General features: G+C 38.3%; 5 protein-coding genes and 1 non-coding gene across 9 annotated transcripts; 2 read left to right on the top strand and 4 right to left on the bottom strand.

Annotated features, from left to right (window-relative positions):
- Window positions 1-44,901: 44,901 nt before the first annotated feature.
- LOC137049128 (crystal protein) lies at window positions 44,902-52,844 on the bottom strand. Its single transcript, XM_067427510.1, has 7 exons — window positions 52,827-52,844; window positions 52,027-52,263; window positions 51,200-51,327; window positions 50,731-50,849; window positions 49,595-49,735; window positions 49,343-49,515; window positions 44,902-45,807 (listed from the first exon to the last, which is right to left on the bottom strand). The coding sequence occupies exons 1-7, from the start codon at window positions 52,842-52,844 to the stop codon at window positions 45,352-45,354; spliced, it is 1,272 nt and encodes a 423-aa protein (XP_067283611.1). The 3' UTR covers window positions 44,902-45,351.
- On the top strand, window positions 52,055-61,960 carry krr1 (KRR1 small subunit processome component homolog). Of its 2 annotated transcripts, XM_067428159.1 has the most exons (12): window positions 52,055-52,190; window positions 52,762-52,962; window positions 55,436-55,584; window positions 56,182-56,357; window positions 56,445-56,579; window positions 56,928-57,053; window positions 57,967-58,050; window positions 58,157-58,213; window positions 58,977-59,147; window positions 60,217-60,294; window positions 60,384-60,480; window positions 61,371-61,960. In XM_067428159.1, exons 2-12 carry the CDS (start codon window positions 52,871-52,873, stop codon window positions 61,508-61,510), a joined length of 1,305 nt encoding a protein of 434 aa, XP_067284260.1. In that variant the 5' UTR covers window positions 52,055-52,190; window positions 52,762-52,870; the 3' UTR covers window positions 61,511-61,960. The 2 variants fall into 2 exon arrangements, with proteins under 2 accessions (XP_067284260.1, XP_067284261.1); XM_067428160.1 differs by lacking the exon at window positions 52,055-52,190 and having other exon boundaries at window positions 52,773-52,962; window positions 55,439-55,584.
- A 1,179-nt stretch (window positions 61,961-63,139) lies between these two features.
- On the bottom strand, window positions 63,140-72,070 carry glipr1a (GLI pathogenesis-related 1a). Of its 2 annotated transcripts, XM_067427521.1 has the most exons (6): window positions 71,838-72,070; window positions 67,504-67,752; window positions 67,288-67,406; window positions 65,750-65,835; window positions 65,650-65,676; window positions 63,143-63,433 (listed from the first exon to the last, which is right to left on the bottom strand). In XM_067427521.1, the coding sequence occupies exons 1-6, from the start codon at window positions 72,003-72,005 to the stop codon at window positions 63,282-63,284; spliced, it is 801 nt and encodes a 266-aa protein (XP_067283622.1). In that variant the 5' UTR covers window positions 72,006-72,070; the 3' UTR covers window positions 63,143-63,281. The 2 variants fall into 2 exon arrangements, with proteins under 2 accessions (XP_067283623.1, XP_067283622.1); XM_067427522.1 differs by lacking the exon at window positions 65,650-65,676 and having other exon boundaries at window positions 63,140-63,433.
- trnaa-agc (transfer RNA alanine (anticodon AGC)) lies at window positions 65,359-65,433 on the bottom strand. The gene has a single exon. It is a non-coding gene; the product is annotated as a tRNA-Ala (tRNA).
- Window positions 72,071-73,112: 1,042 nt separating the features above from the next.
- Window positions 73,113-108,014, bottom strand: cmah (cytidine monophospho-N-acetylneuraminic acid hydroxylase). Of its 2 annotated transcripts, XR_010899557.1 has the most exons (16): window positions 107,939-108,014; window positions 100,262-100,488; window positions 98,461-98,552; window positions 96,065-96,177; window positions 89,889-90,079; window positions 89,703-89,783; window positions 88,027-88,093; window positions 87,868-87,949; window positions 85,482-85,619; window positions 83,401-83,536; window positions 78,145-78,288; window positions 76,213-76,390; window positions 75,987-76,103; window positions 75,793-75,908; window positions 74,419-74,520; window positions 73,783-73,907 (listed from the first exon to the last, which is right to left on the bottom strand). XR_010899557.1 is itself a non-coding variant. In XM_067427520.1 (15 exons), the coding sequence occupies exons 2-15, from the start codon at window positions 100,465-100,467 to the stop codon at window positions 73,796-73,798; spliced, it is 1,773 nt and encodes a 590-aa protein (XP_067283621.1). In that variant the 5' UTR covers window positions 100,468-100,488; window positions 107,939-108,014; the 3' UTR covers window positions 73,113-73,795. The 2 variants fall into 2 exon arrangements, 1 of the variants encoding a protein (XP_067283621.1); XM_067427520.1 differs by lacking the exon at window positions 74,419-74,520 and having other exon boundaries at window positions 73,113-73,907.
- Window positions 108,015-126,937: 18,923 nt separating this feature from the next.
- On the top strand, window positions 126,938-136,483 carry ccdc107 (coiled-coil domain containing 107). Its single transcript, XM_067427030.1, has 6 exons — window positions 126,938-127,171; window positions 129,662-129,885; window positions 130,056-130,128; window positions 130,217-130,307; window positions 132,085-132,194; window positions 133,500-136,483. Exons 1-6 carry the CDS (start codon window positions 127,039-127,041, stop codon window positions 133,829-133,831), a joined length of 963 nt encoding a protein of 320 aa, XP_067283131.1. The 5' UTR covers window positions 126,938-127,038; the 3' UTR covers window positions 133,832-136,483.
- Window positions 136,484-144,179: the final 7,696 nt, after the last annotated feature.

Here is a 144,179-nt window from a genome sequence, read left to right as displayed (position 1 = left end):
ATTTCATAGAGGTCATTGGTTTTGTGAAAGTCAGTTGGGAGATGAGCTGTTGTTTATACAGGACTCTGTTTTGAATGAGGGTGTGTGACCTCAGCGGGACGGCCCCACCCGTTCCTCCTACTCATAACCGCCACCTCTCAAGAACACCGGCCGCTGGCTATGATAATTGTTCTTTCATTGCTTTGTACCTCTCAGCCCTTCGAGGACAGACACTGTATATTCATCTGTGTGTTCGTAAAGACCAACATCCTCGTTTACAATGTACATTTTTTTTTTTTAAAGTCTTCTTTTTGGACTTGTTTTCTAGTAAAAAATATCTTAAAAGCAACAAAATTATGTGAGAAGCAGCACTGGCTAAAATAGAAAGACTTGAATGTAAACAGTCTGCCAAAATACACTTTAAAAAAATTAATAAAGCAAGTCTTAATAGCTCATGGAGTGCTGCTTCACAAGAAAATGTATCTTGTTTTGAGTATTTGTATATATTTTAGCTGAAAAATTAGACAAATATACTGGTACCACTTCACAATAAGGTTAAATGAGTTAATGTTAGTTAATGCATGACACATATGCATTATAGTACGATACATGTACATTATTACAGTATTTATTAAACTTTGTTAATGTTAATTCAAGTCAGCTTAGGTCTGTTATTATAAACAGATTCATCTTTTGATTTGAATAATGTATAAGTAAATGTTGAAATTAACACAAACACAAATTAATTAATGTTTTAGAAGTATTTTTCATTGTTAGTTCATTTTAACTAATATCATTAACAAGTGGAACCATATTACCAAAATACTTCATGGAAGAATACACTTTTCCACTTGGACATTTTTATCTTTGGATAAACTATCCCTTTAAAAGTCATGTGGAACATCATAATTCAATCTGCGCTTAAGGGGAGACATCAACAGGAATCATGTGCTTTTTGTTGAGAGTCAGTTGACCTCAGATCATCTGAAGATAGCGCTGCTCTGTCATAAGCAGACTGATTGTTTTCATATAAGCAGTCAGAGATGAGCAGATACGGGTGAATATACAGTGGCAATGGTCATAAAGCGAACTCACTGCTGGTTCTGCTGGAGAAGCGTGTTTGTTTTGAAGGTGTGAGCCGTCTGACTGTGAGGAAGTGACTCCGGTGGAATGTTACGAGACTGTGACTCTATTCCAGACCGCAATGAGCAGCCTAACTAGATGGCATTACTCCCAATGTGAAGACTGTCCCAGAAAATGCAATACGTGTTGCTCTAGGCTATGGTTTCCAAGGTCAAAGTCGAGTTGTTTATATAGCACTTTGTACAATACAGATGGTTTTAAAGCATTTTCACAAAAATAATTAGGAAAATGATACGTTTTCAAAAATAACATTGTGCACACAACATCATCATAATTATGCCAAACCTATGGGCGGCAGTGTAGGGAGAAGGATAAAGCCATGCAAGCCAATCAGAATCCTCAAAACCGACACCAACGAATAGCACGAGCGACTTCCGGTTCCTCTCAAAACAACGTTCCTTCGTCGTTTGTATTTATTGCTCCTCGATGAGTACAGCAGTTTTGTTTGCAAATGCAAACAGGCCAAAAACGTTTGCACAAAAGTAAAAATGAGTACCATCTTAACAGCATCCATGATCAAACAAACTCTAAACATAGGCCGCTCACATGACGTAAGCATTTTCTGGCGCATAATGTGACTTTTGAGAACCTAAAACCCTGCTTCTCCCAGTTGACACGGAAACACATAATCGGCGTTTTCAGAAATCTCCACTTCGCCCGGTGTTTTTAGAAATAATCGTTTTCTGGGATAAAAAATGACAGGCCAAAACGCAGGGAAATATCTGCATTTTCCCATCATGTATACAGGGCCTGAGAGAGTCATGGCTCGAACCACATCCCAGCACATCGCACAGATGCTTAATTTGATTGAGATCTGAGGAATTTGAGGCCAGGGCAACACTTTGAACTCTTTATCATGTTCCTCAAACCATTCCTGAACAGTGTGTGTGGTGTGGCAAAGTGCATTATCCTGCTAAAAGAGGCCACTGGCATCAGGAAACACCACTGTCACCTAGATTTTGCATCTACAATTTGCCAGAATCAGGGTTTCCCAGCAGAACAGTGCCCAGAGCATTACACGCTTACACCCCAGGTAAACGGCGCACATTTACCTGGGATAATTTGGCATAATTATAGGTTTGGCGTAAATGGCGCACATGATCCTTCCACGATTCACGATTGTTCCCATGCTCTAAGGTCCAGTTCATACACTCGCATGCCCATTATAGGTGCTTTCGATGGTGGAAGGGTTCGTCATAAGGGCGTCGCACACCGACGTGAAGCTCAGCGCCGCGTCTCCGGTATCTTACAGCAGACGCGCACATTATTTGCGCAAGCTCAGTTTAAAATTGACTTCTGACAGAAGAGCTGCACGATGGGTGTGTCTTGTAGCACAGGGTGAAATCAGTATGTAGATTGACGATTTGAGGGAAATATATAAATTTAACATATAACCTTGAAAAGGCGCTCTGTGGCGCGGCAGGATTTTGAACAAATTTCTGAGTCGCCGTGGACAGGCACCGAATGCCGCCGCTGGTGTGTGTACACTCATTGAAAGCAATGTGTTCGAATTCAATGTTTTCGAAAAAGACGTGGAGCACCGCTGAGCTTCACATTCATATTGCGACCCCCTATAGGCACTCTGATTGGTTTGTGGCTACACAGCTCCTCCCATAACTATTCAAATTTTGTGTGACTTGTGCCACAGTAAACCTTCTATTGGCTCGGACTTTGTTGCCTTTGTGCATCAAGAATCCTTGTGCTGTTGTGTGTAGATTAAGGGCCCTATTTTAATGATCTGAGCACCTGCTACAGCGGCACTTAGGGCGCACCAGGCATATGGTCCAAAAGGGTTGTCCCTATTCTCTTAATGAGTCATGGGTGTGTTTTGGGCGTAACGTGCAGTAAACCAATCAGAGTCTCATCTCCCATTCCCTTAAAAAAACAGTTGCGCTCGCACCATGGCGGATTCACTATTTACATGCCGGAATTTGCAAGCGGAAAGACTAAACGCCTCTCAAGAGATGAATCCTTTTATTTTTAATATTTAAAAAATATTTGCGTGCTGCTGCGCATCCCTGTGTGTGTAATAAGTAGGGTATGCACCCGCCTATAGGTGCATATTACTAACGCGCCCTTTAAATAACACAAAGAATACTGCACCATTGACTTGAGCAGGTTTTTGTTGGTCAATGGCACAGTCATTTACAGTTTCTCAAAATACCAACACACCAACAATACGCCTGAACACACCTGGTTTTCAGACCAGCACACCAATGGGCGAACAGATGAGCGCAAGTGCATTTGCTATTAAAACAACGTGACGCTGAAACTGCATCGGGCTGAAACTGAAGTCGCATTGCACCTCAGTAGCTTTAGGAGATAAACTGAAATTACATTTCATGTTAGAGATTCATAAAAAGGGCATGCGTTTGCAGTTTGCTCATATATAGGTAGTGTACAGCCAGGCAGCTTACTAGTGTTCGAAACAGCTGTTTAGTTTCCCATTAAAAATAGTCACACTGTGAAATACTGGCAGTACCGCCACAACCGACCCGCTGCCGGAGCAGAAACTCTCTCAGACGCACAACATGCTGCCAATCAGGGATCAAAGCGCGGGAAGTGGATTAGAGGGACGATGAGGGTGGCGTCCTCGTGCATGCTGGGAGATTAGAGGGCATGATGTGCTTCAGCCAAGAGCCCTTAAAAAAACTTCAACACTTCCAGCTGCAAACACATAGTCTCATGATCCTGAGTACAGTTAGATCATTCACACCCCGCTCGAACCAAACATTCGGCCACCTCCGAGCACCAACATACCCACACATGACACTAAAAAGGACTTTCTAAGCAAGTATTTTTGTCTTGGTCTACTTTAACATATCTAAACAGTGTCAAATCAACATACATTTACTTGAGCAAAATTGCAAGATTTAAAGTCATGTTTTCTGAAGTTTTCTTCCCAGCTAAAAAATAATATGCTCTGATAAGACTAAGGGAACATTATTTCTGAATGTTCTCTGAATGTTTAAAAAGTTTTTAAAATGACATTTTCTTTCTTAGTTATGCGAACAGTAAGGGGACATTCCTTTGATAATTTTCCAAACATTATGGGAACGTTACTTGAATGTTCTCTGAACATACCGTATGTCAATTTATGTGCAAGTAAAGTTTTTGTGCCAATATTTTGAGAGCATTATTAAAGACCAGATAGCTTTAAATGAACGTTTTGTTAAAGGTGGGGTAAGTGTTATTTCAAAACCGTTTTAGAAAAAGTACTCGGGCCGAGTGGAATAACAAACTTGTAGCCAATCAGCAGGTAAGGGGCGTGTCTACTATTGATGGCGAGAAGAGCTCTCGCTCTGTGCACGTCATTATTCAAAACACACAAGTCACGCATGATGGACATTAGCCGAGAACTAGCCTAATATATGCTGCTTTTGCTTGACTATGCTCGTGTGTCATGTTCGCTTGTTTGTCCATCTGCGATCGTATTGTGGTTCACTTCAGCGATGATAAAGACCCGTTCATTTCCACACCGTATGGAGCATAAATCTCCTCACTGTGTGCTTCAAGCATCAGCTCACACAATGTGTGGACAAGTAAGATACTCCCAATATATGTTTGTTTACTCTTTTCATGATCGATATAACCCTTATCTTGTCATAATTGTAATATGTCGTTAGTTGGACTGCCGGCTCGTTTGTATTTTTGTATTTTTCGAACAGTTTGTATTTTTCTGCCGTAGTCGTTGCCTCTGGGTTTACGTATGTGTGGGGCGGAGCTATCAAAATAGGGCCGAGACCCTTTTGGGGGTAGGGGCGTGTTTGTTTTGGTGATTTGAAATATGAACAACGGTTACTAGATAGCATTTACCCCACCTTTAACACCACTGGAAAAACGTTTGTTCATAACCTTAGCATATCGTCTCTGAGAACGTTCCGTTAGCTGGGATTGTTTTAAGTATAAACATACTTCATTTTGATATAATTTTTTAAGAACACAATAGTTAATACCGTAAGTGACTTTGCTTCTCAAGTAATATTTTGATTTAAAAATATTTTGATATTTGTACTGTAAAACAAGTTGTACTTTTTATTTTTTTATTTTTGCAGTGTGGTTTAGACAGAGAACCAATGCGAAACAGGAAGACGACTCATGCATGCTTTCAATATCACAGTGTCCTGGTAGAGTGTGTGTTTGTGAAGAACTGGCAGTGAAGTTCACACACACACACACACACACACACACACACACACAGAGACACTCTTTTAGCACCTGCTGTCAGACGTGCTGAGCCGAGAGGAGATTTGTGGCTCTTCTCAGCACAATCTCAGGCGCCATTCAGTCACAGAGAGGGACGCCCCATCAACACTAGCAATAAACTCACTTCTGCTCCTCCACCTTTCACACGGTTGTTTATTCACCTGTTGTTCTTACTCACAGATAATGTGGCCATTAAATATACTAAGGCCAGAAAACATACTTTACACACTTTGTGTTCTTTATAAAAGTGCACAAAGACATGTACAAGTGACATACTTGTATGGAGTATGTTTAGGGTCTAACACTCATTTCATTTAGCTGTTCAGTATATCATGTGAATGAAACAATGAAACAGCAGAATGCAATGTTTAGTCATCTCTTTTTGCATGTTTAATTTAGCAAGTGGCATCTAGGTTATCAATTATGCTTGTGCTGCAATGATGGTGAAATAGATAAATGTATAAATATTAAGATCTAAAATCCTAAAAGTACAGAAATGTATTACTGTTTCAGGGCAATGATGGTGCAATTGGTACTTCCACCTACGAGACCTTTTAAATGTGATTAATGTGTGGCACATCGCAGAGCAGTCAAGTGTTAGTGGTTAAAAAGTATATACATGTTGTTTTTTTGTGTTTTTAAAAATGGCAGATGGGTTTACTAGATCCTCGGCTGGGATCGTGTCGAGCTCTTTGACGCTGCAATGTGGACCTTTAATCCGTTGGTCCCCGTTGGACTCCAACTATGTGGAGAAACATCCTGTCATGTTTTCCTCAAAAAACGTAATTTCTTTCTGACTGAAGAAAGAAAGAAACAAACATCTTAGATGACACGGAGGTGAGTAAAATATCAGGAAATTTTAATTCTGAAGTGTACTAATCCTTTAAGTGATATTCAGAGATTTAATTAAGGTAGTATAGCTGTTTATTATTGTGATATTTACAAAGCCACTGAATATACAAAATATATAGGCTATGCAAAAATGTATTCTGGTTAAATAACTGAACAGTTGAGATAATTTGCTAGAACTTTCAAGTCAGAAAATTAAGCTGTGTGTCCAATTTTTTTGGGATTCTCATGTAATAACTCGTTTATTTTATAGACTGTAAAAAAAATATGGACGTAGTGTCCGTGACGTCATCCATAGGATTCCGATAAGCCTTTCTGAAGCTTAAAGTAGGGGCGAACTGGGCGTCGCCATCTTGTGAGCGAGTTTTAACATGGGGCTCAATGAGATTCTGCTCCTTCTGGAGCCTGCCTCTAGTGGCCAGTTAAGGAATTACAGTTTACATTCCTTCCGTATTGGCTTCAAGAGAGATCGCGGGAGGTTGCCGCTTGGTTTATTTAAGTTCGGTTTTATGTTCATACTTCCTCGTTTGGGTTTGGGGTGGTTTGACTTTGGTTTATTTAGTTTCTAGTCCAACTAGTGAAAGTCTGGTCTCAAGTTTACAGTGTATGTTCTGGATTCTTGTTTGAAAATAAATGTGAGGCTCAATCCTCAACTGTCTCCACAAGATGCATCAGGCTCTCATTACAGTGTTTCCAGTCAGTGTGTGTGTGTGTGTGTGTGTGTGTGTGTGTTACCTCCACATCAACTAATTTTTCCTGGTTGTCTTTGCTCTTTTTCACTCCATCATTTTCCTTGTACTTTTCCACAGACTGCCGTTTCTATGGAAACAAAGAACGAGAGGCCGGCCTGGGTTTGATGGAGCTCTGTCAGACAGCAAGGGGGAGGTCGGATCGTGTGTGTTTGTGTGTGTGTGTATGTGTGTCCCAGAGGGATCCTGAGGATTGTGCTCTGTAGAAACAGTAAAACTCCAGAACAAGCAGTGCTTCGTCAAGCCGGTTCTCCTTTAGGACCTCCATCTCGCTCACAGCCTCCAACGGCGGGTTTCAGTTTTATCCAGCGGTCATAGAATCTGAGAATCTTCCAGAAAAATTTTGAATATAGCAAATATCTTAAATGTTTTTCCTTCGACTGCTATATCAGATTAAATGGAGATGTTTCTCCTGAGCAAAAAAACTTCAGAAATTGCATATCTTTGTGCTAGTTTGAAAAGAGATATTAAACCGTGCTCAGACTGATTAGATCCTGTAATAAGAGATCAAAAAACTTTAGTTTTTAAATATATAATATGTGTGTATGTGTGTATATATATATATATTATATCTCTTCGTCAGAGCTCCTGTTAGTGGGTGGGATATATTAGGCAGGAAGTGAACATTTTGTCCTCAAAGTTGATGTGTTAGAAGCAGGAAAAATGGGCAAGCGTAAGGATTTGAGCGAGTTTGACAAGGGCCAAATTGTGATGGCTAGCCGACTGGGTCAGAGCATCTCCAAAACTGCAGCTCTTGTGGGCTGTTCCCGGTCTGCAGTGGTCAGTATCTATCAAAAGTGCTCCAAGGAAGGAACAGTGGAGAACCGGCCACAGGGTCATGGGCGGCCAAGGCTCATTGATGCACGTGTGGAGCGAAGGCTGGCCTCTAAATTGCTCAAGAAGTTAATCGCACAGAACATCGCAGTTTGTTGCGGAAAACTTTTTTTTTTTCAGGAATGGTTTAAGGAGCACATCATTGAGTTTGAGGAGTTGACTTGGCCTCCAAATTCCCCAGATCTCAATCCAGTCGAGCATCTGCGGGATGTGCTGAACAACCAAGTCCGATCTTTTTTTGTTGTTATTGTCATAATGTTATGCTTGATCGGTGTAATGTAATTTTTTCACATTTATATTATATTAACCCTTTTTTTAAAGCAATAAACCTTTCAATTTGATTTAATATGTTTGAAAGGAAACGTTCATTTATTTTTTTGCATAAGGCTACAACAATGAGAATTAATGGACCTAAAAATTGGCTTAATTTTATTTATGCAATTTATGTGTCATTGTGATTTTGAGGTGAAATATGACTCGCTGTGTTCCTGCACGTTTGTATGAGATTCACTCCTCATATCAACACAATTAGTGTCAAAGAGCCTAAAGAATACTCTGTGAAACATCTATGACAAAGTTTAATGATTAAATGAAAGCCCATTATGTGAAAAAGCAACATCTGAGCAATAAAATGCCCTTCTGAAATACATTATCATAGTATGACGGCAAATAATGGAGGAGCTTAAAGCCACAGTGCACGCATACCAGGAACGGTCCACGAGACCGATTGTGTTAAAGGACAATAATTACGTTACAGAAACGTCCATTTATCATCCACTTCCTGTTCAGCGTTAATCGACTGGAGTATCTGTTGAGCCTGAGGCACGTGTACCACATGTTTTCTGTGTTTAAATGAAATTCAGCCCACAGCTGCTGTACGGTGGATCAGCTGGATTGTAAATTCATAAACGGCAGACATTAGACGGCTTCAGAAGTTTCATCTTCACACTCTCTTGTTAACGGTCGCTCAGTTTTACATAGACAAACTGCTCTAATAGATCAGCAAACAAATGTAAATGAAGCAAAGATGCATGTTAACATTCATTTATTTGATTTATAAACCTTTGTTCTCTCTAAACAAACAGACTTTGAGATATTAGTCTGATAATGGTCGTAATTTCTCAAGACCATTTTTTAATGGTCTAACATGCATTTTTTTTTAAAGCTTTGAGGATTTATGAAAACATTGGGTGATGAGAACATGCCATTTCTGTGTTCATTTGTCCTACCAGACACGCAAACGCTCAGACAACTCACTTTATTAGACAATAAAAGTAATTTGTCACACGCTTTCTGGGAGTGAAGAGACAATCAGAGCACATAATGAGAAAACACAGACAGTGTGACATCAGTTTCCCTTCCAAACCTGAGCAGAAAGCAAGTTCTTGCGTTGATTAGCTGTCTGTTTTAAATGTGCAGTTTGTTCTGTTCTTTATTTTTGCTTCTGCTGAGTGATAAGTGAGTGTTGTTTTGCAGCTGTGCTTTTAGTCCGAGATGAAGGAGATAATTATCACCCCTTTGTGTGAGTTTTCTCCACAGGTGAGATGGAGGAGGCGCAGCAGGAGTCCTCCTGAGGAGCGTCTTTCACTGCTCAGAAACACAGACTTTTGGCACGTACTGGCTTCCTGTTTCTGATTCAGTGCCAGGAAACCTTCGCAAAACACCAAATGCTAAATTTGTTTGGATACTAGGTTTTTGCATTGTCTGAAGAAACAGGTGTGCTGTTTGACCATTAAACTTGCTGCCATTATTGTGTTGTTCTAAGGTGTTTTGAGTGGTTTCTACAGTGTTTTATATTGTTGTTATGTTGTCTCTAGGGTGTTGTAAGTGGTTGCTAGGGTGCTTTAAGTTGTTAGTAGGGTTTTTAGTTGTGCAGGTGTGTTTGATTGTTGCTAGGTTGTTCTAAGTGGTTGGTAGAGTGTTGTAGGTAGTTACTAGGGTGTATTAAATTGTTGGTAGAGTGTTATATATCGTTCTTGCGTGTTTGGTTGGTTGCTAGAATGTTTGATTGTTGCTAGGGTGTTTCTAAGTGTGTTGGTCTGTGTTGTTCTATGGTGTCTTGGGTGGTTGTCATAGTGTTTAATTGTTGCTAGGGTGTTCTAAGTGGTGGGTCTGTGTTGTTCTGTGGTGTTTTGGGTGGTTGCCATAGTGTTTAATTGTTGCTAGGGTGTTCTGTGTTGTTCTATGGTGTTGTAGGTGGTTGCTAGAGTGTTTGATTGTTGCTAGGATCCTCTGTTGTTCTAGGGTGTTTTGGGTCGTTGCTATAGTGTTTAATTGTTGCTATGGTGTTCCAAGTGGTTGGTATGGTGTTCTTTGTTGTTCTGGGGCAGTGTCTGGTTAATATTGGGTGTTGGGGGAGGTTGCTAGAGTGTTTGGTTGTTGCTAGGGTGTTCTATGTTGTTCTAGGGTGTTTTTGGTGGTTGCTAGAGTGTTTGGTTGTTGCTAGGGTGTTTTATGTTGTTCTAGGGTGTTTGGGTGGTTACTATAATATTCATTTTTTGCTAGGGTGTTTTAAGTGGTTGGTAGGGTGTTTTATGTTCTAGGGTGGTTGCAATAATGTTTGTTTGTTGCTAGGGTGTTGTAGTTGGTTGCTAGAGTGTGTTTAGATTGTTGCTAGGGTGTTTAGGTTGTTGCTAGGGTGTTCTAGGTAGTCAAAAGAGCCCACCTCAAGTCTCTGTGCCATTATGGTCTGCAGATATGGCTGCGCACAGAGAAGCGTGTTGGACCTCTGGGGATGTTCTGGTGAAGTGAGCTGTGTCTAAATGCAGGAGTGCTAGTGAATCTCTCAGTTAATGTCTGTTCTTCCACAGGGCCCAGAGGAATGACGCCTGACCATATATAACTCCCCATGCTTCCCTGTCTCTGTATGATGCATTTTTAACAGAGTGTGTAGCTCAGTGAAGATGTTTTATCCATCGCTGCCAGCACGGAACGAAGAAGAAGCACAGTATTTCATTCCAGTGATGTAATTGTGTTAATTAACCTTCATTTCCCCCAGTTCTCGTTTCATTTATGTATTATTTGATTATGTCTATTGTGGAGATGTCTTCTGAAACTCTAGAGATTATACATACCGGTACTTCTTATTTTTTAAATAGTAGGCAGTATGAAGTATACTATACAGTAAGTCTGTGTGCGACATCATTGAATCTGTGTGTGCTGTGTGTCTGCATTAATAAAGTTGATGTTCTCCATGTGTCTCCTGCAGCATCTTCTGCAGCATTATCATCCATCAGGCTGAACGAATGAAGCCGTATTGAGCGTCAGATTCATTACCGCCCGCTGTAGTGTGTGCAGCACCATCTCTGCAGGTACTCAATGCATACAAAAACACTACATATACTCTATACTGCTAGCCTGACGTGGTCATACTCAATTCTAGTCAGAATATGAGTCTGATAATGCTCCATTGGGCTGTGATTATGGGGCGTGTTTCAACCGAACCAGGAAAGACATTAATTGGACAGACCTACAACCAATCAGAGCAACGGAGCGACACTTAACGTTAGTTGTCAAATGTCAACAGAACTCAACTGCACTGTGTTGCCGGTTTTCTCGCGGGTTGTTTTCAATGTCCGCGGGTTGAAGCGACCTCAATTATGTGATATATAGACCCATGAATGTGAATTTTGCCAAAATAACACGCATTTTACCCCCAAACACCATTTTTTCCCCAGAGAACTCCCCTGAGAAGCTATTGTTTATGGCTAGTAGTTGGCGGGTTTTGTTGTAAAACTTGGCAACCCTGTCTGCACGTGCACTGGAATACCCAATCTTTGCTGGTGTTGTAAAAAAAGAAAGAACTGAATGATACACAGAGTACTTACCCAACATGATCATCATTTTTGAGAGAAACAGTGAAGGTGAATGCAGATACAAACAAGCTCTCCGTTTAGGATTCGAACAAATATAATCCAAGCTCCTTTGATGACATGGATGATTACGTTACTGTTGATCATCTGTCCGTCATCGTCTAAAGCCCGCCCTGATGATTTCATTGGTCCGAACATTTTCTGTTCGGGGATAATTACTCCTCTATGGAGCGAGGCCAGACCGAACTGCCTGAGCTCAAATGTTGTGGGTAGGGCTGAGTTCGGCTGGCATCCAGGCTACTATACTGCAAGTAAAGTGAAATTCTGAGCATAGCCGTTGTCATTATCTCATCAGCACTCTCCATTCTTGTCATCTTTGAATAATTTTTTTCCTGTTGTGTGGCCAGCGTTAAACTTGGCTATGGAGGCGTGTGACCTTTCCCACTCAATATGATTGATATTTTATGCTGTGCGTTTGAAGGATGCTGGGGAAACGAAATATCCTCTAGAGATCTGACACCTGTCAAAAATCTTTCCTGATATTAGCTATATGCAATTATTTAATCTGCAAGCAATTAAAGCCTCTGGGTGATGAATGACATGGAATAATTTATGAAACCATTGTTTCGGCGATGCGTGATGACTAGCAATTAGACAGGGTTTATCCGGCCAGCGGTGAGAGAAGGAATAAACTTGCTCTTTTTAATATTCATGAGCTCAGAAGAGGCTCTGTTAAACACACGTGGAGATATTATTATCTCTGAAATCTCGTTTCCACAACACTCCTCAACAGGCTGAACAAATGCTCATTCGGCGTTTTTGTTGCGATTCTTAACCCGGCCGCCGATTCCGATTAGTCCTCGTTAACTAGCGGCTAATGAACCACCATTCTTCTTCTCATTGATGCTTTATCTTCACCGTGTTTGAAGCAGCTGAATAATTAAGATTGGCAAATTAGCTGTTTCCGTTGTCTCCACATGCAGCAATGAATTGTTTGTCTGTTGTCTGGAGACCGGTCTGTGTGTTTTTGTGGCTGGTGTTGTTGTGTGAGCTGCTGGCTGTAGATTTTATTGGAAAAAGCGAGAGCCATTCAACAGATCTTCAAGGTCAAGACCGCTGGATATTATTGTGTGTGTGTGTGTGTGTGTAGAAACCCAATTCTGTTTCCCCCTCTTCTGCGTTTATGGCTAGAAAACTTAATGCAGTTTACACTGCCTTTATATCTCATTTAAGCATCATTTCTGTCTCAGATGTTTCAGCAGCTCAGATCATTTGGTCATCGGACAATTTGATGAGAAATATTTGAGATCTCGGACTTTTGATTGCAGACTTAAGGATTTAATTGGTTTGTGAAAAGTGGCAGATACTTCCAGAACGGAGCTAAAACCAGAACTAAATAGAGATTTGACTTTTAATTATTTTTTTTATTTTTTTTTACATTTAATTAAAATTTGTTTTTAACATGATTTAATTAATTAGTTTTTTAAATACAATATAAATTTTTTATATTTATTTTACTTTATGTATTTAGTTTTGGCTTGTCTTGTCTTGTTTTGTTTGGATTGGATTGCGAAAAGTGGTCGTTATTTCCAGAATGGAGCCAATTTTGAATGTATTTATTAAAACTCTCATAGATATTCCGTTCATCATTTTTCTAAAATATTGTTTTGTTTTGTTTTGTCTTGTCTTGTTTTTCTTTTTCTTTCTTTTTTTTTTTGGTTTGCGAAATTAAATTTTTTAGCCAGTTTTGAATTTGACTATAACGATAATTTTAGTTATTAAATTTTTTTTTTTTAAATTTAATTTAATAATTTAATTTAGTTTTATTTTATTCTGCTTTGATTGGTTGAAAATGTTATGCTGTCTAGCTGACAATCAAGTTATTATATTTTGAAAGATTATGAAGACAAATAGTTTTTACATGAATATAGCATGCAATGACGAATTGTTCACAATAAGATCAGAAAAATGTAGTAAGAAAGTACATTTTGCTTTCATATTGACTTCTTGTCCCCTTTGCTCTCCATCTCCTTATTGTCAAAGAGAAACAAATGCGATATTAAAGAGAGCTCATTTGTGATTTACCCAGACAGACGCTCTCTTATGCTGCAGTATCTGGTGGACATCTGACTCTCTTCTGGACGCTGGCCGTCTCCTCTTTTGTTACTCCGAGGTCACAATGACACTTTTATCGCTCTGAATTTTCTTTCTTTCTCTCACAAAAGCGAGGCCAAGCGATCCGGATGGACAGAGAACAGTCCATCCGGTCCATCAGCAGTCCTGTCCTAGATCATTCATTGTTCAGTGTTCAGTACAATAATTAATACAATATGGAATGAATTAATCAGAATAAAATGTAACTTGCTTATCTAATGCCATTCATTCAATAGATAAGCAGGTTACATTTTGTTCCGATTGTCCACTTTAGACATTCTATACTAACTACAAGTAACTTTGCAACTACATGTTGTTACGATCCTCCCTTCTAGTCTAGGGGCAGGAAAGGCAACCAACTCTGATTAGAGTATTAGTAGACTGTGGGTCAGTAGAATAAGTTGACAAGTTGAAAAGCATCAAAATAAAGTGTTAGAAGATATTAAGCAGACGATCTAAAGAGAGTTAGTTGACATGTAGTTGCAAAGTGACATATAGTAGAATGTCTAAAGTAGACGAAAAGTATTCAAATAAAGCGTTGCTCGTAAGTAAATATCAAATCAAGTGCATTTTAATTTAAAGAAATATCTTAAATACACTTTTTTCCAGTAAGCTACAGTATCGTGATGCAAAAAAGATTTTCTTACTTAGTATTTTTGTCAACTTGTTTTCCATTGCAAATACAAGAAAAGAAAAGTTTTTTTTCTTCTTTTTTTCCCCCTCTGAATTAAGTAAATTTTTCTTATGACACTTTTTTTAAGCATCAATTCAGTTTAGATGTTTTTTTTAATATCTCGTCATTTTTCATTCAAGTACAGTTGTGGTTAAAAATTATGTCTTTTAATGACCCTACAAGTTTGTTTAGACCACCAAAATGCGAGAAACTTTTTTTTTTTTTTTTTTTTTACGTTTTTTTATTTATTATTTTAAATATGATGGAAGTACAAAACAAAATTTGGTTAAGGTATTTATCTGACAAAATTATTTGGCAAAAAAGGCTACATGTTTAAACAAATTGCATAGGAAAACAAAAAGCTCACAGGAAAAAGCATACACTGACTACAACATAATCAGTTTTTAATATTTTATTGGTTCTCTCTTGTTTTTGCATGTGTTCATAATTTCTTTGTATGACAGCCTTTCATTGCATTATCACATATAAAACAATTGACTCCAAGCACAACTAGACGATATGCTTACAAAGTCTTTAACAATTTTGTAATAATATTTGAATGAAGGGTGAGGCTGTCATTTTTCCTAGGTCAGACACCACTTTTGGCCACTACTGTAAATATATCTTAATTTTAGAATGTTTTGATATTTGTTCTGGAAAACAAGAAAGACATTTTTTTGCAGTGCGATTATTCCCTAATTTCCTTTCGTACTCTGACGTCTCCAATGCCTGACGTCCACGCGTATGGAGCACGTGGTCACAATAGAGCCTTGTTCTCAATGCCTCGGGGTAAAAGAGTTTATCTCAGCAGACTGTCCCTCCATGTCTATCTCAGTGGCACACACGGCTATCAAACACTACACAATGTGTACTGTAGTCCTGTGCCACTTTAACTCTTACAGAGGGACAGCGAATTATCTGAAGGCTGACTGCACCTGGCCTCCGCTCTGAAGTTTTTTGGGATGAAATCGGGTCAGATGGTCGTCATCCGAGGCCTCGAGACACAGGCTGTCAAATCTGAAACGGTGCCCATGTCACATGGCGAGCTGAGTGCTAACCGCAGCGCTAAGCACACAGATCTAAATGATGGCCATTATCAGCAGGGCATCACGGGTCAGGCTGGAACGGCCCTCATGGCCATGAGCCATAATATAACGCAGCATACAGTGACCCGTCAACACGCAGAAAAGAGGCCAGTGAATAAATCAAACCCAGAGAAGAGACTGTGTTCAGCAGGGAAAACTGCCATCCTGTATACTGACAGAAGGACAGAGCAGTGTATTATAGCCACGAAATAAGAATTCATTCCCACTGTAACTTATTCATTTGTTCCCTCGCTTTAGCAAATTATTGCCATGTTAATTCATTCATTTTAGATTTAAAGGGTAGGTTGACCCAAAATTGAAAATTCGGCCCAAAGTAGGGGTTGCACGGAGTAGTCGACTTTAATGCTCTAACCATGAAGCTTTAAGCTTGGCGTCGACTACACTCTCAGAAAAAAGGTACAGTGCTCTCACTGGGGCGGTACCCTAAGGTACAAAAGTGAAAAGGTACCTTACTTAAATCTTTGTACTTTACTCACCCCTAAATGTCATATTAGTACCTTAAAAGGTACACATTAAGAGTGCATATTAGTATCTTAAAGTTACATAGTAGTACCTTTGAAGTTTTGTACCTTAGGGTACTGCTCCAGTGACAGAAATGTACCTTTTTTTCTGACAGTGTAGTGGCTTATCATGGTCTATAGAGGATAAGTGATCTATAAAGTGCACTTTTACACTCTGTTTCCAACTGTTAAAATGACAAATAAGATTCTAGAGGGGCTCAGCCCCAATGAGGGTATGATTAAAAAATCTGAACTCTTCCAGTTTTCACTATTAACTAGTTGCTTATTAGCATGCATATTACTAGGATATTAACTGCTTATTAGTACTTATAAATCCCATATTAATGCGTTATTCTGCGTGACCATATTCTACATCCTTTACCCCTTTATAATCACTGCGGTCCCACATGTGAGGTAGTTAGGGGTTTCGGGGGACTGCTGCTGCGTACAAATGTTGATTTCTCCGATCTACATATGTACATTTAAAGATGTTTTGAGGGCTCAAAAATAGATAACAACAGCTTTAAAACCATGCCAGTGGGCAGTAGATTATTTGTCTCTCTTCATGTCCACATCTCTCTTTTTCTCTTTGTTTTTCTCTTGTCCTGTCTCTTCCCCTCCTAAAGCTGAGCTTTAAATGATATAGTCTCTTCAACTGATATTTATGAAAGCTACCAGGATGGCTAGGTAGTTTATTAAGTTCATTCACAATATGAACACATTAATTACGACTGTAATGAATCTTATGCCTAATACAGGGCCGTAGGCAGGGCTTTATAATCACAGATGTCCCAAATTTGAGGTCTGAGGCTCCCCCGAGAACATTTAGATTTCTCTGATCTACATATATGCATTTCAGGACGTTTGAAGGCCAAAAAAAGGGAAAAGAAAAAGCTTTAAAACCATGTCAGTGGGCAGTAGATTAATTGTTAAGTCCTGTTTTCTCCTCATCAGCATCCCTCTTTCATTTTCTCTCATCTCCATCACTCTTTCTTTTTCTTCCACTCCTAAGGATGAGCTTTTTTTAATTTACTGAATGCTACAAATTGTATTATATAAATGTATAATATGTACACAATCGTTATAAATCTTATGCCTAATCTAATGAAAATGGCTTTGTTAATAAATCCTGTCCCCTCTCAATGACAGTCACGAATTATTACATTACATGAATCGCATTACATTAGGCCTATTTTCAATTAAAAGTGTTGAATTTAGACAAAAGTTAATTAGTTTGCCTGATTATTTCTTTAACATTTCTGACCTAAGACAGCTCTCAAATATGAAATGTATAGTTTAGCTACTTACGCATTATTTCACACTTACGTTAACTGAAGCGCCGAGTCACGCTGCTAAAATTTGCGCTCAGCAGCTTCCGTGAACATAAAGCCTCCCCACTTTGATTTGATTGGTTGTCTCAAATATCCTTGTCCTCTGCTTCTGATGTGAGTTCTGCTCGGCACTGCTGCGGATTGAAGAAGACTCTGATTAACGCAGACTAAAGACTGAAGCCTGCTGCCGGTTTCATATGTTTAATAGGAGACTAAAGAGATCACAAATGAGTGAACAGATAACGGAGTTGGGCTGGGCTGAAGAAAAGAGCTTAGTGATGCTCATGACTGTAAGACTTTTGTTCATCTTCGAGACACGAATGAAAATATTTAAAGTGACATCTGAGCGATTCCTACCCTTCTTTGTCAGTTCACACAACTACCACTTTGTCGCTTCAAAAAGTTCATGAAGAGATAAAAAAAGAAGAGTTAAACTATATTAATCAAGTGGTTTAGTCCAAATTTTCTGAACAGACTCAATTGCTTTTTATGATGAACAGATTTAATTTAGACACGCACTGGATAGCAACACCAAAGCAACAGCCATCGCATCCCATTGCATTAGGACTTAATATCGACTTAATAGCATAGACACCCGATCACACCAGTATCATGGTGTAAATAGTGCCATTCACATTTGAGTTGACTAGAAATTCATATTTCTGGACTGTCTGCCGATCGGTTGGCATTCAGATGTCCTCTTGTCTAAATCTTCTGAACAAATGCCTCCTGCAGCGGGACATGAATGCGCGTGCTGATGATGACCAGATACTGTCTGAAGTACAATAGTGATGATTAATCTCTAAATACAGCAGGGATGCAATTAACCACTTCACATCTACAGGTCTTTTGTTCAAATGTAGCTTTTTGTTTTTGCTCTCTCTCGCTCTCTTTGAAACATCAGAACTCAAATAGAAAGGGTAGATGTTCATATGATTTGAAAACACAAAGATCTTTCACTCTTTTTTGAGTGAACAGGACAATAAGAAGCTCATATGAGCATAAATTTAGCCCGTTGCTGTTTTAGCTGGTTGTGTGTGTGTGTATGTGTGTGTGTGTGTGTGTGTGTGCGTGTGTGCATAAAGAGCCTTTTGTATGGAGCAAGTCGCAGGCGTTGTTGGCCTGGGGTGGATTTCTCCTTCTTCATTAAAGCAGAACACATGTCTGTATGCATGACAGTAAGCATTAAAGCGGTCTGAGCAGCCCAGTCACTGCATGTGTGGATCTGTTTGACAATCATCTCACTGTCCTTACAAGGTGATTTCTGATCATGACACTGCTTCAACATGTACCACACACACACACACACACACACACACACACACACACACACACACACACACACACACACACACACACACACACACACACACACACACACACACACACACACACACACACTGAAAATTCAGCTTTGATCACAGGAATAAATTACATTTTACTATATATTCACAAAGAAAACAGTTATTTTAAATCGTAATATTTCACAATTTTTCCTGTATTTTTGATCAAATAAATACAGCCTTGGTACGGCGTAATCTAACAGATTTATTCTGCTATGTAATACATTATATAGACACCTATTGTATTAAATGTGCGGAACAATTGGCTCCAACCTGCTGTAATATTAAAAATTAATGGACATTTCCAGCATCGAGTAAATGGTCTGTTCTCACTGAGAGCAGAAATCTATTTCATAATGATGTCTTCTGTATGCCACCTGTAGGTCTGAATTGAGAAAATAATTCATGCATTTTTTAAAATGCAATAATGTACAACACAAATTCAAGGTTTCCTTCGGGTCTGGGAAGTACCTTCCTCGTCAGGTGTCTTTTTAAAGAGCTCATCTCCTGGCCTCTCCGTACACGCCGCCATTCTCATGAATAAAAGATGCAGTCGTTAAGCTTAGTTTAATAGTTTCAATAAAAGCTCCTTCCAGAGAGATAAGCTGTCACATTAACTTAATATTCATTTCCTAAATGTGCCTCTCAGGGTTCCACGCTGAAATTACATTTCAATTCATATTTATACTTTTCATGTCTTTATGATCTGTGTCAACCTGGTTAGGAAATATAGTTGGAATAAGATGGTAATTTTATATACTGAATTGTATTGCATTTGCATGAACTGAGTGGTGAGGGTGACAAATGAGCGGCAAAAACACACGCAGAGCACGCGCTTTCAGTTTATAATTCAAAAATAAAATATATTAAAATGAAAGAATACATCTTTACACATATATTTATAATATTTTAATGGAAATAAAAATAGTATGGTGTTATTAATATAATATTGATATACTTAATAAAAAATAGTACAAATGATTTAATATAATAATATAATATATTTATAAATATAATATATAATATATAATTATATAAAATGTGTTTTTTGTATACACACACACACACACACTAAAACTGTATAAATAAAGGTAAATGAAACAGAAAGTCACTGTAGCTAATGGAATGTTTAAAGGATGTTTTGCATCCATTCTGGAATGTTCTAAATGAAGGAACCAGTATTCCGTAGCATTCCCAGTTAGGAAAACCAGTACAGAACAGAGTAAGGAATCTTTCCTGACACTAATAAGTTTGACATGCACTGCGACACTGGATCAGTCCGTATTGTTTTTTTTTGCCTCACCCACCCACCCATCCATCCATCCATCCATCCATCCATCCATCCATCCATCCATCCACCCATCCACCCACCCACCCATCCATCCATCCATCCATCCATCCACCCACTCATCCATCCACCCACTCATCCATCCACCCACTCATCCATCCATCCACCCACTCATCCATCCACCCACTCATCCATCCATTCACCCACTCATCCATCCACCCACTCATCCATCCATCCATCCATCCATCCATCCATCCATCCATCCATCCATCCATCCATCCATCCATCCATCCATCCATCCACCCACTCATCCACCCACCCTCTCATCCATCCATCCATCCACCCACTCATCCATCCATTCATCCATCCATCCATCCATCCACCCACTCATCCATCCATCCATCCACCCACTCATCCATCCACCCACTCATCCATCCATCCATCCATCCATCCATCCATCCATCCATCCATCCATCCATCCATCCATCCATCCACCCACCCACTCATCCACCCACCCTCTCATCCATCCATCCATCCATCCACCCACTCATCCATCCATTCATCCATCCACCCATCCATCCATCCATCCATCCATCCACCCTCTCATCCATCCATCCATCCATCCATCCATCCATCCATCCATCCATCCATCCATCCACCCACCCACTCATCCATCCATCCATCCACCCACTCATCCATCCATCCATCCATCCACCCACTCATCCATCCATCCATCCATCCATCCATCCATCCATCCATCCACCCACTCATCCATCCATCCACCCACTCATCCATCCATCCATCCATCCACCCACTCATCCATCCACCCACTCATCCATCCACCCACTCATCCATCATCCATCCACCCACTCAATAATCCACCCACTCATCCATCCATCCACCCACTCATCCACCCACCCTCTCATCCATCCACCCACTCATCCATCCATCCATCCATCCACCCACTCATCCATCCACCCACTCATCCATCCATCCATCCACCCACTCAATAATCCACCCACTCATCCATCCACCCACTCATCCATCCATCCACCCACTCATCCACCCACCCTCTCATCCATCCACCCACTCATCCATCCATCCATCCACCCACTCATCCACCCACCCTCTCATCCATCCATCCATCCATCCATCTGTGTGTGTGTGTGTTCAAATGAAAAGCTCTTTGTGGGCATCTGAAGTGTGTGTGGAAGTTTTTTTCAGCACAAAAACATCAGAATCTTTTAAATACTATAGTCTGTTTAAACTCTCAGGCTGGTAATTTGGTGGGTGTGGACGCCTCTCGACCTGCACTGGCATTTTCCTATACTTCGCTGCTGTAGCAAAGAGGAAAGATGATCAGTTGTCATGGTAACCAAGTGACGACACGGTACCCTGTGTTTTTATTATTTCGGATGAATTGAGGAACCTCTAAACACACCTCAAATACTTTTGTTGGAAGATAAGTGGCTTTTAAATTCTATTAGTGTGTTTATTCTGGTATGAAACAGCAGAGGTCAGGACTTTGGACAGGCCAGTCAAGTTCCACACCAAACTTCTAATAGGAAGAGGCCGTCCCCAAACTGTTTCCACAAAGTTGTGAGCATGGAATTGTCCAAAATGTCTTGGTATGCTGAAGTATTAAGAGTTCCTTCTACTGGAACTAAGATGAAAAACAACCCCACACCTGAAAAACAACCCAACACCGTAATCCCCCTTCCACCAAACTCTACACTTGGCACAATGCAGTCAGGCAAGTACCGTTCTACTGGCAACCGCCAAACCCAGACTCGTCCATTGGATTTCTAGACAGAGAAGCGTGATTGGTCACTCCAGAGAACACATCTCTGCTCTAGAGTCCAGTGGTGGCGCGCTTTTCCCCACTGCATCCCACACTTTGCATTGCACTTGGTGATGTAAGGTTCGGACACAGCTGTGGATTATAGAGCACAGATTTTGCAGCATTTTTATGGTGTTTCACTGTAGAAATCACTTAACAATCGTGTTTCATGTCTTTCTTTATACACGCTTATAAATTTCAAAAGAGTTTTAGCAGTAATGCCAGACGAGCCATTTATGTTTCCCAAATAACCTTTCAGTCAACCCTTTTTTTTTCTTAGAGTGAAGAACATTCTAAAAATCTATTCTAAGGAAACTTTTTCCACTATAAAGAACCTTCTGTGGAATGGAAAGATTCCATGGATGTTCATGGAACCATAAAGAACTTTTATTTGTAAAAGTGTATTCCTTTAATGTGAAACTGTCACTCAGTATTTCTCTGGTAATCCTCTAAATACAGGGTGTCAGAATTTAGCAATTGCCATGACAACAGTAACTGTGACGCACAACTGGGAGTTTCTCCACTGAGAGCCGGTAAGTGGACACACACACACACACACACACACACACACACACACCACACCCCTAAACCTACCCATCATAGGAAACATTCTGCATTTTTACTTTCTCAAAAAACTCATCTTGTATGATTTATAAGCTTTTTGAAAAGTGAGGACCTCTGGCTGGCCCCACAATATAACTGAGTGCAGGTTTTGCTATCCTTATGGGGACATTTGGTCCCCACAATTTAATATAAACAAGGACACACACACACACACACACACACACACACACACACACACACACACACACACACACACACACACACACACACACACACACACACACACACACAGATCTTGGCTGATTTATGCCTGGCAGCACTGGCAACCAGCTAATGTGACAAAAGACACTTTTCCTAGTAACTGTATCAGATGGATCAGCCATACTAGGCCTCTGGCTGTGTGTGTGTGTGTGTGTGTGTGTGTGTGTGTGTGTGTGTGTGTGTAGTCTCAGATAGTATTACTGTCTCTAGGTGTGTCTGAGGATGTGTCTAAGTTGGGTGGTGGCTGTAATGTTGCCCTGGTTTCCTCTTACTTACTCCACATGAGCTAAGCAGCTAAAATAAGCAAATGATATAGACAAGCTGCCAAAATATTATATTTAAGGAAAAAGGCGAGCAATATAAGCAAGCTCTGGAAACCTGAACATGACATCACAGCTAGCAGTCCAGTAACGTACCTTTCCGTTTGCTCGAAGTTAGTCTTTAAAAATAGTCTTTAATAATAACATTAATTTTATAGAATACATTTTTTTCTGAAACATTTTAGTTGAACATTCATCTCACGTTTTTAAATGTTCCTATACTTGTTTGAGAATGTTCAGAGTACAGTAGCGTTCTCATGCTAATTGCAGAATGATAAAATGGAATGTTCCTTTAACATTCCAAAAATTTTAAAACAGTTCAGAGAACATTCAGAAAAAGATTTTAGAACTTAATGGAAATGTTAGCAAAATGGTAGAACATTTTTGTTTGGTGAGTTAACACTACCTGTCAAACTTCAAATTACCATTGCATGCAACATAAAAAAACTAAACGTGTTTTTTTGCTCATCATCGTTACACAAACAAACAAACAAACAAACAAATAAATAAATAAATAAATTATATATATATATATATATATATATATATATATATATATATATATATATATATATATATATATATATATATATATATATATATTAAATGCACAGCCATTTGCAATTTGTTCTCGGCATCGAAAATATATATGAACATGTTGTTGCATCTTTGATAACTTTTGAGACTTATTTTGTGGAGATTTATAAGCTGTCTGGTCGGTTAAAGGGCCGTAAAGAACGGTTAAACTCACAGTGTGGATGAATTGCGTTTGTGTCAAAGACTCGGGATCTATTGAAGAGAACTTAAAATGAAAGAAAACCTTCTCAATAAAACATTTATGTTTGTGTTTTACAGGGGAAAGCAAGTTGTACGTGTTTGGAAGAACATGAGGGTGAGTAAATGATTTTAATATTGCCTTAATAAACACAATATTGTTAAAACATGATACTAAAGATACTTTGTTCAAATGTGTTAATTAGTCACAGAGAAGTAGCTGCCCACTGGGACCACAAGTGTTGTGTAATGACTGCTATTATATTTGCCTTAATTATAATTAACTACATATATAGGTCATATAGACACCCGCATCCAGACACACACACCATAGAATTTATTTTACACAATCTCTAATGGTTGTTTTTGATTCAGAATGGTTGAAATGAATCAGGCCGAACCCAGTTTTCTCCATCAATATCCAGAAGTTGTCAACTAATACTAATGAAACCTCCATTAATTCCCCCGAGGGTCTTAATAGTTTGACTTGGCATTTCCTCTTAACAACTCGTAACTACAAAAAAGACAGCTCTTCACTTATGGACATAAAGAATCTGTCTTTGTTATTGAGACTTCCGCTTCTGAACATAATTTGATCGTGCCGAGCATTAGCCGCACCTCTTTAATTGTAGCTCGGAGCTTTTTTCCTCCTCCGGGTCCTGAATGATAAAAGCGTTTGATGTTATTAATTCATAACAGGGATGCGATCTTTCATCCGGTCCGTGGAGGAAAGCGAGTTGATAAAAGTTCTATTTGAAGGAAATGTTTCTGGAGCAGTCGAGTTCTTTCTAAAGCGCCTCACGACATGAATTATGCACTAAGACCCTTGATCAGCTTTTGCATCTGAACTGGACGGCTTTTTAATAGCCAAAGAAAATGAAGACAGATCGAAACTCGGTGTAGAGCACAGAACAATTGCTTATAATCAATATAAATTTTAAATCTATTGGGGATAAAATATGTATTTTTATAAAGTTTTCATATTTTAATAATTATAGTGTATATTATATATATATATATATATATATATATATATATATATATATATATATATTTTTTTATAAGAAAATAAAATCCCATAATTAATTCTATTTAATAATAATAAAACATTAGTAATTCTATTTAGAATTTTATTCCATTTTTCTTCACGAACTTCACAGATATGTAGCATGAAAACACGTTTGAAAATAAAATGTGCGATTTAGCGCTTATAATCAATATTATTATCCCAAAATATAAGTGATGATAAGTGATATATGTTAAAGAATATTTTATGAAAAATGTGTTTATTAAAATGTACAATATAAACAAATAAAAAGTGGCAATACATCCAAAATATATTGTTATTATGCTTGTTTTATGGGAATACGTCCAGCGATGCTGCTGAGCATTTCAGCAATTAATCCTTTTAGCCAATCAGAACGTCCGTCCCTGAGAAATGTTTTAGAAATGTCCCATGTTTTAGAAACTAATCCAATCAGTCAGTTGGGCTCCTCCATTGATCCTGATGAAATAGAAAATAGCATTAATCAGTTAGATTGATATGAAGCTTAATCTAATAGGATGTACCGCAATGGAAAACTTTTCCTCGGTCTGCATTACAAAAAGGCTGTAATGCCTGGTTGCTAGGGTGTTGCTAGGGTGTTATCTGGGTGGTTGCTAGGTGGTGGTTAGGGTGTTTTGGTTTACTTGGCTTTGCGATAAGTGATGTGGAATAAACAGGTGGCACTTTATAAAGAGGTGACATTTATCATCTCCCGCATCTCATAAAGCTCTTCTGTAGATGCAGCTAATCAATGCAAGTATTGTCTGTGGAGATCAGAAAACTAGAGGACGTTTGACTAAATCCGTCGTCTCTGGAGCTCGTAAAGAGGAGCTTCCTACAAAATCCTTGATTAGTATTCAGCGTCTCTCTTCCCACAGGGCCATTACTTTACCTCCGCACAGATGTGCCTGGATTTAAACACTGTTCAGTCTCTCTGAACCCAGAGATATTACAACCCAAACCTGCTGCCACCTGGGAAAAAAACACACAATACATACGTTTTACGGAGCTATTCAATTAACTTAAAAACCTTATGTGATTACATTTAATTACATTTAATGCTCTGAAGAATTAGAGGGCTTTGCCACCGTGCTTTGGTGTTCATTAGCGGTAATCCGTGGCGATCAGGTGTGTTCTGGAGCGATAGTGTGCGCTGGTGGGAGTTTTCCCGGCCTTTTTTTGGCTCCCTAGAATACGGGATTCAGCAGGCACAGTCGCAATTCATGTGGTTGCCATGGAAATCGGCACACTCTGGGTTTAGCCACAGCCCTTTGTTTTATTAAATGCTCGAGAAGACGTGGCCCACGATAAAGTGGGTTAAATTGGCATTTTAGTGCATATAAATGTGTGAACAGACCTCATAGCTCCCCGCTCAACACCAGGATCATGGGTGCTTTGCATAAACACGTTTGTTTGTTTGTACGTCTGTTTATCACAGGAGTCAGACTTTGCTGTTGTTTGCTTTGCTCTCACAGTGTTCAGTTATTTTTGTTGGAGCTGAAGTGGAAATGCTTTAAACTCCTATTATTGCTCATATTTAGGGCTGATGATTTCAACAAACCCCAAACACTTCTGTCCTGCAACATTTGTGATGTGGACTTTTAATTATGTTAATATATAATTATATGTGTGTGTGTGTGTGTGTGTGTGTGTGTGTGTGTGTGTGTGTGTGTGTGTGTGTGTTTTGGATTTATGAAGTTCCCAATTTTAAGTTAGCAGATCTATCAAGTTTTGAGTTTGTAGTACTCATGCATGTTAATTGCTCCTAACTTGAAGTACTGAGTTAGCTAACTCATTTTGATACCATTTAACATAAAATATTGAGTTATTTTCCTTGCTTATCGAATGAGTTTGTATATTTTTTATGAGTTTTTTACTTCACTGTTAAACCTAAGTTGACTCAAAAAAGTTTAAGTAAGATTTTTATTTTGTTCTTAACTTGAAATATTTGAGTACACTAATTTATACATTTAACTTAAAATTATCAGGTTATCTCAATATAATTATTTTGCTAACTTTAACAAAGTAATTCAGAAAATGCCAACTTGTTAATTTGCTAATGTTAACAATAGCATGTTATAGCACTTACTGAATGAGTACAGCAACTTAAAACATGTAACTTACCTGCTCTCAAACCAGGCAGTAACTCTCCAAAAACTCACATGAGCAGAAACTCTTCTAGCATAACAAAACAGTAATCATTTCTAAATCTCCTTTACCATTAATCTTGCACAAAAAACATAATATAACACTTAATTTTTTTTGCATTTTTAGCATCCCTTTCGAGTGGCATGGGCAAAAGCATGCTGGAAAATAAAAAATCCCAGCCTAGTTTCAGGTAAACTTAAAGGTGCACTGTGTACATTTTTCATCCGCTAGAAGTCGCCTCTTCAAAACAAAGTCATAGTTTGATGACAGCAAGTTTGAGCGCAGAATCTTGGGACATGTGGTCTTCACCTCACAGCCGATGGAAAAGAATCGGGATAGGACTCGGGCAGAAATCATGTCGATGCATGTGATTATTAACGTTATGAAGCAGAGCAGGAAAGAGTGTTGTAAAGCTGAGTAAGGCCACTGGAGCGATTGTTAATGAGATAAACGTGACTTTTATTATGCCACAGTGGCCGGCGCCATTTCTGCTTTTCCGGTCATCAGTATGAGGTAACGCAGCTCTGTTTATCATATTAGATACAGTGTTTAAAATAATATGACGTTACTCTGTGCGTTCGCTCATCGGCTGCTGTGACTTGTTCACACTGCTAAGAGTAAAGCGCTTCAGCAAAATAAATCCGGAAACTGAGGGTAACACAGATATGACGCAACTGACAGGCGAATCCCTCAGATGTCCCGGTTCATTGGTTAAAATAGCAATTTTCTCACGATTTACAAATGGTTGGAAACATTTGGGATATTGAAAGAACTCAATTAAACAAAATATATAACACTGGCCAAGTGGTTTTTTAATACTTTACTGAAAATGTATTTAAATAATAATAATTATTATTTTTTTTTATAAAAAAAATGTAATAAATAAAGTATAAACCCCAAAAACTTATACAACTCATCCTGCAACATTTATGCATTTTATTTTTTTATTTTCTAACTAATTTGTTCCATTCATTTATTCTATAGAGAAATTGGGATATAAGTTTAATACATATACTGTGTATATATTGCTTCAAATAACATTTTGTGAACTCTTTATTTCTGTGTGATCTGACTATCTAATCTGACATGTTTTTATCTGGCAGGCCATTAAAGCAGACACATACACATTTCTACCATGCTGAGTGAATACGTATTTTCCTCATTTCTGCAAACCTCACAAACTAAGCTGAAATTAGTATTCACAACTCAATGCTCATATTCAAATATGCACATACATCATTAATATGAGATTGTGCCCTTTCTTTTTGAGAAGACATCCATTTGATATTCAAAGTCTGTTTACGGTCTCTGGTGGGAGGAACTGCAGAGAGAGCGGGTAAATACATTTTGCCCACTGCTGTGCTGTAAAACACCATGAATTAAACATGCAAGGCATTCTGGGAGATCGCAGACCAGTGACTTCGTTGTGAGAACTCATTACTGACTCTGACTGCGAGTTTAAGATGTAAGTGGGACAGCGAGGCAATATTTTTATGTAGAAAGAGCAATATTTTAATGAATTAATTCATTAAAAAGTTAATTTTTTAATTCTTTTTGTCATGTGGGTATAAAAGTGAGACTCAAAACCATCAATGATGTAAAATTCAAGCTACGTTTCACTTGAAACAGACCTCACAACAGGCGCTCTGCTTCTTGGGAAAAAAAGTCAGTCGCCCGTCACGCTGCGTAGACTAGGGTCGGAAATGATGAGGTCTGGGCAAAATTAATAAAAATCCCCCAAGATTTAAGATACAAGGCAAATAATGTCCCAGTATGAGTTATTTTTGATAATATTTTAGCAATACCACCCAAGCAAATGTTCTGTTTCCTGAATATCAGTACATTTGCAAATGTAATATTAATTTTATACAACAGTTAAAAAAAGAAGAAGCTAATATTTAGTGACTTAGGCGATTAATCAGTTATAAGCTCTAATTAATGATATAATGTGTGGATAGCTGTAGATAGAATGGATTTTTAAAAAGACAATATAGAGTGAAATATAAGATTATAAAGTATACCTCATGGGGGGCGTCCGACTGTTTCTTTAAAACGGGCCTCAGCACATCATTTGATGCAGCTCAGTTCGCAGTCGTGCACGATTTTCATCTAAACCCGTATCGCCTGGTGTCACACACTGGTGGCAAACACAACACGATTGATGCTGTTTTACAAACCCTCTAAATGAATTGATTGTTCAAACTGTGAACCTCACTTCATTCATACTGATGATGTCTAAACGCGTGTCCTGTTAAAATCTGTATAGCGCAAGCATGATTTACCACGGCTCAGCGCGCGCAGCATTCGAATGTGACAGAGAGAGGAGGGTGATTTATAGAGCTGTTTGTTATTCAGAGTCTGGCTTTTGCTGCGTATTACTTGTTTAAACAGAACCTGTGACAGTGTGCAGTCTAATGAGAAGAGTGGGAGAAGCTCAGAAAACATGCTCAGGTCAGATTTCATCCTCAAAAAAGAATTTTTGTATTTATTAAAAAAGTATTATTTATGATTTGGTTTACTTGAAATACATGTTATGGAAATTTTAGCACACTTAGGATGTTTTGCATGTATTTTCATGCAAATAAGCACGGTATATCACATAAAACGCGTTGCATAGTATTTTTTAAAGGTGCACTATGTAGTATTTTTGCAGTAAAATATCCAAAAACCACTAGGCCAGTGTTATATATTTTGTTCAGTTGAGTACCTACAATATCCCAGATGTTTCCAACTATTTGTAAATTGTGAGAAAATTGCTATTTTAACAAAGGACAGGGACGTTTCAGCATTGTATTTGACGGAGTCGCCTGTCAATCGCGTCATATCTGCGTTACCCTCGGTTTCGGCTTTTATTTGGCAGGAGCGCTTTATTCTTAGCAGTGTGAACAAGTGAACGCATGGAGTAACGTCATAACATTGTTTTAAACACACTTAAATGTATCTAATATGATAAACAGAGCTGCATTACCTCAAAATCATAACCAGAAGAGCGGATCAGTGCAGGCGCCCGGCGACTGTGTCCCATCCAGTCATAATAAAAGTCCCAGTATTCGCGAGGCGGGTGTTTGTTTAACAATCGCTCCAGCAGCCGTGCTCAGGTCCACAACACTCGGTCCTGCTCTTCAAACATTGGCAGGGTGTAAAAAAAAAATTGCTCTAATGGGAATTTGGTGGGGGCTATGTAAAATATAAAATATACAGCTCTGGAAAAAATTAAAGGCCCCATGGCATGAAATTTTTATTTGATGAGGTTTTTCAACATTAATATGAGTTCCCCTAACCTGAACATTGTCCCCAAGAGACTAGAAATGTGGATCTGTGTAAAGCGAGTTCAGGCTGTCTTTCTCTGCCTTTGAGAAAATGAGAGCTCAGACGAGCCGATCCTGAATTCTCCTGTTATGACGTCATCAGGAAAGGTTTCCTCCTCTTCCTCTGCTTTGCCCGCCCAGAGAATTAGTAGAGAAAGGATTCAGTTTATCAGTGGATGTCAGCTCAGGCTTTACCATATGGATGCGACAGCACCGCCACAAACAGTGAGTAACAGTGTTCATTAATGCCTGATCTGGGATTAGTGAGTTCTGATGTGTAGCTAATCATTAAAGTTCACACAGACTTTCTTTCTAAATCGTTTCATACTGTCAGTCCCGCCGCTGGCCGTCTTGATGCATCAGTGAATCAAGCCAGTGACTAAAAAGACTAAAACTTCACATCGTTTATGTTAGTAGCATGAAAAAAATCTGTTATTTAAATGATTAAACTATAGAGAGCGATCAAAGAACACTCTTTATAATGTTCAGATCTGTCATTCACACGTATATCTGTAGTGCACACTTGCCCAAACTGCCGTTAAGCTGCACACGAGGGGTTAATTTTTTTCCAGAGCTGTAGTTTCTTATATATTCCTTTTGTTCAAGTTCTTGACAGATAATTTGTGTGTCTGTGAATAACACCTAGTTTATCTCATCTGCATCTTCTCATCTGTATCTTAAACAGAACTGTAGGGGCGACAGAACAGGGTCAGTGAAAGTGGAGCGGCAGTCAATTTATTTCTTGCTCTGATAGAGCGCACTGTTTTCTTCTGCTTATCCAGTGTGTCTGTCATCCCTTCCAGAGTTTTCTCTCCGCTCATCCCTCGCTTCCGTTGCCACGGAAACCCACAGCGAACGGGGCGAAGCTGCTACTTCTCTTCCTGCCGTGCAGAAGACTGGCATCTCAGAGCCGGTGCTGCCCGCTGTGCCAACATTGATATAGTCATGTGTGTCTCAATCGCTCCTATTTGCTTTCTTTGTTTCCCTGCCCTGCTGTCTATTTTGTCAGCCTCGTTTTCATTGTTCTACAAATGATTCACATTTAATTTCTTCTCGCTTTTCATAGAGGCTCTTCTTTCCTCTTTACAACCTCCAACAACACACACTAACAACCTCTCAGAAGTGCAGAGCAACATATCTAACACCATAGAATTATAAATATCTAATATATCTATAATATTTCGACAGTAATAATGTTTTGACAGTAAGAGAACACCTGGCAAAAACATAGCAACGCCCTGGAAACCTGGAAACTCATGCCGGTGAGTTTTGTACGTCTGGTGTGCTACCATGATTTTACTGTGGTAACATCACTGCAAAAACATTTTAGACCGTTTGCACTGATTTGCAGGGCATTTCATGTGTTTTTGCCACAACATATGTATTTATTAGGGGTGTGATGATACAAGATGATACACGGTAAGGAGTTCATGTGAACGAGATGAGAATATTTTTAAGAAACACTATATTTAAGAAATCTTCAGTGGCAAAATATGACTGGAAAAATTCACAGTCACAAAATGCTGAATAATGCATGTGCATTTACTTATCATTTAACTAATCTAGGACTGTAAATAATGGGTCAATTATTTTGACAAATCGACTGAGTAATCGGATATTTTTTGTGGTAATAAAAATAGACTTTAAAATGCAAATGTAATAACACTGAGGCAATAATAATTCATCTAAATAAAGGATCAAAGCAAGTCATTTTATGGTTTCATTGATCGACTGTTATAATACATAATAAGTGCTGTCAAATCAATTAATTGCATGTAACATAATAAAAGTTTTTGATAATATAATATATGTGTGTGTACATATACCACACACACACACGTTAAATGTTAGATTAATCAATTTGCTAGCACTAATACATACATAATACAAAATGTAATATATATATTATAAAGAAATTATTACATATTATAACAAATGCGTGCAGAGGGTGCCAACGGCTTTGTGATTATTGTTGTGACACTTTACAGCATGATCAAATCTTTTTTTTTTTTAAGGTCCCGTTCTTCGCGTGTTTTCGAAGCTTTGATTATGTTTACAGTGTGCAATATAACATGAGTTCATGTTTCGCGTGTAAAAAGCACAGTATTTTTTACTGGCACGCTGTTTCCTCTGTCCTAAAAACGGCCTGATGATTTCCTTGTTCTATGAAGTCCCTCCTTCAGAAACACGTAACGAGTTCTGATTGGGCCAGCGCTTCCCGTGTTGTGATTGGACAGCAGCTTAGCGCACTTTGCCCGGAAAGGTCCCGCCTCTTACCATAACGGGGAGATGCAAGCGCTGAATGCGCGCTCTTTTCCACGTGGGAGAGCAGCGAGACCACGCCCCCTATTTTGCGTGTTCTTGTGGGCGGAGGTTCTAGTGACGTCATCACAGCAGGAAGTGCAGCGGTGTAGTCCAAACCGGCCGATCGCTGTAGGCTTTTAAAGGGAACTTCTGTTAAATAAAATATCTCGCTTGGCATTCAACTTTGAGCTTTATAATTTTACAGGTATTATTTATGCTCTAACAGCAACATTACACACTAACTAAAGTTTAAAAGATGGAATCGCGAAGAACAGGACCTTTAAATCGGCCATACATTTCAATCAAGTGTCCACTTAATCTTGAATATTTGGCCACTTCTTTAAGACAGAAATGCTACAGTCACTGTAATGTCCTGAACAAGAACATGTAAACTCAGAACGAGAGTTATAAAAGCGCGTGAATAACAGTTTGCATATTTAGAAATACACTGATGTATTCTCCTGTGTTAGTTTAGGTTTATATATGATGGCACTATGCTATATTAGGATTTTTCTAATGCTTTAATATATCATGCAGCCTTAATAAACAATCTAATAATGCAGTTCATGGATTCTCGTATGTGGAATGCGCCACTTCCGGTTAAATTGAAATCAAGGATTTTTTTAAATCAAATTGTAATATTGCGAGATCTCGTGGCACGACTGGTGTTTATGTGTGTGTTGGCTAAACAGCGAGGCGGTGGATCGCTGGTTCCCACAGGTCTAGAGTCTCAGCAGTCAGTAAAGGGTGTGTAATATAACCTGAAGTCAGGACAGAACAAATGCTTGTCCTCCATATAGAGACCAAATGAACTTCCTAATGGGGTTCTGCTCTCACTCGAGTGGCTTTGAAATGTGGAGAGACTCTTCCTTTGTCTTGAGCACAGATGCGGTATAGATCCATTGAAACTGATACAGACAAACCTCTAAGACGAGATCTTTTAAAGAGGGATAGAGGAAATCCAGCCTTCACTTTATAAAGCTTCTTGTTCAGTGAAGAACCATATGACATGAAGCTTGCTCCAGAACAGCGGATCTCTTAACAGTTTGGTTTATTTGACTGTATGAACTGATTGGATTCAAGGTTAAACTTGAAAGAAGCTGATGGCTGAGATGGCAGATCGGATGTCTTTTAGTCGTAAAGCACAGAGGATGGGTTTGGGAGGGTTGTGAGGAAGGACGTTTGTGTCAGGGTTTGAAGCGCCAGCTCCTCTAGTGATGGTGCAGTGTGAACGTATGCAGAGCGACAGAGCTTTAAGTCAGGCCTACAGACACACACGAGCATCTGTCATGAACACACACACACACACACACACACACACACACACACACACACACACACACACACACACACACACACACACACACACACACACACCGCTGCAGGGAAGGGCACGACGCAGGGCCAGAATACAGAGAGACAAACACAGATAGCTTCCAGTGTGTTTATGATATCTAGATGGTTTTCCCCTTCTTGGTGACACAGGGGATATTTCTCATATTAAATTACCAAAATGAGAATTTTAAGAAGAAAATCTTAATGTGTCTTGATGTTTTTGTGACAGGTGCAGTTCCAGTGAGAGCCAGACACAGACTCAGCTCAGATATGATGCTGTAAGTGACACCGACTGATTTTAATTAAATAATATAATAACAATTATGTCCAATAATATCAATTGTAATATATGTTTATTATTTTATATTATTATATTTCATTATATCAATAATAAATCAATAATATTATGTATGTGTGTTTTAAATTAATTTTTAATTATAATGTAAATATTATATATAATAATATTTGTTATTAATTGTGTTATCAATTGTTTGAATTGCTTTGAAAAACACAGCGTTTGACGTGCGACATGTTATGCATACACTCTAAAACATTCTTAGTAAAAAACAACCCAATGTTGGGTCAAATATGGACTAAACAGTTGGCTTGTTTAACCCAGCGATTGGGTTGTTTTAAGCAAATATTTAACCCAACCGCAGGATTAAAACAACCCAATCGCTGCAGTCAGTAAAGGGTGTGTAAAGGAAATTGCTGGGTTAGTCCATATTTGACCCAACATTGGGTTAAAACAACCCAGCCTTTTTTAGAGTGTAGTTAAATCTTTTACATTTATGCACTATAAAGTGAGTGTTCTTGCGCATCATGTTGCTTACAAATGGTTTGAGGCATGAGGACTGAACTTGAGCTTGTGTGTGTGATTCACTCGTGTGTGTATGGGGTGGGGGTGGGGGGGGTGGCAATAAATAGCCTGCGTTAATGGTCCAGTGGGAATGGAGGAAGTTCACAGTCATTAATGCCCTTCATGACAACACAGAGTGGATTAATTACTTAATTGGGCCTGAACCTGTGGTTAAGTGGCTATCTGATTGCAGAGTGGAGAGTTTAATACGTGTTCTGCTGCTGTGTTTCATTCTGAAGGGCCTCTGACGCGCTGCTGCGCTTGTGCGTGTGAGTTTTAGAGGATCTCAGAGACGATTTTCTCTCTCCTTCTAGTGTTTTCAGGGAATTTGTCATAAATTACAAGCCTATGTTGCATATTAAAGATGTGTGTGCATGATAAAGATCCCTCAGATTGAAATGTAGTGAAGGCGAGAGAGGGTAGAAGAGATGAGAGAGATTATAATTCCTGGTGGGGCTTCAGAATCTAATTATTGCCCATAAAGGACAGCCGCATAAAGAAGAAGCTATATCAAATCACAAAGAAGAGCTCCGCTTGGACTGAATAATGACCTGCTGGACTCGTGTTCTGGGATCAGTTCCTCTGAAGCTGTAATAATGACTGTAATGAGGTGTTCTCATGCAGGATTTGACCCTGGATCAGTGGCGTGTAAGAGCCGCTGTGGGTCATTAGTATTCATCCAGCAGTGTGTGTGTGTGTGTGTGTGTCCTCTGAGTCTCTGCTGGTGTCGCTCCAGCGCTGGACTGTTTTAATTAGAATGACCGACTCTAATAACGGCACACGCCGCTGCACGTCTGTTTCACACACAAACACACTGGTGCACACTTGTGTACTTTGTCGGCACACAAAATCAGACATGTTGCCATATTTTTTCCACTTATTTTAAAGATTTTCTCAAAAAACCTTGGCTCAAAGTCTCAAATATCCCTTTGAACTAAAAATATACGATGGAAAACTAGATATTGTTATTTTAAAGATCACAAATCTCACTGATATATTGCTTATAATAATTGTAGTATAATAATAAAAATTAGATATAGTAGTAGATAATATACGTTTAATAAAATATTATATGAAAGTATATGTGCCTAATGAGTAAATCATTTTTACATGGTAATAAATACAGCTAAATAATTTAATTGTCACAAGGACAACATGTATTTTAATATATGTACATGTGTATTTTATAAATGCATATATCAGAGTATTGGTTTCCCATCTACTGCTTCACTGAACTGTGAGTTCCTGCTAATTTCAGTCTGATGAGCTATAAAGCAACCTTCATGCTGTTTGACCAGACTACAGAGCCCCTAAAGGGACATGCTGACTGAAAAAAGAAAAATAGGTCAATGCTTCGTTAGCAAAATATTTGCGTTTTCCCGAGAAACGTTGTTCTTTTGCAACATTTTTTGCATTCTCTTGAGAAACTTTACGTTTGTTTTTAAATGCTTGCTTTCCCCCAAGAAACTATACATTTGTCTGCAAAATGTTTGTTCCCTTAGAAACTTTACATTCCTTCACAAAATGTTTGCGCTCTCCGAGAAACTTTGTTTGTTCTCAAAATGTTTGCGCTCTCCGAGAAACTTTACGTTCGTTCTCAAAATGTTTGCACTCTCCGAGAAACTTTACGTTTATTCTCAAAATGTTTGCGCTCTCCGAGAAACTTTACGTTCGTTCTCAAAATGTTTGCGCTCTCCGAGAAACTTTACGTTTATTCTCAAAATGTTTGCGCTCTCCGAGAAACTTTACGTTCGTTCTCAAAATGTTTGCGCTCTCCGAGAAACTTTACGATTATTCTCAAAATGTTTGCGCTCTCCGAGAAACTTTACGTTCGTTCTCAAAATGTTTGCACTCTCCGAGAAACTTTACGTTCGTTCTCAAAATGTTTGCGCTCTCCGAGAAACTTTACGTTCGTTCTCAAAATGTTTGCGCTCTCCGAGAAACTTTACGTTCGTTCTCAAAATGTTTGCACTCTCCGAGAAACTTTACGTTCGTTCTCAAAATGTTTGCGCTCTCCGAGAAACTTTACGTTCGTTCTCAAAATGTTTGCGCTCTCCGAGAAACTTTACGATTATTCTCAAAATGTTTGCGCTCTCCGAGAAACTTTACGTTCGTTCTCAAAATGTTTGCACTCTCCGAGAAACTTTACGTTCGTTCTCAAAATGTTTGCGCTCTCCGAGAAACTTTACGTTCGTTCTCAAAATGTTTGCGCTCTCCGAGAAACTTTACGTTCGTTCTCAAAATGTTTGCGCTCTCCGAGAAACTTTACGTTCGTTCTCAAAATGTTTGCGCTCTCCGAGAAACTTTACGTTTGTTCTCAAAATGTTTGCGCTCTCCGAGAAACTTTACGTTCGTTCTCAAAATGTTTGCGCTCTCCGAGAAACTTTACGTTCGTTCTCAAAATGTTTGTGCTCTCCGAGAAACGTTACGTTTATTCTCAAAATGTTTGCGTTCCCCCAAGAAACTTTACATTAGTTTGCAAAATGTTAACTTTTTTCCCCAAGAAACTTTACATTCGTTCTCAAAATATCACTCAATATTTCTATTAAATACTATAGTGCTAAAATTAAATACTACTAATGCGGTAATTAAATCACACCTGTCATTACATTCCCTTATCTGCCTTCTCTTAAAATAACCTGTTTATAATAGTAAAATCTACATATATCGTTCCCAACAAATATTTTGTTTAGCATAAAAAAAACTGAAGATTAGTAGACAGGTAGACGATAAGCTCTTTCCTCACACATGTGGTTTATTTAGTGTAATGAAGCCTCTTCTTCATTGACATTCATTAAAAATGAACAGCCTCTGGTCTCCTTTTCTGAGTACCAGCGTTAGCATTAGCCGTGACACTTTTTTGGCTAATGGTTGCAGGCTTGCCATCTTGTGTCTTTGCTAGTAATCCTGAAGACATTTATAAACTGGTTCAGGTGTGTTTGATTAGGGTTGGAGCTAAACTATGCAGGACAGTGGCCCTCCAGGACTGGAAGTGCCCATCCCTGCTTTACGGACTCCTTACATTCCTGACGGATCCTTTCAGTGTTTGTCTGTAAACAGTTCGCTGGAACTGTCGTCTGTTTGAGCTCCAAACGATGCAGAAACAGGATGTGACCGTCCGACAAAATAACTGAAAACTGCAATTAAGGTGTGTGTTTGTGTACATTCACATCTGTCTTTAACAGATCACTTGACACACAGTCATTATAAAACTGACGGTTAATGTTTTCACTCGAACTGAAAATTCACTTCCTTCATTAAACATTTGTTTATGTCTGATGTAGTTGTATGGTTGAGTGCATATTATAGATCAACCTGCATGTCTTGGTTTTTTGGGGTATATCTGATATTTTGTCTTTCCTACACTAACGTACCTTAAAGGGATAGTTCACTTTAAAATGAAATTTTTTTCATTTGCTCACCCTCAAGTTGTTTCAAACCTGTATGAATTACTTTCTCCAGCTTAACACAAGGGAAGATATTTTGAAGAATGTCAGTAACCAAACAGTTAACTCACTGTAAAATCCAACAGCTGTTCTTACTAAGACTTTTTTTAGTAAACTTTACTTAATGTCCAATAATTTGTTGAACTTACTTAAAACAATTTAGTAATCTGAACTATTTGCATGCTATGCCTTTGTTACTTAGAAAACTCAAGTAAACATTACTTGACTGGTTTGAGTACCATTTTGCCAAAGGAAAAAAAAAAAAACAGTGGGCGGGCCAAAGGTTGAGGCGGGGCAATTCTAAATAGACTGTTCCCTCATTTCCTCCACTTCTGCAGTCATCATTCTTCTTAGTTGCATTCACTCATTTTCCAGTAACCTTGAATATTATTAAAAATACAACTAAATACTTTGTTTTTACACTTAATAAATAAAACCATTACAAGTTAATTTGCTGTTATTATTGGGGTTATACTGACAAAAGACAGCAAATAAAATGGTAAAATAAAGCCAAAAGTAATAAAACGGAGTTACAATTGCCCTGTGATTAATTTATTCGTGCTGCAGTGCATTCTGGGAGTACACTTCCTCAGCTAACAGATGAATTAAGTTAACACAACTTGAATGGTTTAAGTAAGAAAAACTTGATGCAATTAAGCTTACTTAATTGAGTGTTAAGTTCAGCTTACTTGAGAATTTTAAGGCAATCGGTTTGCATGGTTTTAACAAGTAAACTGGATTGCCTTTGAAGTAAAGTAAACTCAGTAATTCCAAGTTGTATGCAGAAAACATCACCTTAGCACAACTTTCATAAATGAGTTAGGAATACTCACAAAGTGTATTTTACTTGAAATGATTTAGTTGATTAAAATGGTAATTCTGAGTAGTCTATACTAAGACAAGTACATCTAAAGTAAATGATTAAGTATACGATACAAATTTGATTTAAGTTACTGGTACTCTCTAGCTCTAGTCTCTTAGTTCTACATACTATTCCTATTTCACTTTACTTGTTTTTTTCAAGGCAATCGGTTTGCATGCATTTTAAGTAAGGTTTACTAATTGGATTTTACAGTGCTGGAGCCATTGACTTCCATAGGAAAAAAAATACTATGGAAGTCAATGTCTCTAGTTAACTGTTTGGTTACTGACATTCTTCAAAATATCTTCCCTTGTGTTCAGCTGAAGAAAGAAATTCATACAGGTTTGAAACAAATTGAGGGTGAGCAAAGGATGACAGAATTTTCATTTTAAAGTCAACTATCCCTTTAAGCTATCAATCACATTCATTTCTGGTGACATCTGATAACGTTAATAGTAATCTTTCCTCTGATTTAAGGTTGTGAAAGCATGTGCATAGTGACATTTTTTGTTTGTAGCAGGTGATTTGATGTGATTGGTTTAATTAGCTTGTGTCACTTACACCAGAGAGCATGCTAGTTTGTGCCTTTCGGTGCATTTCCATTTGAAACCCGTGTGTACAGTACAATCCTTCACAAACCCACAATCCTGCTGTGCTCAGCTCTGGTGTCGTGAGGAACAGCGGTTCAACAGCAGAGACGCTGTTTGTCCTAATTGCCTCTCAAATGGGCCTGTACATGCATGAAGGGCAGAGAAACCCTGCATGATGCATGTGTGACGGGAAATGACTGACAGGGGTCAATCAGCTCTAAAAGACAGATATTTCATTGTTAACTCATCAGGGATCGTCCTGTCCTAGACTGAAGCTGTGCTGTAGGACACACAGGCGTCCTCTAGAGACACTTCATCTCTGTTTCCCATGATGCAGCAAATGACACATCTGAATTATTTCTCATGTGACATCATGGCAAGGACAATGAACGCTAACAGTGCACAGTGTTTATGTATATTCATTCATTCATTCATTCATTCATTCATTCATTCATTCATTCATTCATTCATTCATTCATTCAAAGGGGAGGTGTAATAAAATGTATCTAATTTTGTAATAAATGTGGAATAATGTGTTTTGAAAAAAAGTCAATAATGATTTAAATAATGTTTATATATTTTTTATAATAACATTTATAATAATTTATATATTTATAAATGTACAATATAACAATACAATGCAGTAATATTAGCTAACTAATATTTTACCTAAACATTAATACATTTAATACATTACAAATAACTAAATATATAAATATATATATTTATATATAAACTCATTATATTATATATTATATAATTATATTATATATATATATATATATATATATATATATATATATATATATATATATATATATATATATATTAATACTATATTATATATAAAAGCACACACACACACACACACACACACACACACACACATATATATATATATATATATATATATATATATATATATATATATATATATATATATATTTTTTTTTTATTTATAATGCACTTTTCATTCAGAAGAATCTCAAAGTGCAAAAAAATAAAATAAAATAATAATAATAATAATAATAAAAAAATACAAATAATAATAAAATAAAAATAAAAAAAAATATATATATTTATATATATATATATATATATATATATATATATATATATATATATATATATATATATATATATATATATATATAATGCACCAATATGGCAATACATATATAATATAGCTAACACATGTTTTAACTAAACATTGTAATGTATTTTATTTAAAAAAATCTAACTTTGTGGCCTCAAATCTCTAAAGCACTCAGCAGTGAAATGGCTCGAACACAGTCACAGCCTCTTTGATATTCCTCGTCTTTCAAAACTGAACATTCGAGTCAGCGGGCCGTGACTGTGTGATGCTCAGATTCATAGATTTTTATGGTGGTGATTATTAAAGATCGGATCATTATTTTCCAGGCGAGGAGTTTTCATTATAGCCCCAAGTTCGTGTAAACGTAGCTAGTGACGCAGAATTGGGTCTGGAGCAGGAATCGACTGTTGTGTCCTCTTTCTGTCTCGTTTCATCGTCCTGTTTTTCCTCGTCCGTCTCTCATTGTGATTCAAGAGGACGGTTTTGACTGTGGGGAGAATAAAACGGGCAAGAATCGTAGAGTCTGAGATCAGATGCACTAACGGAAACGCTGAGTTTACTGTCTGATGAGATCTGTGCCCGAGGGACTCTGACATATGGAAGACATCAGTTATCCGGCGGGTCCGGAGAGAAATCATCGGGCCTGTAAACACGCCGCCACGACAGCGCCCACTCATTTTGTCCCCTCACTGATGTCAGGGCCAGACTGTGTGTTTTATGGTTTCTCATAACCTCTGCGTGTCATTTCGGTGCATTTTGTTGGTTTGTCTTTGTGAATTTATGGGACGGTTAATTAGGGTGAGTTACTCTGCTGAAACGACCCGCTCAGGTCTGCTCCAGACATGTTTAAACCGGTTTATTCAACCAGCATAACCATTTAGTAGCCAAACACTGTACATTTACAATACGTGTGCTCTGACCCAGTCATCTAGCCATCACTATTTGGCCCTTGTTGAACTGGCACAAATCCTTATGCTTGACAATTTTTCCTGCGTCTAACACATCAACTTTGAGGATAAAATGTTATCTTGCAATGTCACTTGCTGCCTAATATATCCCACCCACTAACAGGAGCCGTGATGAAGAGATAATCTGTGTTATTCACTTCACCACTTAGTCATAATGTTATGCCTGATCGGTGTATTTATATATATATATACATATAATATATCATATAGCCTCCTGCTATAGATGTCTTGTTTACAGTTTGACAAATAATAATAAATAACAACAACAATAATAAGTATTATTATATTCCTCATTCATAAATTACTTTAGATAAAAGCATCTGCTAAGTGAATAAATGTAATTTTAAATGTATTAATAATAATAATGATGCTGTGTTTACTGTCTGATATGATGTTTAGTAGTCCAGCATAACCATTCAGCTCAGCAGTTAAACTCATTGTGTGAGCTCACAAATACAAAACAACATTAAAACAGTAATTTAATGCACAAATAAACTTTAAACAGTTTGCATGTGTGTGAAGGATCTCGTGTTGTTCATCTGGTCTCGTCGGAGTCGTTTAAGCGTGATGGTGATGCTGAGTTTGCCGCCGCTGCCATCCGCTTTTAATTGCCTGCGTCCATACAGCTAATCAGATCTCAGTGCAAGTGCCAGCGCTGCAGATATTACTCAGGCTTGACACGTATAGCAATCGATTTGATCCCACTCCGCCTCATTCACAGACGGGGCGGACTCGTCATCTTGATTTACAGACCTCTGAGTGCTCTTATGGGGTCTTTGCTGGTCATCATTATGGGCAAATATGTTCATTTAAAAACCAGGCAGGTTTAAAAGAGCCAGAAAGCCCAGAAGCGTTTGTGTGAAATTTGACACGTTACAGGAGCGGCTGTGCCTGACATGAATGAGATTGAATCTCAGACATTGGCTGAATTCAGAGTATCATACTACTCATATTTCTCTCATATCTAGTAACACAAGCAGGCTATTCCAATTTCAGCCATTATGCATTTCATTTTTATAGTGCATTACACTAATTACATGTTTGGAAAAGCATACTATTCATACTATTTTTGCAGTATGCTGTATGTATACCATATAAATCTTTCTGATATTTAAACTTAAGCTATATATATATATATATAGCTTAAGTTAAAAGTGCTGCCAATTATACACAGTACACAGACATATTAATCGACATTAATTATTGATTAACATGTTAATTAATTTGTGCGTGTACTGTGTATAATTATTATATATGCATCAATACTCACACATGCATGTATATATTTTTATATTTATATATAAACTTTCTTTGCTTAAAAATATTTTACATCAAATGCATTCTTTTTTTAAATGACAAATTTAGTCACAAATTAAATATGAAGTAGTACGGTCATGTGACAGTGTTTATGGTTGCATACTGTGTTTTATATTCATAGAAACAAGAATTGCAGACTCGGTAGAGTTTCTCTAAACTTTCTCTCAGATGATTCTACCTAAAGTGCTTTGGAGAAATAAAAACAGACTCAATTCAGATCATTTTTGACACAGTGAAAATATTCACTCTCGGAACTAAAGGTTCTATATGGAACCTTTTAGGGGTTCTAATCATGGGATTAGTTTATGGATTTTGTTGTAATTAATTTTGTTTTGATTCAATTTTATGAATACGCATCTCATAAACTTACTTTATCACTCAAAAAAAGAAGAAGTAAATAATCCATTAAACATGATTTATATGTATTCTGTAATCATAGACATTTCTCCTTAGATTAAGGATTATCAGAACACTAGAGCTCTATATAGAACCTCACTGAAGCTTTTCTGCACCGACATTAAGTGAATTTGTTTGAAACAAGAAAAAATATCTGCAAATGGGGTCAGAAAAAAACTTGTTTTCCCTTTGAATTAAGTTTATCTTTCTTATCACACTAGCAGACATTTCACATAACACTTCACTCAAAGCTTTTATGTATAATACATTACTAAAGTTTTTATTAATGCAGTAATTATGCCTTGTTATGCAATTAATAATGCATTATATAGTCTCATAAATAATCGTAACCTCGGTTATAATACTTATCTGTTCATTGAACACACCTTTAGAAAGTATGATGCATTAAACACATAAAAACAGCCGAATCTCATGAAAATGCGTATAAATAGTACGAGTGTGCAATGTCGTGGAATGTATACGCCAAAACTCATTTTGGCGTGTCTATGCCACGCTGTTTTTCGCGTGCATATGATACGCATTTTATGGTGTATTATTCATACGAACCCCCCACCCCACCACCCTAAACCTACCCAAGAGAGCGTGTCACATATTCACCATAAAGTGCGTATGATATGCACGCGAAAAACAGCGTATCATATGCACGCCAAAATGAGCTTTGGCATATACATTCCACGACATTGCACACTCATACTATTTATATGCATTTACATGTGATTGGGTTGCATAAAAAAACAACCAATTTCAGAATCTGCAAATATTATAGTGCATTTTAACTTTGGTTACAATTACTAATGAAAAGATACAATGCTTATTAATGTACATTATGAATACCTTTATGATGCATTATCCATAAGGGCTTTAAGTAAACTGTTACCACATATTCTTCTTTTAAGCTTAAACTCACTTAAAGGAACTGCATGTAAGAAATGTATTTCAATTAATCCTAAAATGGCCCTGATACTGTATGTCACTAGACATTAAGAAATCATGTTCATTTCAAATACTTCTATCACTGACAACAGTAGTCCGGCCAGGATATTGTCATTTTAAAGTTGTTGTTGCAGCCCTCAACTGATGATGATGTTGACATGTTGTGTTTGGCCTGAAGCACCGCCCTCCACCTATCGACCAATCACAAAGTCAGTAGTGTTTGGGCATCTGGGTTGCCAGATCTGCTCTAGTTACCACAGCTGCAGATCTACAAACGTTCCTGCTGATCCTGCAGACTATCTGGCAACCTCGAGTCAGAGGGAGGAGATACACCGCTCTACAGTCATTTGAAAGCGATTGCACAATCTTACATACACTTCCTTTAATTTTTATAAATTTTACACAGAAAACAAGACTTTATCTGAAGTCATTTTGAAGTAAATGTCTTGATTTAAGAATATTTGTACTGGAAAAAAGACAAAACTACTGACTAAGGGCCCGATCACACAGAACATGTTTTTCAGGTTCGAAAACGTGAGGCGCACTGCACTGCCTTTTTTGGTTGGCGTTTTTTCATTCAAAGAGCAGTGCGCTGCGTTTAAAAAAAAATGTTTTTTTAGGCAACCCCCCGAATCAGCTGTACTGTCAGTCAAATCAATGTAACGGTCAACACAACGAAAGGCCCGCCTCTCCATTCATTCGATTGGACAACAGAAAATAAACGCGATGACGTCGGGCGATTTTTTTTTTTTTTGCGCTCAGAGTTCACTTTTTTTCAACTTCATGCGCTCGGAGCGCTCCTTCAAAAACACGAGGCGCAGCAGGCGGTTATAACGCGAGGGCACATAAGCAACGCACATAACGATCTCTGCCAAACGAAATCCATTCTAAAAAGGCGCCTCTCGCTGCAAAAACGCGTTCTGTGTGATCGGGGTCTAAGAAAATCGATTTTTTGCAGTGTAGGAGAAACAGATATTAATGAGATCTTGTGCTCCTCTTATGGGTAGATTCCAAGTGTGTCCCAGAAGTCGCAGATGTCGTCACGCGATCCAGTCTGTGCGTGTGTGTGTGTCGTGAGGTTCATGACAAGCCAGCCGCTGTTAGCCATGTAGCGCGGCCAGGCTGGTGGCAGTTGCTCTCGGCAGAACGTGCTCATGTCGGTGTGTGAGCCGGGGTCAGCTGCGTGGGCGAACTCGCCCCAGTAGCACAGCATGCGATTGGACAGCAGGCGCTCGGGTTGAGTCATAGTGAAGTTTGCCACCGCGGCCGAGTCGAACAGGAAGGGCAGCTCCGCGCCGTGACACACGTGATGGTAACAAAACGTCAAGCCCGACCATACGCGACGATCGCTCGCGACGTGATCGAACACATACATCCACACGGAGCTCCCGGAAAACACAGCGGCACGCGCGGCTCTCCGGGACGGACACAGGAAGATGTAGTCAGTCACAATCTGAAACGACAATACATTAAAGGGTTAGTTCACCCAAAAATGAAATTGATGTCATTAACTCCTCACCCTAATGTCGTTCCACACCCGTAAGACCTCCGTTCATCTTCACACACAGTTTAAGATATTTTATATTTAGTCTGAGAGCGTATGCAAGTGTATGCACATTATACTGTCCATGTCCAGAAAGGGAATAAAAACATCATCAAAGTAGTCCATATGAGACATCAGTGGGTTAATTAGAGGGCGGACGGAAAAGTTACATAGTGCACCTTTAACAGATTCATTATTTTGTATATTATTTTTTAATAGATTAATATTAATTGTTTAATAATAATTAAATCATATTTGTATCAATAGTAATAGTTTATCATTTTTAGTTTTGTATAAATATTTATACATTAAATGGAAAATTATATATTATTATATAATAATTATGACAAAAAGTTGTGACTTAAAAGTCATAATTATGAGATGAAGTCGAAACTTTTTTAAAACGTGTGGGACAGGGCGCCATTAGCTCTGTCTGTGAACGTACTCTTAAACATCAGAATATTAAATATGATGAGTTCATATGGACGTGAAGGGAACAGAGAAACATTCAGTGTGTGAGTGAGATGTGTTTAGTTGTGTCAGTGCTTGTTTAGAGCTTTTCATCACGTCGCTGTAGGTTAAATCTGTTACCTGGTAACCAAACACTCATCAGATAGGCCACACACACACACACACACACACACACACACACACACACACACACACACACACACACACACACACACACGCACACGCACACGGAGGGCCGTTCCCTCCCACACAAACACAGACACACACATACACAGACAGAGAAAATCCACCGCCTCCGGTCTAAAACTCTCTCTTCACAGACACAGATCACTTTCAACACACACACACACAAACACACACACACAGACACACACGCACACAAACACACACACATGCGCGCGTGCACACACACACACATACACACATGCACACAAACACACACACACACACACACACACACACACACACACACACACACACACACACACACACTGATTTTCTGCATCTTGGCTTGGCGTGTAGCCTTTTACCGAGCAGTGTTATAGTATTCCTTTTATACTTTTATACGTATTTGATGTAGATTTTTTCATAAAGTAATTTTAAAATTAATTTTATTAATATTAAAAGAATTATAATAGTCTCTAATTTGTACTTTTTATAAATATTTATACGTTACATTTTAAATGATATATATTATACTTGTATGTATTTATTTTTACATTTTCACATTTTAAGTTTTAGTAATTTTCTTTTCATTTTTAATATCTTTAGTTCTTTAGTTTTAGCTTTATTAATGTTTTTATATTTTATCTAGCTCTTGTAATTTTAGTACTTCTACTTCAATGTATTAGATTTCAGTCAGTTTCTGTTATTTTTAATAGTTTTAATTATAATAACAACACTGTCACCCTAAGGAGTAGAAGAGTTTGACTCTTTCACGAAGGACCAAAGGAGTTTGATTGGGAGGTTAGTTAGGGTGACCTTTGACATTTCTCAGATGAACTCTGCTAAAATGGCCATAACAGAAACCGAGGCACAATATAACTCATTAAAAAATTTGAGTCATTGTTTGCGTCTTGATGTGCATACTATTCATCCTAAATGACATGTGATAATGTCCTCAGAGCACTCTACACACACTGAGTCACAGCGCCCTCTTGTGCACGGCAGAGGAGCAGCATTTCAAATCCGTCTTAATTGGATTTTTTGTAGAAAAATTCAGAACTGCAAATTAGCATAATATCTTTATTACGTCAACCATAGCTTTCTATAGTAGAAACAGTGAGAGAGTGCTAGTATGCAATTCTAAATTCAGCATTTGTCTTCGTTATTAGTATACAGTGTCCTTTCTAGTGTAAAACAAAAAGTTGAAGTTATAAATAAGAGATGAAGTCAATTATGACATTAAAAATAAATTATTACAGTTATAACTGATTTGCCAGAATTGACTTTTAGATCATTATTATTATATTTTAGTCAGAATTGTGACTTTTCAACTCATATGATTTGATTATTATTATTAATAATATTATTATTAATAATGAATTATTATAGTATGTCATAATTATTTAAAAAAATGAACTAAGAAGCAACATTGCAATGCTCTATTATAGTAGCCCAAGCCAAAATTGTAATACTGTAATTTATAGTTATAAAGTCAGGTTAAGTAATTCATAATTTAAAAAATGTAATTATGACAAAATTATAATGATGGGGAATAAAAGAAAAAAAAAATATGATATTAAAAAGTAAAGATTTAGACTTTTAATGTCAGAATTGTTACATTTTAAGTCATAATTTCGATTTAGTATGTCATAAATTAAACTTTTCCTCATAAATTTTATATCACACCTCATCACACAGGTACAAACATACCCAAGAAGCACAACTGCAATGTTTTATTATTAGTAATCCATTACCATAATGTGATTTGTTAGGATTCCCATTCATCTCAAGCAGACGGGGCAAAATACTGATGCACTTGACGCTTTTAAGAGCCTCCTACAAAGACATGATGCTATAATACCATATACTAAACTATGATATGACGAAATGAATGGCCATCAGTGGAGATGAGAGAGATGCTTTTTGGCTGATTCTGTCCATCAGATTGCATGGTTATTGAATGTCTTTATATGACACATTGTTAACATTAGATAATCTCATCTGATTAGAAAGTCAGATGAGAGATTAAAGGGTTACTTCAGCGATTAAGCATATGGCTTTGTATCAGTAGAAACCCGGAAGTATATTCAAATGATCATGCCCCCCTGAGATGAGAGATTTATGAATTTTATTTCTGGAAAATACCCTCCGATGACGCAAATATCGTCATTTTGCATCATCGGAGGTTTTTTTGGCCAGAGGCTAAAAACTACAGCCAGCAGATGGAGCTATTTCCACATGTTTTCAAACGGCCCATGGGGGGTGAGATCACACTCACAGCTCAGCTCGCAGCTGCAGGCAGTCATGCTAACGGAGCGGTGCGGAGCAAAGGGAGTGTTTCAACCTTTCAAATTAATTCCTATGGAAGTTAAGCTTGCAAAGGCATGAACCGAAAAAGCGGCAGACTGAACAGGCGCTGTGAACGACTGCCACTCCAGCGCTTACCTCAGACTCCTGTAGTGTTTGTGCCGTGACACTCGCTCGGCTCACTCACATTATATTGAACACACACACATTCAGTTTTTAATTGTAGTGTCTGTTCTCTAACTGTGGTGGGAAAGTGATCCAGTAATCCAGTAGCGGTGGCTTTGGGAGTGGCCTCACAGGGCAGCGAAGCATTCTGGAAATTGTTGTCTTTTATCCTCATGAGACAAAAATACATTTTCTGTCTTTTCTCAGTCTAGAAAGCACCAAATTCAAAAATAATTTCACATTTCTACTACATTAATGACCCAGTTTAAATACAAAGCTTAATGCTAAATCACTGAAGTAATTCTTTAAACGTGTCTAATGACTGAGTGAGGCTAACCTGTGCTAGCATGTCCCTGCGGTCTGCGTCTGTGTAGAGCGGCAGGTATTTGCGCAGGATTTTGATGGCGTGTTGTTTGAAGATGGCCGTCGTGTAGACAGTGCATTCGATCGATGACACAGGCTTCGTGAAGACGCCGTACACAAAGATCACGCCTTCTTCTGACGTGGTCCCTGAAACACACACAGTAACCAACATGAGAGCGGTTCGCATGGGGGCGATTTTCATTTCATATCGACTTCGGATTGATACCGAGCAGCACGGGTTTCTCCTTTTGCCAGTGTCCTTTCTGAAAGGCGCTCACTGACTGTTCCTTGATCAGTTCTCCGTCGATATACGGCCCCCAGCTCTCAAACACCTCCAGAAAGCGGAAGGGATTCACCACCTTTGAGCCTGAGGACACAACAAACGTTTGGTGTGATCTCTGTCTTATCTGTGCACGAGGTGCACTACAAGAAATGCTTTTCTTACTTAGTATTTTTGTCTTGTTTCTAGTCCAAACATCTAAAAATTCTTAAAGGGCTGTTTGCATGCGATTTTACTTTTTTAACTTTAGTTAGTGTGTAATGTCGCTGCTTGAGCATAAACAGTATCTGCAAAGTTACAGCGCTGAAAGTTCAATGCAAACGGAGATATTGTCTTTTAAAGTTATGGCAGTTTATTGCCTACAAAAACGGCCGGTTTGGACTACAACAAGCTTCTTCCTGGGTTGGTGACGTCATAAACCCTCACTAGTCTCCGCAGATGAGACTTCTGCCCGTAATGGGAAGGGGCGTGGCTTCCGGACAACCTGTGCTTGGCACTTCAGCCAATAAAAATACAGGAAACTACATTTGGTCATCTAACCAATCTAAGACCATTGCGTTTTTCGGAGGGATGGGCTTCAGAGAAGCAGGAAGCAAACGAGCCTTTCAAAGGACAGTGGAGACAGCGGTGTGGAATAGAGGAAGAATATAAGAAAAATACAGTATTTAAAAAAGAAAAAAAAGAAAAGAAGTATTAAGACATGTTATACTGCGCCCCATGAACACAACCAAGCCTAAAAAAAAACACAGAACCACCCCTTTAAAACAAGAAGTATTTACTAGACAAGCAAAAGTAATTGTCTTGTTTTGGGAAAAAATAACTCAAAATTAAGAGTTTTTGCTTAAAATAAGCAAAATAATCTGCCAGTCGGGTAAGCTAAATAAATGTAAAGCAACATTATTTTTCTTACCCCACTGGCGGATTATTTTGCTTATTTTAAGCAAAAACTCTTAATTTTGAGTTATTTTTTCCCAAAACAAGACAATAATTTTTACTTGTCTAGTACATGTTTCTTAATGTAAGAATTTTTAGATATTTAGACTAGAAACAAGACAAAAATACTAATTAAAACGGAGGGTTACTGGATTTGATCTGTGCGTTCAGCACCGCCTGAGGACTGAGGGACAGAAGACACTCCACGTCCACGGCTGAGCAGTTGGCGGCCTTGGCGAAGTTCTTCCCCAGCTTCAGAGACTCGTGCCTGAGGAGACACATCCGGGTTTGAAGGCATGACACTGAGCTCAGGCATGTTCATATACAGTGGGTACGGAAAGTGGACAGCACCTGAGTTAAATATATGAGTGTCACAGCACAGGGTCTGAATACTTATGACCAGGTGATATTTCAATTTTTCTTTTTTAATAAATCTGCAAAAATATCAACAAATCAGTTTTCTTCTGTCTATATGGGGTGCTGTTTAATGAGAAAAACGTGAACTTATTTGATTTTAGCAAATGGCTGCAATATAACAAAGAGGGAAAAATTTAAAGGGGGTCTGAATACTTTCCGTACCCACTGTATGTGTGTGTGTGTGTGTGTGTGTGTGTTTACCGTGTTTTCAGAGGAATGGAGAAGGGTAAGCTCTGGAAAACGGCCTGTCTGAAGAGCGGTCCGCTGCTCTGGATCATCAGATGGAGACTGACCGACTGAGCGCCAGCGCTCTCGCCGAAAAGAGTCACCTGAATTCACACACACACACACACACACACACACCCCCGTGAGGAACTACCATTATCTTTCATAAAGTCTTGAGAAATCTTATTTTACTTTATAGCACAAAACTATAGCAATCTTTTTCAGTAAATGTCATGAAATTGTGTCCATTTTACCCCAAAAATCATTAAAAATTATATTAATTTTGTTTAAATAAAATCATTATTTTGCATAAAGAAAATTAAAAAATATTTTAGTATAATTAATATTTTTTTTATTTTGATTATTATTGTTTATAACATTGTTTATGAGTATTTTTAATAAAAACAATTGATTGTAAAATGAGCATAAATTATATATATATATTTTTTTGATTAAGTGACTAAATGTTTTATTTATATTCATATTCACATACCACACACATATACACACCGTGTGTGTGTGTGTGTGTGTGTGTGTGTGTGTGTGTGTGTGTGTGTGTGTGTGTGTGTGTGTGCGCGCAAATGCGGAGCTCTTTAAAGCAGGGTGGATTTTGATTGGCTGTCAATTATCATTATCAATAAAGTTGTGGTGTGAACTTTATATATTTACTTTATATATTTACTTTATATTTAGAATATTTTTTAGAACTAAATGGTTATAGTTATTGCCCTTGTTGTGCACAGGGCTTTAGATGTAGTTTGGGCATTTAGCCCTTTATAAAATAAGTTTCTTTATGTCCTCACTTTGCTTGGGTCTCCTCCAAACACAGCGATGTTCTGCTGCACCCAGAGCAAAGCCGCCTGCTGATCCAGAATCCCATAATTCCCCACCGCTGAAGTCCTCGGGTCTTTTCCTGACACCAGAAAGCCGAAAGCCCCTGCAGAGAGACAGAGAGACAGATTCAGCGGTGTGTGTTTGTGTCTTATATCAGGGGTTTTTAAACTGGGGTCCGGGGACCCCCAGGGGTCCTCCAGGAGGTTCTATGGGGGCCCCAGAACATTTGAGAGAATAAAAAGACAAAGCAAAAATTTATAAAATCTACCAAACATTCGGTTTTATTTCTAAATGTTTCTCTCATTTATTGGCGTATACACACTTTCCAGATGTGTATACCTGTATCTTTAGTGAGTTTTTCTCACTATAGTCTCCTTTATCTTGCTCTCTGGGGTTATAAGGCAGTATTCTCAATGCAGTACGTGAGCTGCTTACTTACATTTATTGTGAAAGTTGCAAATCATTTTTAATTGAAAATGTTCTTCTTCAGGTTTATACATCCAACATTAACTACAGCTAATTTAAGTATGGAAACAAAATGTTGTATTTATAATGTCACACCTACTATTTATCTAACAGTTTAAATGTGTTTTTTTTTATACATAAAAAAAAGGTTTTTCGGAAGGGGGCCCCTCATAAAAGGTTCATCATATTTGGGGGTCCTTGGCATCATAAAGTTTGAAAACCTCTGTCTTATTTCACAGTCAGCGGCTCAGTGTCTCACCCAGGCGGTAGGCGACGCTCACGACCAGCGTTTGAGTGAAGTTACTGATGAACCGTCCGTCATAGAGTGCTTTAGAGGCGGAGCCCGCGATGAAATCTCCGCCGTGGATCCACACCATGACAGGCAGCGGCTTCAGCAGCGGAGACGCGAAGTTCACGCTCAGAGGAACGAAGACGTTCAGGTACAGACAGTCTTCACTCACCTGACCAGAGGAAATAATATTAACAACATATTACTCTAGATGTTGTCCTTATGACACATATCTTCCACTATATTCCAAGCCTCCTGGAGTCAAATAATACAAATATTGTACACGATAATGCGTTCAGACACTGAGACATTGCCACACACACACACACACACACACACACACACACATATATATATATATATATTCATATTTACTTAATTAAAAATATAATTTAATGTTAGTTTATATACATATTGTAAGGAATTTTTTTTATTCATATATATTAATTAAAACGTTGAATTTATTGTCTCAATATATATATATAAATATATGCTAATTTATATTTATTTCATTTTTAAAAATCATTGAATTAAATAGGGGTTTAATGTCAATTTATATATATATATATTAAACAATTTATTAATTTAATGACAAAAAAGTAATTAAATAAATGAATGAGAATTTAATGTCATTTTAATTTTATAATATATATATATATATCCTTCATTTTCCATATTCAAAATAATAATTGTTGAATAGCAAGCTAACAATAAATATAAGGATTAGAACTTTTTCTTTAATTTTTGGGGTGAAAATAAATGCCTTCATGAAATTCACCCAATTCAATTTTTGTTTTAAAAAACAAACATAAAATAGAAAAGAGGAGAATCTAAAGTTTTCAGGGTTTTATGGAATAACACATTTTGTAAATCTATTAACTGTAAGTATTATGTAAGTGTAATTTACATGGTCTAAATAATCCAGAGAAATTACTTAATAAAGCAAAAGGTCTTGATTTGTACAGAACCCAAAACAGCTGAAATGGTTTTGTTGATCTTGTTGAGCAAAGCGTCCCGTCAGTCATTGTGTCCCGCTCACCTTCTGAGGACACTCATCAGAAAGGGGTCCGATGCAGGCCTGCATGCACGCCGCTCTGGGATAGGTGGCGTCGTACACCCCTGTCCACGGTGTGACGGGCCGGGGCGGTGTCCAGCGGGACAAGGCCACAGGCGGATCAGCGAACGGGATCCCATAAAAAACATAAGACTTGTCCAGAGTCAGGCCCTGGACGGTCCCGTCTTTAGTCAGCAGTTTGGGCCCAGCTGCAGTTTGTTGGTCCGTGATGAGGAGCTGATCGGTGATCTGTGCGTCTGGAGACACACTGCGCAGTAAAGCCGCCAGCTTCATCCACTCCTCTGTACTGGATCCAGTACTGATCAACACAGACACTAGCACACACACACTCAACACACACCTGAACGACCGCATGGCTACTCCTGCGTCTGCTGGCCGCTCTTGATGGACTGATGCATGCTGGTGTCCCATAACTCTGAAGCTCTTGTGACTCTTATTATACTGCACACTGGGACTCTGTGTGTGTGTGTGTGTGTGTGTGTGTGTGTGTGTGTGTGTGTGTGTGTGTGTGTGTGTGTGTGTGTGTGTGTGTGTGTGTGAGAGAGAGTGTGTAATGACAAGCAGACTGTCTGTACTTTAGAAAATTAAATCACATAGATTCCCTTGACATTCATCGTCAGATACTACAAGTTGAGGCAGTGATTTATACTATTAAAACAGACATTCAAATAACATATCCACTAGTAAATCCAGCGATGTAATGATGTTAAAATTATATATAAAGTGTGTGTGTGTGTGTGTGTGTGTGTGTGTGTATGGATAATTAAAAAGACATTTACGTTATGAATTGATTTCGTTATGAATTTACTCTGAAATAAGTGTATATATAAATAAACTAGAGTACCGGTACGTTATAACTTAAATTCATAAAGTCAATTCATTACTGAATCAATTTAGAGCAAGTTCATAACCGCTCCTAACTTAATTGTCCATGAACACACACACACACACACACACACACACACACACACACACACACACACACACACACACACACACACACACACACACACACACACACACACACACACACGTCTGTGTATGTGTGTATAAATGTTTATAAATATATAAATACACATACATATTCAATGACACAAAATAATTACAATAACATACTCTAACGGGTTAATCAAAACTATCATACTGAGGCAATCATTCAAATAACATGAAAATAAATAGTCAACAATTTTGCAATGCAAAAAAATCTATTCATGTGAATTTAATGTGAATTTAATTTATTTTCATACTGATTTCTTAGTGTAAAATTAGCATCGTCCTTTGTCTCTTTTATTTTTACAATTTTCAGGGATTTCAGGGACAAAACACAATATAAAATATTAATAAATATGTATGTATTATTGATAATTCATATAATATAATGTATATAATATCATATACCGTCTATAATATAAATATTTATATAAAGAAATTCTAAGAAATTAAATTTATTCTGAAACTAAACATTCAAGTATAGTACTGGTTTTGTGAAATGGGATATTATTAAATGTTTTAAATAATAATTGTGTAAATGAAAGCCTCTCCGCACCAGCAGGCGGCAGTACACGCGCTGTTTGTCGCGTGCTCATGACGACCAGACGCAGCGTCTGACGTCACTGCTATCAGCAGCAATGGCGGCGCCCACAGACAGCACGAGTGAAACGCCAACAAATAAAAAACAGAAAAAGAGCAAGAATACAGGTACAACTACACTTAAAAACCATTAACTGTGAACAGTGTTATCCTCAGAGGACGTGTTGACATATAATTCCATATTAGTGAATTTAACAGTTATGTGCGATATGTGGTGAAGTATTTTGCTAGTGTGCACGTTTTATTACTCTCCCCCCCAACAAAATTCAGTTTTTGTACACTTGTTGTCTTCCACCTTTTCTCCAATACTTACCCGGTGTCTGTAGAAAACTAAATAAACTTAGGGTGGTGTGTTAAGTAGTGGGTAAATCTATGTCTGGTAACGAGAGTGTTGATTGTCCAGCCCCATAGATGTACTTGTACAGGCTCAGTATGATATTAAATCTAGTAATATATATATATATATATATATATATATATATATATATATATATATATATATATATATATATATATATTATAATTATATTAGTAAGTGATTTTTATGTTCGTATACAATGGTATTTACGAGCTACTCCAAGGTAGAACATAATATTGCATGCACATTTTGTTACATGTTACTGCAAGTTGCTTAAGATAAAAGTGTTTGCTAAAGTGACAAGCTTATCTATCTCTGGTCTTTTCTATCTCTGGTCTGAACCACAGTGGATGACACTGAGCTGCTGACAGTACCAGATGGCTGGACAGAGCCCAAGTTCACCCGAGAGGACAATCCCAAAGGTTTGTTGGAGGAGAGCAGCTTCGCCACACTCTTCCCCAAGTACAGAGAGGCGTACCTGAAGGAGTGCTGGCCGCTGGTGCAGAAAGCGCTCGGAGATGTGGTGAGTGCCAGGATGATCTTCATTTGGTTTTTAAATGCTTATAAGCTTACTGAATAAGTGTGTCCATTTTCTTTTGCTGTTCTGTAGTTCATCAATGCCAAACTGGACCTGATTGAAGGCAGTATGACGGTGCACACAACAAAGAAAACATTTGACCCTTATGCAATCCTCAGAGCAAGGGATCTCATCAAGTTATTAGCCAGAAGTGTGCCGTTTGAACAGGTATGCATATATATATATATATATGTATATATATATATATATATATATATATATATATATATATATATATATATATAATCAGTGAATTCAGTGCAAAGGGGCATATCATCATTGTTGATCAAAAGTGGCAATACAGACATTTGTAATGTTACAAAAGATTTCTATTTTAAATAAATGCTCTTCTTTTGGTCATGTTTTCAACATTGATAATAGTCAATAATGTTTTTTTGAGCAGCAAATCATCATATTAGCTTGATTTCTGAAGGATCATGTGACACTGAAGACTGGAGTAATGATGCTGAACATTTTTGTCATTTTTCTTTTGTTAAACCTTCCTGTTCATTTCAGGCTGTAAGGATACTTGAAGACGACATGGCTTGTGACATCATAAAAATTGGGACTCTTGTACGAAACCGAGAGCGTTTTGTGAAGCGACGCCAGAGACTGATCGGCCCTAAGGGCTCCACGCTGAAGGTGGGCAAAGACACTGCTGTGTAGGGTTGTCAAAAGTACCAACATTGGTGCTAGAATTAAAAAAATGTGACACTTTGATCGCTGTTGAGCGGAATCATAGTCCCCTCTGATTGGCAATTGTGCTCAAGCGCTCATCAGATGTGTCTGGGATTGGCTACAATGATCAGCGCTTCAAAAACAAGTAGTGAATCAACATCAGTGATGCTTTTCGCCGAGTACTTGCACAGATACACACAGGAGCGTTTGAAGGCAGGAGCGGTCCGCTGATCGACGCTGCCTTGTGCTTTCAAAACACTTTCAAACTCTTCTGTGTGCTGTCAAACGCATCTGCACTGATCATTGTAGCCAATCACAGACATACTTGATAAGAAACATGTGAGCACAATGGCCAATCAGAGGGGTTCACGATTACAGCTCAACAGCGTCACATTTTTTAGATGTCAGTACCGAAGTCGGTACTTTTGACAACACTATTGCTCAGTTTACAGCACTCTCACCTTCATTTTTTTGTATTACACTTCACTTGTCATTATTTAATTTTTTTGATTCTCATACTGTGGCCTCAGACCACCTTAAAAAAAAATCAATATATATATTTTTTTAATGCATAAATGAATGTACGGTTTTTTAATTGGACTTTTCACTCATTTAGTTTTGATGGTCATTTTTAATACATCTCATTAGTTTAGAAAGCTAAAAAGCAGTTGCATTTTCACTGGTGAACTTTGGTCATCTCTTCTAATGTTCTTTGCTCATTTGTTCTTTCCTTTTTAGAGATGAAGTTCTTTTGATGTATTGTGTTTTATTGATTTTGCAGTTTTATGTTTTGCCTGTCAAGTGTTGTCTCCATGTTTCAGTGTTACAGTAAAATCCGGTGTGATGAAATCATTTGTGTGTGTTTGTGTTGTTTCAGGCACTGGAGCTTCTGACCAACTGTTACGTGATGGTTCAGGGCAACACGGTCTCTGCTCTCGGCCCGTTCAATGGCTTGAAGGAGGTGAGACCTAAAACTGTTCACCCTGAAAACCATCCACACTACTTCAGTCAGTCATAATTACATGAACGTGAAGGAATCAGTTTGTGCTTCTCGCTTGTGTCTGCAGGTACGGAAAGTCGTGCTTGAGACGATGAAGAATATTCACCCCATTTACAACATAAAGGTACATAGAAGGCTGTGTAATATTATAAACTAAGATTTAGTGTGAAGAGAGTTATAAATGAAACTCAGGATAAGCTGAGAATCACATTTTTTGTTTTGTTAAAAATAAAGCTCACAAATCTCCCATGAGAATTGAAACAAAATGACATGTAATTTACTAAATGTTCTTACAAAATATATTTAATTGATTTGATTAATTATCTTTTTTAATCAGTTGAATGAATGATTCAATGACTTACTCTTAGAGACTGGATTAATCAGTGTTTTCTGAACAAATCTCTTGAATGAATGATTCAGTGACCAATACATTTTTAACAGCCACTTGTCGCCACCTACTGGTGTGATGATACAATCTTTATTTGAAGCATCAAGTTACTTTCAAGAGGTGATTTACTCTATTTTGATCGCTCCTGTAGACATCAGTGTTAATTTCTCAACAATAATCTTTTATCTCAGTACTTCTGTGATCATTTGGATGATTGTAACGCAGAAATAATGATACTGTGTGGTTAAAAAGATGGTTTGTGAAGCGTTTTTATACCTATAAATGACAACTGCTCTCTTATCAAAGGTTAAATAAACATATAGCCCAATCGCTGTCATTTAGGAATAAGATGTGTGTTTAACTCAAGATCGTGATCTTTGAATGATCAATCGTGCAGCTCTAGTTGTTAACTATATAATGATAAGTTAGGATGGTCTGTAATTTAAAGAGGTGTTACTGACTCTAACAGTAATTGTGCTTGTGATTTAATTCTCTCCAGACATTAATGATCAAGCGGGAGCTGGCGAACGACCCGGAGCTGCGCACACAGAGCTGGGAGAGATTCCTGCCCAACTTCCGCCACAAGAGTCTCTCCAAACGCAAGCAGCCCAAGAAGAAGACAGTCAAGAAAGAGTACACACCGTTCCCCCCGCCTCAGCCCGAGAGCAAGGTACAACACACACTTCCTGAGAGAAATTATGTCGAATCATGTGCTAATGGAGAAACAAGCCACTGGAGGTGTGGGCTAAAGTGATCTTACCACAAAGACAGGGTTTTTTACGCTCAAACACACCCATAAATGTCTGTCACTGTGGACACTTCAGTGGTTTGTTTCCATTTTATTGTTTGATGACGACAGAAATATGATTAAAGATAGTATTCTAGTGTAAATAATTCTAAACCCATTAACAGTTTATTTAACATTAGTTAGGGTTAGGTATAGGTATACTGCTATATTAGTTAACATTAACAAACAATGAAAAGTTCTACTCTTATTAATCTTAGTTCATTTTACCATTTACTAATATATTATTAAAATAAAAAGTTGTCTGTTAATATTATTTAATGGGCCTGAGCTAGCATGAATTAACAGATATATTTTTATTAACTAACGTTATTATTAAATACTGTAACAAAAGTATTACTTGTTGTTTGTTAATGCATTAACAAAATGTAAAGTGTTATCTTTTGTTTTATTGTTTTGTACATGTAGCATATTCAATCCACACAATACAATACAATGCAAAATTAAAATTAATTAATAAAAATAATAATCAGGTATTATAAAAAGAAACATCCAACTTGAAGCGATTTATTGATGCCAAATTATTGGTAGTCAATGCTTGATATTATTAGATATATTTATTTATAATATATATTTATATAATACACATATTTGTAAATGTATTTAAAATGTTAATATAATTGTGTGTGTGTGTGTGTGTGTGTGTGTATATGTATATATATATACACACACACACACACACACACACACATATATATATTTATATACACACACACACACATATATATATATATTTAATACATTTGATGTATTAAATTGATAAATACTTTATTAAGCAATAAATTACTGTATTGATTTTTTTGTTGAATTAGTGTATTTTTGAGGACATCCCAGACATATAAATTAGGAAAATAATCAGGAATTAAAAAAACAAACAAATGAAAGTTAATTTTTAACAGTTCTCATTGCTCAAGTGAAATATTTGTCTGTACAGATCGATAAGGAGTTGGCGACCGGCGAGTTCTTCCTGCGAGAGAGCGAGAAGAGACGCAAGAAGATGACTGAAATTAAGGTGTGATGTTTTTATGAGTGTTTGCACAGATGCTGTGACTGATAGGAACTAGTTCACTCATAACCGCTTGTTCATCTCTTGGGCTGAAGGTGAAACAGGCCGAAGCTTTATCCAAAAAACAAGAGCAGCGACAGAAAGACTTCATTCCCCCGAAAGAGAAGCCCGCCGTGAAGAAGACCAAACCAGGTACGGGAATGACCAGTGGAATTAAAACGGTTCTATGTTTAAAACCGTTTTATTAATTCATATTTTGAAACCATTTAAATTTAAATTTTTCATTTGAATGGTTAGTCATTTTGTTATGAGTTTTTGCCAATTTAATTATTATTATTATTATTATTATTTTTTATTTAGCATTTTAGGTTGACTTTATTTTTATTTCTTATTTTTTATTTTTAAAAAAAATTATATTTCCAGTATATTCAGTATATCATTTTTATTTATTTACAGTTAATAATTTTATTTTAATTTAGTGGCAACATTTCTTTTAGTTTTTTTTTTTCTTTTCGAAAATTGGAAATAACTGGAAATAAATAAACTAACTAAAACTGAAATTAAAATAAACCTAAAAAGCAATGGAGCTGGAAAAAAAGTATATATATATAAAATAATTTATTAATGTATTTATTTTAATGTATTTTTTCCAGTTTCTTTTTAATTTTGAGATTATTTTAGTTTTACTTAACGATAATGACCCTAGTCTAGAATGGCATCTCATATTGTACATTCATATTAATCCAAAAAAAATCAGATAAAATTATTATTCAAATGATTAAATAAACATGTTAAATCATCGTTAAATATATCAAATAAATACACATATATATATATATATATATATATATATATATACACACACATATATATATATATATATATATATATATACACACACACACACACACACACACAGTAAGTTTAGCATGTGTATTTATCGAGAGCAGCTGATCTTGGTCAGAAGACTAGTAATATTGCTTACTAATATTCCTGCTAATGTGACTTTATATTGTGTTAGTAATTCAAATGAATGAGCATGTGAACTCACGATATAACATTTATTATTCTCTTCTTTATAGCAACCACAGAAAACAAAATTGATATTCAAGCCCTTAAAGAAAAAGTGAAGAAAGCAAAAAGTAAAAAGCTTGGAGCTCCTCCGGTAAACCCCGAGACGCCTTCAGCCAAAGACGGCAAACGGAAGAAACTCAAACGCTAACTCGCGTCGGTCGATCTGAACTCTGCTGATCTGACTGTGATCCTGGAGAAACACATTCAGACCATCACTGGACCTCCATTCAACTGTTGTAATATTGTGTTTATTAGTCAATGTGTTTATATAAAAGATGTTTGGTTTAATGCTTCGTAAACGTCATCAGAAAACCTGAATCTCACTTTAGATGAGGAATAAGAGACGAATAAAACGCCGGCAGATGACAGACGCTCATTAATCGTGTTATATGCTTAGCTATAATAATAAATATGAACTGTACATACAGTATGCACATTGGATGATCTATAAATCCACATCTTCTGGTGCTCCTCGTCGTGAGCAAAGTACCTCTGTATGTTTATTATTCAGATTTCTCTTTGCCTGAATGCTTGGCACATTTCCCTTTTCTTTATCTCCTGTGGCAGCAGCTGCAATGAACACAAACCTATATCTTTGTCTCAGAGTGAACTTTCAGTTTTTGCTGTTGGGTTTAAGCTTTATAACTCGTATGCAAACCATCCAGTAATAACCTACACATACATCATGCTCATGATCACTTTTATAGTTGGAAGCCAATTGATGAAACACATGTCCAGGTCACATTTCAGCCCAAATCAAGCCTGTGTTTCATGGCATTTAAGCAACTACTGTAATACATTCAGACTCGTTTCAAATTCTTTCTGAGGATTCTTCGTATTTGTGATATAATTTTAATCTGCATAATGAAATGTGGTGAAACAATTATTGGTAATACTTTACAATCAGGTTAACATTAGATAATGCCTTGGGTGTCATGAGCCAACAATGAGAGAACTTAAATTATATAATCTAGGTTCTTGTTCATTTAAATGCACTGGTGTTTCACTAGTTATTTTTGTCTTGTTTTCCTGTACAAATATCTAAACATAATCGGAAATAATTATCAAACCCTGCGTCCTAATTCGCATACTATCCATACTATATAGTACTCGAAAATATAATTAGTATGTCCCTAATCGTAGTATGTTGAAAAGAGTTTTACAAAGATACCCGGATGGTTTACTATTTCCGGTCAGAATTCGAAGTACAGATCGGCGCACACTCTTAACGCTGATATTGCCCATTGCGAGTTGGACAAGGATTTGATTAGGACTACAAACGTGGATAAAAAGCGCTTAAAAACTACAAATATGGCGGATGTGCGAGTCCGACAGTTACGTAGAGAAGTTTAGATAAAGGGGTTTGAGTGACCAACTATCAATATTTAACCTGACAAAAGTTTTTCTTCACAAAAAGAGTACATCCTTTTAGGATGTAGTATAAGTAGGCGAATTGGGACGCAGCAAAAGTTGAGTTTTTGCTTAAAAGGTAAGAATAAATACAAATAACTAAACATTCTTGACATAAACAACTCTAAATGTCGTAAGATAAGTCATCGGAAATAATTATCTAATCTTATCTAAAAGATTAATAAATACTGTGTAATTTGTAGTTCATTTTACCTAATATATTAATAACTGTTAGTGAACGAATCCTTATTGTAAAGTGTTTACAATATTACTGTGATCTATAGATACTCGACAGTTCATGAGAATTGGATTTTGCATTGCAGAAATGAAAATTTGTGGCTTAAACGTGTTAAACTTTTGTGAAAGTCAGTGCAAAAAAAAAAACAATGCATAATTTTCTTCTTAATTATTATTTTAATTTAATTGTGGAAAATGTGCATCAGAGAGTTCATGTTCCTCCCTTTCCCAGTGGAAATGTGTCATTGTCTGAATATGAACTTTAAGCTTTATCACTCGTATGCAAACAGGCTGTAACGGCACTGCAGGCAGTAAACGCTGATAAACGTGAGCGGGACGGATACGAGTCTGATAATCACAACCGCCAGGCAGAAGCCGCCGCAGGTAGACAGCGCAGGGTCCCAGTCAGGAGTCCAGTTATAACCTGCACACACACAGTCAGGCTTAGAGACACTTTTATAGCAGGATGCTGTTGAAAAGATCACCACATCCACCCCAAAAACACTCACAAATGTCTGAATGCAATTGCATTTTCAGTGTCTCTCAACTAGTTTTGCTTCAGAACCAAGATTTTTTTAGTGAACCAGAATTGTTTTAAAGACATTTGTCCATTTTTTGTGTTAAATACATAAACAACGGAAATATGATTTACGTTTTAAGTAGGGCTGTGCGATATTGAAAAAAAATCAGATATGCAGTACCTTGTTCAATATGCGATACGATATAGCTATTAGTGTGTAAAATCTATTTTAATTATATTTAAAAAAATATTTAAAAACTGAGAACGATACCATTTGTTTCACATTCTTTCTGGGAAAAGAAAGCATCGCTACAACTTCTGAAAGTGACCAGGAGTGTTTCTTTTAGCAAACATTTAAAAAAAAAAATGTGTGTGTGTATTTGGTAGTTCGAGTGTGTAACAAGACACAAAGCCGAACTGAAGGGATCACATGCTTTCAGAGAGGGTGCGCATATTTCGGTGTGTGTGTGTGTGTATGTGTGTTAAAAGCGCAAGACTGCAAGGAGTTGTTTTTCGCAAGTTATTACGTATAATAACTCTTTTTAACGTCAAGCAAGTCACATAAGTATTAGTAGTTGTGTGTCCAGTCTATTCTCTGCTATATAACAACCTAAAACGTACACTTTTCACACTGTTGAAGTGGTTGCCTATTAATGTCATTCAGATATTGTGTGCCGTTGCGATATGCATATTGCGATATGTACATTTGCGATATTTCGATAATTTCTATATATTGCACAGCCCTAGTTTTAAGTGTCTCCAAATATAATATTAATGTCCTGTCGTCATCTACTCTCTTTAATATAAAGGATCTTAATTGGCATCAATGGTTCCAAACATCTTTCAAATCGGGGACACACTGAACGACTAGCTAAACCTTCTGAGACTGAACTGAACACACTAACAGACTCTTTCCTTCGACTGGAGCCGATTTTAATCTTTGGGAGTCAGAGAACAACACAAACGTTTACGATGGAGCCAGACTGCTATAAACGGTTTCATCGGATGAACGCGTTTTGCCACGGTTACGGTTACGCACCTGGCCCGAAGTGAACTTCCTCCGGTCTATGTTTGTTGAATAAAGTCATTTTTATCGGTCTAGCTAGTCTATAGTATGGCGCACTCTGTAGAAACACATTTGTGACGAATCAAGCAGAGAGGACACCAGCCCAAAAACAGTGTGTGCCTCACCAAAAAGCCTGGCTTGACTGCTTTATAAACATCCAGTCTGACTGCATGAGATCGGCGTCTAATGTAACTTGCTTGTTATTTATTTAGCTTGTTATCATAAATAATCTACTGTAGAGGTAACGTATTCTGTCTGCGTTTACACTTGGCATATGCGATCGCCGATCGGCTCATCAGTCAATCAGGACACTTTTACATTTGATCACGTCAAGTTGTCGCCATCTGGATAACTGAACGTATTTCTGTTTGCCGCAAAATATTTAATTGGCCTTTATCACGGAGTGTAAAACAACTTTTGCTTTTTCCTCTATCAATAACAGTGCCCATGGAGCACGGGATTTATGTGATGCATTCATACCATCAGTCTCAAATAGGGATCATCTAATTAAATAATTAAATAAATGTAATACAAACCTTAATTTCATCCAGGAAGTTTTCTCTTAGAACAGAACACAAAATGTGCATTGACAAAACGTGTCCAGTTGTAACCGGTTTGGGACGGACTATCAAACATTAGGTTACATTGACCTAACGCTGGATAGGTATGTGATACATTTACATTTACACATTTGGCAGACGCTTTTATCCAAAGCGACTTACATAGCATTCAAGGTACACATTTTTACATTATTGTCAGTTCTTGCTTTCCCTGGGAATCGAACCCATGACCTTGGCGTTGCTAGCGCCACGCTCTACTGGTTGAGCTACAGGAAAGCCTCATGTGATGACCCAGCAGCTGAGTTATAGAGATACTACCCAACACTAAGTAAAAATATTAAAAACCCAGCTTTTTTTGGAGTGACCAAGCAAATGGGTAATTAAAAATTAAATAAAAAAAACCCTGGCATTTTGCGTGATGACGGTCAGACATTCATTATTGTGAGTGAACAGATCAGAGTAGATTCAGATTGAGAGATCAGGACGTGTCTTACTCTGCAGCGCATCGCGGGTTGAGTTGCCTGTGAAAGAAAGAGAGAGATGTGATGTAAAGTATTGCTGAAAAGGATGAGTGTGTTTGTCAGTGACACTTACGGCAGAGTTTGTTCTCACACGTCTCTCGAGGGCAGCCGCTGCACTGGGTCCCTGTTGTGTATGGAGCCTCACCTTGGTAATTTCCTCTGTTGAAAACAAGTTCAGGCTTAGCAAACGTTACCAAAACATGCTGCGGCTTCCTGCTTTTCATTAAAAGGCATTCATGTGGTTCTTTATTCTTGGTACACCTGCAATAAACCTGCCAACGAGCATTCGTTTGATATAACCTTACTGTCAGACAAACATCCATAGATAAACAGAAAAGACTGGGATTGCAAAATTTCCATTTCCTTCAACGTCAACTAAGTTATAACTCTATGCAATGCATAATTCAAAATATGATTTCATATTAACCCAGTACATTGGCCCCTATTTTTATGGACTTTATTTGAAGAGTTAATACACTGTAAAGTATGATATGATCATAGTAACATATGGATTCAAATTACTTTAACTCAAAGTAATTTAAGCAATATCAACTTTTTGAAAAAGTTTTCATCTCAATTTTGCAGAGAAGTGTGTTTTTGATGGAGCGGTGACTATAAAGGTTCACAATCGTGCTTTGGAAGCAGGTGGTGAGTAAAACTGCTTCAAATGTCTATGTTGTTGGCTATCGTCGCGTGAGTAAAACATCAGTGATCAACACGATCGTATAGTTAATTTATCAATGAAGCATGTGATATCATTTATGGCGTGTGTTTAAATACATTTGTTTAGCTGACCACTATAGGTATCTGTTTGTTTATTGTAAAGCCACCCCAAACATAAACCTAGGTGAAGCTCACACAAAGCACATTCAAATGCGCTACTCCATTGTTTTTCTATGTAACACTATAACACTAGTCTGACGTGAAAAACCGTTTTGCTTGCGATTGCTAAGATTTAGTCGCATACAATAGTCCATAAACCAAATCATGTCCTCACAATCCACAATCCACAAGTAAACAAACGCAAATGTTGACAGGCCACTAAATACAGTCCATACCACCGAGACGGACGTCCTGCTGTTGCTGCTTATTCTGTTCAATTTTATTTTAGCCCTCGAATCCGATTCTGGATTATATCTGTATTAGTTGAATCTGATTGATAGCCATTGTTTATTAGGGTAACGTTTTCTTTTCCACGCTTGGCGATGTCAGCTTTCAGAAGCTCTCGTGCACTAGCTGCGCGCTCGTCATTCTTTCACGATACACCTCCAGCCGCTCGTTTTTTTCCGGAAAGACTCGGTACAGCCTGGCTTTCTTTTATAAATATAATAAAAATAAGGACTTTTTTGGAGATATGAAGGATTCAATACTACTCTATAGGTACTCAAGATTGACATGAGATTGACTGAAACTGAGTGTTTCACCCCCCCTTAAAGAACCAGTGAGTGACAGTCTGATTTTTTCCAATTTAATGCAAGTGAACACTTCTTTTAGCCATGCATCAAAGGAAGGGGTGCATTTTACAATTATAATAAAACAGCACCATTTTATTGGCTTGCAAAGCTGATTTACTGATGCTGAAGTGTTGATGTGTCTGCTTTTTTTACTTACGCTGTTGCATAGTTGCACACAAATATGATTGCTGGCAGTGTTGAGAAACCGGTTTCAGCCACCCCGTTTGGACAGGCCTGCGCGGCACAACCAACCTTATACGTATCAGCCCAAACAACCTTAATGTGCAGAAAACAAGCAATACAGAGAGGTTTATTCACTTATGTTTGGACGCGTGAGTGTTCGGTTAAGCTTTAACCAGATCTGAGCGTATACCTGTGTGTAGTGACCGCACACTTTTGTGCACTGGTTCTGATAGTAATTGTAATCTTTGACCTCATCCACCCAAGACTTCACTGCAGATTTCACTGTGAAATAGCTGTAGGGATATCCAACCCAGATGTTTTCACCCACAGAAGGGAACGTAGGGTGCACCCTTCTCACCTCCTTACGGTGAATGTTATGTTTAAAGATGCAGAATCTGGCCCAGGCCCGCGCCGTCACCGCCAGCCCTTCATCCCACGTCTGCACACAGACACATACGCGCATTACAGCTTCATTTCTGATTAATGTGGATGCTCTGCACCCATACGATTTCATCTTATAAACAATCCGTAGACCCACATGCATACCTGCAAATTATCTATTCTAGCCGGTGCTATACAGCTTCCATTGTAAATACAGTGCAACTCCTGCGTCATCACCAAGCGGCAAACTCCCGCGATCTCTCTTGAAGCCATTACGGAAGTAATGTAAACTGCAATTCTTCAAATGGCTACTAGAGACAGGCTCCAGAAGGAGCAGAATCTCATTGAGCCCCATGTTAAAATTCTCAACTTTACAGCAGAAAAAAACATGTTTACAACCTGGTACAAATTGTGGTTTTGGTCTAAACGGCTAATTTTGACCTTCATGACAACTGTGGGGTGGGTGATTTTTTTTATAACTCATTCGTTTAAGTTATATAAACACTTAAAGTTCTGCATAATTAAGGGCGTGGTTACTTTGAGTGACAGGTGGATAGCCATTTATCCGTCGTCTATAGAGGGAATGCACGTGACGTCACCGCCAGCTGGAGCGACTGTGATTACGCCCCACTGAGTGGCAGAAAGACTGAGAGGCAGCATTAGTTTACAGCGTGAATACAGCAAAAACACACAAAACCAGGCCCGGCTTGTCCACGGACCGCATAGTCATCGCTGTTCCGGACTAGAGATGGACTTGATAATAGCGTATAATTTTTTCACTCAAACCACTGCCACCTGCTGCAGCTTCTGCTTTTAGAGTGAAACGCTGCCCATAACTGCTTGTCTGTGATCTGTAATCCTCTGTAAAAATTTGTAATAATTGCGTATTATCAGCGAAAAGGAGCTAGCAAAAGATCCAGTGTGTATCTGTATTTGCACTTGTCAAATGATTACATTTCCAACATGTTTTCGCCTCGGTGAGTAATGTAGCCAATCACAGACATGTTTGTAGACTTCTGCAACGGAATTGGCCAATCACGGGTGTTGAATTTGGAATCACTCACCGCTTGAGTTTGTCCAGGCGCTGAGTTCAGTTAAACACGCGCAGCAATCCTCTGTAAGTGCAGACATTGTGAAAATAAGAGATTCATTGTATACCAACGTCACTGCGGAACTTTATGAGATTGCGTTTATTGAATGAGTGACAGCTTTTAGTGAATATAAAGTATATTACCACCACTACACGCTTCAAAACACTAACCCATCCACATATACATGCGGGATTCACTCGATAAATTTGATGAATGACAGTTATAAACATTCATGTCGAAATCAGGCTCCTAAAAATGTCAGGAAAACATGATTCCTGGCCGCATATCATTATCCATGGATCACTGAATCTTTGGTAAGTTGTTAGGATTGTTTGCTTTACTCGTGTTTTCCTCCATTAACTCCAGTCACGCAGCAGCTCTTCTGCCACTCAGCCCCGGCTGAGGGGGCGTTACGGCAGGAAAGTGACGTTGATGCATTCCCTCTATAGCAGGGGTATTCAATTAAAATTCTAAGAGGTCCAGTTAGAAAAAAAATCAGCAACCAAAGGTCCGCAACATCACAATGTCTAACTTGTGTTATCATTCAGTGCCACAGCCTAGTAGTTGTATGAAAATATGTAAGTAACCCTAGTCAAGAGACAACTGTCAAATAAAATGAAAGTAAATTTAATAATACTTCAACAATATTTATTGTCTGTTTATTTATTGAGCTGTAGGGAAATAATACGTACTCTAATAATAAATTATCAATTTAAATAAAATAAAGGCTGCATTTAAAAATAAATTATAAATAAATAAAACACAACAGAGTGCATCTCAAAATAAAGTGCTTAATTTTAGAAAAATGAAATAAAAAGTATAGATTGAGTTTCCCTTTTACTTTTTAGTTAACTCCCTTTCACATCTTAAGTTTAAACACATTTTAAAATAAACAATTTCAACACATTAACAATTGAACAGCTTTAACATCTCCTTTTCTCTTTCTCCTTCTCTTTTCATATTTGCTTGATTTTTACACACGTCTTCTTTTTGTTTTCCCTCAAATAAGGTTTCAGCTACCGCACTCATGCACTCCTTGACAACCCCTCCATCAGTAAAGGTTTTTTTATGTTTGCCCAAAATCCAAGCAACTTTAAGGGAACATTCGTTAGCACGTTGTTGGGCAGTGGATGAATGTGTTAGGATTCTGCTGGATCGATCATATTGGGCTTTTAGATCGTTTATTTTCTGTGCCCTCAGTGCGGATTTGAGTGGGTATGTATGGTCAAAAGATTTGTGCTAGTGGCGCTTCAATTGACTTTTAATAATCGCGACAGTCTCTGAACATATGAGACATACTGGTTTTGAACTGCCCGTGGGAAGAATGAACATGTAAGAATCTGTCCATTCTTGATTAAAGCTCTGTTTTCGCTGTACACTTTTCTTTTTATAGAGCACGCCATGTGAAACGTTATCTCATTTTCGTCTCGTCTCTCCCTGTGCGTGTCTGTGTGTATCTCTCACTGTCTGACTCGAGTAGCATCACGTGACATGATTTACAACGCATGCTATTGGTCTGTGAGTTTCCTGGGCCGCGCTAAACCAGTACCATAGATGCTAGAAAAACTGCGCCGATTAAAATAGAAACGCTCCGTCAAAAGTAAATCATTTTAAATAATTTAGGGGTTATTGGTCCGGGTCCGGACAGAACGGCGGCTGGGTCCGGATCCGGACCGCGGTCCACCTATTAGTGACCTCTGCTCTATAGTCATTGCGTCTCCTAAGCTCGTCCACACCCCGCCCTTTTGCCCATTTTCTGTTATCCGGGAGTGACACACGATGACTCGCTCGCAAGATGGCGACGCCCAGCTCGCCCCTACTTTAAGCATCAGAACGGCTTATCGGAATCCTATGGGTGACGTCACGGACACTACGTTTATATTTTTTCATAGTCTATGGTCATCACACGCATGCTCATGTGAACCGCATCGGCTGCCGTAGATCTCGAAAGCGCTGCACTGTTGACAACGGAAACTGCGTAGAATTTTTTTAAATAAAGCCGTTACTTTTGTTTGTTTTTGCTCAACAAAAAGTATTCTCGTCGCTTCATTAAAATAAGGTTGAACCACTGTAGTCACTTGGACTATTTTAATGATGTTTTATACCTTTCCGGACCTTGAAAGTGGTTATCAAACAGCTGTCTATGGAGGGGTCAGAGAGCTCTCAGATTTCATCAAAATCTCTTAGTTTGGGTTTTGAAGATGAAGGACATGAGGGTGAGGAATTAATGACAGAATTTTCATTTTTGGGTGAACTAACCCTTTAAGCCTTATGAATCTTTTGTACATTTTCTGCAGTGTTCGAATTCATTATGATGCCTTATAATGATCAGACACACTCAAGACACGTGACACCTTTTTCAGATGAAATCATTATAAATAAAACTAATTTTTCCAGGGACTATAAGTGCTGATTAACGTATAAATGTGTGAATTAGCGCACGTCTTGAATCGCATTCAGGCACGGTAGAAGGCAACCGTGCCTAGTGTGAGTACACCCTTAGTTTCATGGGTTTTGGCCCTATTGGCCTTCCATAGTCTAGCTGCACATGTTTAACATAGGCAAGGCAAGTTTATTTGTATAGCACATTTCATACCCAATGACAATTCAAAGTGCTTTACATAGAAATGAATTAAAATAGTGGTAACATATGCAGAAAAGAAGAGAGAAAAGAATGTGTATGAATTAAAATTTAAAAACAAGGAGAGTTAAAACAGTTGTAAAGATACCAAAAAATAAAAAAACATAGAAAAACAAGTTTTATGATTGGCCCAGTGAGTCAGTTCGTTCGCACCTCGTATGTGTTCATCATACTGATGATTTACAGGTAATGCAACTACTTTAATTGCCTGATCCAATTTAACATTTTTTAAAGTGTATATTGTTAAAAACCCCTGTTCACACATAATCTCTTAACTAAAAGATGTGAATTTTAATCTGATTATGCTTTCGGCAGTAAGTCCAGCTCTGTTTAAAACATCTTACACTGTATAAGACTCCATCTGAACCTGCTGGTCTCCGATTAGAGACATCAAAATCATCTCATATTTACCATGTAGCGCATGTTGCTGGCCGGTGGATTCACGTTGGTGCGGCCCATGTTGTGTTCTCTCACACATTCCTCAATAAATGCTGGATCCCTGATATCGAAGAAGGGCTCGGTGGAAACCACATTTAGTAGAACTGTGACAGAAATCAAAACGTAAATAAAGTCCCTCATCACTGAGTTTGACTGATGATTGAGTGAGAGCGGTTTCCTGGTAGTGGTGTGAACATTGCCCTAACTTGGTGTGTTTTTTTTACTAACTTCTGCTTCTGTCAAACAGCAGTGCGGCTGAAATACATCGCACTGCATTGTGGTAAACCACTTCCTCCGCCTCACCATTTGAGCGCTGGTTATCGCAAGGTTAACTGGGTAAATGCAAAGGATGAAGATTTTAATACCATGATTTATGAATTTGGGATCTAAACCACAAAAGTAATTTTAATCGTGCAATCATGTTTGCAAAACTAAAATCATTTAAAATGTTCTTCAGCATATTGAGCATCATAACCTGCATGCATATGTGGTGTAGCTCTTTGCACATCGTCATGTTTCCCCTTTCTAATGAGAGCAGGGCTTTATTTAGCAGTTCTGATGTGATGCATGAGAAACATGTTTTTCTCTGACCAGAAATGTTTTTGTCAACATCGAAGCATAATTTATGTCAGTGCTGTTAACTGAAAAGTCACTCTCATTAACTGAACTAAAAAACAACAACTCTTGCCTTAACTGGAATAAAATAAGTTGAATTTGAAGTGAAATTGAAGTACAAAAATGACTAAAACTGAAATAAAAATAAAGCTAAATGGAAATATAGAAAATAAATACAATTGACAAAAGCAACTAAAAATAACATCCAAGAATTTATAAAAATAAATAAATTTGTAGAATATTGTAAATATTAGTAATACTATAAAAGTCTACTAAAATAACACAGATGAATGTCTATTGTGGTTTATATTTTACATTTATTTTATATTAGTCGTTTTTTCAATGAAATTTTTTTTTTATTACAAATTATATTATCCGAATAAATGTTCAACTTAAATGAAAATGCCATGTCAATCTAATGGAAATAAATTAAGTACTAAAAGTAAAAAACTAAATAAAAATAAATATTTAGTCATTTAAACTTTAGATTTACTCTTGACTTAGTACAGCTACCATATATGTTACCATTCTTGTGTTTTGCTGAATGTGTTAAGTGTGTGTATGTGACTCAAGCATGATCAACTGCAAGATACAAATATAAAAGGATTATATCAACCCAATTAAACGTTTCGCATATGTAATGTTTATTAAATAGCACACAGTCTCTTAAAACATTTATTTGATAAATGCTTTTTTACAGTAATTCAAGTATAGTTGATTATAAAGTGATCCGTATCTCATAATATTACAGTGTTCAGTGTTAAGGTGCCAGGGAAAACAATCATTCTTATTTACACCACAATCAAGTATTTCATTATACATTTCAACATAATATAAAATGAGCATAAGATTAGAAATCCCAAAACATATGATTGAGCAGCATCAGTACCTCAGACCCCTTAAAACCACATGCAACTGACACAGATTACCGTAGTGTGGGTGTGTGTGTGTGTGGCCTGGTAATGATTATGTGCACAAAATGTCTCTACAAACAAAGCAGTATCTGAAAGCCTTGTCCTTGTGGGGATGGGTTTTATTGGTACCCATTAGGAAAATGGTTATAAATCATAATTCTGTGATGTTAGGTTTAGTGTTTATAAAGTTTGTACAGTATAAAAATCATTGTGTCTATGGAAAGTCCCCATAAAACACAAAAACACAACGTGTGTGTGTGTGTGTGTGTGTGTGTGTGTGTGTGTGTGTGTGTGTGTGTGTGTGTGTGTGTGTGTGTGTGTGTGTGTGTGTGTGTGTGTGTGTGTGTGTGTGTGTGTGTGTGTGTGTGTGTGTGTGTGTGTGTGTGTGTGTGTGTGCATGCATTAAGACAGCACACAGTATTTACTGCTCTCGTCTGTCACAACAACACTTTGAAGGAAGTAATCCCAGTCTGGTCCTGATAGTGGCAGCTCCGTCTGAAAATGGTTCCAGAACCTGCCAGAGAAAAACAAACACTATTATAGACCTAACAGTCATCAAGGCCATCCTGTGCTTTTCTCATGTTGCAGTTATTAACTTAAACTAAATAGTAACACTCTAAAATAATTAACCCAGAAAATTCTGTGTTTGGTGGGGAAAGAGTTAAAATAGACATAATAAACAACATTTAAAACTAGAGTTTCGCCACAGCGGGTCTTTGTAACATTTCTCCTTATTTAGAACCTCTTTGGCATTAAAATTGAGTGAAGAGCCCTAGACTTCTACAGGTGCTTTTTCAAACATTAAAAAAATGAATATACTGGTCATTTAATTATAATATCATCAAAAAGTTGATTTATTTTACTAATTCCAATCAAAAAGTGAAAATTGTATGTTATATTAATTCATTACACACATACTGGTTTATTTCAAATGTTTATTTCTTTTAAAATTAGAATATTGTGAAAAGGTTGAATATTGAAGACACCTGGTGCCACACACTAATCAGCTAATTAACTCAAAACACCTGCAAAGGCCTTTAGATGGGCTCTCAGTCTAGTTCTGTAGGCTACACAATCATGGGGAAGACTGCTGGCTTGACAATTGTCCACAAGACGACCATTGACACCTTGCACAAGGAGGGCAAAACACAAAAGGTCATTGCAAAAGAGGCTGGCTGTTCAGAGAGCTCTGAGTCCAAGCACATTAATAGAGAGGCAAAGGGAAGGAAAAGATGTGGTTGAAAAAAGTGTACAAGAAATAGGGATAACCACACCCTGGAGAGGATTGTGAAACAAAACCCATTCAAAAATGTGGGGGAGATTCACAAAGAGTGGACTGCAGCTGGAGTCAGTGCTTCAAGAACCACAACGCACAGACATGGGTTTCAGCTGTCGCATTCCTTGTGTCAAGCCACTCTTGAACAACAGGGTGTCAATTTTTAAAGCACTTCATGCTTCCTGCTGCTGGCCAACTTTATGGAGATGCAGATTTCATTTTCCAACAGGACCTGGCACCTGCACACAGTGCCAAAGCAACCAGTACCTGGTTTAAGGACCATGGTATCCCTGTTCTTAATTGGCCAGCAAACTCACCTGACCTTAACCCCATAGAAAATCTCTGGGGTATCATGAAGAGGAAGATGGGATATACCAGAGCCAACAATGCAGAAGAGCTGAAGGCCACTATCAGAGCAACCTGTGCTCTCAAAACACCTGAGCAGAGCCACAGACTGATCGACTCCACGCCACGCCGCATCGCTGCAGTAATTCAGGCTAAAGGAGCCCCAACTAAGTACTGAGTGCTGTACATGCTCATACTTTTCATGTTCATACTTTTCAGTTGGCCAAGTTTTCTAAAAATCCTTACTTTGTATTGGTCTTAAGTAATTAGGTTTGGGATTTTCCTTAGTTGTCCGTTATAACCATCACAATTACAAGAAATAAACATTTGGAATATATCAGTCTGTGTGTAAAGAATCAATATAATATACAAGTTTCAGTTTTTGAATGGAATTAGTGAAATAAATCAACTTTTTGATGATATTCTAAATATCTGACCAGCACCTGTATATAGAACCTCACTGGATCTTTTTCCTAAGAGTGTATTCTTCGAAGTAAGTTTGGGGTACACACAGAGAAAAAAGTTGTCAAATTGTACCTTTAGGGGTACAACAGCTTGTACTTAAAGGGACATTATATTTTTACCTGTTTTTTTTTACTACAAAAGGTTCATAGTAGTACCTATTTGTACTCTAATCTACATATATACACCTTTTAGGAGTAAAAAAGGTACAAAGATGTCGTTTTCAGGGTACTGCCCCAGCGACAAGCTTTACGCCTAAAGGTACAATTTGGGGTAATGTATTTTTCCTTTTCATGTTGTGATGAAAGTGCTTTACTTGTGGTGGTAAACATCAGGATCTCGACTCATTCTGTTGTTGAAGCCGATGTACAGGTCGTCCCACAGCAGCCCGTTCAAAACCACGTTTCTCATCACGCCCACTCTGTTCTTGATCTAAACACATTTTATGTATTAAAATCAGTGCATTTCCCATCCAACACAGTCTGTGCTACGGGACTTCAGTAAGGTCACCTCCTCGTATGCGTGCTCTCTCTCCGGCCGCGTGTCTGGGAAAGAAAGATCCATAAAGTCCACCAGATAGTCGTAACCTCCAGGCAGGGGCTTGAAATCATCCTCCGTCTCAATGACCTGAAGGAAAAGCACTCAGTGTTAGAGTTGAACCCATCTGTGGGGCGGGGTTGTTTAATGTGTATGTGTGAGATCCACCAGCCGTTTGGCTATATAAAGTATTATTTACCCGGATGACCAGATTGTAGCCTTTAAATCCTGCCCAGTCATAATAGTACCGGATCCAGCTTTTGTATTTAAAGATTTCAGCTGAAATGGAAGCATTCAGTTCATCCACATACAAGTCAAAGTCCCAACTGTCCTTATAGATCTTTGTGCCGTTGGGCGGTTCAGTGATGGCATGACTCCTATGGTTATGATATTAAAACCAGAAAAGAATGAAAAACAGGCAGAAATATTTCGAGACTAATGCTACATGCTAAATCATTCATGCATGATCATAATTCTTAAATAAAAGTTAAACAGATGCATGCTCAAAAACTAGAAAGAAGGTAAAAGACATTGTCTGAGATGGCATTCAATATTTTTACAGATTAATAGATAAATAAAAACAGATTAAACTTTACTGTTAATAAACTGCAGAATTATTCAGCCACGCTCTAAAATATGCGTGCATATATGTACATATTAGGGAAAAAAAACCTAAAAATTAAAGGTGTCATGAACTGGCTTTTAAATATATATATATATATACACTGTTGTCTAAGGTCAACTTATGATGTTTGCATGGTTTTTACCTTCAAAAACATCATAATGAATTATTAATAGGCTAGTTTATACCCTGGTTTTCTGCCCCTCTCCTGCACGCTCGGTTTCTATGGGAATAACGTCAACGGTTATGATTGGATAGTAGTTATGCATAATAATGAGTTTCGACTCCCCCAACAGTAGCCTACACGTGGGGAATTGTTTTGAAAGCGTGTGGAGAAACGCTAACCCTAATGATGATCGGCCCACAGGGCTGCAAAACCTCTTTATCAAACAAACACAATGATTTATCTCTCATCAGCCCGCCAAATAATTGGAATTTTATTTTGTATTTCTTGGCCCGTCCGATCCGAGAAACGCATTACTGACACACACACACACACACACACACACACACACACACACACACACACACACACACACACACACACACACACACACACACACACACACACACACACACACACCTGCAAAACTTCACTGCAGACAAATCAGCATGTTCAAATCTTCCGCAGTTGAATTTTCCTTCAAATGTCAAGTCAAGAGAGTGAACAATGCACATCATGAAAGGAATGTTTTTTCACTATTAAGCCCGTCCGGCAGGCCAGGGATACATTTTGATACATTTTAAACACATTATCCCCAGGACATCGGGCCCCTACATGTTTGAGTCAAATCTCGGATCCCGAATCGCAGGACAATGAACCTACAACAGCTCAAATACAAAGGATACTTCAGCCTGTGACAGCGTGGAAGTTATGTTTAGTTAGACACGTACATAATCAGTAGATATCAAACGATCTGTAACAATGCAATACTATCACATATAAAGCATTTTTTTACTCGCATACGTGTGTTGCGTCATTCTTGTCAGATCCAAAATAGAAGGCACAGCCTTGTTTTTAATCTCATTCTGTCTGCAAATCCGGTCTCTTGTTCCTAATATTTGAATCCGAATGAAGCTTATGCAGAATGTTTATAACTTGGAAGTTTGGTCCGGTTTAGCGCCACGTAGGCCTGTGGTATTTATCTATTACATAGAGGTCTATTACATTTATGTGTTTCATCACACTCTGACGTCACAGGGAGTCACATTCCCAGATCAAGCGTTTGCTGAACAAGGAGTTTTCAGCTCCAAAACAAAAGCTCAAAGGAAGGTTGATTTCTCAATTCATGACCCCTTTAAACATCTCAAACGTCAAATTACAGAATTAAGAAAGGAAACATGAAGAGAGGGAAAAAAAGCAACAAGCTTAATATGCATCAATGACTTTCAAGGAACAAAACTATTTGAGAACCGCTGATAATGCACTGAACGTATATCAACATGCTACATGCCAGTGTAATAAAGTCATGGGAATGCTACATGCCAATGCTAATAAAGCCGTAATACCTGTTAGATGGGTCATTTAGCACGAGGGCCAGATCCAGGACAGAACCGGGTAAAGGTGTCCAGGTTAGGGTGTTTGGACAGCTCTTCCTTATTGACTCGTTCAGGTCTACTGGGCTGTTCTTGATGTTGGTCTCCTTTATGTACCTGTTAGTCATGGTCAAGTGTTACTTAGTAGTGTTATAAACATTATTCATACTTTTTAACTCTTTCCCCACCAGCATTTTAAACCCAAAAAGTAGCCAGCCACCGCCAGGTTTTTAACCATTTTCACAAAAATGTAATAGCCCATAGAATGTTTTGTTTTATGAATATCTGAGCATGCAATATATCAAAAGAAAAACCCTCTTCTTAAAAAATAAATAAATAAATAATTATATTTATTCTAGCTTAATGCATTCCTTTTTTATCAACTCTTGAATATGGGTAAGTTTCGTTAAAAAAAGCAACATTTTAAACAAAAAGCTGAGAAAATCACATTTTTGTGAAAGATCAGATTCAGAGTGATGATCAAACACAGATGAAGTATATCGAGTCCTTCAACACCCCTAATGCTTCAGTCCTGTAGCTCATCCTGGGTCCACATTTCATTCACTAACATCAGATAGTTTGGATTTATATGATGTTTAATGTTGATCAGGGTTTCCGCGGGGTCATAAAAAGTAATAAATTTAACAATAAGAATTTATGGTCATAAAAAGTCATAAATTTAACAATAAGAATTTAAGGCCATAAAAAGTCGTAAAAAGTCAGTATTTTCCATACACGGTCATAAAAACATAAAAACAAATGTAAGGCCTAAAAAGTCTTAAATTTGCTGAAGCATTGCGTTCTAGGTCTTAAAGGGGGGGTGAAATGCTGTTTCATGCATACTGAGCATTTTACACTGTTAAAGACTTGGATTCCCATCCTAAACATAGACAAAGTTTCAAAAACTAATGTTGGACGTTTGATGGAGTATTTCTGTGTTAAAAATACTCCTTCCGGTTTCTCACAAGTTTCGGAGAGTTTTTTTCGAGTATGGGTCGGCTTGACGTTAATAGAACGGAAGGTCCTTGTATGGGCCGTACGGGCTCTTCTCCCGGTAGGGTGCGCGCTAGGGATGGGACGATACACTTAAACTCACGATACGATGCACCTCGATATGCCAGGGTTACGATACGATACATCACGATATCAAAATATATTTTTTTCTTTCCAAATCTGTGATTTTTTTTTTTTTTACCACCCAAGTAATGTACTTAAACGAAAGGTAGGATTTTTCTCTTTTTTTGCATTTTGGTTCTATGTTGTTTAAAAAAAAAAAGGAGAATTTTTAGAAGTCCGCGACCACATTTTAAACAGGGGTGCCAATAATTGTGGAGGGCACTGTAGGGATGTCAATCAATTAAAATATTGAATCGCGATTAACTGCATGATTGTCATGAGTTAACTCGCGATTAATCGCAATTTAATTGCACCTTTTTAGCAATTGTAAATGTGTCTTAAATTAAGTTTAAATTAAGTTTTTAATACTCTAATCAACATAGGTATGGACAAATATGCATGCTTTATGCAAATGTACATTTATTATTAGTGAAACCATACTTATTCAATAATAATCAATACAGCATGAAGACTAGACATATCAAAGGTCAAAGATATGTTTATCTAAGAAATTGTTCATGTCTCTTAAGCCTAAACTTAAAAATAATGAGTAAGTAGTGATTTCTCACTTAGTTTTTACACTGGCAGTTTAATTCAGAGCAGGGCACAGTTTGTATGAAAAATTGTTAATGTGTACCAGTGAGCGAACCAGAACCACACCATACCTGGAGGAGGTCCATATTACACGAGTGGAATATAGTGCGGCCCCTTTAAGAGATCCGCATTCCCTCTTGAACTGCCGGTATTTTGCGTGTGCGCGCCGAACTGCCGCTATTCACGTGGACAGTGTGGAGAACACGGACGACTCGGGAGCGCGCTTGTTCAGGAAAGTAACCTGTGCATTCGTTTTAGCCGATTGTAATGTATTTAGTTCAATAAAACACGTGTACTGTAAGCGGGGTGATGGTGTTAATGATTTACCTCAGACATGAGTGAGTGAGCTGCAGTGCATCGCGCTCAGACTGCAGAGCAATAACTGCATTTTTGGTTTAGAATATTAATGCTAATGTCAACCATTTTCTTTCCCTATTAATGTTTGCTGCTACATCCTTTGTCTGACTACTCTCACTTTTTCCAACTAACGTTAACTTACAGGCTATATGCCTCAGATCAAACAGAAAATGCGCGCTGCGTTTTGTTATGTCTGCCCCCCACACACACACATATAATACACTAAATTATTTAACTTGTATACTACGCAAATCATGCAGCAGTGCCATCTATCTTTATTTCGCGATCCATTTTTTTCGACCTCGATGCGTTTCGTCACGTTTTGTATCGCGATATTTTGTCAAACGATATTTCGTCCCATCCCTAGTGCGCGCGCGTCACTAGAGCGAGAGAGAGGAAATGCACGCCCATGAACACTCTCAGCTGCAGATCCAGTCGTCCGTGACAACTTCTGTCGCCGCGCTTCTCTTTATTCCTATGGGTGACGTCGAGCGACTTCAACGCTTCAGCACAGCATTCCGGGAAGGCAGCGCTGCATTTGATCCGATTTGAACGCAGAAATGACGGGAAGCTTCACAGCATCGCTTCAGTCGTGTCTCAAAGTGGATTTACACGGTCAGTGCTGTCACAGGATTTCACAAAATCAACAGTTACCAAAGAAGTGTGTTTTTGTCGGAGCGGTCCCAGCGATAAAGGTTCACGGTCGTGCTTTGGAAGCAGCCGGTGAGTAATACTGCTTCAAATGTCTGTTGTTGGCTATGTGTGTTTAAATACATTTGTTTAGCTGACCACTATAGGTGTCAGTTTGTTTATTGAACCACCCCAAACAAAAACCTAGCCTTCTCACAAAGCGTGCTTCGTCATTCAAATGCGCTAACGGACTCCATTGTTGTTCTCTGTATAACGTTACACTAGTCTGACGTGCAAAACCGTTTTGCTTGCTACTGCTAAGGTTTAGTCGCATACAATAGTCCATAAACCGAATCATGTCCTCATAAACTGAGAGTAAAGACACACAAATGTTGACAGGCCACTAAATACAGTCCATACCACAGAGACAGACGTCCTGCTGCTGCTGTTTCTCCTGTTCAATTTATTTCAGCCTCTAAATGATTCTGGATCATATCTGTATTAGTTGAATCTGATTGATACTCATGGTTTATTTAGCGTAGCGTTTTCTTCTCCACACTTGAGGACGTCACTGATTTGTGCGCGATCGTCATTCTTTAGCTCCGTCCACGCGATACACCTTCAGGCGCTCGTTTTTTTTCCGGAAAGACTTGGTTTATATTTATTTTATAAATATAATGAAACTAAAGACTTTTCGGAGATATGAAGGATGCAATACTACTCTATAGGTACTCAAGATTGACATGAGATTGACTGAAACTGAGTGTTTCACCCCCCCTTTAATGTTAAAACAGTCTTAATTTTCCTTCGTCCATGTAACGCTACCTCATTAAATTGCTATCGCCTCTGCAGCGCGCGTGTTTATTCCGTGGTGTTTGCAGTTCTTTCTTTCGCTAGTCCAACTATTGTTCGCTGTATTACAACTACAAATTAGACCAGCATGCATCTTGTATTGCAGCCAATCAGCTTTTGTGTTATTGGGACGAGCGTCTTTCTGATTGTACCCCACAGACGCATAAAATGGATTTTATTCATCATCTGACGTTCTTCCAATTCAGCGATCATGAAAGCAAAGGCAAATCTTTCTCACCATCTTGCATAATGACCAAATAAAAGTATAATATACCCTAATGCACTAAAAAGAGTTAATAACAGTGATGTAGACTCCGAAACTCCGATGTCAGACAGGGTGTTTGCCGCCTGTCAGCGCTCGCACGAGTGTATTGAATGTGTTATTTCTAGGATATACACATTATGTATGAGTCTATATCCTGACTTGAGTAAAAAAGTTTGAGACGTGTCAGTAAGTTCTGTATCTGCGCATTAGTACGTTCTCAAAGTGAAACTAATATAGCTATAGCTTAACAACAACACAAATGGGGAAAACAGGACTTACACTTAATGCACTGTTTGTAGATATGTATCTTTATGTTGTATTAATTTGTCCTATTCTGACAATTGTCTATTTTATTACTGACCAGTTTACTTGATTACTTATTTACTAGAAAACTTTTTACTTATATTAAGCAATTGATTATTGCTGTGGTTTACTTGTAAGATCTTAGTCATATTTCCCACCCCAAGCGATCGTGTTATTAAAGATAGATAGCACATCACTGGACCAGCCTTTTTTGTTTTGTAACACCAAACAAGATTCATGCATTTTGTTTGTTTTATTGCCATGTGTGACTCTTGTTATGGTTAATGTGGCATCCTAATTATGAAAAAAATAAAAATGTTCGCAAATTTATGGAAATGACTACCACAAAATAAAATAGTTCACTAGTCAGGGCACTGATCAGGACATAAGTCAATGGGCTGACTCCCTGATCAGTGCCCTGACTACTGAACTAGGGAGCTGACTGACGCACAATATACTTTGTTCAATTTAAATAAATTAATTCCCTTTGCAAGTACTTTAGTGATTCTGCATTTCCTATGCATGTTTTTGTTTTTATTGCGTGATAAAGGTCTTAAATTTAATTCATAATGGTCTTAAAAAGGTCATAAAAAGTCTTAAATTTGACTTGCTGAAACCTGCAGACACCCTGGGTGATGATCACGTTATTTTACATATGCATCTGCTTACATACGATTACTTGTTTTACTGCGTCTTACTCGCGCGAGTGTGTTTTGACCAGGAGTATCTGTACTCGTTCAGAAGACGCATAATAGCGCCCTCTAGCGTCTGACAGTGAAAACAAGGAAACCCAGAAAATGTTGTGTTTGGCGGGGAAATAGTTAACGTTTTTGAAAGAAGTCTCTTATTTTCTCCATGACTGCATTTATTTGTTACACTAAAATATTATTACAATTTAAAATATCCTTTTCAATGTGAATATACATTTTTAAATGAATTTGAATTTTCAGCATTATTACTCAAGTCTTCTGATTGGCCGCTAAAGGAACATTTCTGATAAATTATCAGTGTTGAAAACAGTTGTGCTACTTCCTATTTGGGGTCTTTTATAAATAGAAGGTCAGAACAGCATTTTTTTTGTAATATGTTTGTGGTATTATAACTGTGTTCACCTGTCAGAGGGATGAGCTTCAGTGAAGTATCCAGCAAACGGACAGTAGACCTTAGGCTGCAGGGATTTCACCAGCTGAGTCTTGTAGTTTAGCAGTTTCTTTCTCTCATTCTTGATGAAATCCGCCTTCCAGTTTTCTGTCAAATTATAATTTCAATGCAGAGTTGCCTGTTTCCGTAATGTTAATTTTAAAGAAATAAACCTGAATGTGTAACAAAGACTTTAGATATTCAATGTATATTTAATGTAAACATAAAACAATCACTTTAGCAAATTTTGTTTTATTTTGATGAATAAAATAATTTTTGTTCAATAAATATGCTGACATTAAAATATGTTAACTCTTTCCCCGCCAGCGTTTAAAAAAAAGTTGCCAGCCACCGCCAGGGTTTTTGACAATTTTCACCAAAATTTAATAGCCCATAGAATATTTTGTTTAATGAATATCTGAGCATGCAATATATCAAAATAAAGAGCTGACCCTCTTCTTTTAAACAACCCCCCCCCCCGTTTTATTCTAGCTTCATGCATTCCTTTTTTATCAACACTTGAATATGTGTAGGTTTCATAAAAAAAGCAACATTTTGAACAAAAAGCTGAGAAAATCATTTTTTTTTGTGAAAGACTGTTTCCAGATCAGATTCAGAGATGATCATACACAGATGGAGTAGATCGAGTCCATCAACACCCCTAATGCTTACACAGTCCTGTAGTTCGTCCTGGGTCCACATTTCATTCAGTAACATTAGGCAGTTTTGATTCATATGCTGTTTAATGAGGATGATCACGTTATTTTTAATATGCATATGATTACATGCAATCGCTCGTTTCACTGCGTCTTCCTCACGTGTGTTTTGATCAGGAGATTCAGTACTCATTCAGAAGATGCGCAATAGCGCCCCCCTAGCGCCCGACAGTGAAAACACGGAAACCCGGAAAATTCCGTCATTGGCCTGGAAGCGTTTTCTCACAAATAACAGAAATTTCCGTGTTTGCCGGGGAAAGAGTTAATATAGAAATACAATATTCCCAAAAGTATTGGGACATCCCTCTAAATCACTGAATTCAGGTGATCAATCTCTTCATGGCCACAGGTGTATAAACCAAGCACTAGGCCTGGAGACGCTTCTACACACATTAGTGTAAGAATGGCTCGCTCTCAGGAGCTCAGTGAACTCAAGCGTGGGACCGTGATAGGCTGCCAACTGTGCAATAAGTCCATGAAATGTCCTCACTACTAAATATTCCACGCACAAATGTTAGTAATATTATAATAAAGTAGCAGCAATTGGGAACGACAGGGATTATGGTGTGGGGTTGTTTTTCAGGGATTGGGGTTAGCCCCGGCCCCTTAGTTCCAGTGAAAGGAACTCTTAATGCTTTAGCATACCAAGACATTTTGGACAATTTTATGCTCCCAATTTTGTGGGAACAGTTTGGGGACGGCCTCTTCCTGTTCCAACATGACTGCGCACCAGTGCACAAAGCGTCGGTCCATAAAGACATGGATGAGTGAGTTTGGTGTGGAGGAACTTGACTGTCCTGCACAGAGTCCTGACCTCAACCCAACAGAACACCTTTGGAATGAATTAGAGCAGAGACTCCCATAAAAAAAGAAAGAAAATTCCCATAAACACACTCCTAAACCTCGTGAAAAGCCTTCCCGGAAGAGTTGAAGCTGTTAGAGCTACATATGGCGGGCCAACTCCATATTAAACCCTACCGATTAAGAATGGGGGATTATTAAAGTTCATGTGCATGTAAAGGCAGACATCCCAACACTTTTGGCAATATAGTGTATATTTTAAAAAGTAAATATTCTGAAGGGATTGAAGGAAGTGCATTTGCTGGTTTAGTCTTAAAATATGCAGTTTTTTTTGTCATGATTTGAGCGTTTAGAAACCAAATGTATGAGACAGATGTCAGATTTATTTGGTGATTTCAAATATGAAATGTGTTCGTAATTTGGAGAATTTGATGTTTCCCCATTCAAAGAGATAGGAGCTGCACTTGCATGGCTGAAGTAGTGTTTCTAAGATGGCCGGCGAGTGAAATGACCCGGGATGTTGATGTGTAACTCACCGGTGTACTTGCCTCCATGGAAGGTCATGGGAAAACCGGAGGCGCCGCCAGCGAAGTCACTCATCATCACATCAACCCCATGGGGAAGACGTCCATTGTTTGGCCTGGTGCAGTCCACCGTATTCAGGATCATGTGACCTTGAAAGGTGTTTTTATTTTATTTAGTTTATGCAACTTACATATCGTAAAGTTGTGCATTTTTGAGGGGCTTTACTCGCATTATTGCTGTAGATAATCTGTTGTTTGTAGGTGGAAACATCTCAACATTTTCTTACTTTATCTTTTTAATTTCACAGTGGGTCAGTTTTTTTTTTTTATACTTCAAAGATCAAATCAAATCAGATCCATTAAATTGATCAAAAGTGACAGTAAAGACATTGTTACAGAAGATTTCTATTTAAAATAAATGCTGTTCTTTTGAACTATTCATCAAAGGACCCTGCAGAAACAATGTCCACAAAAATATGAAGCACTTCAACATTAATATTAATAATCAATAATGTTTCTTGTGCAAATCATCATATTAGAATGATTTCTGTAGGATAACTGGAGTAATGATGCTGAAAATTCAGCTTTGATCATTGGAATAAATGACATTTGATATATTCACATAGAAAACAGTTTTTTGAATTTTAATAATATTTGACAAGATTACTGTTTTTACTGTATTTTCGATTGGTGAGCATTTCAAAAACATCTTTTGAATGCTAGTATAATTTATTATTTTGAGTATTATAACTGGAGCTGAAGAGAGTTTAAACAGTTCAGTGTTTATGTAAACTGTTTATGAAGGTTTCACACTCTTGAATAGTAGAAAATGTTGCTGGTTTAACTTTAACTGTTAGCTATCTTAAATGTGAGCTTTGTTTACTTTAAATCGCATGATGATACAGATAAAGGCAGAAGAATGAAACCAAACCTCTTTTTATGACCCCACTCTGTTTGTTTGATGGTATTCTTATCATTAATTTGTTAATTAGTAACATATATGCCTTGTTTTACAGACAGGGTGTCACAGTGTGTTTTAGGTTATGTTTTATGTTCTGAGGCTATGGCTCGTCTATGGCTCGTCTACATTAATCCGGATAGATTTTTAGTTTTAAAACACTCTCCATCCACACTAACGTTTTCCTAAAGTTTCTCATCCAGTCAGTAAATGCCAAATTCAACATGCTGTGCATGATTAATAAGCTCACTGAGATGATACAGATGTCATAAAGTTATTACGCAAATCTTCTGGCAGGATCATTTTATTTAGCAAAATATCTCAGTATTCACTGATGTGTCCAGGTCGCACTTGGTCAACCATTATTGGTTTAAAACGCAACTCCACTCGTGTTTTGCCACAGGACAGCAAATGCAAGTGGGCTACATTTTGTCCGAAACATGGTAAATGCTGCCTTCGTAGGACACATTTCAAGGCAGGAAGGCATGCCCGAATCTAATGTTTGCTTCACTTCCTGTCTCCTGAGAGACCTTCATCTGATCGATTTTTTAAGGCAGCAGCATACATGTGTCCTTCGCTGCCTTTGATATCCCACAATCCTGTGCGTTCCATTCAGTGACAGTTGAGCTGGGGAAAAAAGATGGCGTCCGAAAGTTGTGTTTGCTGGTCAGTTTGTGTGTAAATCTACGTTTTTTACCAATATTTTCCACTTCTGATGTCATTTCTAGCGAGAAATTACTAATGTAGAAATTAAATATGTGTTTAGTTCTCACCAGAGCTCGTTCTATTTTGCTGTAGATCATTAAACTGTTACACTGCCTTAGAAGTCTGTCCGAAATCAGCTTTGTGGGGTGCCATCATGCACAAAACACTGCCTTACAAGCCATTGCCTGATAAGGCAGCGAGGCAACGAGTCGCATGTCTAGGTTTACGGACGCATCCTTTATGTCATCCTTCAAGGACTGTGATCTGAAGTGTGCAAAGTAACATAATTTAGCAACCGTGTGAACGTGAATAGCACGTAACTGGCAAAATAGCAGTATAAACATGCATATCTATTGGTACAATATGCGTCACTAAACATGCGTCAGCGGTTTCAAATACCCCTGCTTTCAAATGGATCCGCTTTGGAGAGGGTTTTCAAAAAGCTATGTTTTCGTTGCCTTAAAACGCCGTCTCAGTGTTGATGGAAGACCAAAATGAAGAGAAGAAGATAAGTTTTCTAATTAAAAGGTATTAGTGTGGACATGGCCAAAGACTGCACTCGGGTTCTGCCCACTTGCCTCCAGTGGACTCCTGTTACACAGGGCTTAGATTAAGACAAGATTAGGCCTTTAATTACAAGCGTTCATCTTGAGACAAATCAATGGTGCTGACATATTTTAAGATGTCAGTGCAAGTTGCTTACGGGACTAGGTTTAAGAATCAGTCTGAATATACCTTTGTACTCCACGATCAAGCAGGTGTCCATCTCAGGATGAACTCCGTCCATGAGAATCATAAATCTCAGGTGATCGTCAACCTTTCAGATGATTCAAAAGAAGAGATAAAGAAAAGTAGGACACGTGAAAGAGGGGAATAAGCCACCGAATCACTTACATTCTGCCACACACCGAACGGCACAACGTTGATATTTGTTAAATTCACGCCACTTTTCTCCAGATACCTGCAACAAAACGCAAACAAACAAGAGTTGATTCATTAATTTCATCATAAAAATGTCCTCTTAGCTGTCACCCTTTTTCTGAACATAGATGTGAAAAATGACTATCCATTATTAATTCATGAATGCTTTGCTCTCTTTTTGAAGAAGACACTCAGTAGATGATTGCAGTGCAGGTACTTCAAATGAATGTGTAAAAAGTTATTGAAGTAATATATTTAGTCTTATTAATAATAATAATAATAATATAAAACAGTATTTATATATATATATATATCCAAAATGTAATTTCTGTTATTATTAGTTAGTAGTAGTAGTAGTATGTAAACGTGTTGTTAAAAAAGCAATATTAACTTAAAACTTCAGTTAAAATATTCTAGTTTGTAAGGGTTTAGCTGACAAAGATTTGAAAATGTAGAGTTCAGTCTCACCAAAACACTGACCGTTTGTCATCTTTGTTTGTAATTTAAAAAAATTCAGTTCAGTCTCACCAAAACACTGACCGTTTGTCATCTTTGTTTGTAATTTAAAAAAATTCAAAAGTATTAACTGCAATTAAAAGGACGTCAAATGTTTACAAACTCTTCAAAACAGAGATTCGAAAAGTTTTGGAAAGACTCAGAATGTCTTCAAAATTTAAAGAACCGTTTTCCACGGTCGAATGGAAAGATTCCTTTATTGTTTAAGATTCTTAAAGGGGTACTTCGGCGCTGGGAAGATGAATCTGTATTTAAACTGGGTCATCAATGTAGTAGAAATGTGAAATTATTTTTGAATTTGGTGTCTTCTAGACTGCGAAAAGACCAAAAATTTATTTTTGTCTCATGGGGATGAAAGACTACAATTCCCAGAATGCTTCGCTGCCCTGTGAGGCCATTCCCAAAGCCACCGCTACTGGATTACTGTGACTGAGTTGGAGAAGACACTACAATTAAAAACTGAACGTGTGTGTTTAATATAATGAGTGAGTCGCCGCGAGTCTCTCAGCACTGAGCACTAACTGCAGGAGTCAGATAAATGAGCTGATGAGCTCTCGTGATGAGAGCTGAGGTAATCGCGACTACACTCGCGGCATACATTCACAGCGCGAGTTCAGTCTGGCGCGTTTCAGTTCATGCCTTTGCAAGCTTAACTTTCATAGAAATTAATTTGAGAAGTTAAACGACTTCCATTGCTCACCATAGCTGCGTTTAAATGAGTGCCTGTAGCTGCGAGCTGAGCTCTGAGTGTGATCTCCATCCCCCACGCGCGGGTTCAAAACATGCGGAAATGGCTCCCTCTGCTGGCTGTAGTCTTTAGCCTCTGGCCAAACATTCCTCCGATGATGCAAATATCGTCAATTTGCGTCATAGGAGGAATTTTTCCAGAAATAAAATGCATAAATCTCTTGTCTCAGGGGGATATGAGAGCACAATCATTTGAATATACTCCAGGGTTTCTTCTGATACAAAGCCATATGCTAATCGCTGAAGTAAGCCTTTAAGTGCTGTTTCTTTTGAATTATTTGTGAATTTTACTAGCAATTTGCTTTTCATCAACTCACAAACCCCCTGCGGTTTCTTTGCAGACCCCCATCAATGGCAAAGTCGTTTGCTCTAGAGTTTAGTCTCACCAGAACACCGGCCGGGAAGTGTTTCCCACATAAATGGGAATATCTGGACGCTTCTTGGAAAGAAGTCTCAAAGTTGGGTAGCTGATAGAAAAGAAAATGCAAAGTTAGATTTTATTTTAAAAATGTTGCATCATATAATTGAATGTAATTTAATGTAACATAAGCAGTGGCGGTTTGGACTGTAACCTCAGGTGATCTGAATGCATGTGGCTGATGTAAATGAGATCCGCCTGACTGAGTCTTTCCATGGCATCAGGCGGAGCTTCGTGAAGGAGCCACCAGCCTCTCGCAAACGCTGGTCCTGTGAGCCACGGGTCAAACATCATCGTCTTGTCCCCCGCTTTAAGCTCCATACACGCGTGTGTGATGTACGTCAGCTGAAACACACACACACACACACACACACACGCTATTTATTCAGTGGCCAATGAAAACAGATTCAGATAAACTGTTTAATTCAATTCATGAAAGAGGAAATGGGCGGACAACATCGCCATTAGTTTCAATAGCTTGCCATTTAGCTGCTGGATAAAAATTAGTTTTCAGAATAAATTGATCTTGTGGTCTTAAAGTAGCTTGTTGAGGCAGCTTTGCCACACCAGTCCCGTTGTCACCATCTAGGACAAAGCCAACATCCTAAAATCCTTTTTCTTCTTCTTCTTTTTCCTCTTCCTCCTCCTCCCTCTCTGAGACTTAGTTTTTCTGTCGCATTTGGAGCATTTGTTTTGAAAGCTGGTGCTTTTTCTTCCTTAGTTTTGTTCGTTTAGGCATATACTGAATTTTATGGTTAATTCTTCCCACAGGCCATTTCCCTCTTGAACAGTTAACCCCCCCCCCCCCCCCAGGTAAATGCCTGTAAGTGTAATTACTCCCACTGTTTAGTGCAATATATCCTAAACTCAGGTGATAGGTGATTACTTATATTATTTATATATATTCTTACCACCCAAATACTGTAAATGCTCATAATCTATGCACTTCTGACTAAACGTAACCATGACCTTATACTGTTATATTTTTCTTTATATTTTTTATTCTTAGAATTTTTGTATTACCGTGTTGTATTTGTATTGTTTATTTGCACTGGAAGCTTCAGCACCTAAAGAAATTCCCTTGGCAATAAAGCTCTTTCTGATTCTGAAAATTTTCTTTAGAGGAGTTTTTATTTTTCTTGTCATAGTATGAATGACGTACATGTTTAATTGCAATACAAACTTAGGGTACAAAAAAAAATAGCCACCTAATGGCTGTGTTGACATAATGTGAAGAGTAATCGAGTAGTAACTGATTTACACACATGGCAAAATAAATTACAATTAAAATAACAGAAAAAACAGTCTACTGTAAGCTTAATCTTAACCAAAAGTTTGATATGACAAAAAATAGAATATTAAACAAATGTCAATACTAATATGGTTTAATTTCTTCATTTACTAATGTCTTTTATGAACATGATTTTTTTTTACATTAATGAGAGACATTCACCGTAACCAAACACTATACAAATTGCAGCATTTATAAGGCTTTTAAAAATAACTTTTAATTTAACTGACCTGAAAACAAATGTCATATTTACCTGTGGCCTGTTAACAGGAAGGAAATATACAGAAATTGAGTTATGTTATCAAACAATCCACTCAGCATAAATAGATTAAAGGGGGGGGGGGGGGGTGAAACACTCAGTTTCAGTCAATCTCATGTCAATCTTGAGTACCTATAGAGTAGTATTGCATCCTTCACATCTCCGAAAAGTCTTTAGATTTATTATATTTATAAAAGAAATATAGGCTGTACCGAGTCTTTCCGGAAAAAACCGAGCGGCTGGAGGTGTATCGTGTGGGCGGAGCTAAAGAATGACAAGCGCGAACAAAGAGGTGACGTCCTCAAGCGTGGAGAAACTCATGGCTATCTCAGCTAATAGATATGATTCGGAGGCTGAAATAGAAACAGCAGCAGCAGGACGTCCGTCTCTGTGGTATGTACTGTATTTAGTGACCTGTCAACATTTGTGTGTCTTTACTCGCAGTTTATGAGGACATGATTCGGTTTATGGACTATTGTATGCGACCAAACCTTAGCAGTAGCAAGCAAAACGGTTTTGCACGTCAGACTAGTGTAACGTTATACAAAGAACAACAATGGAGTAACCGTTAGCGCATTTGAATGACGAAGCACGCGATCGTGTCGTTTACTGATGTTTACTCACGCGACGATAGCCAACAGCACAGACATTTGAAGCAGTTTTACTCACCGGCTGCTTCCAGGACCGAACCTTTATTGCTGGGACAGCTCCGTCAAAAACACACTTCTTGGAGTGTGGAGATCCACTTTGCGATGCGACTGAAGCATTTCTGCGTTCAAATCGGTTTAAATGCAGCGCTGCCTTCCCGGAATGCTGTGCTGAAGCGTTGAAGTTGCTTAATGTCAAAGTGGAGGAATGAAGTGGAGCGCGGCGCGGACTATAACGACATAAGTGTTCACAGACGACTGGATCTGCACCTGAGCGAGTGTTTACGGCCGTGCATTTCCTCTCTCGCTCTAGTCTCGCGCGCACACCCTACCGGGAGAAGAGCCCGTACGGCCCATACAAGGACCTTCCGCTCTATTAACGTCAAGCCGAGCCATACTCGAAAAAAACTCACCGAAACTTGTGAGAAACCGGAAGGAGTATTTTTAACACAGAAATACTCCATCAAACGTCCAACATTAGTTTTTGAAACTTTGTCTATGTTTATGATGGGAATCCAAGTCTTTAACAGTGTAAAAAGCTCAGTATGCAGGAAACAGCATTTCACCCCCCCCCCCCTAAATATAGATGAATTCTCATTAAAGCTACCGTTTTCTCTGTTCCCTTTGTTCTGTGATGTTTATTAATGACAGCCAGCATTTGTGTTCTACTGAAGGAATAAAGATATCTTGGATGCCCCGGGGGTAAGCAGATAAACATAACATTTTTTATTTTTGGTTAAACTATCACTTTTACTGCAGTCAAGTGACTGTGTGACCCACATATGGGTCACGACCACAGTTTGAAAACCCCTGATCGAGATAACAGCATTATAAAGCGGGAATAGTTCACTACTCTTTCCTGATCAAAAGAGATTATTTGTGAATAATATAATATATATATAGTTACTATGCGACAGAGCAGACATTTTCTTTTCTTTTATAATTTCTTTTAAACACACAGACATCAAGAATCAGCATGTGAATCTCAACAATGGTGACATGTTTCATGCATGCTGGTAGCCATTATTTTATTACTGTGTTGGCTCCCAGAACGCATGTCACCATTGTTGAGATTCATAAGCTGATTCTTGTTGTCTGTGTGTGTCAAAATACTTTTTTTTTTCATAATGTGTTTTAAAATGAGAATGCAGAACCAGGGGCGTTTTTAGGATTTTCATTTTAGGGGGCTTAGCCCTCATTGAGGGTAGCCTATGGGGGAAAAAATGCACACTTTAGTTTGGGGTCCAAACTGTGCTATTAACTAGTAGTTTACTAACATGCATACCTATAGGATATTGGCTGTTATTACGTATAAAGCTAATATTAATACCTTATTGCATGGCCATATTGTAGCATACATGCATTAATCATACCCAATAATGTTGACGGGTTTATAATCACCAAGATCCCAAACGTTAGGGGGGTTCAGGGTATGGTCCCCCAAGAGAATTTGAATTCTATGATCTACATATGTGCATTTAAAGATGTTCTGAAGGCTAAAAAATTAGATAACAATAGCTTGAAAACCATGTCACTGGGCAGTGGATTATGTGTCCTTCTTATCTCTCTTTTTCTCTGTTTTTATCTTGCCCTATCTCTTCCCCTCATAACGCTGAGCTTTGACTGATATAGACTAGTTTTTCCATTTTCGTCAGTGAAGAAAGTAAAAATATGGTTTACATATTAACATACTGATATTTATGTTTTATGAATAATTTTCTTAGACATGTTAATTTACTGTTTATTAAAGTTTAAGTTTATTAAATTAATTCACTATATAAACACATTCATTAGGCTACTAATATGATGAGATTTTTTTAATTTACTGAAGGTTACAAATGAAATTATATTAATTTACAATATATACACTGATGAATAATCTGATGAAAATGGCTTTGTTTATATTTCTTTTTCGTTAATTAGGCCTAGGCTACATTATGAATCACAGAATATTTTCAACTCAAAATGACAAAATCAGACAAATGATGATTCATTTTCCTTAATATTTTGTCTATTGTTTGACATTTCTAACTTAAAGCCGCAGCTTTCAAACATAAATGTTAATTTCAACTGCTTACATTTCTCTCACTTTACGTTGTCGAGTTGCTCTGCTAAATTTTCCCAGTTTCTGTGAGAACATAAAGCCCACCTACTCTGATTTGATTGGTTTCCTCAAATATTTTGACATTGAGGAGCGGTGACAGACCAATGAGGCTCAGATGTACACACATACATACACACACACACACACACACACACACACACACACACACACACACACACCTCTGCTTCTGACGTGCGCTCTGCTCGGCGCAGCTGCGGCAGCGAATTGAAGAACTCAACACACAGACAGACTAAAAGACGGGACGAAGCCTAAGCCTGCAGCCAGTTTCATATGTTTAAAGGTTAATCACATTTTTTAGGGGGGCTGAGGTATAAGTTTAGGGGCTAAAGCCCCCCTAAAAAAGGGTCTAGAGGCGCCCATGTGCAGAACGTCTGCTCTGCTGCAAGAAAGTTTTGCTGGTAAAATATTAATAAATAATTTTAAAAAAAAATCACTTTACGTCAGAAATAAGATTAGTGATTTATTCCAGTTTAATTATGAGGCTGAAAACTTGATCATCTTGGTTTCTTTTTTTCTTAGGAACACATTATGTATTTTGCTAAACACTGTTACAAAGAGCACAACTCACACAAAAAGACAAGAGTCAAACCGCACAGCTGAAGGAAACGCTCATCACTATAATGTTGATAACCAAACCAGTTTCAATAAAACATCAACATCTGAACCTGTTAATTCTTAAGAACTTCTGTTTCCAATAGACCATTTTTTAAATTGGATCAACTACAAAAGATATGTTACAGAATAGTTGCATCTCTCCAGAAAACAATAATCTCAAGTTGACTCAACTATGTTTTTTTGTGTGTGTCACAGACAACTTATCTTCAGTTCTAACTGTTATTTACAAAAGTTGAGTCAACAAGAAAAAGCTTGGGGAAATTAGTACTAAGAATTTAAAATTTTTTTTACAGTGCAGATATATCGTGCATCCCTAGTCACAACCACATAAATGTGAGTAAGTTTTTTTGCCACCAATGTGGGAAAATTGAAGACAAAACTGTTACTCACACTTATGTGGTTAAGACCATGTCACTGTTGCTCTATTGCTGTTGTACTGAGTATTTATAGTGTAGGCCCGTAGTCAAACTGAATAGCTGTGGTCTTTCCATCAGCCAATATATGTTCATTTTTAATGGGATCATTATCGGCTTGAAAAATATATTAAAGCTGATAAATAATGGATAATTTCCTCCAGCTGAGACGCTTCAGATACACACTGTTCGCCATGATGGTTTTGAATTGTTTGAAATATGATTAGAAACACTTCAAAAAAGGACAATACGATTAAATAATTTAGGCTACGTAAAATTATAAGAACATAAGATATATGAGATATCGGTATCGTCAAATTTTCATATCATATTCTCCCTAGTTGTGACATTACTGTGAGATCCAATATAGTCAGGACTGTGTCAACTTTTATTTTCAGTTTCTGAAAAGCCTGAGTTAGTTTTAAAAAACTAATCCTCAGTAAAATGAAGCAAACACGATCTGACTGGATCCGCGTTAAAAATAAAATTGATCAATGCTTTCTTAATCACAAGTTGGCACTTTAAACCAAGGATTTTTTCACCCTAATAAATGACCCCTTAAGCCCTCAGCTTCCTGTGTTTTTATGGTCTGCTATTGTACTATTTCCTGAGATTTCTCTGTAGGATTTCCTTCCTGTCCTTAGTGGAATTCATTTTTTTATTGTGCACTATTATAATTTGTAATTTTGGAGTCGTGATGATGTACAGTCTGTTTTGAAAACATTTTGTGCTTATTTATGAACACGGCACCGCACAGATCATTTTATTTCACCACAGACTGATGTTGATCATTTTGAGCAGGCTGTTCAGATCTCTGTTGGATATCTTCTTTTCCCTGAAGAGTCTTGAGCGGAAGCTTAATGTGCTCTTGTGCGTAGGAGCAGTGATTGAGATATAAAGATCTCATCTGGGTGTTGTGGCAGAAGCTCTGATGGCTAATGAAGGCGTGAGTGCTCTGATCATTAGTGAGTGTGATTTACCGTGATCTCTCCGGAGTGAAGCTCTTGTGCTTCTCTGGGCTCTGTGGTCCAGGGGTCTGGAGGATTCAACTCAACCAGCTCTAAACTACCATCAGTGTCTGACAGCACTGCCTCTACACACACACACACACACACACACACACACACACACACACACACACACACACACACACACACACACACCACACACACACACACACACACACACACACACACACACACACACACACACACACACACACACACACACACACACACACACACACACACACAATAAGACAATAACAGGAAACTTTCTCAGAACTTTGGCTAACATTGTTAGGTTCTCTCAAAGTAATGAACAAACATTTCTTCCAGTAACCATAATAAAGTGATCAGTCATCTGGTTTTTCATAATATTCTCAAAACGCTAGCACAAAAATGTTATTTACACATGGTTTATGGACCGTTTTTTTAATGTTTATAATTTGTCAACAGCAAATTATAGTTAAATAGAAAATGTTAGTTTCCATCACCCTTTTTGTATACACATTTTGAAGTATCACACCAGAAACAAGTGATGGAAAGCTAAATTTCACAGCTACAAAAAACAGTCATTCGCAAAAGCGTTTTAACACTCATTTGAGGTGGTTTTTGACTCGTGTGAAAAAGAGTTAATGTGAATAATGCGAGCTGGAAATGCATTTGCCGAATAAATTCTTACCCATGTGATTATTCTTCTGTTCTCGCCCTGTGTTAAAGTCCTCATGAAATCTTTTTTAGCACATATTACATGTCTTAGGGGGAACAATTAATACGTGCAAGTTAATAAACAGAAAACAATAGTTTGCTGTGATAATCTTTAATCAAAATCTTGCAAAGTAACTTCCGGTCTGGAAACGGCATTACTTCTGAGATGACTTCAGTTTGACGGATTAGGTTTTAAAATGCTTAACCTCTCCCTTCCAGCCATTAGTGTGCTATGAGCGAGAGATGGAGAGGAGGAGCGCTGAGGTAAAAGTCTGCCCTCTGTTCAATATTCACTTGGAGATACGTCACAGCACTGAAGAAAACTCACTTGCTACTTCCGGTTCACTGGAACTTTAATGACTAAACCTTAACCTTCTTGTGTTTTATTAATAATGTATAACGTATTTATTTAGTCTTTTTTATATAACTTTTGGTCCATTAAGCCAACTTGGTTTTCTTGATTGAAATGAAAATTGATGTCATTAACTCCTCACCCTAATGTCGTTCCACACCCGTAAGACCTCCGTTCATCTTCACACACAGTTTAAGATATTTTATATTTAGTCAGAGAGCGTATGCAAGTGTATGCACACTATACTGTCCATGTCCAGAAAGGGAATAAAAACACCATCAAAATAGTCCATATGAGACATCAGTGGGTTAATTAGAATCTTGAAGCATCGAAAATACATTTGGGTCCAAAAATAACAAAAACTACGACTTTATTCAGCACTGTCTTCTCTTCCGGGTCTGTTTTCAAACCTCAAATAAAGATTCAAACGGTTGTGAATCAGCGGATTGATTCATGATTCGGATCGCCAATGTCACGTGATTTCAGCAGTTTGACACGCGATCCGAATCATGAATCAATCCGCTGATTCACAACTGTTTGAATGTTTATTTGAGGTTTGAAAATAAAACCTGAAGAGAAGACAATGCTGAATAAAGTTGTAGTTTTTGCTATTTTTGGACCCAAATGTATTTTCGTAGCTTTTTGATGCTAATGAACTAACTGATGTCTCATATGGACTACTTTGATGGTGTTTTTATTCCCTTTCTGGACAGTATAGTGTGCATACACTTGCATACACTCTCTGACTAAATATAAAATATCTTAAACTGTGTGTGAAGATGAACGGAGGTCTTACGGCTGTGGAATGATATTATGGTGAGCCATTAATGACATCAATTTAATTTTTGGGTGAACTAACCCTTTAAGTTGAGGGAGTTTTATTTTAGCACCTATTTCGCATTTGTTCGTTTTTTCTTTTTTGCGAACTTTGCAAAGATTTGCTTCTCATTCGAAAGGAAACCTATCTTATGTTATTACTTTAATGTTCAGAGAACTTTCAGAGATACATTTTTTATAACTTCATACTTTAGAAAAATGTTCAGTGGTTTTTAAACCTGTCCTGGAGGCGCCCCAGTCCTGCACATCGTGTCTCCCTCATTCATCACACCTGATTTAACTCATCAGCTCATTAGAGTCTGCATGAACTAATTTGGGTGTGCCTGATAAAGGAGACATACAAAATATGCAGGGCTGTGGTTCCTCCAGGACAGGTTTGAAAACCACTGCTTGAGCATATAAACATAATATAGAGCATATAAAGAGTTTAAAAAAAAAAGAGCAAGAAGTCATTTTCATTGCTGAAAAATTATTTTACCGAGTTCATCTTGCATGAAGCTGTCTGGAGGGTTGACGTACTCCATGGTGGCCACGTTAAGTTTCCAGTAGTGTTTAGTGCAGCGCACTGTCCTGTTACACAAATACACAGCACAATTTTATCATTCCTAATAAAAAGCTCTACAGAATTAAATTGTAAAACTTCCGGCTCTGTTTGTCAGCTAAACTATAATAATAATAACACATTTATATTTTTGTCTCGTGCTCAACAAGGCTGCAATAATTTGATTTGAATTTTACTTTTTTTTTTAAATATTACAATTTAATGAACTGTATTTTAAAATGTAATTTATTCCTGTATTGAAAAATCTGAGTTTTCAGCGTCATTAATCCAGTCATTCGTCACATTAACCTTCCAAATCACAGTTCCAATAACTTAGGACATTAAACAAATACTATTAAATAGTGTGTGTGTGTATATATATATATATATATACACACACACACTATTTAATAGTAATAGTCACACACCCACCTAAAGGATTATTAGGAACACCACACTAATACTGTGTTTGACCCCCTTTCGCCTTCAGAACTGCTTTAATTCTACGTGGCATTGATTCAACAAGCTGCTGAAAGCATTCTTTAGAAATGTTGGCCCATATTGATAGGAGAGCATCTTGCAGTTGATGGAGATTTGTGGGATGCACATCCAGGGCACGAAGCTCCCGTTCCACCACATCCCAAAGATGATCTATTGTGTTGAGATCTGGTGACTGTGGCGGCCATTTTAGTACAGTCAACTCATTGTCATGTTCAAGAAACCAATTTGAAATGATTTGAGCTTTGTGACATGGTGCATTATCCTGCTGAAAGAGCCACAGCCACCAGGGAATACCGTTTCCATGAAAGGGTGAACATCTGCAATAATGCTTAGGTAGGTGGTACGTGTCAAAGTAACATCCACATGGATGGAGAACCCAAGGTTTCCCAGCAGAACATTGCCCAAAGCATCACACTGCCTCCGTCAGCTTCCCATAGTGCATCTTGGGGTCATGTGTTCCCCGGGTATGCGAAGCACACACACCTGACCATCCACGTGATGTAAAAGAAAACGTGATTCCTCAGACCAGGCCACCTTCTTCCATTGCTCCGTGGTCCAGTTCTGATGCTCACGTGCCACTGTTGGTGCTTTCGGCGGGGTCAGGGGTCAGCATGGGCACCCTGACTGGTCTGCGGCTATGCCGCCCCATACGCAACAAACTGAGATGCTCTGTGTATTCTGACACCTTTCTATCAGAACCAGCATTAATTTCTTGAGCAATTAGAGCTCCAGTAGCTCGTCTGTTTGATCGGACCACACGGGCCAGCCTTCGCTCCACACGTGCATCAATGAGCCTTGACCGCCCATGACCCTGTGGCCGGTTCTCCACTGTTCCTTGGAGCACTTTTGATAGATACTGACCACTGCAGACCGGGAACAGCCCACAAGAGCTGCAGTTTTGGAGATGCTCTGACCCAGTCGTCTAGCCGTCACAATTTGGCCAAACTCGCTCAAATCCTTACGCTTGCCCATTTTTCCTGCTTCTAACACATCAACTTTCAGGACAAAATACTCACTTGCTGCCTAATATATCTCACCCACTAACAGGTGCTGTGATGAAGAGATAATTATATATATATATATATATATATATATATATATATATATATATATATATATATATATATATATATATATATATATATATCTTCTCACTTTCAACTGTCAAAATTACTATTGTGTTCTTCTTATTGTTATCTCTTATTATTTCTGTTCAAATGAGTTTAGATTTACTCACCTGCCGTCCATGTCCTCTATGTCTTTAATGAAGAGTCCACCCTGGTGTTTGCACTGGTTTCTACACGCTCGCAGTTTGTCTTTGGCTTTGTAAATGATGTAACATTTGCCATCCTCTGGGTTTTTCTTGAAGTTAATTCCATCTTTCAGTGTCTGGACGTCTTCAGCCTGCAGTCGCAGGACCGTCTTTGAGACCTGAGATGTCATTGTGCACCAGCGGCCTCAGATCTAGAGATGAACAATTCTTATTATAATTATATTTTATAATATAATAAGTATTATAAGTTCTTAGTTTCAGATTTAGTTGTAAGCATGGATATGCAAATTAGCCCTGCGCCCATTCGCTCAACTGTGGTAAATGCTACACAATGCCAAGTGGAAATATTGTAATGATTCAGCCATACATGTTTGAACCAGAAACTCATTCAGAAGAAGAGGAAGAGTGAGTTATACAGACTCAAATACATGTCGATGTATCAGAATGGTAATGCATTTTATATATTGCTCTCTACTATGTTGAACACACAACGGTAATTAATATAATAATCCTTTTGCTTGACAATGTTATCAGACAGCTAATAATGTGTTGCTAATGTTACACAAACATTGTTCTCATTCCTTATCTCAGTCTGTCTTCTAAATATCGCTGCAGTTTGATGGAGAAAATGGTGTTAATTACACAACATATAAACAATCCTAAAAAACTTGATATTCATCACTGGGGGTCTTTAAAAAATATTTTTTAAGATTTTGCCAAGAGATCTCTTATTTATTATTTTTGTATGTCATGGCATAGTAAAGACATTGAAAAGTTATTATTTCACGCTAGCTGTATGTGTTTCTCCATCCCTCCTCTGTCCCTCTTCCTCTACATCGTTGTCGTCTTCTCCTTCTCCGTTGTTTTCTTCTGGGCAGTACACTCAGTTTGGATGTTATGTAGAGGGGCTCAATAGGAAGAGATTTCCTTAGAAGGTAGAGGAGCATGAGTCCTATGTTTAAAATAGTGTGTTGCACAACACTCAATGGTACATCAGCAGAACTACAACCCATGCACTGTATGCCAACTGTTACGTGTTTGCACATTCCTGCATCAAATATAGCTCCCCCATGTCACCCTTTTCAATGTCTTTAGAGATCTCTTGGCAAAATGTTTGGTATCTGGTCCTGTGATTCACTCATAACAGGGACAAAGCTGTAATTACAGATCAACAACCAAAAAAAAAAAAAAAAAAGAGAGAAAATGATCCAATGATTTCCTCACCCTAAAGCAATCCTAGGTGTATATGAGATTCTTCTTTCAGACAAATACAATCTGAGTTATATAAAAAAATGTCCTGGCTCTTTCAAGCTTTATAATGGCAGTGAATGGCAGCCCTTTGAAGCCTGTCGGTTTGCCGGAAGCTAGATATTTTACTTTATAAAGTTTTAAATATGGATATTTTTCGAACACAAATTCATTATCTATTGTAGAGGCCTTTATTGACCCCCGGAGCTGTGTGGAGCACTTTTATAATGGATGGATGCACTTTTTGGGCTTCAAATTTTGGGTTGCCATTCACCATTATAACACTTGGAAAAGCAAAGACATTTTTTTTTAAATATATTTCTGATTGTTTGTCATATACACCTAGGATGGCTTGAGGGTGAGTATATTACGGGATGATTTAAATGTTTGGGTGAACTATCCCTTTAGGTTCAGTTGCTGCCATAAATGAAGTACAATCAACTTGGTTGTAGAAGTCATTTCAACTTAAATCATATGAAACTGACTTTAGTTTAATCTCGCATTACTTATAAAAAAAGTTGAAATTGCTTCACTTATTTTGATGATCTTACTGATCGTGTTATTGTTTACGGTGTAGATGGTGCAGACATTCGTCATACATGACTGGTTTTGAAGCATGACTGCTTTAAAGCACATGTTCTTCTCAAAAAACCCAAATGAGCCTTTTTTCTGACATGAATGCCTTAAAGTCTTGGCATCTAAACTAGTGACCGGTTCAGTGACGAGCCATTCCTGCCTTCATTTGGTTGGTCTCATTTTCTCACTGATTGACTGCTCCTGACTGTCATCAGTTAGTAGGGAATATTTAGACTTGTTGGCCACGCAAGTCTTTAATTTGTGTATTACAGATGAGGAACTCTTGTGTACATCTTTGAGTGCAGTTTATGACCTAATTGTGTTCTGTTGTTGAAGCTGAGAGCACAGGGCGGGGGTTTGATCTTTGGTGTTGGTGTTTCTATCACAAGTGCTGTTTTTATTATGTGTGTGTGTGTGTGTGTTGTGTGTGTGTGTGTGTGTGTGTGTGTGTGTGTGTGTGTGTGTGTGTGTGTGTGTGTGTGTGTGTGTGTGTGTGTGTGTGTGTGTGTGTGTGTGTGTGTGTGTGTGTGTGTGTGTGTGTGTGTGTGTGTGTGTGTGTGTGTGTGTGCAGGTGCAAGGGATGGTGACTTGCTGGTTGACTTGTTTGATATTTGCATATCTTTGTCTCCTGTCTATTCTCAGTGGGTGAACCTGTATCCTTTGGGGGAAATTCATTTGGTAAATAGTCCCTGGGTGAGAGTCAATGGCGTTGCTATAGGTTTTCAAGCAGGCCCAAGATGGGCGACCCGGAGATGGGGGGGACTGCTCCTCAGGAGATGGTGGTCCCTTTTGTCCCGCTTGTACAGTCTCTGCGAGCCTGAACAGAGCCCTGTCCATCTCGCTGGCTCACTCAGGCCATCAAACACCACATGTAACACCACCAAACCAGTGGATTATGGCCAATCTTGGACCTGTTCCTTCAGTGGGGTTGGAGCCCCCTCTTGCTTTTGGGCTATGGTTCAGCAGTTAAACCCCAAATAACTCATTCATGGTTTGATGTGGGTTCCACAGTGTTCCCTCCTACTAGAAGGCACGCGTTCCCAGTGTTATCCAATAATTCACTGAGTGGGTCATGTGGAGCAGCAGTGATGGACTTCTCTGGGCACTGGAAGTGGGCAGAGGCCATGCCGCTTTTTTAGGGATTCCTATTAATCGGTCACTGACGTAGCATTGGAAGTGACCAACTGAATGGGAAAGTCTTGGTTACATATGTAACCTGCGTTCCCTGAAGGAGAAAACGGAGACGCCATGTCCCGTCGCCATGTCCTCTGTTCCCTGCTGGGGTGCCAGTTCACCTACTCAGCCCCTCAGCGAAAAACTGAGCACCTGTGGTTAATTTCTAACCGCGCAGTGTGGTATTAGCAGCTGGTGCAATCATTGTACGCAAATGTCCATTGGCTCGTTTAGTTACACTTGAGATTCACATTCATCGATCTCCGATGTGGTGTCTCCGTTCCCTCCTTGAGGGAACAAGGTTTACTTATGTAACCGAGATGTTACCGCACTAGCATTAGCAAAGTTATTGCTCATTCAACAAAGCAACATGCAGTTTTTCCATAACCTAACCATAAGCTCTGTTTTGTACAGTGTTAATGGTCAAAACTTCAACATAACAGAAACTCAAATGTCAAACATAACTGAACATTAAACATTAACAGAGGTTTCTCTTCACTCAAAAACGCTTAAAATAACAATAAGTTTCAATATTAATGCTCCATTTCCATGGAAAGCCATATGCAAATCATATGCTGCAGCCATATGCAAATCATGCTGGGAACTTACAATGGTGTCTCTTTATAAAACTGCATAACTGAACTAATTATCTTACAATAAATAGATAGCACCCCCCCCCCCCATTCTATCAGCTTTTAGTTCCTCAATTTAGGTCTCAAAAATGCTTACATTATCTTTAAAAAAAATTGGAAAATGTATCTTTTGGTTTGATTAGGGAAATGTTCTCAATATTTTAACACTGAATCACAATTTTCTTGAGAAAATATACACGCTACTTTTAATTATCACCTTCATTTTTTGTTTGAAAATTACAAGACCCATGATTTTTTAAAATTTTTTATTTTAATTTTATTTTTTTACAGTGTATAGACTCAGCGCACTGTGCGCCGCAGCATGTGCTGACCCCACTCTGTGATTTTACGTGACCTATCCCTTTGTGGCTGAGTTGATGTTGTTCCCAATTTCTTCCACATTGTTTACACCTGTGCCGGTGGAAGTGATTAGAACACCTGAATTCAATGATTTGAAGGGGTGTCCCAATACTTTTGGCAATAGCCTATATTATATTAAAGAGTATATTCTCAATCCTCTTTAAAGTCACAGTGACAACATTTCAGATTTTGATTGAAGATTACCGCAACAAAATTTGTTTTTTTTGTATTAACTTTTTATTTTTTTGTTTTATTCACTTTTTTTAATAGCACAGATTAATTGTTCAGCTGTACTGTGTGTTAACAAGTAAATAGGGTCAATTTTGATTTCATGAGGACTTTAATGTAATGTGTTAAATTAAGTGTTAAATGTCCAAATAGTTAAGTTATAAATAATAATAAAAATATTGATGTTTAATTATTCACTTAATAGGCTATTATTGTTTTTTATTAATTAATCAAGTTTCAGAAATTACATTCAATTGGTTCTTCTATGCACTAATGTGTTTCCGTACGCATTTGACTAGTAAACTCTGCGTAGCCTATTTTAAATATATATAATCATTTCGAGGGAGGACCCGATTTGTCAATCTGAAGACGGACAGATCCTTGCGCTGGACGAGGATTTGACTAGAACTACAAACACGAGTGAAAAGTCTTTCAAAAAATACAAACATGGCAGATGTGCGAGTTTAGATAAAGGGGTTTGAGTGATTAATCATCAGGATCTAACCTGACGAAGATATATTTTCCACGTGACATCTACGTTATATTTCATCAGCAACAGCATAGTGAACTTGATACGTTAGGTCCTCAACTTAAATGCATCATTATTGCAGAGCTGCCAACTTTTCAAAAAAACTTAGAGTGAGATTTGGTGGTGCCAACCAAAATGTTGCCGTACAAAGCAAAAATTGCAAAAAATAAATAAACAAATAAATAATAATAATAGCTCTCTCTATATATGCATCTGCATTTAAATGGGGTACTATTGTTCGTTTGTTTTTTGCATCTATATGGCGGTTTGTATACATCCTATAGACACACACAATTTTAAAGCACTATAGAGACAGTGGCTTAACTTAGTAATGACGGATCCAGTGAGGGTATGACAAAAATGGTAAAACTTTAGTTTAGGGTCCAATTCTATATTAGGATATTGGCTGTTTATTGCTACTTATAAATCAAATATTAAGGCCTTATTCTGTATAGGACCTACATCCCTTAATCATAATAAAGGCACAGTTTTATAATCACTGAGATTCCAAATGTGAGGTAGTTAGGGGGGTTCGGGGGCATGCACCCCCGAGAAAATTTTGATTTCTATGATCTACATATGTGCATTTTAATATGTTCTGAAGACCAAAAAAATTTGATAACAATAGCTTAAAAACCATGTCAAGGACAATTTTCGTCAGTGAAGAAAGTAAATCTGGTTAACTGATATTTATGTTTTATGAATCATTTTTGCAGACACGTTAATTTATTGAAGGCTACTGGGAAAGGTGACTACGTTTATTAAATTAATTCACAATATGCACACATTCATTAGGCTACTAATCTTATGCCCAATACAGGCAGAAAAATACTGAGCTATTTAATTTACTGAAGGCAACAAATGGAATTGATTTAGACCATTTTAGTTGGCCGCCCATGATTCAGACCAACTAAAATCAGTAGCTTAGTTTGGTATAGTTCTTTTTGCGTGCATCTCTCTCCAACACACACAGAGATTCGCGATTGCACTGGACACGTTTTAAGTGCAGGCATATTCTCTGAGTGAGCCCAGAGAAAAATCTTCCAAGTGCAGCGTATCTGAGAGCGCACGCAGAGTTCTCGCGTACGAGCAGGGAGATTCGCTCTCGGCACATTACATTCCGCGCCCGAGAAGAGAGAAATTTCCGCTCGCGCATTATATTCCGCGCGCGAGCAGAGAGATTCGCGCTCGCGCACTACATTAATGTACTTTCGCGCTGCAATAATGCGCTCTCGACGGGGCCTCCCAAGATAAGGCGGGGCCCTAGGCGACCGGCTCTGATTAAGAGTTGCTCATCAGGTAGATCTATAGATAAACTTATCTTTCAGGCATTTGACCGACAGGGTTGACACTTCAGCGTGAGAAATAAGGGGTGTGGCGTGTGAGCGTGTGAAACCAATCAAATGCGTGTGTCTCACGGCCAATGCGTGAGAGTTGGCAGCTCTGTTATTGCAATTTGCAAAAAATGAGGAGAGGGTCTGAATGAAAAACCCACGACTGGCAGATCAACGTGCTTCTACATCTGTCTCCGAAACGGTAGGAAATTAAATTAGTTACATTGAATGAGGAGGATTTTAACTGTGAAAAGATGATTGGCAGGATGCACGACGTAGGCTAACTAAGACGTTAAAGACGCAATTATTGTAGTAGCTATGAATGTAGCCTTTTAGTATGACCCTAAGTAGGCTATGTTTTTTCTTCTTCTTTACAAATACAGAAGAACTTATGGGATAGTAGCCTAGTGGGCGAATTGTCAGTTTGTGGTCAGTTCCCTGCACGCACTGAATTCCTCTTAGTGGTTTCTAACAGGAAAGTTTTATTAGATCGTTATTAGTTGAGCACATGCGGTCTACATACGCATTTTTTTAAAACAATCAGATAGATTAATACGCTACACGGTAACACTACCACATTTCCAGTGTTGGACATATATATTAATTTATATATTAAATAAGCCATTGTTCACCAAGTGTGCAATATACATTTTTATTACAAGTTAGAGAGCAGGTGGAAGAACATCCGCCTGTGTTCAGATCAGATGTTCAGGAAGATAAAGAGCGCGTGCAAAGGTAGCTAAAGAGTTGTCACTTTTGTGGCGGTGGCTCCGTTTACATGCATTTGAGAGCAAACCTGATACGTTTACTTAACTAGTTAAATGTAATGCAATAGTTACACAGTATACATTATAATATTTATAAATATTTTAGTTAGCCTATACGGTTTTTGGATGCTCTGACTACCCACCTCTCTCTTCAAGCCTCTGTGCTCTGAAACATTAGCATTGTGTAATTATTATAATGTAGCCTATTAATTATAATGTATTTAAATCATAAAACAACCACTTTTGAGTAAAATAATTGGCATACAAATCCAGAACAGAACATTTTACATATGTGGATTTTTGGATGTCTCTTTTTATCACTCCATAATGCAGAAAATACTGTCAACAGCCAGAAAAAAATCACCATATTTTAAGAAATTAACGGTTAAATATGTAAATATTTATATATGGCTAAACCCTTCTGGATATAGAATAAGACTGTAACATTTAATGCATGTTATGCTGCTAAAGTGAAGTTTTCTCATTTAAAAAGATATATTGAAATTTAAATCTATAGATACAAATTTTAAAAAGGGTGATAAAATAAGTACTTAAAAGTGTATTTTTAGATGATTTCTTTCCACGCGTCTGGAAGAAAAGTTACAGAAGCAAAATCTCAAAGCTGACGACTTTTGCCTGAAGTATCTTATGAAAATATATTTTATTCATTTCACAGTTATATATATATATATATATATATATATATATATATATATATATATATATATATATATATATATATATATATATATACACACACAGTTATATACAGTTATATATGGAAGTAACATTACCTTTGTCATGTTCTGTTGTCTTCTGTAAATGTGAGAGGGCAGTGGCTTTCAGGTTACTTTGCACATGAATGTTCGCTGTCTTCTATCAAGTCATTTCAGGAACAGGGTGTATCCATCACATTACACAAGGGGGGGGGCAGTTAATTCGATTTTTTTATCAGTATATTGAGGTCTGTTTTTTGTTTTGTTTTTACTTTTCTGTTTTAAGTAAATGTACAAAAAATAATACTTAAATCTACTTTGAAATGACTAAAAGGACAAGTGCGATATTTCTTGTCACTGCACTGACATGAGCATTGAAATTGATATTTGTGTATAGGAAGTTAAGCAAAATACTGAACATTAATACTGCACATGTAGCTACACTGTAAAAAACTTGTAGAAAATGATTTATGTGCAGTTAGATCTAATTGTTTGTTACAGTGAATATTTGTTATTGTTGTTATAGTTTTTTTATTTTATTTTGTTAAAGGGGTCATTGAAGTTTTAGCACAAATATCCCTACAGATCATTTTTATAGCATGTTAAAATAGTCACTTTTTAAGGGTAAGAAAAACGGGCTATTTCTGTGTCTCTTTAAAGTCCTCATGAAATCAAAGTTGACTCTATTTTACTTTGTTAAAACATATTACATGTCTTAGGGTGAACAATTAATCCGTGCAAGTTAATAAACAGAAAACAATAGTTTGCTGTGATAATCTTTAATCAAAATCTTGCAAAGTAACTCCTGGTCTGGAAACAGCATTCCTTCTGAGATGACTTCAGTTAGTGTGCTATGAGCGAGAGATGGAGAGGAGGAGCGCTGAGGTAAAAGTCTGCCCTCTGTTCAATATTCACTTGGAGATACGTCACAGCACTGAAGAAAACTCACTTGCTACTTCCGGTTCACTGAGACTTTAAATGCAAATGAGCGCCTGCTCATAGGCGGAGCTTCAAGAACTCCAGTTAGCAGCTCTGGTTAACATCACACAGACAGGAAATTAAACTTTTCAGCCTGTTATGTTCAAACCAGAGTCAGACAATGATGGAGAGACTCAAGAAGAAGTGATGACAGCTAGAATGAGACAGGACGTTTCTGAAGGGATAGCTGATGAATTTATGTAGCTGATGTGTAGTTATCATTAGCCATATCACCCTGTAGCCCAAGACCCACTGAAGCTATGCAGGGCTGAGCCTGGTCAGTACCCGGATGGGAGACCAAATGGGAAAACTAGGTCGCTGCTGGTAGAGGTGTTAGTGAGGCCAGCAGGGGGCGCTCACCCTGTGGTCTGTGTGGGTCCTAACACCCCAGTATAGTGATGGGGACACTATACTGTCAAAGAGCACCGTCCATCGGATGAGACGTTAAACCGAGGTGCTGACTCTCTGTGGTCGTTAAAAATCCCAGGATGTCCTTCGATAAAGAGTAGGGGTGTAACCCCGGCATCCTGGCCAAATTTGCCCATTGACCCCTGTCCATCATGGCCTAATGGCCTCTCCGTATTGGCTTCATCACTCTGGCTCCTCTCCATCAATCAGCTGGTGTGTGGTGGGCACATTATTTTTTGTATATGGTATTGTGTGATGTACCCGGTGACCACAGTATTCTTTTGATAGAGAGTTCAAAAGAACAGCGTTTATCTGAAATAGCGTTTACAACATTAAACACAACTGTTCAAAAGTTTAGGCAATATCAGCGAAATGATTTATGGAACAATCTTGTGAGTGTTCAGCGATAACGAGATAACAGGAGCAATTATGTGAGAAAAGAGACTTTGTTCAAAGTCTTTGAGGAATGGACTGGTCGAGGGGCTGCTGTATGTGTGCCACCTATCACAAGAGATTTAGGGGCCGTCGCCATGACACCGCTTTCAACTAAACATTTTGTAAAACTTTTATGCAATTTTTGCCTTTTGTTTCACATGAAAACCGTTTTGGGGACATGAAAATACAAGCTTTTTTAAAATAGACTTCAAAAACAGAGCTACAACCACTGCTATTATAAAGCTTGGATTAGCCAGGACGTTCTTAATATAACTCCATACATTGTACACAATCCATCCACTCCGTTTGTTATTTTCGCTGAAATGGTGTCTCAAAATGAGCCGGTCAGGAATGTATATTACGCTGCTGTCACTGATATACACATATGATTTCTTTCCCTGCTATGTATGTTCACAGATAATCGACTGTGTTTATGTGAACTTTAGCCCTATTCGGACAGTAATTGTTTCTCACGTGGAAGTCTGTAAAAATTAATTTTGCATGCCACCTCAGTGACAAACCTTGTGCATTTGAATGGTGATTTAGTCACATTGTGTTTAGTGATCCTACGCACCTGGGAACACACTGCTCACGTGGTCAATAACATGATTGTCTGCTTTAAATAAAATGCCATATTCTTGGTATAATAAGAATAAATTTATATTTAATTTAATAATAGGAATATAGGATATCTGTTTAAAAATAGGAAGATACGTACATAGATGCACATTATAGTAACAGTTTTCTGTCTTGTATTTTATCTAAAAATAAAGGATGATTTTATTCCACATGGAAATTAGCAGAAATAAGTGAATACAGCCTCTTATTTACACGAGGTAAACATAATGCTGCTTGATTATTTTAACATATAACTGCTGCCGTAATAATGGCCCATTTCAACGTGCTTTACGTGTTTCTATTTATTTTTTGAGCGGTTATGAAATATATTGCTATTGTAATACTTGCCAGCATTTCAGTAATAAAAGTCTAGATCTTTAAAATGCATCCAAATTACAGTGAAGCGCAACCGTATGGTTCTCTGCTGTGGTCAAAAAGGATATAAACGGTGAATATATTCTTGAAAACTCAGAGATGTGAATTCGGACGGCAATTAAATGATCACACATCCTTGGTGTTTGTCATAAACAGCAGGTCATTCTGGCCATTCGGACAGCAATAAAATCACTGACTAGCCCATCACAATTTAAAAAACACTGACACATTTAACGTCCGAAAAGGGCTTTTGTGTGTTTTTGACAGTTTATGAGTGAAAGAGAATTTTAATACTCACAGGACGCACCGTCTGACATCAGCTTTCTGTGCGTGTGCTTCAGATGTGTGCGCTTAGAGCAACATATATCAGAAGTTTAGACTGATATTGCTTTAAAACATGCACATAATAACTTTCATGATGACAAAGAACTGCAATGTCATTGACAGTGACCGCTATAAAGATGATAATCAAAACCAAGCAGAGCTTTTGTTCGTTTTTGGCAGTGTCCGTCCCAAGCTTTAAAGGCTCCGGCTTCTTCTGGATAGGGGGTGGGGAACACCAGCTCATTTGCATTTAAAGATACAACATAAGAAAGGGCATTTGCTTCAACGCAAAATTGGCATTTATAACATGGTATTATAAATGAACTATAGGGCATTTTGAGCTTATATTACATCTTAAAAAGGGGTGTAATAGTTCCCCTTTAAGACTAAATAATACTGTGTGAAGAAATGCCTGTGAACACAGAGGTAAAACATGCAATTTCTGTTTGCACAAATGCAGAATTCTAGTTCAAACTTCTTGAGTTTAAAGGCATACAGTAGCTCACCCAAAAGTAAAACTCCTTTATCATCTTCTCGTGTCTTTTCAAACATAGGACTTTGGACTAAATTGTATGGACTAAAATATCTCTCAAAATGGCTTCTTTTGTGTTCAACAGAAGTCAGTTATGAAGTCAGACATGAGGAGGAGTGAGTGCAAATAAAAAATATCATCCCTTATGATGAAATATTGAGTACTAATGATCTCATTGGCGAGACATTTCACCCACTTGTGATAGAAAAACAGCTGCAATTAATACAAATGTTTTAGTTGGTTTTTATTTGTACAAATTGGCATATTTCTGGGTACAAAAATTGGAACTACTGTGTTGAACTTGCTATGATACACCTGGAGAAAGGTGTCCATTGTTGTGAATCCGTGATTCACATTTTTCTGATTGGAATGACATCTAAATATGTTTGTTTTGGATATCAGACAAAGCAGACAAAGTGTATTCTGATATAATATGATTTTTGGTTTTGGTTTTCCTGTCATGTCAGAAAGATTTAGGAGCTACTCAACTCAAAGCCGAGTGAACTCTGTGTTCATATAACCAGAATGTTTTAGAATGGGTTAAAATTATAACAAAAAATGTGATCCTCCCTTTTTAGGTGATACCTTTTCAGTGAATCATAGCTGTTTTTTTTCATCTGATACACAAATGATCCAGCTGATTACTGGTGATTTGGAGGAGGATTGCTCTCTTTTGTCACTAATATGTTTTGATTGTACTTATTACACTTATATAACTAGGATTCTGAATTAAATGAAGACAATGTAATGTTAGTCCATAAACATTATCAGAGCTATGAGACCACATGTAGAATATTGTGCAAAACGATATAAAACTGATTTGGAAAATACAAAGCTAACAGTAAACGGCACAATGTGTTTTTTAATCTTTCTGTTTGAAAAAAGAAAAAACCTTGATGTTTTTTTGTGTTTTTTTTGTTCTTCTTTTTTTGGTTTTTCACTTCCTCCTGGGGCTCTGAAGAACTGTGAAGAATTTTGTTGATAGTGTGAATGTCACATCTAATGAAGGAGATTCAGAATCAACAGTGATGTGAAACTTGCATGTCTTGCATTTCTTCGGTTTTAGCTGAGAGCTTTTTATTACATTTTGATAAACATACAGTATTTTGAATGTTTAATGTATTTCATTTAAAATGTGTACTGTATTTCTCCCAGAGATTTGTCATTTAAACGGATAGTTCACCCAAAAATAAAAATGTGATGTTTATCTGCTGACCCCCAGGGCATCCAAGATGTGTTTGTTTCTTCTGTAGAACCGAAATATATATATTTTTTTAACTCCAAACATAATTCATGTCAATGGGGTGTATTTGTATGAGAGTAAAAAAAACAGACATACGAATCCATATTAAACACAACAGCTCGTGATGAACGGTTTGCGTAAGAAACCGATCAGTATTTATATAATTTTTTACCTCAAGGACAACACTACAACATAAGTTGCCCCCACACCATCACTGCCTGCAAGTAAGGTCAAATTACACGATATGGTGTAGAGATATGTGCAAGAGATTGCCGTATCTTGTACATTTGATCTCACTTGCAGGAAGTGATGGCGCAGGGACGGCTGATTTACATAGTGTTATATAAATACTGATCGTGGCCTCTTTAAGCAGGAGAATGCGCCCCGCCATAAAGCAAAAAGGGTTCATGAAGGGTTTGAGGAGCACGGCGAGTTTGAGGTGTCGACAGGTCCGGGCTGATTTGGCAGCAAATAGGTGAACCAACACAGTATTAGGAATGTTATGCCTAATCAGTGTATATGCCTATTTATATTATGTTTGAGTTTTCCCGTTTCCTCCCACTCCTTTCTTTTATACAATATCTCCATAGTTTCTTTACTTCAGGAATTATCCGTACTGACACTTCTCCCCATAAAGATGAATCACTGCATCCTATTTCTACTATCTGATTTTTTTTTGATGTTGTGCTAATTTGCTTATACTCCAGCCAAACCCTCTTCCATTAATCTCCACTTTAGCAATGTGGTTTCTAGCATAGCTTTTAATGGATTCCGAATTTGCCAATGAAAATATCACTGTATATTCATTGGTAATTCATGCAATTCAACAATTAGAGCGTTTACTGTTTTATACTCCACTGAAACCCTCTTCCATTTTCTTCACATATTCCCAGCAATCGTTATCAATATTTTTTTCTAGCATGACTTAATGTAGAAAACAAGCAAACCCAGACTCATCCGTGGGATTGACAGACAGAGAAGCGTGATTGGTCACTCCAGAGAACACGTCTTATAAGGACCGCCCAAACACCCCAACGCCCCAATGACGGTTTCCAATAAAGCAGGTGAAGGTTTCTGTGCATTATAAATATTATTATTTTTTTTAAATCTTTTATCCGACTCCATTTTATCAAGACCTCGAATTTAGATTAGAGTGCAGACTGGTTATTTGGTCATTTGTACAATAGTTTAACTATACATTTGATCATCCTCTTTCGGGGAAATTATGTTCATCCAGATCCCATTAACACTTCTTCGAGTCTCGTACTGGCTGAGTTACGATCTCTCTATTTAAAACTCGTCAGGTTTTCCCACATATGTAGTTAGAATAATATTACAATAATCAGATGTTGAGGCTTACCCTGTTTAGATTGGTCTATCAACGCTTGCTCTAAATGGAAAACCCATTGGGCCTATTAGCCTCTACAGTCTAAGCAGACTTAGATTACGTAATCAGTTCAAAGATAATCAATACATAACATCAAATGCTCTTAAGTAAAGAATAAAAGATGCATTTCTGACATCTGAAAATGACATAATGCTGAGTGTCTGAAAGACCTGTACAGAATCGCGCCCATAACTTCAGGCAACTTCTCCTTAAATACTCAGACCAAGACAGAAACCTCTTTCAAATGCAATCTATTAAAAACAGACTTGATGGGAGAATGTGTGTACCTGCTTGCAAGCTCTGACCCATGCGTTCACACTCTTTACTAGTGAGAAAAGTAATGAAGAAAGAGCATTTTGATATGGACATTTACATTAATGTTCCAGTTTCATTAATGGTGATTTGCACAAAAATCACAAATTCATTACTCAGAAGTTAAACAAAAATAATATGAATTTAGTTAGACGTGGATGTGCTACGTATCACTTTTCCTGTTGTAATGTCAGCAAGGATTAAATACTGGCTGATTCCATGAATTCCTATTTAAACTAAACTGCAGATCTCACGTTATGATACAATATTTTTTAACAAGAACAATACTCAGTGATGCACACTTACTTCAATATTACAGATACTGCAGTATTCGGTGGTCAAACGACCCATTGTCCAGTTTAAATGAGTCCAATGATACTGTACTGATCATCATTAATGTACAGCCACGGCATCTTCACAAAATAATGACAACGACTACTGTATTTTAAGGAGTTTTCTATTTAAAATAATTTGTCAGTGACACGCTGAGTCAGATAATTTATGCTGCAATTAATAATAACTAGGCCTATCAGTTTCCATATCCTAGATATATCCTGTACATCCTAAAATATATGTTCACATTACCAGCAAAACTGCATGAATTTGATTTGAATTTGAATAGTTTTCACAAATATACCGTTTATATAAATAAATTACCATATATATTTTAATTTTGGACTCAGTTCTAAGTGAATGACGTGCTCCACCACACCTGTAATGCGTTGCCTGCCTGCCTACTACCGATAATATTAGAGAAGAAAGGCGACCTGTTTTTCATGTCCGCACATTGAAGTGACCCTAATAATGTAATATTTAGCCCCATGATGGCACATTTTTGCAGAGTAAATGCAAAAAAATGCAGATTTACCCCCCGCAACATGATTTTTACCAGGGTACCTCCCCCCGAGATGGGATTGGGCTAGTTTTGAGTAGCAATTTGCCAGGTTTTGTTGTGAAGACCTGTTACAGTCTTGACACATTCAGGCAAAAAATACAACACGGGAGTGGGAGGGAATGGGAGTCATTTCTCTGGGATTGGGACAGGACAGGATTTCCCCTCAGTTTTTTCATGGGATTTTTTTTGTGGGAGTAGGACGTGGTTTGAAAATCCACTCCCGTTTCATCCTCTAATGTACACCCGGCCGGTTGTTATCGAAGAATAAACCCAGACAGAGTGATCAGGATCTTGCATAACTCTGAAAAAGTCTATTCTGCTATAAAAACCAGAAACCCCTTAAATTACACGGCTAACAGTTACTTGTCTCAAGTAAATTAGACACAAAATATTGTCTTAAATTGTATATTTTATAAGCTCGTACACAAAGCTTCCGTGAAGAAAAACAGTTCCAAACTGCTTTAAGCCTTTATCTATTGCTGAAGATTTTTTTTTTTTTACCATATATATTGCTCAAAGGGATAATTCACCCATAAATGAAAATTAGCCCATGATTTACTCCCTCAAATCGTCCTAGGTCCCGAGTAAAAGTGAACCAATAAAACTCCACCTAATTACTTCTTGTGGCCTGCGTCTTCACAATGAGTACAGATAGCGATGCAGATTAAGACTGGCGATTTCCTAGGCTGATATTAACTTGGGACTATATTATGGGGAAGCACAGGCGAAGCACTGCTACTTGGGCGCAGAGATATCACGCAACACATGAAATCGGCTCGGGTTATGTATATAACCCTTGTTCCCTGAGAGGGAACGAGCACTGCGTCGAAACGCTTTGGGGATGCTCCCTAAGCATCAGCGAATCTGAAGCCTGAATAAACACTAGTCCAATCCGATTGGTCGTGCGTGATGACGTCATTGTGACGGCGTACCCGGAAGTATAAAAGGGGGGCCGGCGCATAATGGCGGCAGTTTTTTGCTCTGAAGCATGCGCTCCAGGCGTGCCGAGGTGTGGCGGTACGACGCAGTGCTCGTTCCCTCTCAGGGAACAAGGGTTATATACATAACCCGAGCCGTTCCCTTATCGAGGGAACTTCCCACTGCGTCGAAACGCTTTGGGGAACGAGTACCCACTAGGCCACACCGAGGGTAGCGCCTGTCCTAGTGTGAAGCCGGAGACCGGGCACAACTAGGGTTGGAGCACCCTCGCGCCAGGCGTCGCAGGGAGATCCAGGCTATAGAACCTGATAAAAGTGTGTGGAGTAGCCCACCCCGCCGCCTCGCAGATATCCTGCAAGGGGACCCCAGAAAGGAGGGCCACCGAAGAGGCCATGCCTCTGGTGGAATGTGCCCTCACGGCTACAGGTGAAGGCAAACTGCGCACCTGATAAGCCATGGTTATTGCCTGGACAATCCAGTTACTGATTGTCTGGGTAGACGCAGGCAACCCCTTCTTGGGTGAGCCAAAACACACCAACAATTGTTGAGATCTCCTCCACTGTGCGGACTTCGCCAGATACACCCTGAGTGCCCTGACCGGGCAGAGTAGGTGAAGTCTCCCCTCTTCCGCCGTCACGTGAGGCGGAGGATGAAATGCCTGCAGAACCAAAGACCTGACCACCCTCGATGGGACCTTAGGCACATAGCCCGGCCTAGGGTGTAAGATGGCCTTCACTCCACCCGGGGCAAACTCCAGGCAAGTCGGCGTTACTGCCAAGGCCTGGAGATCCCCCATTCTCCTTAGAGAGGAGATGGCGAGTAGAAAAGCCACCTTAAGGGTCAGATTTTTCGGTTCTGCTGACTCCAGTGGCTCGAAGGGGGCCTCAGCCAACCCCTCGAGAACCACTGCCAGGTCCCAGGTTGGAACTCTGGACTGAGCCACAGGCCTCATCCTCCGAGCCCCACGGAGGAACTGTACAACCAACTGGTGCCTACCCAGAGGCCCATCACCCAGAGGAGTGTGGAAAGCCGCAATGGCAGCCACGTACACCTTGAGTGTGGACGGGGTTAGGCCCGCAGAGAAGCGATCTTGGAGGAACTCCAGCACTGAAGCCACTGGGCAGTTAACTGGGTCCACCTCACGCCCCCTACACCAAGTGGAAAACACATTCCACTTGAGGCTGTACAGTCTCCTTGTGGACGGAGCCCTGGAACTGAGTAAGGTCTCTACCACGTCTGCCGACAGGCCAGCCTCTAGGTACCTGGCCCCCTCAGGGGCCAGACCCAAAGGTTCCAAATCTCCGGCCGGGGGTGGAATATCGTCCCCGCCGCCTGAGACAGGAGATCCCTCCTCAGAGGAATCTGCCATGGATGACCTGCCAGCAGGGCTATGATATCTGAGAACCAAACTCGCGTCGGCCAACGGGGTGCTACCAGAAGTAGACTGACCCCCTGCCGACGGACCCTCTCCAGGACTCCCGGGAGCAGAGCAATCGGGGGAAATGCGTACAGACGCAGCCTCGGCCACGTCTGCACCATGGCATCCAACCCCAACGGGGCTGGATGCGTGAGGGAGAACCACAGTGGACAGTGGGACGTCTCTCGAGACGCAAACAGATCCACTTCCACTGGGCCGAACCTCTCGCATATGGCCTCCACCACTTCGGGGTGGAGCCGCCACTCCCCGGGCCTCAGCCCCTGCCTCGACAGGATGTCTGCTCCCTGATTTTGAACCCCCGGGACCTACATTGCCCTGATGGACAACAGTTTCCCCTGGGACCACAGGAGGATTAGATGCGCCAATCTGCACAGAGGGCGCGATCTTACCCCTCCCTGGCGATTGAGGTACGCTACGACAGCCGTATTGTCTGTCCGCACCAGGACATGTTGGCCGCGGAGGTCCGGGAGAAAGCTCCTGAGAGCTTTGTAGACCGCCATCATCTCCAGGCAATTTATGTGCCAGGAGGAATGACGGCCCTCCCATGGGCCCCTCGCAAAGCGGCCGTCCATGACCGCGCCCCAACCAGTGAGGGAGGCGTCTGTTGAAACGGATTTCCGGCAACAGGACGCTCCCAACACTGGCCCCTGGGACAGAATCCAAGGTTTCTTCCATATGACTAGGGAACGAAGGCATCTGCGCGTTACCCTGATCATATGAAAAGGATTCCCTCTGGGGGAAAACCCCTTGGTTTTCAACCACCACTGGAGGGGTCTCATGTGTAGCAGGCCGAACGGTATCATGTTGGACGCTGCTGCCATGTGCCCCAGCACTCTCTGAAAGTGCTTCACAGTGGTGTGCTTAACAGTGAGGCCGAAGGGAAGAACCCGATATTGGTACGCCTCGCCCCCGAAAGCGAACCTCAGGCCTCCTGTGGGCAGGAAGGATGGAGATATGAAATATGCGTCTTTAGATACATCGTGACGAACCAGTCCTCGAACTGGATCTGACTCACGATGGGATAATGAGCATCTTGAACCTGAATCTCCTCAGAGAACGGTTCAAGTACCTCCGATTTAATAATAGACGCACCCTTCCATCCTCTTTGGGAACCATGAGGTAGCGACCGTAAAGCCGGACTCCCTGTCTGGCGGAGGGATACACAACATAGCCTCCTTTACCCTCAGGGAGCACACGTCCTGTTCCCTACCTGCCACTGGGCTGGGCACACCACTATTCAGGCCACACCGATGAACCCCGGTGGTGGAACGCTGAACTGCAGGCTCTACCCTTTGCCCAAGGTACACAGGGCCCCAGCAGATATATTCGGGAGCATAACCATGCGCCGAGATATTCTACTTGGGGAACCAGCCTCTCAAGGCTGGTCTCTGGTACCCACCAAACCTCCTGCCCGACCCCCTGAAGCGGCCACCCGGCAGGGCTTAGTCGGGGAGGATTTTCGGTGTGCGAACACGTTCGCTGCCCAGCCGAGGTCTCCCTAGAGGCGGCTAGAGTAGCATGTGTTCGCAGGAAGTCAATGTGGCCCGAGTGTCATAGACGGCGGATCGCAGCATCGACTTCCAGAAAACTCCACAGAGGAGGCGACCTCGATCGCTCCTCTGGAGAGGGGGCTGGCCAGCAGGCCACTGGGCTGGGCACACCACTATCCAGGCCATACCGATGAACCCCGGTGGTGGAACACTGAACTGCAGTCTGCACCCTTTGCCCATGGTACACAGGGCCCAACAGATATATTCAGGAGCATAATGACTATGCGCTGATATATTCTACTAGGGGAACCAGCCTCTCAAGGCTGGTCTCTGGTACCCACCGAGCCTCCTGCCCGACCCCCTGAAGCGGCCACCCGGCAGGGCTTAGTCGGGGAGGATTTTCGGTGTGCGAACGCGTTTGCTGCCCAGCTGCAGTCTTTCTAGAGGCGGCTAGAGCAGCATGCGTTCGCTGGAAGCCAATGTGGCCCGAGCGTCGTAGACGGCGGATCGCAGCATCGACTTCCAGAAGACTCCACAGAGGAGGCGATCTCGAACGCTCCCCGGGAGCAACACAATTTGGATGATAGGCTGAAATACCTAACTCCTCAAAGTCAGATAAATCCCATTTAATTGCACAGAATTAAATGCCACCAAAAACACCCAAATAGTGAACACAACTGGGATGATAGGCTGATAATCTAACTACTCAAAGTTAGATAAATCCCATTTAATTCCTCAGAAATAAATGCCACCATAATCACCCATCACGTGAACATGCTGAATGATAGGCTGAATAGACATATCTAACTCCTCAAAGTCAGATAATGTTTAATTTAAATTCCTCAGAATTAAATGCAGCCCTAATCACCAGACCATACTGTTTAAATATGTATTCAACTACTCGTCATCTACACGCTGCCTCAGCAACGCGAGATTCGAATCGTTCCCAACATATTTGGCTTTAATCCCTCGAGATGAAAGCCACAGGCGCGAGGCTGAAACACTCGAAAACGCACGTTTCTGTACGCTACGAGACATTTCTCAACGACCACAGCCAGCACCCTCAGGGGCTGACTGCAAGCCTCGCTAAACAGTATCACATGTACACATATAGCGTGTGTTCACTTCTGTTGCAGACCCTTAATGCACGCGCTGCCTCGGCAACGCGAGATCGAGCCTGCATTATAAGGTGGCGAGCTCTCGTTTGCTTCACTCCGTCGACGCTGAGCACATCTAATTCCTCGGAATCAGATCGCTCAAGCATCTGGTTCTCCCTCCCGGGGAAGAGCCGCATCGCGGGCTTCCGCACGGGAACGGAGAACACCGGGTTACTACAGGCAGCCCCCTCGGGGACTGCCTGAGCACCTTATTTTATGAGTGAAGCAGTGTGTATGGTGTTTTAACGTCACCCGCCTCGATGCTGAGCACATCTAATTCCTCAGAATCAGACAGCTCAAGCATCGGACCCTCCAACCCGGGGGAAGATGCCGCCAAGCGGGCTTCCACACGGGGAGGAAGATCGTCGGAACTGTCAGAGGAGGATTGGGAAAGTGCCGCTGCAGTCCCGAAACCCTCTGACAAGTCCCGCTGTGAGCCCCATGATCTGCGACGCCGAGCCGCCTCAGCGACCGCGGGTCCAGAACCACGGGGCTCACGAGGCTGGCCGGTCTCATCGAACACGGCCAGCCGAGAGCGGAGCAGTCTGAGTGTCAGCAGCTCGCAGTGTTCACAGGCGGCTCCCTCGAGAGCCGCCCGAGCGTGCTGAACACCCAGACACTGCACACATAACAGGTGTGTATCCGATCCCGAGATGTAACGGGGACACGGATGCACACACTGCCTAAATGCACTCCTTCTCTCTTCCATACTTTTTAAATAAATCTTTCACACACACACTCGCAACTGGACAGACAACAGTAAATAGACAGACCAAACAGAGAGCGCTATGCTGAAGAGCAATAACTGCCGCCATTATGCGCCGGCCCCCCTTTTATACTTCCGGGTACGCCGTCACAATGACGTCATCACGCACGACCAATCGGATTGGACTAGTGTTTATTCAGGCTTCAGATTCGCTGATGCTTAGGGAGCATCCCCAAAGCGTTTCGACGCAGTGGGAAGTTCCCTCGATAAGGGAACCCACAACTTCCGTCAACATACCGGCATGAATAGTAGCTGGCTATTTTTCATACAGTAGGCTACATGAATGGCGATGAACATGGCTGCTTTTGTGAGAGACGAAGAGGGTTACTTCTTAGACAGTCAAGATCCAGAATCATACCTCTATGAACCTGAGTTTTCAGAAGAGGAGCTACGCCTGCGTGCTTAATAAAATGCATAAAACTTTAAATAAGTTCACAGTAACATATAAATCACTTAGTGTCCTGCATGAAAACCTATGGTGAATATAACAAGGCTACAGTAGATAATATCATCCTTGGACCCAGGAGTTTTTTCCAAATTGTTGGTCATCAACATCTCAGGAAAATGTTATGGGGTTTCTAATCAAAATATGACTTCATTGGATTGTGATAAAACCAAAACCTATACTGGAAAGAGATTCACAAAATGACTTTTATTGGTGGAAGTGAGAGACTGTGTAGCGCTTCTGGCATGCAGAAAGGAAACAGGGAGGCGGACTTCAAATAAAGAAGGCTTTTAATATAAACGAGGCTACAACAGAAACAAGAACAAAGAAGGAGTGCAGAGGAGTGAGTCAAGGGCTGTGTCCCAAAGACAGCACTCGTTGCCTTAACAGGCAATGGCTTGTAAGGCAGTGTTTTGTGCATGTAGGGACCTCATGAAATGATTTCAGACAGACTTCTAAGGCAGTGTAACAGTTTAATGATCTACAGGATAAATAGGCCGAGCTTTGGTGAGAACTAAACACATTTAATTACTACATTAGTAATTAGAAGCAGAAAATAGTGGTAAAAAACAACAACAACATACATTTACACACAAACTGACCAGCAAACACAACTTTCGGACACCGTCTTATTTTCCCAGCTCAACTGTCACTGAATGGAAAGCACAGGATTGTGGTGTAATAACAATAATGACTATGAGTTTAATGTCTCGGGGAATAATTAACTCAAAAGGGATTTAATATTCCATATTCATGAATTTATGAATATAATTTGCTAGTCGTTCATTACGTATTTAAATTTTCCGATAAGGAAAAATGTTTAATTAAATACAAGTAACCCTTTACGGAATTGCTTGAAATTATCTTACTAAGTTTGTCCTGCAAATTAGTTATAGACTTTCAAATCAATTCTTAATAAGGGATTACTGCTTTACGAGCGCATAAGAAACATTAACTTTACTGATCAGGACAAATCAATATTTCATATGTTCGTACAGTTTACGTTACTAAAATAGTAGCATAAGCAGTTTAGGTAACGTTAGATCGTAAGTTTCATTGACTTTGTGTATGTGGAAGAAAAACAGATTCAACTCAAAAATGTCTTTTGGAAGTTTAATAAACACAGACTAAAAATAACACTACAATTCACACAGAAAGTACATACTAAATATGCATAAAGAGAGTAGAAATATAGATAGTAAACGAAAAGAATATGGTACATAAACGAAAAGAATGAATAGACCAAAAAAAATATATATATATATAGAGAGAGAGAGAGAGAGAAAGAGAGAGAGAGAGAGAGAGGGAGAGAGAGAGAGAGAGAGAGAGAGAGAGACAGCGTTTACTTCAGTTTGTTACACAGAGCCCTCACGGAGTTAACTTGTCCCAAACGGGAAATAACACGACCTTTTTAACAGCAGTTTGGATTTTAGAAATAAGAATACTTGCTTTGGTTTTGGCTTCTCGCGTGTGTGCGTGTATTCTGAGTTCAAATGTCCTGCGTGTCCGGCGTTTCTTTCCGAGGTCGGTGTGGAGCGGCGGGTCTCTTGAAGTGTGCTGAATTCTCCTCTGAAGAATGCCCTCGGGGGCTGGAAAGCGGATGGCAGATTGCCCTGCGGCGTTTGATGTGATGCAAAAGCGGAAAAGTGAGGGTCACAGTGGCATTTGTAGATCAGGTAGAGCGACGCCCATTTCCTGGATGGTCCAATCGATCAGAGCGTTTTTGGCGCGAAACAAAGTTCTTTGTTCAGCTTAGTTCCTCCTCTTGGCTCTTATCCGGGGAAGATATGCTCATGTATTGTTCTTTACAACGCTGGTATTTTTGTATTAATGCATGTTCTGTAAATTCTTTTACAAGATTCGGTACGATCGCATTTTTCTGATTACAAGGATACTATGGATCATAAGTCTGGGATCTGGGAATACACAAATACAGGCTTTCCACTGTCTGTTGAGTTACATTCATATAATCCTCCTAATTATTCCAGACATATATAAAAACACTTCAAGCAGAAAAGCATACATTTAATACGTTTTTGGGGCGGCTTTTAATCATACATTCCTCTGATACTGGTGGAGCTCTATGTGCGTGTGTGTGTGTGTGGGGGTATCGTGCAGGGCCATTTGGGGGCAATAAAAGTCACTACGGAGCCTGCTTGTTATCTCCCAAGGGAGATCAAAGAGTGGTCTTTCAGACATCGTGGTGCCCTTGTGGTCATTAATCGTATTAACATGATCTGATAACGCGCCTCACGAGAGGCGAGAGACATCTGGCCGTTTGCCAGATGGACAGACACCGTCATTGTGGCTACAGTGGGATATCAAAGGCAGTGAAGGACACATGTATGCTGCCTTCAAAAATCCACAGATGAAGGTCTCTCAGGAGACAGGAAGTGAAGCAAACATTAGATTTGGCCGTGGATTGATGCCTTCCTGCCTTCAAATGTGTCCTCCAGAGGCAGCATTTTCCAGTTTTCGGACGCAGCCATCATAAAGGGAGTAATAATGAAGAGGTCCAGGTCCAAGGAATCCAAGGAGAGCGGGAAAGATGATAGGGGATTGCAATCAGGTGTGAGACAGGCAGGATCATGGGAAATGGAGTCCAGGACAGGTGTGGATGTGACAGACTGTAAGTTTTGAATGTTTGTAAGATATAAAAATTGTTACGCCCGTGGAGAGTCCATACAAAGATTGCGAAGCCAAGTGTGTTTGTGTGTGTGTGTGTGTGTGTGTGTGTGTGTGTGTGTGTGTGTGTGTGTGTGTGTGTGTGTGTGTGTGTGTGTGTGTGTGTGTGTGTGTGTGTGTGTGTGTTTCATTCTCTTCACATGATATCATGACAGAGAGTCTCTGTAGACAAGGAGTATCGAAGCTACCATACATTAGAAAAACCTTTAATTTTTCCAATACATAATATTACGTGGTATTTCCAAAGGTATATCTTTTGAATTGTATCGTTGTCTTTACTAAATAATGCTTATTGAACTTATATATTCTTGGCAACAACAAAAAAATGCTATTATTATTATGGTCATCCCCTCAGGGACCTTCAGTCAAGTCAGGCCTCCACTCTATTACCATTTACAAGACTAACATGGGACCTCCATATAACACTGGATGCTCTCTGGTGTTCTTGGTCCTTTCATTGGAACTTTCTTAAATATGTTCAGTGACTCCTATATCTTATGACAATTATTTCAGCTTTGACCACAGGAATAAATGATCATTTAAAGTATAATACATTGAAAACCAATTATTTTAAAATGTAATAATATATCACAATATTACTTTTTTTCTGTATTTTTAATCAAATAAATGCAGGCTTGATGAGCAGAAGAAACTTCTTTCAAAAACATTACAAAATGCAATGTATCAAAACTTTTGGCCTGTTTTTTGGCCTGTTTTGGTTGCTTTTCCAACCTTGGAGAGACTGTGTATGTGTGTGTGTGTGTGTGTGTGTGTATGTGTGTAGTATATTGTGTCACAGATCAGTGGAGGTGGATCACGGTCCTCCTAAGAGATGGGTGGACTTGTTTTCTGGGCAAGCTCTAGTCCTGGAAGGTCACTACGTGCCTAATCCTGGGGTGAAAGTGTCAACAAGGGATCTATGGACATGTGGATCTGATTAACTGACAATGTGTGGGAATGTACTGTGACTGTCTATTTTCTCTTAATTTCAGTAACGATGTGGCTAGACCTTGAAAACAGTGTTACTGTTGGGAAATTGTATGTATGGAAAACTGGTCGAGAGGGAAAGTGGGACCTACAAACTCCTTGTGAGAGTTGAAGCTGGCTTCTGCTTATGAAACTGCAAACTATTCTTCAGTAAATTATTCTTTAATTAATTACACTCCGGACTCCTGGTCTTCATTCTTCACAACTGGTTTGGGTCCTAAACTGTTGTTCCCTTAACAATGCAAATTAGATATAGTGTGTGTGTGTGTGTGTGTGTGTGTGTGTGTGTGTGTGTGTGTGTGTGTGTGTGTGTGTGTGTGTGTGCGTGTGCGTGTGTGTGTGCGTGCGTGTGTGCGTGTGTGTGTGTGTGTATGTGAGAAACTGTTCTACATGTTCTGCATGTTAAGATGATTTATGATGAATGTATTTAGTTTGATTGTATTTGGTTTCATTACTTTGCACTGAATTATATGCTTTCATTTATTTTTATTTGCATCTTCCATCACTAGTGAATAATAGTGAATATTGTCTGTACCTCTTACTGAGAAAAAACACATGTTATCACTATGTTTTGGGAACTTTCTGGTTAGTAACCGACTTCAACTTTGATGAATGTGTGCAGTATTCTGTGTTACAGATCCACAGAAGCACAGCTGGCTTCTGCTGATAAAAATGCAGAAAATTCTTCTTTAACTCTTTCTTTCAGACTAATAAAATCGGAGTTATATTAAAACAACGTTACTCTTCCTCTGCAAATCGATGCATATGGCAATCCACTAGAAGTTATAAAGTTTTAAATATGGGTTAAATCACACAAACCCACCACTTTGCTCCTCAAGGCCTTTATTAACCCCTGAGCTGTGTGGAGCAGTTATATGACGGATATATGCAATTATTTATGGACTTCATAAACACGGCAATAATTAACTGCCACTATAAAGCTTGGCTCGGGGTGGCAGTGGCTCAGTGGTTCATGTAGGTTGTCTAGAAAGTGAAAGGTTGGTGGTTCGATGCCCGGTTCCACCTGACCAAGTGTTTAAGTGTCAATGAACAAGACACCTAACCCCAGCTGCTCCTGACGAGCTGGATGGCGCCTTACATGGCTGACATCGCCGTCGGTGTATGAATGGGTGAATGTGAGGCAATATGTAAAGCGCTTTGGATGGCCATGGGGTCTGTTAAAAGCGCTATATAAATGCAGTCCATTTAACTCCATTTTTTTTTGTCTGAAAAAAAGAAAAGAAGTGATAAATACCTAGGATAACTAGAGGGTGAGTAAATCATGGGGTAATTTTCATTTATGTATGAACTATCCTTTTAATGATGTTATGTCTCATATATCGAGGAGAGAACCACTATAAATCTGGACATGGAGAACAGCACAGCTTTCATTCGACGACTTGTGGTTCCATCTCGGGACAAAACAAAACACTAGTCTCTCCACAGAAATGAAGAACTGGTAATCGGTTAAGTTACCTTAATATCACAGATTTCTGTGTACAACAATATTTGGAGAAATTACTGTTTGAAAGGACTAAATATATAACTTGTATATTAAGATATTAACTGGTACTGGCCGCATCAACAGTAAAGCTGTAATTTCATGCCAGTCCTGTAGAGGTCAGTAGGGGCGCTCTCGCTCTTTTTCGTTCGTTACACACACACACTGCACACACACACACACCCAGAAGAAGAGATTTGTCAACAGTGTTGGAGAGTCATCCTTGTATATGTAATTGAGCATTATCAGTTCCTAATTCAGAGATGGTGCTGTCGTCCTCCCAGCAGCTCGTCATGGCGTTCACCGCGGTGCTGCTGGTGTTCGTGCTGTTTCCGCGCATGTTCAGCGGCAGCAGCAGAGACGGACAGCCGTTCGACCCGCGGATCAGCAGGAGAGGTTCGGACGCGAGCTTGTTTACTCTGCTTATTTTGCCCTTTTGATGTTTTTTTTCTGCACATTTTACTTGGTCTATGGTTTGTGAAGTTTGTATTAACACCCTTGCTTTAAGTTACTCCATTTTTTTTTACTGTCATTGTATCTTATTTGTTATTTCATACAGCCGACGTTTAATATCACTTTCACTTTCCTCAAGCTGTCATTTGCATTGATCCATACTTGCATTAACACAGTGTTTCTCAAACTTTTTCTGCCATTCCCCACTTTGGAGGTAGGGAAGGGCCACGAGCCCCACCTGTCCCCAATCACCCAACAAAATGGTAATTATCTAGGGTTTAAGTTTGCCTGTTAACATTTATTTGATTAACATCACATTTAAAACTTTCATGTGTACAGTCAAAATATTTTAGCTGAGTTTTTTTTAAGGCAACGTTATTTTAGAACGTTTCATCTTAATGTTTTTTATGGCAACGCGTCATGTTTATCACGTGACTCACCACAATCAAAAAAGCGCTGAATGACAGATGTATCGCTTTTATTACGTTTTTTTATTTTTTATTCAAAATATTGACATACTTGCTTACCATGTCATCAACTGTCTAATAATCCAATTGTAGGTGTGTTTTGCCATTTAAACCCCTTTATAAATGATCTTGATTTTGATCTATAATGTGAGATGGGCGCTGCCACGTTTGAACAAATGCACCGCAGTTCAGAGTCCTGTCAATCGGATTTGCAGTACGTATATTCATCAGCTTCTCTTGGAATAAGTAAGTGACCGGTGAACTGGGAGAAGAATCGAGCAAACTTTATAGTTACTTACACTGTGTATCTGATATGAATAAAACATGTCGGCCAATTATATTTGAATGGATTGTTATTGCTGCTTCCAAAGACACCAGTGTGTATTCTACAAACTCTAAATGTATTGTTTTACTAGTACTTGTGTATTTAAATGTTACCTATTCAATTAAACCTAAAATAAACAGTGTGCGGTTGAAAACACTGCATGACGTATGTCAAGAGCTGAGCGCGTATGCATTTGGCTCAGTGCCAGCCGAAGCGCGTCCCACCGTTTGAATCTGACAGTTATGTCACGTCACTAAACATTCTAAAAACCCATATGTGGGTCCGTACTCTCAGGGGCATAGAAATAAAAATCCCATGTGGGACCACTCAAAAGGTTAATAGAGATGGGCACAAAAAATTAACAAATTTCCTCCCGTTTGTCGTGCCCCACTTGTCATGTCTCTATTCCCCACCAGTGGGGCGCGCCCCACACTTTGAGAAACGCTGCATTAACACATGCTAAACTTATATCTAAATATGCTATGTTTACGTACATTTTGTTCTTTAAAACCACAAAATACATTTGAGTAACGTTTATTTTATTTTTTAGATATTTTTTATAATTTTGTTCCAGTACACTCTAATATTTTGTCTTTTCATGTTCAGATTTTAAGTTGAAAAGTTAGAAATTTTAGTTGCAATTTTTAGTCAAATTGCAGCAGTAAATGTTACATTTTTAGAAATACGGTTTTTAACACAAATTTCTGTACCTCAAATGTGTAAAATAAATTGAAGTAACGTTTATTTAGTGTTTTGATATTTATATTTTATCTCGTGCACAATCCAAACATATCACAATGTTTAATATCATTATTATATTTTGATTATTTGATGCTTTACTTGCTGATTCTGTGCTTTAACCATAAGACACCTTTGAGCACATTTTTTATTGTATTTATATGTATTTACATTTTGTCCCAGTTATCAAATCCTAATGTTTAATATGATTTTCATGTTCAAACTATATTTAGTTAAATTGCAGAGCAAGCTGCGAAACTTATATCTATACATGTTTATATACATGTTTTACCATACATTTCTGCACCTTAATTACATCAAATAAATGTATGTAAGAGTAACTTTTATTTTAATTTTTAGATATTTATATTTAGTCTCATGCATCCAGCAAGCAAATCATAATATTTAATATAATTGGTTAAAATTGTTTAAGTAAATATGCAGAGCAATCTGTCGTTGGGTTAAATAGATATTTATATAGATTTGTTTATCATGTTTCCATTTCATCCTGTGCCTTAAAACCATAAAACACATTTGAGTAACTTTTATTGCATTTTCATGTATTTATATTTTGTTATTAAATTTATATTTTTATAAAATTTATATTTCAGTTATTAAATCCTAATATCATTTTCATGTTCAAATCTTTTAGAAAAATTGCAGAGCAAGCTGTAATTTTCTTGTATGTATTTTTGTTTTTATAAATGCTAAACTGATAAATAAATATATGATGTTTGCATATATTCTGTACCTTAAAATGTAACACTTTTGATAACTTTTGTTTTATTTTTAAATGTATATTTTGTCTCGTGTAGTGTTTGATATAATTTTCATATCCAGAATAGCTTTTAGGTTGTCTGAAGGTCTATTTTGAGGATTGTGAGTGTGTGTGTTGTTCTGCAGGTCCCGGTCCCGGAAGTGTGAGAGGTCAGCAGCAGTTCCCCATGAACGGCGCGCCTCAGATGTCCCAGAGTGCGGAGAACATACATCAGATGAAGAAACTCATGGAGCAGGAGATGAAGAGCGACAAATTTAAGTCCAGCAGCAACAATAAGGGCTACGTCTTCACTCTCATGCCCCTCTACGCCATCGGAGTCGGGCTCTTTGCCGCTTATAAGTTTCTAAAGGTGGGGATTTTTTGTATTTATGTATAATACAGTAGTGTTTCTTCTGCATTAATGACATGTGCTTGATTGATACAATGCATAAAAAAGAATGGTCCTAAAAATATATGGGCCAAAACAACATCTATTCTTCTGGGTTGATGTTTGAGTTGCTCGTGTCTTTGTGTTTGCAGATAAAGTCTGCAAGTGAATCTGAAGCTCAAAAAGCCAAAACGGCTCAAGGAGTGAAGAAATCAGAGGAGACGGGTGCGTGAATGAGAACACTGAAATGTGCTTTTCTAAAATCTCACCTTACCATATACTCAGAAAGTGGCGTGTTTGTTATTTTGCCCAGAGAACCAGCTGAATGAGCTGGAGCAGAGGCTGGCTCAGACCGAGAAGATGCTCAACTCCATACTGACCCAGCTGGACCCGCTTACAAACTGGTCAGAGTCATTTATTGTAAAAGTAGATTTTCAAGCACATGAAAAGGCAGATTAATGTTAACTCTAGAGCTGCACTATTAACTGTTAAAAGACTGCAATCTCGATTCAAACAACCACGTTACCTTATTCCTAAATGGCAAAGATTAGTCTGTTAAACGTTTGACAAGTACGATCACAGGGAATGTTCAGATTAAAAATGTATTTGTGATTGAATCATTCATTCAAGAGATTTATTCACAACTGCTGATTAATCCAGTAATGAAACAAGTGAAGTCTGTAAAAGTGGGTCATTAATCATTCATTCAAGAGAGTCGTTCAAAAACGCTGATTCGTCCACTAATGATACACAAGTGACGTCATTCATTCATTCATTCATTCATTCATTCATTCATTCATTCATTCATTCATTCATTCATTCATTCATTCATTCTTTCTTTCAAGAGATTTGTTTAAAAACACTGATTCATCCAGGACTGACACAAGTGAAGTCTTAAGAAGTGAGTCATTGAATCATTTATTCAAGAGAGTCGTTCAAAAACGCTGATTCGTCCACTAATGATACACAATTGACTTCATTCTTTCATTCAAGAGATTTGTTTAAAAACACTGATTCATCCAGGACTGACACAAGTGAAGTCTTAAGAAGTGAGTCATTGAATCATTTATTCAAGAGAGTCGTTAAAAAACGCTGATTCGTCCACTAATGATACACAATTGACTTCATTCATTCATTCATTCATTCATTCATTCAGTCATTCATTCATTCTTTCATTCAAGAGATTTGTTTAAAAACACGGATTCACCCAGGACTGACACAAGTGAAGTCTTAAGAAGTGAGTCCTTGAATCATTTATTCAAAAGAGTCGTTCAAAAACGCTGATTTGTCCACTAATGATACACAATTGACTTAATTCATTCATTCATTCATTCATTCATTCATTCATTCATTCATTCATTCATTCATTCATTCATTCATTCATTCTTTCATTCAAGAGATTTGTTTAAAAACACTGATTCATCCAGGACTGACACAAGTGAAGTCTTAAGAAGTGAGTCATTGAATCATTTATTCAAAAGAGTCGTTCAAAAACGCTGATTTGTCCACTAATGATACACAATTGACTTCATTCATTCATTCATTCATTCATTCATTCATTCATTCATTCATTCATTCATTCATTCTTTCATTCAAGAGTTTTGTTTAAAAACACTGATTCATCCAGGACTGACACAAGTGAAGTCTTAAAAAGTGAGTCATTGAATCATTCATTCAAGAGAGTCGTTCAAAAACGCTGATTCATCCAGTAATGAAACAAGTTTAATCTATGGGTGAGTCATTGAATCATTCGCACATTTTTTTAATTTTTTATTACATTTTTCATTTGAAATATTTTTCATTAACATTTTAACATTTTTGTCAGAACCCTTAGTAAATGACACGTTATTTTGTTTAGATGTCTTCTCAAAATCGTAGGAGAATCATGTTCTGCATTTTATACAAAAAAAACGCATGCAGAATCGTGCAGCTCTAGTTAACCCATGTCAAATCCTCTCGTTTTAAATAAATGTGATGTATCGAGTCATAGAAGAATGCACTTGGTTAAACCACATTCATAGACATTTGTTTCTGGTTATGCAAAAACCAACAGAGCAGGTTTTGCGGCATTCAAATGGAAACGTTGAAACGCACGCTCCTAGCGACCGGCTCGTCGTTGGCTTTCATCCGTGTGGGCTTGTTTTTTTCCTCCTGCTGTTTATTCTTTCTGTTGTGCTGCAGCGTGAAGTCTGTTGCCATGGAGCAGAAGAACGAGATAATGTCGCAGCTGCAGTGTATTCGGCAGCTAATGAAGAAGAGAGGCATGGAGTGTCCAAACATCAGGATAGAAGGTAAACACATCTGCTCCTGTACACACACACACACAATTAACACACACGCGTACGCTTCGCTGAACAACGCCAGCGTGTTATATGCCTCACTATTGGTCAATAGCAGTGCATGTAACAATGCAAGTGTCACATACATAATGTATATATTAAACATCTATGGCCAAATGAGCTGATTAATTCATAATTTATCCAATTTAACGTCTTTCATTGGAGCAGACAATCTTAAATTCAATATCTTGGCATTCAATTAGTGCAGAAAACATGGACGGAACCGTAGAGTCCATTTATAAAAATGGAATAAAAGTAAAAACGGAAAAAAAATGTTTTTGTTATAATGCATCTGGACATTTCTCTTATGAGTTTTACAGAATTATGCTTTTGAGTACAACATTTCTGTAATATAAGGATTTTTAGCTTGTTTTATTTTTATTTAAATAAATAAATATTTATTTTATAATTAATTTTATTCTATTTTTTAATTTAAATCAACTTATCAAATTCTTAAATATTTTAATTATTTATCCATTATTTTACTTTAATTAGTATATCTGTTTTTGCATTACAGTACCGACTGTATTTATAGTTTAAATCGAATTGCTCTTTCATTTTACCAACACGATCTCATGGTCATGCGTATAAATAGTACTGGTGTGAAATCTCGTGAAATGGATACGCCAAAATGAGCTTTGGCGTGGAAATGCTACGCAGTTTTTTTCGTGCATATGATACGCACTTTATGGCGTGCATATGACACGCTCTTGGGTAGGTTTAGGGTGGTGGGGTGGGGGGTTCGTATGAATAATACGCCATAAAGTGCGTATCATATGAACGCCAAAACTCATTTTGGCATATACATTCCACGAGATTGCAAACTCGTACTATTTATACGCATTTTCGTGAGATCCGGCTCCATTTTACACACGGTATCTTTTTGGATGCATATGTAAATCTTTTATCTCTGGGTTTACATTCATGTGAGTGAGTACTAGTGTAGCTTAATGTAAAGTGCATATGCAAATTCTAGTTTATGCAGATCTAGAATCAGTAAAGCTGGTCTTTGAAAATAATATAACGTAAGCAAATTAGTGGGATAAACAAAGTAGCACTGAATCAGCCCACATCACGCCATTGGTGTCAGTCGAGTTGAGCAGTAAAGAAGATCAGTGTGTTCATAAATCATGCTAAATATGTGATTTATGTGCATGTTGGATGCTTGAGATTTATTGTAATGTCAGCATTTGTCAGCATAGTTTTCATATTTGTTGTGGCGTTGGGTGATGCAAATCAATTGGTTGTTTCTTTTAGAGCCGACGTGTGAACGCAATCTAGACCGACTCATTGAGACTTTGACTTCAGCTGAAGCCCTTCCAGAAACTCAAACACACGATGAAACGCAGCCACACGATCACCAAACGCTCAGACCTGATTCAGAGGTAAAGGAAGAGCTGGAGGAAGATGCGGATGAGGAGAACAAACCCACCGCGGGAGAGGAAGACGTGGGAAGTGAGAGTGACTCTAGTATGCCCTCTCTCGAGGACTCAGGGGACGTCGGTGTGGATAACGTTACCCCCGCTCAGAAACCTCCAGAAGATCTGACAGGAGGATTACGACGACGCATCAGGCTTGAGGAACTGTGACGACAATCGGACAGAAATCTGTTTATATATTTATTTATTTAATTCCTCATGATGGTTCGACGTCTACATATTTGACTGCATTTACAGTTAACATGGAATCAAAATCCGCGATGTTTACTTTCTTTAATACACTATCAGAGAAAAGCAGCTTTAGCTTTTGAATGGCACAGTAATGTTGAGAATTGTTACAATTTTAAAGAACCGTTTTCTAAAAAAAGCTGACTTTCAGCATCATTACTCCAGTCTTTAGTAATCACTCTAATATACATTTCTGGTTATTATTAGTGTTGAAAACAGTTATACTGCTTCATGTCTTTGTGAAAACCATAATACACGGCTGGTCATAAGTCTAGGGCAGTTTTCAAACTGGGGTCCTCCAGAAAAGACAAAGTCAAGCAAACATTCCAACTTCATTCTTGCCGTATAAATGCTTTCCAGAATTTTTCTTTGTATCTTTCTGATGAGTTTTCCTCTCTATAGTCCCCTTTATCTTGAACACTGGGGTTCTTAAAGAGTAAGTCTTTTAACTTCTCAAATTAATTTCTCTGAAAGTTAAGCTTCAAAAGGGATGAACTGAAACGCGTCAGACTGAACTCGCGTTGTGAATGTATGCCGCGAGTGTGGTCTCGATTACCTCAGCTCTCATCACGAGAGCTCATCAGCTCATTTATGACGTTAAATGTAATCTGACTCCTAATCTGAGTTAGTGCTGTGAGACTCACGCGGCGACTCGATCGTTACATTGAGCAGACACGTTCAGTATTTAACTGTACTTTCTGAACTCAGTCACTGTAATCCAGTAGTGGTGGCTTTGGGAGTGGCCTCACAGGGCAGCGAAGCATTCTGGGAATTGTAGTCTTTCATCCCCATGAGACAAAAATACATTTTCTGTCTTTTCACCAGGCACCAAATTCAAAAATAATTTCACATTTCTACTACATTAATGACCCAGTTTAAATACAGATTCATCTTCCCAGCGCTGAAGTACCCCTTTAACGCAGGACGTGAGCTACTTACTTACATTTATTGTGAAATTTGCTCTTACAAATCATTTTTAATTGAAATGTTCTTCTTCAGGTTTATATATCCAACATTAAGCATAGCAAATCATTTAGGTTTTGAAACAATGTTGTATTTATAATGTCACACTTGCTATTTATCTAACGGTTTACATTTTTTTCATACTTAAAAATGCATTGATGGATTTTAGGAAGGGGGTCCCTCATAAAAGATTCCTGATATTTGGGGGTCCTTGACATCATAAAGTTTGAAAACCCCTGGTCTAGGTTGTATAATATAATATAAAAATTATTAATATAATATAATCATATTTTGTGTAGAAACTGCTACTTTTTTGATGATTAGAAAGTTCTAAAGAACAACATTAATTTGAAATGGAAATGTATTATATATCCTAAACTTAAGACCAGTTGTGTATCATGTTTTTTCGCAAAAATACAAAACATGTTTTCAACATTGATAATAATAAATGTTTCTTGAGCAGCAAATAATAATATTAGAATGATTTCCAAAGGATCATGTGAAAATTCAGCTTTGATCACAGGAGAATAAATTACGTTTTACTATATATTACAATAAACAGTTATTTTAAACCGTGATAATATTTGACATTATAACAGTTTTCACTGTATTTTTGATCAGCCTCGGTAAGCATAACAGACTCCTGGGTTTAATAAATGTTTTTGGTCTGTGAACGGTTCATAAAAGATGTTACTCCATATAAGAAACTGTTTGTCTTCTTAATCTGTAATAAGTTGCTCAGTCTCTGAAGTGACTGTTCTTTTAGCTGACATCATCGAGGTCATGTGGGTGGGGGAAAATGTCAGCCAATAGCCAAATAACTAGGAATCCTTAGTCAGCACGATGCAGGTTCATGTAATGAATGTGTGTGAATATGAATTGTTTGCTGTATCTTCTGTAGTCTGAATCAGTCATAATCATGTATATGTCAGTATGCTCCTGCAGGCGCTTCATTTCCCTCACGGCCACAGCAGCGTACCCGAGGCAGCGTACCCGAGGCAGCTAGTGACGTTTGGCGGTTCATGTTTCATTTGCATGTTTGCCATGGACTGTGGAGGAGGTTTAACAGCTGCATGTTTCTGGTATGACAATCACGTGTTCAGAAGCTTTCCAGATGTGAGGACCGCAAATGAACGTTTCTAAGATTTCTAAACTCGGACACATCACAGCTTTGAGCTTTCGTTCTTAAAATGTTTTTAGAGCTTGAATCACACACCAAACACTAAATGTCATCTTACACTAGACTAGAGGTTCATGCATGTTGTTGTTTTCTGTGCCAGTTTTTTTTTTACAATATGTTTCATGTGTTATTTAGATATTTTAGTTACAGATTTGTAATCATTTTTTTGAGAATAATGAAATATTCTGAAAGTTCAAAAGTAGTGCTGGAATCAGATCGTTCACAAAACATGCAACTGGTCCTATTAGAAATATATTTTCATAATTTCGTTGCATGGACTTTGATTGATGCGATTGCGCATCTGGAGATCGCTGGATGTGAATGGCATGCAATATTTTTTGCTGTGTATGTGTTATGCTGTATGCCTACAGATGAGTATGTTTGTTATAAGCAACTGTTGACAGCCTTAAATAAACTCTAAATATATAGATAAAAAATGTGCTGCTGCTTATTATTGCACTTTGTATTTTATTTCTGGGTTTATTAGTCAGCTTGTGTCCTTTTATTGTTGTGCAGAAACAGTTCTCCCATATGCACTCCATGTCTTTAGACACACCTGGGGCCTGTACCATGATGGTAGTAACAAACTCAGGTTTACAGGATTAGTTTTGAGTTGACAAAACCAAACCATTGTATTAAGGCTTTGATTGTTGGTCTCATGATGCTGATCATCAGCTTGCTCTGTCAACTCAGGCTTTGATCCTAAGTTCAGGAATTTAGCTGTGACATCAGCAGTGAACAGCCAATCACACGCTGTGACATCAGCAGTGAACAGCCAATCACACGCTGTGACATCAGCAGTGAACAGCCAATCACACGCTGTGACATCAGCAGTGAACAGCCAATAACACGCTGTGGAACTGAGATTCACTTCTCGCGAGAGAAGCAGTGAGATTAATTTCTTTCTTCTGCCGAATATTACCTGATTGAAAAATATTAAGAATTAAAAAAAAATATAAAAAACCAGCAAGGAGAAAAGCTGTCTATGAAACAGGACAACTTAAAGAAAAAATAGTATGCAAGTAAAAGTTATGAAGTTAGTTTTTTTGATATAGAGAAAATTGAACATTTAAGCTCAGTAAGCTTCTTTTTTAAAGTTTTATTTATTGATTTTAAAGCTTATTTGTATGACTTTATGTAGGCTATTTATATAAATTTTAACAAAGTGCCTATTAATGATTGATTAAACTAAAATTATAAATGTGTAATTGATTAAGGGTATAATAATTACATAAATTATCTAAGTCATTAAAAATTAATATTTTTATAAATAAGAATTGTTAAAAGCCAGACGCTTTAGTCTTTATAAACCATTTGCTATGTAGTGACCTTTAATTTGGAGCAGAAACAGGGGGAGTGGCTTTATTGCATCAGAGATGTGTCACTTTACTCACAGCTCAGCTGATTGGTCCAGTTTCAGTTTGAGATCTCTTATCCAGAACATAACCTGCCCCAGAGCCTGTGGAACTTAAGTTACTATGGCGATGAACACAGCTAAAAGCCAAACCATTTTAATGGTACCTAAAACCCATGACTGGCACAAACTAAGCTTAAACAAATCAGGCAAAACCAGCTTCATGGTACAGGCCCCTGTTCATCTGCTCGTTAATGCGAGTATCAGCCAATCGGGTCGATGCAGGAAAGCAAGATGTTATTTAACCTAAAGAAATTCAGCTCTGCACATAAAATGAAGGTGTGCTTTGAGTTTGAACCTTCTGGGATCTTCACACAGCGTACACAGTCTCTAGAGTTCATAGAGATGGTGAGGAAAAACAGCAAGGTGTAACATATGGACGACAGCAGCTGAGATCTTCTCATTACTGTCAGGTAAGAACAGCAAACTCTTTAAAACTGATGTCACCTGATCTGTTTTAACTCATTTTTTAACATGTAATTAGTAGGGTTAGAATGTGGCATAAACAACATCAATTCATCTTACATTGTGTCAACGGTTGACTGGACATTTTACTAAAAGTTGTTGCATCCATTTATGACCAAAGTCGACCTGTTATTCAGCCCTTTACTGACACTCTGATGCATTTTGCACACAAAAGTTGGCTGGTTTCTATGCAATATCTGGTCATGTGTTGTTTGCAATGAGCATTATTGAAGAAGACTCATTTAAGAATACATTTTAAGGTTTTCTTCATCAAATGCTTTAGATATAAAAATAGATGAAAGCCACTTGCTTTAATTCCTGTTTGACTGCAAACTACTGAACTGTGATTGGCTGCTTTGTTTGTCATTAAATGGTTTCTTCCTGTTTAAGTGGGCAGTTCTTGTCCAGAATAAGTTGCAAAGTGAACCAGACTAGATTAAGACCAGATTAAAGGTCCACTGAAGTGCCTTAAACGCAGCATTACTCAATGTGTTGATGTAATTTCCACTGATACAGAAGGACAGGGCAGAACATATGGAAAAGCTCCTCCCCTTTTAAAAAGAAATCACAGCTTGGCCAGAGCCATTGAGCTCGGTGAAGCATATTTACACTGAATCGTTCCCTATCCCCTAAATAGTGCACTATTTTGCCATTCAGCATGTAGAAAACAGTAAATGTGTGAACAAGTGACCGATTTCAGCTGCAGCTTCATCTTCAGCATCTGTTTATAATGTTATAATGATGTCATCAAAATTATTGATCTATATACACACATCTGGGAACTTATCTGTCAGTTTCGTCACTGCCCCTTTTTAGGGTAAAATAAACTACACTTCCTGTGGTACACAGTGTCTGTGGTAAAAGTATTGTGTATGTGCAAGTTTTGAATGTATATATCTTCTAAATGTGAATTTTGTCTTTTGTTTTGGAGCACAATAGCTTATAACAGTAAAGCTAACATATTCATACTAAAAGCCAAAAAACGTCCATTTTGATTTCATGGGGACTTTAAAAAGTGATAGCCAGCTAGTCTAGGAACTAACTAAACATGAAAATGAGCTTTAAAAGCATCAGACCGCCTTTGTTAAACTCAGCCACTTATTGTAAACTTATTGCAAGTTTTACAGTTAAAACAAATATTTCCTTCAGTTTATCTGTGCATGACTACAAACACCAAACTCGTGTCCCGAAGAGTGCAGATCCTCATGTGACCGACAGGGGACGCTGCAGTGTCGTGCATCAAATCATTTCCTGCGTCTTTTACCACAGTTTCCTACAGCGAATCTCCGTCCCAAAGCACTAGAACATATAACTTGTTAAATGTCACAGAGCGCGTGTTGTGTTTTCATTTTAGTCTGGCTGGAAGCTCAAACATGGCATGTTAATTTCATTGTGGAATTAATGACCGACAGATAGGGATAAAAAATGCTGTCAGACTTCACCTTCCAGACTGAGTCCACAGGGGCTGGACGTCCCAGAATAATCTGCTTCCATCAATTAGAGCCGCGTTCTCCCTTTATCAGCTTTAATCAATGCGTTTACGCGCCTAATGGGATGTGCTAACCACATTTGCCCTCGTACCTGGTCTTGTCTCTTTCTGGGAATAGACTTTTAATTAATATGAGTGCGGACTGGGAGTTAAATGAGACGCGAGACGGTTTTCCATTATAAGATCTCTTCTGGTTATGTGATTTCTGCTAGAGTTATTCATTTCTCAGCTGGTTTTGCTTCAGGAGACAGAGTTTGGTGAGCAAACATTATTTCAACGTTCTTTATTGTACAAATGTAAATAATGTTCGGTCCAAACAGACTGAAGAATCGCGTTTTTTATTTAATAAAATGAATGTAGGTTCATATGTTTTGTATCAATAATGTTCATTCTTTAATATTTAGGTATTGCCAGCTGGTGGGTCAAAGCCCTGCTGAGAAAATTTGAAAAAACATTTTCTTTACTTGTCTACTAAAATATTAATAATTCTTAACATCCATAAGTAGGTCATATTTGCCACAATTAGCTTATAAACGCAATAAGCTTTTTCGTTCCAACTGTACCCATGTTGGATACAGTTGGAACAGTACCCGAGTACAGTTGAGACACCCATCCGTAACTGCCCAACCCATTCATTGAATTTGTAAAATACTTTTAAAATGAGAATTCAACATTTTTTTTTATTTCCATTCAGTATTTTATTTGATTATTTATCAATAATAAATTGCCATTGGCAGATTATTTTGCTTATTTTAAGCAAAAACTATAGGAAAAAAATAATTAAATCCCAAAACAAGACTGATTTTTACTAGTCTAGTAAATACTTCTTACTTTATTTTTTATTTATTTAATGTTTTTTTTATGTTTGGACTTGAAATAAGACAAAAATACTATAAGAAAATCATTTCATCGTGCAACTAAATTGCATGTGCTGCAATAGGATTCTAGTGTGGGGTACAATTGATACACTGCGTCTCAACTGTACCCCGCTGACCACCTTGGACATTTCTCCATATTTTACGACTGCCTTACATGACACACAGTCATGCAATATGCCAGTTTTTAGAGCACAGATTAAGGTTTAAGAAAATGTAAGTTAACTTTAAAAGTCATGTAAGGATAAGAAGCTATTCAATGTGGAAGAGCTGTGGTGAAATGAAAAATTCACCTTAGAAAAAAAACTTTTACCGATATCTTCGGACTGGAGAAGCGCACAGACTTCAAATTTTCCACGATTGAAGAGGACGCTAATACGCATGTGCGAAGCAAATATCACACACAAGTTATTTGAGGTGTCTCAAATGTACCCCTGTACCAACTGTACTCGGTCTACCCTAAGATTTTTGTATTAAATCATCCAACCACTATATTTTGTGTATTTACATTATCCCAAATGTTTCCAAGAATGTTTAAATCCAGAGAAGCAATTTTAACCAGGACACGGAAGATCACGTTAGAAACTGAGACTACAGATCACACATCTATATTGTCACCAAAACTGGACAGTATGATGATTGCACAAGCTTTGCATGGTCTGAGTCTTGTTTTCTGCTGCAACATTCAGATGGTCGGGTCAGAATTTGGTGTAAACAACATGAAAGCATGGGTCCATCCGGATGCTGTAATGGTGTATTGACTATTTACTTGGCACACTTTGAGCTCCTTAGTGTCAGTGGAGAATGGTTTAAACACCACAGTCAACCTGAGTTTTGTTGCTGACCTTGTACTCAAAATGATGTTCTCATCTTTTGATGGCTACTTCCTGCAGGATAACACGGCATGTCACAAAGCTCAAATAATCTCAAACATGACCACTAAACTCAATGTTTTTTTATAAGATTAGGCTTTTTCTTTACAAAGTCAAAGACTTGCTGTATGAACTGAAAAATGCTTGAGGATTTAGCTTTCTTGTCAATCACTGAACTAATATTTAGTTGTATAACCATGGTTTCTGAGAACTACTTCACAGCATTTTTGATGTCACCCAACCTAGTTTTCTAGTGAGCTCGCCACTTCGTACCGTTAATCTTGTTGGTCTTGATCCAAGATGGTGCTCACTTACTGGTGTGTTTGGGGTCGTTGTCTTGTTGGAAAACCCATTTCAACGTCTTTTCCTCTATGACATAAGGCAACATGATCTCTTTAAGTAATTTGTTGTACTCAAACTCATCCATGATCCCTGGAATGTGATATATAGGCCCAACACCATGAGAAACATCCCCATATCATTAAGCTTGTGCCAATGTGCTTCACAGTGTACTGTGGCTTGAGTTGTCTCTTGTCTGCTTAAAAAATAATAATCTTGCTTTCATCAGTCCACAGAATTGCGCCATTTCTTTTTAGGCCAGTCAGTGTGTTCCTTGGCAAATTGTAACCTCTTCAGCACGTGATGTTTTTTCAACAATGGGACTTTGCGGGGCCTTGTTGCCCATGGCTTGGCTTCACAGGCATCTTCTAATGGTTTCAGTGCTCACAGGTAACTTTAGATTTTCTTTGATGTCCCTGGAGCTGATCTTTACCACTTTGGCTATTCTTCGATCCATTCGAATGGTAGCTTTCCGTTTCCTTCCACATCTTTCTGGTTTTGGTTGCCATTTTAAAGCATTTGATATAATTTTAGCTCATATTCTGCACTTCTGTATATATTTTCCCCTCTCTAATCAACTTTTTAATCAAAGTATGGTTTTCTTCTGAACAATGTCTGGAACGACCCATTTAACTCAGGATTTTCAGAGAGAAATGCACACTACAACATTTGCTGCTATTGTTCATAAATAAGGGCCACTTGTTTGACACCAGTTTTTTCACAGAATGAATAACCTCTTATTGAACTCCACACTGCTATTATTTTGAACACGCCCTTTTCAATTAATAATTCAATTACACAAAATCAGCATGCATGTCATGACTGTTGGATCTGTTGGTTTTCTATTACTCCACTTCACCTATTAGTAAAATATTTGCACATAGAAGTATAATTTCTGCCAAAACCAGTGATTGATCTGGTTAGTGATGTTGGACTGCTATTATTTTGATTACAACTATATGTTGCTTAATATAGTATTTTCAGATGTAGTTTATTTTATGTACTTTATCTGCACTGATTGTTCTAAACTATTATACCCAAATATCATGAGTGTGACTTTATTTTATTTAAAGGGGGGGTGAAACACTCAGTTTCAGTCAGTGTCATGTCAATCTTGAGTACCTATAGAGTAGCATTGCATCCTGCATATCTCCGAAAAGTCTTTATTTTTTTAATAATTATATAAGAAAGATGCGCTGTTCCGAGTCTTTCCGAAAAAAGCCGAGCGGGTGGGGGCGTGTCGTGTGAGCGGAGCTAAATAATGACGTGTGCAGCAGCGCGCTGTGTGTTGAGTCGAGTGCGTCATCCCTAACAGCGGAAAAAAAACTTTATTCAAAATAAAAATATGGCTTTTAATCAGATACAGCCATACATCTATGATCCGGAATCAGACCCAGAGGCTGCAGTTGAACAGGAGCAGCAGCAAAAACGACTAGAGCAGGACGTCTCTATGTGCTACAAGTTAGACACTAACTATATAATATGCTTAGCGACTTGTGTTATTTACATATTTATACTTGAATTATATCGTCGTATTTTTGTCTTTGAAGGTGTACATGTGGGAAGTGCAGTTGTGCACGTGTGTGTGTGTGTTTACGCGTGGTTTGTGTAGACAGTAAGCGGACTAAAAAAAACACAGACATTTGAAGCAGTCTCATTCACCCTTCTAACGTTGGGACTGCTCCATCCTTCAGCATTAGGCGATTGGGAAAAGCCGGCGTGGAGCTGGGCCTTGTTTATGAAACAGTCGGCACCGAAATGCAGCGAACAGATATAAACATTCGCGCAACTCAGTTGCTGATCCGGAAAAGCAAATAACATCCACTGTTGCCTTAACGCGGGGTTTTGGGGAATCTGTGCAGCCAGCGCTTTGATGGGCGTAGCCTGTTGCTTTCGCTCTCTCCCTCTCTCTCTCTCACGCGCTTCCGGTAGAATTGTCCGTAAGGCCCATACAAGGAAATTCCGCCCCCATTAACGTCAAAGGGGACGCATGATCGCAAAAAACTTGCCGAAACTTATGACTAACCGGAAGTAGTATTTTTGACAAAGAAATACTCCATCAAACGTCCACCTTAACTTTTGAAACTTTGTCTATGTTTAGTATGGGATTCCAAGTCTTTAACAGTGTAAAAAGATCAGTATGCATGAAACAGCATTTCACCCCCCCTTTAAGAGCTTTTCCAATCATGTCCACATTGTTTGTTGGTTTTATATAGCAAGTGCCACAAAAGGAACCAAGTTTTGTACAATTCCGATGACGTAAAACATTTTAACTGTCACTAACGGGACAAGAAAAGTGCTCCTGTTTTAAAATTATTCTCGTATTACACATTTTAGTAATTATCTTAGGCTAATGAACTCAAAATTCATCCCATGAAAACCATTTTGAAATTACGTGTTGTGTTACCATAGAAACGGCACTCTAAATGCTTTTAGCAGGCTCCTCGCCTCGTAGCTGTTGTCGGGTTTCATATTACAACATTTATTATAATCAAAATCTTTTCTAATCTTGACAAAATTCATATAGTTGGAAAAGCCTGAGTCTCAAGATTCCTTATTTTGTGATACACCTAAACAAAATCTCTTGGGAACTTACATTTTTGTGATATCGACTTCAAATTTGAAGTTTGTATTTAAAGTAATTAAAAGTAATAGAAGTTTAAATTTACTGTA

Source organism: Pseudorasbora parva, chromosome 20, assembly GCF_024679245.1.
Source record: "Pseudorasbora parva isolate DD20220531a chromosome 20, ASM2467924v1, whole genome shotgun sequence".
Taxonomy (NCBI): Eukaryota; Metazoa; Chordata; class Actinopteri; order Cypriniformes; family Gobionidae; genus Pseudorasbora; species Pseudorasbora parva.
Note: the sequence above shows the minus strand (reverse complement) of the source record. Positions and strands in the feature narration are given on the sequence as shown.

Coding starts and splice junctions, on each gene's coding strand:
- LOC137049128 (XM_067427510.1), bottom strand. Junction 51,328..52,026: donor TTGGAGGAGACCCAAGCAAA/GTGAGGACATAA, acceptor GTGTGAATTCAG/GTGACTCTTTTCGGCGAGAG. Junction 49,736..50,730: donor GAACGCACAGATCAAATCCA/GTAACCCTCCGT, acceptor TTGTGTCCTCAG/GCTCAAAGGTGGTGAATCCC.
- krr1 (XM_067428159.1), top strand. CDS start 52,871: ATGAAATCTCCGCCGTGGATCCACACCATGACAGGCAGCGGCTTCAGC. Junction 56,358..56,444: donor AGAAAGCGCTCGGAGATGTG/GTGAGTGCCAGG, acceptor GCTGTTCTGTAG/TTCATCAATGCCAAACTGGA. Junction 58,214..58,976: donor ACCCCATTTACAACATAAAG/GTACATAGAAGG, acceptor AATTCTCTCCAG/ACATTAATGATCAAGCGGGA.
- glipr1a (XM_067427521.1), bottom strand. CDS start 72,005: ATGAGGGACTTTATTTACGTTTTGATTTCTGTCACAGTTCTACTAAAT. Junction 67,753..71,837: donor CCAGCAACATGCGCTACATG/GTAAATATGAGA, acceptor GTCTGTGTGCAG/ACGTGGGATGAAGGGCTGGC. Junction 67,407..67,503: donor TGTGCGGTCACTACACACAG/GTATACGCTCAG, acceptor CTGCACATTAAG/GTTGTTTGGGCTGATACGTA.
- cmah (XM_067427520.1), bottom strand. CDS start 100,467: ATGACATCTCAGGTCTCAAAGACGGTCCTGCGACTGCAGGCTGAAGAC. Junction 98,553..100,261: donor ATAGAGGACATGGACGGCAG/GTGAGTAAATCT, acceptor TTTGTGTAACAG/GACAGTGCGCTGCACTAAAC. Junction 90,080..96,064: donor TTCACTCCGGAGAGATCACG/GTAAATCACACT, acceptor TGTGTGTTTCAG/CTGACGTACATCACACACGC.
- ccdc107 (XM_067427030.1), top strand. CDS start 127,039: ATGGTGCTGTCGTCCTCCCAGCAGCTCGTCATGGCGTTCACCGCGGTG. Junction 127,172..129,661: donor CCCGCGGATCAGCAGGAGAG/GTTCGGACGCGA, acceptor GTTGTTCTGCAG/GTCCCGGTCCCGGAAGTGTG. Junction 132,195..133,499: donor TCCAAACATCAGGATAGAAG/GTAAACACATCT, acceptor TGTTTCTTTTAG/AGCCGACGTGTGAACGCAAT.